Source organism: Zosterops lateralis (assembly GCF_965231275.1).
Source record: "Zosterops lateralis genome assembly, chromosome: 3".
NCBI lineage: Eukaryota > Metazoa > Chordata > Aves > Passeriformes > Zosteropidae > Zosterops > Zosterops lateralis.
The window spans coordinates 102,701,469-102,845,647 of NC_139764.1; the positions used below are offsets into that span (position 1 = coordinate 102,701,469).

The 144,179-nt window shown below is 38.9% G+C and overlaps 3 protein-coding genes across 8 annotated transcripts in view; 2 read left to right on the top strand and 1 right to left on the bottom strand.

Annotated features, from left to right (window-relative positions):
* Positions 1 to 11,256: 11,256 nt before the first annotated feature.
* On the top strand, positions 11,257 to 96,563 carry VSNL1 (visinin like 1). 3 transcript variants are annotated; one of them, XM_083856192.1, is made up of 4 exons: positions 11,257 to 11,328; positions 50,491 to 50,657; positions 93,598 to 93,813; positions 94,748 to 96,563. In XM_083856192.1, the coding sequence occupies exons 2-4, from the start codon at positions 50,496 to 50,498 to the stop codon at positions 94,943 to 94,945; spliced, it is 576 nt and encodes a 191-aa protein (XP_083712318.1). In that variant the 5' UTR covers positions 11,257 to 11,328; positions 50,491 to 50,495; the 3' UTR covers positions 94,946 to 96,563. The 3 variants fall into 3 exon arrangements, with proteins under 3 accessions (XP_083712318.1, XP_083712319.1, XP_083712317.1); XM_083856193.1 differs by lacking the exon at positions 11,257 to 11,328 and adding an exon at positions 11,894 to 11,912; XM_083856191.1 differs by lacking the exon at positions 11,257 to 11,328 and adding an exon at positions 12,034 to 12,159.
* Positions 96,564 to 101,144: 4,581 nt separating this feature from the next.
* SMC6 (structural maintenance of chromosomes 6) lies at positions 101,145 to 139,149 on the bottom strand. 3 transcript variants are annotated; one of them, XM_083858492.1, is made up of 28 exons: positions 139,086 to 139,149; positions 135,937 to 136,089; positions 133,374 to 133,495; positions 131,368 to 131,485; positions 129,296 to 129,401; positions 125,318 to 125,454; positions 124,696 to 124,757; positions 123,765 to 123,845; positions 121,062 to 121,163; positions 120,761 to 120,880; positions 120,576 to 120,671; positions 119,269 to 119,415; positions 118,818 to 118,906; positions 118,084 to 118,248; positions 117,180 to 117,358; positions 115,976 to 116,177; positions 115,738 to 115,852; positions 114,233 to 114,393; positions 113,101 to 113,236; positions 112,096 to 112,176; positions 111,300 to 111,470; positions 109,129 to 109,266; positions 108,227 to 108,372; positions 107,406 to 107,531; positions 106,642 to 106,747; positions 104,716 to 104,868; positions 102,905 to 103,002; positions 101,145 to 101,580 (listed from the first exon to the last, which is right to left on the bottom strand). In XM_083858492.1, the coding sequence occupies exons 3-28, from the start codon at positions 133,488 to 133,490 to the stop codon at positions 101,472 to 101,474; spliced, it is 3,261 nt and encodes a 1,086-aa protein (XP_083714618.1). In that variant the 5' UTR covers positions 133,491 to 133,495; positions 135,937 to 136,089; positions 139,086 to 139,149; the 3' UTR covers positions 101,145 to 101,471. The 3 variants fall into 3 exon arrangements, with proteins under 3 accessions (XP_083714618.1, XP_083714619.1, XP_083714620.1); XM_083858493.1 differs by lacking the exon at positions 139,086 to 139,149 and adding an exon at positions 138,644 to 138,708; XM_083858494.1 differs by lacking the exons at positions 101,145 to 101,580; positions 102,905 to 103,002; positions 104,716 to 104,868 and having other exon boundaries at positions 106,664 to 106,744; positions 107,402 to 107,531.
* Positions 139,150 to 139,439: 290 nt separating this feature from the next.
* GEN1 (GEN1 Holliday junction 5' flap endonuclease) overlaps positions 139,440 to 144,179 on the top strand; it is a 22,100-nt gene continuing 17,360 nt past the window's right edge. The window contains exons 1-4 of one of the 2 annotated variants that reach the window (XM_083856777.1): positions 139,440 to 139,679; positions 141,669 to 141,788; positions 142,270 to 142,472; positions 144,082 to 144,179. The exon at positions 144,082 to 144,179 is cut by the window's right edge and continues 89 nt beyond it. In XM_083856777.1, coding sequence (XP_083712903.1) covers positions 142,312 to 142,472; positions 144,082 to 144,179 — 259 coding nt within the window. In that variant the 5' untranslated portion in view covers positions 139,440 to 139,679; positions 141,669 to 141,788; positions 142,270 to 142,311. The remainder of the gene's footprint in view (positions 139,680 to 141,668; positions 141,789 to 142,269; positions 142,473 to 144,081) is intronic. The other variant, XM_083856776.1, reaches the window with a different exon arrangement.

The window sequence follows — 144,179 nt, forward strand, 5'->3', positions numbered from 1 at the left end:
AGGTCCATTATAGAGGTTGAATATCCATCGCTCTTTAAATCAGTTTTTTGAATGAGTTCTTCCTTGCTTTTTTGATCATTCCTGTTTGAAATTTCCTCAAAAAACATATCTCCTTAGTGACAAAAAGAAGATATGTTGATCTTTCAGCAGACAGAACAGCATAATGGTACATTTTGTTCTCATGATAGACAGTTTTGACTTTGAGAACAATTGACTGGAATTTGAAGAGCACGCTACTCCATGGCAAATGTTCCAGAGGGAGCTTTCATTACATATTAACATCCCATAAGTTCTTAAAAATTAAAATCTCCTCTTTGGACTTCAGAAACTGTTTCCTGCAATGGAATTACAGTTGAATAAATCGTATTTCTTTCCAAAATCTCTGCTCTCAATTATTCACATGTGCAATCCATGGCTAAAGCTCTCTTCCAGACACAGGTTCCTCTGTTCCTGTATATTAGCAATGATAAATATCTTCTGAATTCTTTAATTCAGTGCTTACACTGTAAGGGAACAGGCCCATTTTAACCGATAGATGCCTTATTTTTCTTTTTTATTGTCCCTCACCTTCCGGATCTAATACAGAGTATTATTTGAGGGCATAAAATGTAAGCATAAAACACATTCAGTAAAGTACATCTTTTCATTAATTTAATATGGAACCACTGGCAGGATATGGTGGCTTACTGTGAATAAACTATCTTCTATATTTAAAATTATGAATAGTAGTTGAAATATGCAAATGAGATTGGCAAAGTTGAAGCTCCTTTAACTTCCTTAAGCAGGAATACTGTTGACAGTATTTGAGGAAAGTGTAGGTTATAAGGATGAAATACTCTAGATGGCTTATAATTAAAATCCAAATAATTTTCCCTGTGAAAGCACAATTCAAAATAATCTGTCAATAATAAGACTTTGACTTCTTGTGCAGTATTCATAAGGTGAAACTAAATGTGTTGAAAATATTTTATCCAGATCAATTTTAAACAGAGTGATATCTCTTAGCATCTTTTAAAGTCATCTTGATATGAATAAGATAGTCTAATGATAATAACACAGATAAAAAAACTTCAGATCAAAATGCATATTTTAGTTTGTTAGTGTGCAAGACTGAAAAGTTTAAGGAAAGTTAATAGCAAGATATATTAAGGATAATATATACTATGTCCATTCATATGAGCAATCCTTTACCCTCTGAAGCTAAATACAAAATAAATAAAAAGAAATAAAAACTGTATTTATTTTTGGAAGTGAGCAGCATAAAATACTGGTTATACAACATCAAAAAAATTCCATTAATCTGTGGTTTTATTTCTTTAAATCAATCTTTTCAACAGCCAGACAATAGGTTGTTATATATTTTTAAAAAGAAAAAACACTGCCTTTTTCTCATTATCTTGAAAAAATAGCAGCCCTTTGTTCATATGTTTTTATGTTGAAGATGCTTTCTGATATACACCATGAAATCACAGTGTAGCTACAGTGTTAATTTATACAAGTCTATTTATTTACAAAAATCTTCTCCACAGACACAGAAAAACAGAGGGGATAGGAAAAGTTGCTGAAGTAGGCAAACACAGAGCTAAAATGTCCAGGCATCACCACTCAGTTCTGCCCATCTGTGGAGTGGGCTGGATGGGAGTATAGTTCCCAATGGGAAACTATAATTTTCTCATGAAAAATCCCAGGCATTCCTGGCTCTGCTGTAAGTTGCCAGAGCATTGTGCCTGCCTTCAGCAAGCCCCAGGAATCAGGCAGAGCATACAGGTAGGCAGGCTGCTCCTCTCCACTCTTCCACAGTGATTTGATAGAGCTGAAGGTCAACACTAGAAATGAGACATCCTAGCAACTGGTAAATGGTTTCCACACTGACTGCCTGCTAAAACAACTCATAGACTACTTTGATTTAATAAGCAGTTCACTTTTAAATTCAGCAATTATTCTTTCTAATCTATTTTAATCTATTCAGGTGCTGCAAGTTTGAAAGAGACACAGAATTTCATTAATACTCATGGTATGAATAGGGATCAGTTAATTATTTAAAACAGAATCTCCCTTTTAAATGTTTTTCACATTTAGGTCTTATGAAAAAAAATATGGGTGGAGGAAATACAGGAAGAATGTAATGTTCTTTTTTTTCAAGAATATCAATCAGAAATTTGTGTTGAATTAAAGCCTTAGGGGGAAAAATTCCTTAAGAACATGGAACTTTTTTTTCAGGTTCATGCTGAACAACTGCAAAATGAGATAGTTTCTGGCTCCTGCTTGGCTTAGTCTTAAACATGGTCAACTACCAAGAGGAGAAAATCTGCAGGCATTTATTCTAAAATATCTTGTAAAATGATCATCACTAGTCTCACATAAAAGATGAATTAATTATATATATATTGGCTTTATACCAGTACAAAATTATCATAGATATTTTTGTATATCACAGTTATGTACATTTATACAATTTTATATGAGGTGTTCTGTAAATACAGGTATGCATTAAAAATGGCACTTCAGTAAGTCCTTACAAAACTCCTACATTCAAACCTCATTTTATTGGTGGATAGAAATTAATAGACTCAACATGAGGAAAGAAAACTGATTAAATACCTATGAAACATCTCAGATATTGGCAATTGAGAGATGGGGACATCCTGAGTTCTGACAGAAGCCAAATTTATTAAGCCTACAAGGCATTCAAATAGGGTTTTTCTTGTATGGCACTTATATAGGGTTCTATTTTAGGTAACAATTCTCATTGATTATATATTCTTTATGACATCAGTTACTTGGTAATCATTATAAAGTTTCACAACATGTTTCCTGGTCACTTGTACCCCAAGGAGCCTTTATCTGTGTCTGTCTCTCCCATGGTTTCTGCTTGATCAGGCCTAAGATACCAGGCTCCTTTATTAGTTCCATTATGCTCTCTGTTTCAATCCCCATTCTCAAGTGTCCTGAGAAACATCTATGAAATAGCTCATATATTGTGTTAAACATCAAAAAATTGGTAAAAGAGACCAATCCATAGGAAAGATAATTCCTATAGGAAGGCCTATTCCAAATTACTCAGCTGCCTAAAGAAAAACTAAGAGGCAGGTAAGTAGTCAATTAAAAATTTCTAAATAAATTTTGTAAAGAATACAATCAATCATTTAACACATGAAATTTGGCAATAAATAATACAGCTTTAAGAATATATGCATATACAATATAATACATTTACATATGCATATACAACACAACAATATAATGAATTTATACATATACACACATATACTTGCATATACACACACAATGTATATACACTAACCCACATTTACACAGCCTGCCATATTTTGTGATTCTGTGATTCTCTGAACTCATGTAGACGATGAGATAAATTTCTCAAGAAAGCAACAGAATCTCAGTTACACTACTGCTCATATTAAATTAAATGGGACAAAACACTAGGACTTTCAGTAGTTTGAAATGGCATCAAAGTTAAGGATCATGAATGCATCTGTTTTGCAAAGATAAATAATCAAGAACACCATATGATATCAAAACCTAACCATTGCTTTCTTATAACATTCCCCCTGAAAGGGATCATTCAGGTAGTAAATAAATGAGCTCTAGATTAAAAATTAAAATTCATCCAACTCAATATTACTTTAAATTCTTTGCTGTTCCTGCTGTGATACAGTGTTGTGTTACAATGTACTGCCCAGTTAGCAGCAGCCTGCAATCATATAATAAAGAACTAGAGGCAATTTTATTTTCACAGTGAGTTGATTTTAAACTAATGCAACTCCATGATTTTTGGTTCACCTCTCAAATTACAGACACTGATGGCTTCATTATTGAACTAAACAGCACCTGAGAATGACTTGAAATATGCTGACCAGAATGTTAGATCTCATAGAGAAAATAATTATGGAGACAAAAATAATGATCATAAAGAGTCTGAAAATTGGAGGAAAGTTATTAATCAGAGTACAATGTAAAACATGAAATAAATCACCAAATTTTAAAATATAAGTAAATAATCAGGTTAAAAACTAAAAAAAAAATGCACACAGCAAATATTTATTATTGCTATATTATTCCTAATTTGGATAACTAGCAAGTATGTGAATATTTTTCAATAATCTTCAGAGACATAGATATCTCAGGCAAGTCACAGGCCAATAAATATAACTAGAGAAGTTTAGAACGCTTATTTGAGACAACAGTTTAGCAAAGTATCTGCTGCATTTGTTTTACGTGTTCTGGCTTGCTACATATTTATTTGTTTATGACAGTCACACCTGACTGTTCTCCCTTTAGCTTTGTTTACTTTTCCAACAAAGTTGAAAAAGTCACAAGAGCAAGTAAAAATATTAAAATTCTCCTTCTCTTGCATAACAAAATACATACATAGGATAATAAGCTGTATCTTAAATTTAAAATATGATATGTACACAGTCACCCTTTCTCACTTTTTGGTAGGACTCTCCTGTGGGAGGAAGCAGCTGTTTTGGAAGAGGGCTGTGCCCCTAGAAAGGGGCTGCTTGGTGCAGCAGAGAGCACAGGATGTTCCAGGGACGAAGGAGTAAACAGTGATGCAGGATGGTCAGACAGGGACTTGAGGCAAAAGTCAGAATGGATGGAAATTTAACAATAAGGGCTACCCAAGGGCTTCAAAAGGGAGTGGAAGTTATTCAGGGAGGCCCAGGGAAGAAGAAACACTTAAAAATTGAGTCTGATGCTTGGCTAAACCACCTAGGATGGTTTTCACAGATAAACTATTTTCAAGTGCATAGAGTTTTGAGAGGTTGGTTCTGAGAACACCAACTCTCCTCATCTTCCCCTCTTCATCCCCCTACATCAAACAAATAAATCAATTCCCAGGAGCTCCTTGAGGCTGGACTGGGGAAAGGCCCATAAATACTGTAGCAAGTATACATGCTGACAGGATATGCTACAAAACACTTATTTTGAAACTTAACTTTTTTAAAAATCAGATAGAAAAAAATCAGTACAGTTAGTACAGTATTAATATATTATATTTTTATATTATGTATTTCAATAAATATTTATAAATTAGCATTTTCAATGTTACTTCAAATTAATATGTTGATATTGCACAGCTGTTTTTCAGTGTGGCACTACATTTTTCACCACTGAATGTGAAAAATTAGTCCTAGGTTAATGGTATGGGTAAATATCTTTTTCACATATCTAAAACTTAGTTAAATGTATAACTCACTGCAACGGTTAGCTACAGAAATCACAGACATAAATTCCTTAATAATGACAAACTCATTACTAAGTACTTCATAGTTACCTGTTAAGCTTCCTGATCCAAAAGTGTACCCCAGCTCTGCATGTTCCTAAACTTGAAACTACTACAAAGAGAGAGGTTCTTGTAAAAGAAACACTGTGTAACAGCTTTGCTTTTGATAAGATTTTCTTAAGCTATCTCTCTGATACCAGGTACAAGACCAGATGCTGTGTGATGTATTTTGGGGAGAGAAGCAGCAGCAGGATTTTGACACATAGAGATGTCGGCAATTAGAAAGATGTGGGCAGAGGACTGCACTTATGTTAGGGGTTAACAGATGCAGGAAAAGATGACCTAGCATTAGAAACTGAGAGATTTCATTGCAAATGGAATTAGGAAATAAGTTTTCAACGTTTTGTTTAACATCTCTTTTCTCGGATGGTTCTTTTCTGTCTGTTGGTTCTGATTTTCTGTCCAGTAGCCCACTTTCTGAGATGCATCTCTGCTCTTAGCAGTACATCCTGCTCTTGTGATTATGGTCCAAGAGTGCTGATTCACTGCTGTTTTCTCAAACCAAATCATATTAAAAAGTATTACCTCTGAAATAAAGACTATTATACGAAGTCATCATGTCTCACAGTGCAGTTTAATTACACAAAGATAACCACCTATGCATCCACCCAGTTGTGAGTACATTTTGTCCATAAGAAAGTAAACAGTCTGCTTATTCTCCATCTACCCTTCCCACCATTTTTAGTAGAAAATACACCATATCACAGCATTGAAGTGTATTACTAACCAAGATCTCTATGACAAATATTAATAATAAAAATAATGACACAAAGGAAAAGCTGAGTAAGATAATCTGGTGTCAAAAAAGAAGGTTAGGTAGCATCTTGTTTGCTTTGACGTGTGCTGATTAAAGTAAGAATTCCATTAGTAATAAATCTGCTCACCTAGATGTAATTTGTGGCCTTTTCTTCTACTTTTAATTTCATTATTTGCTATTACTTTTACAGTTGTGTTCAAATTTTTCCATGTCACCATTACAATATTTTAACTAAGAACAACCACTCACAGATCAAATAAACAAACAAAGTCCCATTGGAGCATCTCAAGAGCACATGACCAGTGTGACTTCACAGGAATTGCTCTGTGTATGTAAAAGTTCTGCCTTGAGCTAAATGACAGAGGAAAGCTATGTTTAGGACATTTGTAGAAAATTAAATGCTTTTAAGTTTTGCCATTCCTATCCTTCTAAACACCCATTATTTACTTGAAGCTTATATTTCTCAGGTCCAGAATGTCAACCTTTTATTTCTGCTTGAGCAAATGCCTTACTTAAGAAGAACAACTGGAACAGCTTCTGTGGGAAGCAGCCTACTGGAGTGAAACCTGAGCTCATGCCATTTAGCTTTAGACACTTCATTTAGGTGCCTGAACTTAAATATTTCCTTTCTTGACTCTTGCTAGCCAGGTTCCCAGCCTGAATTACCCTATTACAGTTTCTTTGTATTTTTATTGACATGAAAGGAAATTCAAGCAAATAGACAGGTATTTAGCTATCAAATGTAGGAAATAAAGTAACACTGCACACAGTCCCCAGTTGTGACTGTATTATACAACATCAGTGATGCTGTTACATAAATGGTATTTTCTTTGCATTTCATTCCATGAGCCTGAGAAACTGAAGACTAATAAGTTATCTCATTAATGAAAGGACTGAATTATAATTCCTTTGGTTTGACACAAACAAAGGTGACCTGCGCACAGGAAATCACTACATTTCATAAAGAAGAAAACTCGCATTTATTAGTAAAGTAAGTACATTTTGTTTTATCTATATTCTTAGGGGCATTATTTTAAAAATGAATGAGAAATGAAAATGAAAGATAATACTTATATAAAAATGTCATTTTTATGTAACTATATATAGCACATCAAAGAACCAAGACGATCTATAAGTCATTTTGAAAGTGATAAAATCAGCCATGCTCATTGTTTGCTGTTGAGCATCAAGAATCTCACCCTTTTCCAACTGCAGTGTGTTGCAGCAGCTTCGTTTAATCACAGAGCCTTGAAGCAGCTCCCTTCTGCCAATCCTTGCAGCCGCATTGCTGCTTTCAGCTCCCCATCTAATAGACAAGTACATCTCAGTGTGCAAAAACTGCACCAGGGGAACACGGAAGGAAGAAAGACAATCATTCCTTCAAAAGGCCCGGCAGAACATAAAGCATACAGCCAGAGATGTAGATACAGACTCAAATTCCTTTTAATGATATTTTTTCTGCTGTTGATTCTTGTAAAATATATACGCTAATATATTCTTAGCAAGTATTGAGCATAAAAGAGAGAGGGGGTAAAAGCAAACCCCAAAATGGTATTCTGCATTTAAACTGATATCTGCAAAAAAGGAGATCATGCTAAATTTTAAAAAAAAAAAAATCATCTCAATACCAGTAAGGGCCACCTGCTGAGATAGTGAGTCCTCTCAGAGACTACTGTGTCTTTTAATATTGAATTGTCTACTCTGGAGCGCAAAGAAGGGAGACAAAAAAGGAGAGGAGGATCCTCATCTTCATTAGATTTTGAATTTCCCTCTGGAGATGCCTATCTATCTCCCTTGACAAGATCAGAGCCTTAGGGCCTCACTTGGCTTCTTTCAAAGGTATAAGCAGAACGTTCAGGAGATTGAAAGCCTAAAGAGGATCCAGGTAAGCCAGGAAAGACTGTAAAAGAGCAGGTACCCATGTTGTTATGCTATTCATTCAAAGGCTAAGAATTATATTCACACTGTTCATACTGAGGGTAAAATAAAAAATATACACTTTCAATAGGAAACTTTGGGTCAGACCCTGACTTTTTTTTTTTTAAATTGCTGTAGCTTCATTATGAGCATCATGTTATTTAGGTTAAAAAAAAAATCTAAAGTTGCAACAATTAGTTGGCAACAAGTTTCACTTGTGAAATCCAAAGAACTGTACAGCAAGAAAATGGAAGATTCTGCCATTATCTATCTTGAGAAGCAAGCGTAGGGAATGTAATTCTCCACAGTCTAAAATACAGTATTATTTGCATAGATAAAAAATGAATGCTAAGTGGCTGAAAATGCCAATGATGTGAACCGGTAAACTTTTACAGCTAACTTACAAGGGCCTTTGGGAATTGCACACAGTGAAGGACAGCACCATGTAAGATGTGTCATAATAGCACACACTGGTAATGTCATTATTACCTTTCTAGTGATAATGCCATGAATAGAATAAGAGGTAACTCTTATTAAAATGTTGATCTACACCAAAATGAAGCTTTTTCATGGGCATTTTTTACTCAGCACTAATAATGCAAGTGGAGAGGTTTTATATGTATATACACTTTTATATGGGATTTTGTATTGCATTGTTTCTGTGATGTAAAAATAAGCTAGTTTTCTAGATTAATATTGTAGAAAACCTCTTTTTTTGGATGAATATCTAGTTTTCAAATGAATTTGAAAACGCAGTCTAAGTAACCTGATTTTATATGGAATTACCTAAATGCAGACAGGGAAAGTTTTATATGAAAACACACTACATAGCATCTTCTGCTTAATCTGCACCCTTTTTGCAGCTGATGGAAATTCTGCCATTGAATTAGCCTTAAAAAAAATACTATGACATAGAAAAAGTCCTATTTTAATATGTCTTAGCCACTTTTTTTCCTTTAAATTCAACCTCTTATTTCTGCTTTTTGAGGGTAAGCAAATATTCAGGTTTTTGCAAAGGGTGGCCCTGAATGATGAGGAATGGGCATCATCAAGTCCCAGTCACACAGCAGACAATCAGGCATAAGGCAGCCTTCTACCAGCTGCCTGAATTACTGCTACCTTGACAGCTGTGGAAGAACACAGGAAAACCCAGCTAAGACACCAAGTAAATACCTGAGTTTAGAGCCACCCCAGAGCTCTGCACCTCCATAGCTATACTGCTGCCACTTTGAAGAGTTACGAAGATGAGATGAAGTCAGGCAGTAACTGCAATATGGACAAAATCAAAATAGGTCACACAGAGTTAATGTTGCACTGTGATTGTAGAAGACAAACTTATAAAGAACAAAGGAAGAGACAGAAAATATGAGGGACCAATGTGGTTAAAACTTAGAAGCAGATGTTACAGCACTCTAACTTTCATTATGCTAGAGCTGATTATTAATGATCTGCCAGGCCAAGAAAGCAATGAGGTAGCAAAATATGAAAATGACAGAAAATAATTTAAATTAATCAGAACAAATAAAACATGAATTTCAGAGACACCCAGTAAAGTGTATCAAATCCCGTTTCTTTCTGCTAAGCCTGGAATGGAACTAAATTTTTTGCATTTTCAGGCAGTATTTTTATGCATCTAGAAAATCAAAACATGAACTGAAGAGAAGGGTGCACTGAGAATTTTTTTTAAAAAGCATAAAATCATGAAATTGCTGTCTTATACAAAAAAAAAAAGTAATTCTGGGAGCAAAATTGGTGACTTTTGCCAATCACAAAAAGATAACTTATTAATTCAATTGTCTACATTAGCAAACTAAAAATACTGTCACTTCCTGTACATTCACACACATCAGCTTGTGTTATAATTTAATTCTTTTGGCATTTCAACAGTAAATGAAGAATTATTTCTATCTATTGCTTATTACACAATCTTCATGCTTTTGTCTTTCTGAAATAATGAACAGATAGTTAAAAACAGGCATGGCGCAGCTCACTCTTTTATATATATATGTCATTATTTTGCCTGCCTTTCACCTCTTTGCTGTATCCATCTGCTTTCTGCAGTGTTGTGCTTAGGACATGCTAAATATGCTTAATTTATGTAAACAGTCAGTGACAGAACTTGCCATGCATGAAAGTAAACACTCGTGTATGTCTCTGCCTTAGAAAGGACCTACAGTGGGTTCCATGCTGTGCAGTGTCTTGTGGAGGAGCCCTGATGGGTGACTCCTACCACAGCAACTACCACAGTGACAGTGACAAAACTGAGGGCAGGGCAGCATCAGATGGGTTTTATATCGTAGGGCAAGACCAGCTGAATTTCACTTTTCAGGGATTGAACAACGTTTTAAAGCTAAACTAACAACATTAACTTCCACGATGGTATAAGAAGCCTGTGGCCAAGGGCCAGGGCGGACGCGCGGCCGGCAATGGAGGTGACGCCGTGTGACAGCCCCGGGCGGCGCCGGGCACGGGGCACCAGGGCCACACCTTGTACCGAAACGGGATCGGCCACTTCTCCCGGCAGCTGGCGATAGGAGGACATAGCGTTAAGTCGTACCAGGGGATGTTTAAGTCGGACAGTAGGAAGAAAATCTTCACAGAAAGGGCGATTAGATAACGGAATGGACTGCCCAGGGAGGTGGTGGAGTCACCATCCCTGGGGATGTTAAAAGACTGGACGTTCCACTCTGCCATGGTCTGGTTGACAAGGTGATTGGTCACAGGTTGGACTCGATGATCTCAGAGGTCTTTTCCAGCCTAATTTATTCTGTGATTCCGTGATCACCCCGCGCTGCCGGCGCTGTCCCCGCGCGCAGGGGCGCAGCACGGTTTCTCGCGTGGAGCGAAGGAGCCGCGGGGCGAAGCGCAGCCCGCGGGCACGGCACGGAGGACGCCGGGCACAGGGACCCCGCCGGGCACAGGGACCCCGCCGGGCACAGGGAGCCCGCCCGTCACCGGGCCGTGAGCGGGCCCGGGGCCGCGGGGCCGAGCGGACCGTGAGGGCAGCGCCGGCCCCCTCAGGGCTCTGCCCCCCCCCCCCCCCCCCCCGCGCCCCCCGCGGGTCCCGGCGCGCGCCCCGCCCGCCCCGGGGCTTCCCCCGCTCCGCGCGCGCCGCCCGGGCCGGCGCGCATGCTCGGAGCGCGGGGCGGCGCGCGGGGCGGCGGTCCTGCAGTGCGGGGCGGCGGCGGGCGGCGCGCGGGGCGGAGCGGGGGCGCGCACAGGAGCTGCGGCGCGAGCGGCGGCGGGCGCGCACCGAGGCGGCGCCGCGTGTCCCTCCGGCCCCAGCAGCGCGCGGGACCCCGGGCCCTGCGCCCTCCTCCGCACCGCGGACAGACCCCGGCCCGCAGTAAGTGCGGGAGGGACCGCACGGGGAGAGGAGGGGGGGATCCGGGCCCCGCGCCCGCGAGGTGCGGCGGGAAGCGGCCGGCGGGGTGCCCCGCGCGGGGTTGTCCCCCGAGAAGGCGGCGGGGCTGAGGCGGGGGTGCGCGGCCTCGGCGCTGTCAGCGGCGGGGGATCGTCCTCGCCGGGAAAGTTGGTGTGCGCGGTCGGTGTGCGGGAGTTGTTGCGCTGGGGAGATGGAGGGAGATGGTCCCCGCGGCGATCCGCCGTTAACTCCGGGAGTTAACGAGCCCCGCCGGTCGGACACAGCACCGCCAGCATCCCGGGAAGAGCTGAGCTGTCGCCTAACGATCCGTGCTTGGAAACGCTTTGGTGAAGAGCGAGTCTTTGGCGTTCGTGCTCGTTGGAAAAGGGATAGCGAAAAGGGCGTGATTTTTTTCCAGTAGGGAAAGGGAAAAAAAAAATAAAAAAAGGAAAAAAACGACCGCGCGAAACCAAGCGCCAGAGCAGCCCTCGCAAGGTCATCACACAGCACGGCAGGAAAAAGTGCTCCCGATCCGTGCGATCGCTCTGTCGCTTTTCGTACTGCCTGTAAGGGATGCTTTTATTTTGTCATTCGGTTTATTTAACAGGCGAGGTGTTTGCAGGTGGTAGGTGCGGGGCGGAGGTGCCGCGCTCCTGTATTTACTAGGGCATAAATCGGAGTGAAGATGGAGGTGGGAGGAGATAACAAAAGCTGGTGTGCGATCCTGGGCATCTCCCACACGAAGGCGTGAGAAGGAGGAGGGAAAGGAGACGGCAGGAGAGAGAATTTCGTTTCCAAAGATCAAAACAAAAGGTGGAGCGGGTTGAGGCAGATCGTGAGCAGCGGGGCGGAAAGCGAGGGAGGCGATTTCCGCGCTGACCCGCGCGGAGCGGAGTGCGGGGCTCTGCGGGGCTCGGTGTGCGCGGCCAAGGGGGGAGGGAGGGATGGAGGGATGGAGGGAGCGCGGGTGGGGTCTGCCCGACCGGCGCAACTTTGCGCGCCAGCATCGCTTGGAAATAAGGTGCTCGCACCCGGAGGGACGTGCTGTTTGTGTGGGGCTGGGGCAGGAGCGCCTGCCGGAGCCCCGAGGGCTTCCTCGCCCTCCTGTTCCATGCCCCGCCGGGAAGGAGCGGGTCCTGGGGCGGGCTGCGGGGGCAGCGCGGAGCTCAGCGCTGCGGCGGGGACGCTTCCCCGGGGCTGAGCGCCGTGCGGGGCGCTGCGGGCTGCCCGGGCTTCCTTCCCGGCGGCGGCTGCCAGAGGGGACGGCAGCGCTGCCGCCCTCCCGCACGGCTCGGTCCCCGGGCACCGCCAGTAGTCTCCCGGCCCGCCGCTCGCTGCCGCCCGCGGGGCTGCCCGTACCCCCGGCCCCCCTCCCCCCCGGTGCGGGGCTTTTCCTGCCGGCCCGGGGGTGTCCCCACCCCCCGGAGTCCCCCGCTCTCCCCACTGCCCCCCCAAGGGAACGCCTCCCTTCTCCCGCCGCAGCCAGGCGGTCCCCTGCCTGCATGAAGCCACTGGCAGGGTTCCCCCCACCCCGAATTCGCATCCCGTCCCCAGTGCCGTGAGCCTTTCCCGTGCTAGGTGGACCCAGCCCCTCCCTGACCTGCCCCAGCCCGGGCGGGCTGCTCCGGCCGCCGGCGTGCGGAGGAACCGTCGGGGATTGGGAGGGAAAGGGAAACGAGGGGGGTTGATCTTGGGCAGCTGCAGATCCTCCGCTTGCCCGGCCCTGGAGGAGCCTGTTCGGGGCTTTTCGGGGCTGGGACGGGGCTCTCCGCCTTCCTCGGGCGAGGGGCAGCTGGAGTCGGAGCGGGCGCAGGTACCGCGCTCCCGAATCCCGCTGGAGCCGGAGCCGCGCAGGAGGCGGGGAGGATTTACCTGCACCGCCAGGCTGTTCGGCTGGCAAAGCAAAGGTGCAGATAACAGGGTGATGGAAACACCCGCCGTTTTCATTAAAACTGAAGGGCGATTACTTGGGCATTAAAGCCATAGCCAATTATCAAAAGGCCAAATATATGAATAAATTCCGTGTTCTTGTACAGAAGATGTTAATGTAACAGATGGATTTAAGAGATACAGGTTGTTCGCCCAACAATTCTGCTGGCTATATATTTTTAGCAATGTTTGTTACTAGTGTGCCTGTGGATAGGCATTCTCTTTGTTTATATATTGGAAAGTTCAGATCTCAGAGGTATCAGTATCTCTTTATGAAGAATAAAAGGATGGACATATTTTATAACCAGAATATGATATGCAACAGATTAATCACAGAGAAAAATAAATGTATGTGGAAGCTCAGTGTTTGCAGAATACATAATCACTGTCCCTTTCAGAATGTGTACTTCCTAGTAGTTGTTTGTGACACATTTTCAGAGTCATTAGTTTTCACTACTACCCTATTACGTGACAGAATGCCCTTCCTTTTAAAAGAACATAGTTCATTTATGAACATCAGTTTGCTTGAAAGATCTTCTAGTACAGTGTTCAAACAGCACAATCCATTTCAGTTTTGTGGACTGTGATCAATTCTAATTAAAACTTCAATTATGTGTTTCTCCATTCAAACAAAGCATGATGTAGTCTGGACTAACGTTGGTGTCAAGGAAAAGTAAGGAAGCGTTCTTCATCTTGGATATGTGTTACCCTGCCTTTTAATTAAGGACTGAATCCTTAATCTTGTTATTTATCCACAAACTTTTATGACATAGGACTGCAATATTTAACCAGTTTTCTAGGTTGCCCTGTCTTCTTGTCTGATACAAAACTATACCTTTGCACCGCTGATTTTTCAACGTGCTTCTTGTTCTGGAGCATCCAGCTACTGCCTGCAGATCCGTTGTGTCGCCAAGCGGCCTCTACTCCGGAGTATCACAGCGTTATGTAACTCCCAACACACAGCAAATGCCAGAGATGTCTCCGCCGCTGTCGGTCCCGTTGAGCCCTGTGTGCCTTCCCCTGCTGCATTGTACCAGCAGAGTCACAGCTGATACCACCCCACGGCACCAGCCAGAAGGGAAACTGCCCTAGCCAGGGTGATGAGGCCAAGTCTAGCTGGGATGTGATGGGGCAGGGCAGAGGAAATCAGGCTGGCTGTGCAGGATGGAAGCGATGCAATGCCGCTGGCTCTGGTGCTGTTTGGAAAAGCACCACGTGTCCCAGGGTGCGACATCCTGCTGACTGCAGCATGTCTGGGGTCTGGGGGGATCCTGATGTGCCTTCCAGCAGGGTCCTGCTCAAGAGCTGCAGCACCATTGTGCTGCTGCAGGCCTCTTGACTTTTCTCTCTGTCTGTACATTCAGTATAGCTGCAGGAAGGATCTAAACCTAATGGATACAGATTCCCTTAACAAACACATGAACGTGGTGAACTTTGTTGTGGGTGATTCCATAACTGTTTACATTTCAAGCTATTGTCCTGGTTCTGTTTCTCAGCTTTGGAATTGTAATGTTATGTCTGTCTGCACAATGGATTCCTAAGCTTTTCTGTATTGTATCTGTACCTCTTGCTCCCATTTTAGGTATTCAGTTCTGTCAAGCTTTGCAGATTCCCATAGATTTCCAGAATTTTATGTCAAAAATTTTGGCCAAAAAATGCTGGCTCATCCTCTAATTGTGAATCAAACAGCAATGTACACTAATTGAACATAAAATTAGAAAATTTAAAGTATGGTAGACAGATTTGATTTTGAAGTCCTAGGAACTGAAACACACAGCACTTACCCCGAGCAGCTGGGCTCCTTGTCTGTGATGTTAAACATTGTCAGCACCAGTCTTCATCCTTATGTTTTTGATAGGTATTGTTTTAGCACTGTGCATTGGGGCAAAACCCATTTGTCATCCATTTGAGTGGTCTGTAAAGAAGCTTGTTTCCAGGTGGGTTTGATTGCCCATGGATTCTTTGCTTTCTTTAATGTTGTCTTACATTAACAGAGAAAAGCACTTTGTGATCTTCCTGCATTATTTCTAGTGAGCCTAGACCATTTCATCTGTCCCCATTTTCTTTTCAGTCACTATTACCTGCATTTGCACACCTTTTGCCATTTTCTGTGTCCTTGGGCTTTTTCTTCCTTCCTTCAGGGTGTAATTTTGTTCCTTTTTATGTGTGCTCATTGCATCTTTGGATCCCTTTCCACCTTACCGATTATCTTCTTTGCTGTTTATTTCTTCCTTGGGAAAGACCATGGTTTACCCTATAGCTTCTCTCCATGGCATCACCAAAAGATCTGTGTGGTACAGGAATACAGCACCAACAGGGAAGGCTGTGAGCATTTGCTGTGCTGGAAGGTGTAAGGATCCAGATGGGCTCCCATCACAGGGCGGCGCTTTCTTACCTCAGCTCCAACTACTTCTCTTTATTCGTGGAGAGAGAATCTTACCTTTTGAATTTTATACTGTTGCTCTGAGAGTAATAGCTATAAACCTTTCGAAAGAAAATTAAGCAGATGATAAAAAGGATATATGTTCGTGGAATACCAAATCTGAGAGTACTGCTACAAATTTTTATCGCTTTTTAAGTTATAAAGTGCTAAGAATATATATGTATTTTTTCTTTTTTTAACTGTGTGGATGTTACCCACAGGGTCTCTGCTTTCAAGAGCTTTTCCACATTTGGATGTGAATGTGACTGAAGGGACAATAATATATTTGTAGGACATTAAGGCAGATTATTAGAGATGGTCTCATAGATGAAAGTTGAAAAAAGTAAGTAGTTTCGAGACAGTTGAAGAAGAATAAGATAGAAGCCACTTGATAGTAAAATTCACTGATTTTTTTATAAAAATATCAAGCTGTTTTTCTTTGTGATTATTCCCCTAGGGAAAGTATAGAACAGAATATGTTCAGTAAAATAACTTGTAAAACCACAGCTAATTGAAATAAATTGTGCTCCTTGGGAGTGAAAGGGCAACTGCATCTTTCTTTGAACTAAGCATGATGTGTTCTAAAATTCTGATATCAAGGACAAAGGAATACACATTACAGATAGTATTGAAGATCTTCTCCCTGAAATAAACCCCATGAAGTCATATATGTATAATCCCAGACTGTAAAAATTAGTGGAATGTATTATAACTTTTTCAGTTTCACTGTTTTGAAAAATCAGGAGTTTGCTACATTCTTGAGTTTGTCAACAACCGACAAGCTTTGGAGTAATGAGAAGTGATAACATGAGATTACCAAGTGGGTCTTTTAACATAATTATAGTAAAAGAACTTCTCAATAGGAAAATAAAGAATTTACAAATCACTTTATGAACACAAATCCATTTGAGGAAGATTATCTACACAATCCGTATTAAAAAAGTCTGAATTGATGTACAGGAAAAAAGATATAATGGTGATTCCTATAGCTTTTACACAAATATAAATATGAGATACTAAAATTTTTGGTTAAAATGACCTTTAATCACTTTTGCCTTAAAGCAGATTTAATTTTAAATAATGATGATTTCAGAGAAGCATTGTTGTTTTTATGCAGCACTATTAAATATCAGAAAAAAATTTACTTATTTCTTATTCACTAACTTAGACTTCCTCAAAGTTCATTTATGAAAAGATCTAAAAAATGAGATCTGTAATGATAGGGGTGTTGAATTTTTTGGTCCTGTCAAGGTATTTTTGTACAGTAGTTAGGGATAAAAAATAGTATAGTTTTGTTTTAACTGCTAATGAGTTGAATCAACCAATATAATATCAAGCAATGGAATTACTTTGGTTGCTCAAACTTTGTACAAGTCCAAATGTGTACTCAAAAACAAAACAAGTTGTGACAGTAATTTACAGAGTTTTTAGACTAATAAAAGACTCTAAAACTTTTGATAAAAATAACATTTATTAGTTTTAACTTTTGATAAAAATTACATTTATTAGTTTTAACTTCTAGCTAAATAGAAAGTTGTATGTTAGAGATGAAAGCTCTTAGGTTCATAAATATTTAAATCTACAAGGGAGATTAATGAACATTTTAACTGTGTCTAGCAGAGGCCATAGTATTTGACTCAGCGATGCCTTTACTCTCCTTTTACATACAAATTTGGGGGAAGAAAAAAAAAATCAATCTTGATTTAAAGACCATGGAGAATGGAAAATGTATTTCTGTTCTCTCTAAGTTTTTTAGTAATTAATTATCCTTAGCGTTAAAATGTGTTGATTCTGGACTTAATTACGAGTTCTTGAACAATCAATCCCCAAAGTAGTTGAAAAAAAACCCCTCTTAAATAGATCAGCTGTTGAGCCTGTTGTGTATAGAGTACCTAGGACTTGATTTTAATACCTGAAAGTTTCACAAAGGTAATACATTAGCGATTTTTTTTTTTAGTGAAAGTTTAGTGTTCCACTTTATAGAAAACATTTTTACTCAAAAGTAGATATTACGTCATTCACTGTAAGATGGAATCAAATAGCAGTGAGGAGATGTGAATATTCTCCTTTTTGCGGACTGCATTTGAGAATATATGTGGTTTAATTAGACTTTATTCAGAATGGAGTAGTCTAAAATTAGAAACTTGTTTATAAAAGCTCTTACAATACAGCATATTTCTCTGTACTCTTATCTGCTATATTTAGAAATACAAAGTAACTGGAGACTCTTAGAGAATGAAATCTGAGATTTTAGTTAGTAGTTAGAATTAAAATGCTTTTGTTTTTTTAGTAGAAGTTCGTATATGTAGAAGAAAAAGTTAAGATTTTCTAAAGTTAGTGAAAGTGAAACATTTTTAAAAGATTTTAGCACTGAAAATAAAATCAGCTTATGTAATGGATAATGCTGCAAAAAGTCATCTGTGCAGGTATTGTTGACATCCAGCACGTATCCAGTCAATTTCATTACAGTCAGTGTTCTTTCATTACACCAGAATATATACAATTTTTTTAAACAGTCATTTTTTCCTTTAAAATATACATTTTTTAAAACCATACAAATGGAGTACCAATATTTGTGAATGTTCTTGAAATTTGTGTTTTAAACAGCATAAAAGGCTTTCAGTTTGGAATATTGATAGCCTGAAAAGTGATTTTAGTTTGATGCATGAAACATCTGATGATACTAATGATTTTTGCAAACCAGGCTGATTTGTACAAAAGGACTGCATCTTCAAATGTCTAACAAAGTTTGATCTGGTATTGTTTTTGGGTTTTTTTTCTGGTGGGTTTTTTTTTTTTGTGGGGGTGGGGGAGTGGATTTTGTTGTTGTTATGTTGGGGGGTTTTATTTTGGGTTTGTATTTTTTTTTTTAAGTCTGACTTGGATATGTCACCACATTGTAAGGTTGGACATGCTCAACAAAGACCTCCAGTTGACTTGGAGTCTGATCCCTGCCATCCATGTGGAATGAGAAAATTTAGAAGAATAGTATAAAATCAGTATGTTACATGTTTAACCTTGTTAAAGCTTTATATCATGCATCCTTAAATAAAGACAGTCAAATAATTACAAACTCTTTTTTCCATATGCATAAATATTCTTGCCTCCTTCTGTCAGTGAAATCCTAGCAGTACACCACTGTTACTGAAATGCCAAAGTGCTTAACAGAAGTAACTTCTAAGACTACATCCTCCTCCTCAGGTATGCTAAGAAGACCACAAAATAGCCTTGATCATTCTTCATAAATAGGTTTTATTTGCTGGGTGAGTTCTTAGCTGTTTAGTTCAATGGCTATTGTTTATTCATTTGAATTCAAGTTTGGGAAAAACAGGATGGTTGGAAGAGGCTGTGATTTTTTTACATTTTTCTCAAATGTCTGCCACAAAGAGGTGCTACTGGAACACAGATCAGTAAGTAACACTTGTTTCTACATGGTTTAAGAGGTGAACATTGCTCAATCAGGCTTCCCACTCTGTTATATGAGAATGTAATCCTGAAGTGTCAGCAGGTACTAACTGCCTCATGTCTTATCTCATCTTTAGCTTTCACTGATCCCTTTCTTCCTCCCTCTCTGGCTTTGCTTCCTGTCTTTGATTTTGCTCCAAAGGTCTCCTGTTGCTCAAGAGCCTCTCTCTCCCTGACTATACTGGCTGTGCATGTTTAACCATGGTGGATGCCTCCTTCATCTTGCATTTTAGCTGTGGTTTTGTGTTTGTTTTCTAAACTATGAGCTTTATAAAACGAGGATCTGACCTTTGCATATGTTCTAGAAAGTGCAGCTGTATGAACAGTGCTATGAGGTTAAATACTTTTATTAAAATTCTAACAACATAAAAGATGCATACTGTACCTACAGAAAGATAGGGTGCATGTACAAGGATTTAATGGAGTGACTTTGAGCCAGTCCATGCCTAGTAGCAGTGACTGGGTTTGCCTCCTGCAGATCTAATTAGGATACATTCATACACGTTCTGCTTCCCCCCATGGGGCTGTTGGCAGTGGCAAAGGCAGAGAGTGGAAGGCTGGCTGAGGCACACACTGGTCTCCAGCTCTTGGGCCGTAGTGTCCATACACCCCAGGATATGTCCTGAACAGCTGGGTTTGTATCTAGATATCTCTAGATGTGTACAAGGTATCTGGTATTTTCAAAGAGAAGTCTGCAAGAAGTCACAGTACAAAGTAAACAGATGTTGAGTACAGCTGTGTTCTTTCTGTGTTTGTCTGCTTTTTCTGTTGAATCGCTCTCTTCAGTGCCTTAACTCTGTATCAGTGCAAGACTCAAGATGTTCTTGTAAATCTGCAGAGTAGAAACACAGCGTGTGTATTTCTTTTTTTTTTCTGGGATGTGCAATTTTGGAATAGGAAGATTCAATACAGGAGACTGAAAATATTACAATAATTTAGCATAACATTCTCTGTGGTTTTTATTCCTGCATAGTGCTATAAATAGTTCTGTTGTATCTACCTCTCATCTAATGTCTATGTTGTCAATTTTCTTGACAAAACCTATCAGTGGAAGTCCTTCAGTTACAAAGCAGTTTGCTTTCTTTAGATGAGAATGAGCTAGAGAATTATTGGCATGTCACTTCTGTTGTTTGCGAGATACATTATTTTAGATTTTTACCTTCTTCAAATCTTTGTAACCAACTGTAGATTTTCTTAATGTGCAACTAAATAAATGAAAACGGTGTAATGAAGTTCTGAATTGCTACGTGAGAAATCCATGGTATATATAAAATACAAGAGTAATTTTTATTTCAGTATCAAATGGTCCTATCATTACTTTGTATTGCTGTTTTAATGTTGGTGAATTAAAGCTAGTCAATTAAAAAAAGCAGTGCAGCTTCTTGTGCTTCAAATATATGAAAAATAACTGTCTGACTATGACTTGAGTTTTAGTGGGTGTCTTGCATTGCACAGTCGGCTGAGGAGGAGACAGAGATTGCACTTTCCATATAAATTGCAAGGTCTTGCAGTATGTGACTCATTTCAGCTGCTAGCATCTCCCTGTTGCCAACAGAAGTGTATTAGTGAAGACCAATAACAATATATCAATGTCAGCTCATCTCCAGATAAAAGAAAGAGTTCATGAAATGTTCAAGGTTGTTCTGGTGTTATATGTAACAGAGATAGCTGGAGATTGTAATTCTTGTATTGCCCAGTAAACCCAACCATTTACTGTTGACAGTACTGATATATTCAGAAGGTCTTCAACATCTGAAGCTGTGTGAGACAACTAATACATTCCCTTATTTTTCCAACTCTGTATTTTGTCACTCTAACTTACAAGATTCTCAATTCTACAAAGACGTACACAGCAGCTTGCAGCCATTTCAGTCCTGTACTTCTGTTTTCCTTTGAAAATACCTTCAAGAAGTTTGCAGAAATTAGCATTTTTGGTTTGTTTTGAATGAACAAAGTTAGTGTATCACTCTGGGCACTTGACTAATGAGGTACTCTTGCATAAACATTGAGTCTGGGAGAAAGAAACAAACTGAAGAAGTAGCAAATTCATACAAGTTACAAAAGCTCTAAAAACTCAAATTACAGTAAAAATTAAGTATGGCTGTACAGTGAAAAGAAATGTGTGCTGTCGGTGGGCAGTGACATTAGCAGCACTATTGAGAAATACTGACATCAGTAGAACTTTAGGAACACAAGGAAAGATGGTATGATGGTCATTACTAGAAATTACCATAGAGTTAAATATGAAATGGAGATTTTTGGATTAATCACTTCCTGAAGTAACTGGACCAAAGGCAAAAAAAAACAAAAACAAAACCAAACAAACCCCAAAACAAATCAGTGCAACTGACTTACATCAAAGTCAAAGTAAAAAAATAATAAAAATAAAAAAATAAAAAAATAAATGTAACTGCCATACAAATGTAAGGACTCATTCTCTGAGCTGATCTGTCTGATCCCTACTGGAAAAAACTGGATCAAGGAATGGGTTTGAATAGTGCAGAGTACATGCTGAACCACCAAAACACGTCTTTGAGTGACTAGGTTTAAATACATGGGGAAATCTGTTGCTTTGAACACACAGAGTTGACTAGAAATGTAGGTGTAAGTGTTCGGCAAGCTCTCAGCCTAAAGATGAGGCTCGGGAAAAAGGAGAAGGTGTGATCATGAATCATGTCAGAGATGTAGGCAGGATCAGATCTGTGAGGATTTCAGTGCTAGGGAGATTCATTTTAAGTGAATCAAAAAAGAAGAGGAGAGCGAGGAAAAGGAGTAGGATAACATTTGAAGATAGCAGAAGGCAAAGGTGTCAACATCTAGGAAACACTGAGGAGTGGAGTCTCTCACAAAAAGGGTGATTAATATGAAAAGTACTAACAGATGCACCACTTTTTGTGATTTTTTAGGTATTGTGAGAAAACTTTGCAGGGAAAATTTGAATTTGCAGGAAACGTTGAATTTAATGATAAATCCATCTGATTCTGCTTTTCTCTGAACTGCTTCTTCCGATGTAATGATAGACAAGCTGTATCAGAATGTATCAGAACTGTACTATGGCAGAAGCACCTGAGTTGGGTGCTCAGAGGAAGCCCCTACTGAACTGTCAATGAGCTGTGGTAACTTTTCTTATACTGTGTGTCAGATGGGTGATAGATGGAGCTCTTGGAGAAAAGGAAGGAGAACTGAGATGGTTTTAAGTCACATACAAGTCCTAAAAATGACCACAGAAACACCCCCAGTCAGGCTCTCTCTGGCAGTGAGCTCTGTGTGGGTGCAGGGGAATTTGCTCATCCAAAGGCATTTGGGACTTGAAACTAAGTGGGGAGAAGGATTGAAAAATAAAATGTGAAATATTTGCATAAGACTTTATATGTTCTCTCATCATATGATTCATTGATCTTATGACTGAACAGCTGCTCTTAAAGATTCTGCTTTTCTGAAGTAAAAACCTGTTTGGAGAGTTGATTTTTAGGAATTTATGTGACAAGTTGCTCATTGTTTTCCATTTGTATTTATGTGCCATGTAATTTTTCACTGCTGATGTCAGTTTTGAATGGGATATGGAAACTACAATACTGGCAAATTTATAGAATTTAACACGATTTCATTCACTTAGTATTGCATGATGATGATGCAGAAGGCAAGAAACATACCTGGTCCAAGAGCTTTTAGAGATTTGATGGCAAAGCAGAGAATGGAATCCCAAACCCTTAATCTCAGAGAAGTGTAGACTCTGTTTTACACATATCTTGAGAACAGTGCTGTAACTGAAGTTCCTGTCATGGGAGGAGCTCTGTTAGCACTGAGAAATTTAAAGAGGCTGTACAAAACCTCAAACATTTTCTAGTTGTTGCAAGTCAAGGTGGAAAAACTTTTGGCAACTTGTGTAAACTTTTTGCCTCTTAAGAATTTCAGTGCCATACATCAGTAAACGCCAATCTCTGCCTCAAAAGAGTTGTTCACACAATTCTGATATCATTCCCATATTGAAGATTATCTTCTATCAGAGACAAGTAGTACAAGATTGGCTGAGGAGAGTGACCACTTCTGAGGTTTAAAAAGAATGAAGATGCAGAACTGGATGAAAGTGGTGTCCCTTTGGGCTTCTGGTGAGACACTGTTGTGCCCCAGTCTGTCTGGGCAATGTCTGATGGCCCCAGCACCACGTGATCTATGCTCCTGGATCTATTCCTCCTGGAAGCAAGAGGGGGAACGTGGCACCAGCTTGAGATGAGCTGTCCCTCCAGCCCAACCCAGCCTTTCCTGCCAGGGCTCTATGGTCACATCTGCTAGATAGGGAAGTTTTCCCTGTTGCCTCACTTTCCCCTCACCCTTGCCTATTTTTTTGTGGTTTACCTCCCCCAAATGACCCTTTTTTTTTCCCTCTTCTGGGTAAAGAAACATGACCAGTTTTTTTCCTACTTACCTTGCACATGGCCACAACAAAGCCTGGGATATACGCAAGGCATTAGGCAAGGAGTTCTTTTCAAAAGTGAATATGTTTCTTTGGAGATTATAACCCTTTTTGGCAGCAGAACTGGATTGTGTCAGATTAAACCCAGTGTGTAATCATCCCATGGTGCAGTGGGAGCAGTACAGAGCTGTGATCATTGTCTGCCTGTGACCTGTTCCTGAGGCTTGTCTTTCCTCTTGGCTCTCTGAGGTATTTGGTGGGAAACTAAACATTGCAGTTTAGTAATACTGGTCAACTTTATAAATTGTTACAGAAACAAGTGCTTGTGTGTAGTTTATGAACTAAATATTTAACAAAATTATTAAATAATAATAGTAAGTAACAAATAATAAAAATGATACATATTTCATAGCTTGCATTTAAATCTTTAGTATCAGCAGCAGTCTAATTTTGTAATGTTTATGAAGTGGAAATAAGCAGATATTTACATGTCTCACAGTTTCCTGTGCTTTTGCTGGTGAGATCTGTTGGATGCTCTTGTGATAATGATGATCCACTGGGACTAAATCTGATGAGGAGTGAACTGCAGAGCGTGAATTGGGCTCTTTAAGTAGATAGTGAGGAGGTGCATCTCTCTATTATCGCTGGGTTTTAATTAATCATATTGCATTTACATAAAATTCTTATGTCAGTTTTAATTATTAGTTTAGCCACAGTCCTTGACATATTTTATTTTTTAGGCTTTTGCATAAAAAAAATACAGGTGTCAACATGCTCATTGCACATGCGTGGAAAGTTGTCAGAGTACTATGGACAAATTGGGTCGGACTCATTTACATTTGAAGTTACCTTTTAGAAAGAAGCATGAGACTGACCCCTGTGTTTTGTACCATACAGCTAAATGGAAAGCTCTCCTATAATGTAAAGACAAATTCCATTTTAGACAGGCTTTCTAGCTTTTCCCCTTGGACATTGGCATTACCTGGTACCGTTTGACTGTGAATGAACAGAAATGTGAGGATTTCTCAGTACAATGCAGAGAACAGGCATAACCAGTTGTATTCTGCTAATCCACGGGTTGTGCCTGAGTCACTGCAGTAAGCCTTGGCAGGAGTGGCTATTTTCTGCTCTTGCTTGTTTCAGAGGGACATGAGTGGGACAATGTAAAGACCAAGACCTGGTAAAAATAGCGTTTTTAAAAGTACTGGAGCAGAAGAAAGTGAAAGGTATGTATTTTATGTGGAATGATTCATAAGTTGCATGCTTCCTGTTTTTCCTTTGAAAAATCTCTTACTTCTTTGGCCAGCTGTGGGTGATCATTACTTCACATTTATTATTATGGCAAAATATTTTAAAAATGGAGTCATTTGAGCACCAGTCATGTTGGATATTAGCCAATTCAACTCCATCAGGCTCCATCAAGTTGCTATTAAATGCTATCCAAGTCCACATTATGGAGGACAAAAAAAGAAAATTTGCCATGTGTAAGAGTTGTAACACAATTGGTTTTTTCAGCACATCAAGACTCAGGAGCTCATACAGCAAACTTTCCAGCTTAGGTGTGTATTCAAAAAGGAGAAGTGCAAAGTCTGTTTGTTTTATAACAAATAAACTTGCTAGTTTTACTCTGCTCCTGAAACAGACTATTCATTCAATGGGAGTTTTTATCACTCTAAATGAAAAATTTAAATATATGCTTCAGCTGTAGTGGGACTTAGCTTTGGCTGGAATAGCCCTGCATCCCATGGCTAGCTGAAAGGACTCAGTCACTTGATACTTCACTTATCTTTTCTGCCAGAAGCACTTTGACAGCACATGCCCTAATGTGTCACTGCAGTATAACTTGTTCCCAGGGGAGCAGATGAACAAGCAGGGAGGAAATTATCATCCTGCCTCTCTTCCCAGGCAGCTTGCATAGATTTGTAGGCAAGGTTGCTCCCTGCACTCTGGCATTCCTGCAAGGATTTTCCATATCTATCTTCTACTCAGCCAAAATCAAAACAAGCTGCAAATAGTGGAAAAGCAGAATATGTCTGGTGGGAAGCAGCAGGCAGCGCTTCCTGTGGTGAGCAGATGAAGTAACTTTTCGAAAAGGTTATTATAGGAATATAGTCTCTAGCTTACTCAACCTGTCTCAATTTTTTCTCCTAAGTTTATCAGATGATTTCCTCGAGTTTTGTGTCAGGTATAATATTCTGTGCATCTGTATTGCATATATTACCTTATGTCTAGACCGCTTTCAACTGGAATACATATTCTCTTGGCTGGGAGTAGGTGGTGTGGAGTGAAGAACAGAGGATGCTGCTGAGGTCCTGTTTCTGCATCTGGTGTGGGCACAGCCAGCCAGCATCAGGTGTCTGCCTTGGGCAGGCTGGGGACAGCTGTCCTGGAGACAAGCCCAGGAGCTGGGGCAGTTCTGAAATCCAGTCCAGCTCACCTCAGCACCCAGCATTTAGTGACAACTGGCACCTGCCATGAGGACCCTCAAAGAGAGTGCAAATCTGAAGACTGCACAGACAGCTTGAATGATGTCCCATTTTTCTCTAAGATATAAACATCCCACATCAGTTTTGCCCAGGTCACAAGTTTACCCTTGTTTTTTCCTGAGGTCTGTGTGAACCTTGGAGAAAAACTTTCATGCTTCTCTGGGTCACACACAGACTCAGGATATTGTGCCTCTGCTCTGTAAGGTGACTCTGGGAGAGCCTAACTTACATTTACCTACACTATTCAGGAAGGAATTTGCAAATCTACCTCCAACATTTGAGCAGAAGCTCCATATGTTATAGCATGGAGTATATAAATTTATAAAGTATTCAGCACCAGTGTGCATAGCTTGTGTGGGGATTTAGGGATCTCTGGGGATTCTTTTAAAGTAGATTTAATTTAATTTAATTTAATTTAAATATTTTAAAAAAGGATTCTATAGCTCACTGCAGAATCTTTAACTCTTTTGATTATTTTTATTCGGTAATTCTCCTTCCAGTGTGGAATGGTTTGGAGTGGAACAGACCTTTCCACTAGACCAGGTTGCTCAAAGCCCCAGGCAGCCTGGTCTTGAACTCTTCTAGGAATGGACATCCACACCTTCTCTGAACAACCTGTTTTACTGCTTCACCACCATCATAGTAAAGAACCCTTCTACTGATAATCCATTATAAGAATCTAGGTCCATGTATCTTATACTTTCTATAAGGGAGGCCTTACTGCAGCCTTCCATTACCAAAAGGGGTAAAGCTGCAGGAGAAGTTTTTACAAGGGGATGGGGTGATAGGATAAGGGGTAATGGCTTTAAACTAAAAGAATGCAGGTTTAGATTAGATATTAGCAAGAAATTTTTCATTATGAGCATGGTGAGACAATATAATTAGTTGTCCAGAGAAGTTGTAGGTGCCACACCCCAGGAAATGTTCAAGGCCAGTTTGGATGGGACTTTCAGCAACCTGATCTACTGAAGGGTGTCCCTGGCCATTGCAGAGATATTGGAATTGGATGATCTTTAAGGTCCCTTCAAAGCCAAATTATGTGATACACATTTTTGTAGTGAAGTGAATGACAAAGAGAAGTTCTCCTGTCCCTGATGTTCTTTGGGAAATGCTATTCCAAAATAGTTCCATGTAGAAGTGCTATTAATTTAAGAAATTATTCATTGGAAACAAAACTGTATTAACAAGATGCTTTTCTGAAAAATAAGGAAGGAATGAGAATGTTGTCGTGTTGAATTTCTCAGGAATGCCTTGTGTAGTTCATGTCCACTACCAATTTTAATTTGAAGTATTGTTCAAGTATAGGCATGTTCATAATGATTAAATCATTAGAAGTGTTTGAAGGAATTACAGAAACTTGAAAAATGCCAGTTTCCAAGGCAGTAAAATTAGTTTTCTATATGTAAGAATAGAAAGCTAAGCCTGAGACTGAAGCCACAGCTCCATAAATGGTCTTGCTGCACATTGTGTTCCTACCCACAAAATCCAGGATGCAATTACCTGGCTTTATTAAGCACAAAAGAAGGGCTGTCCCCGGAAGAAATTGCCTCATCCTGAGGTTGGAACTAAGACAAAACTCCCTGATTCTGGGAAAGGTGTGTTTACCTTTCCCAGGGTTTTCTTGCTGCTCCTGAGGCGATTGGTGTTTAATTGATGGTTAACATCTCCATTTTGTCTCAGTGGCACAATCAGCCCCCTTTCTTTTTCCAAAAGCTCAGCTTTGTCTGAAATGCCAGTGTTTGACCCATGGAGCTTGCTGCTGCTGGTAAGCAAAGCTTGATGGACAGCATACACTGTTTCCAGGGTGTAGGAAACATTAGGAAATACTGACAAGATAGATCAGTGTGATGAAATAAATAGTATTCTCCAGCTGCTCTTTGTCTTACTTTGAAAACATTACTTTTTATGGCCACAGATTTTCCAATGGGAAACACTGAATACAGCTCAGGACCAGCTTTATCTAGGCTTTCACTGGTCCTAACTCCAAGAAACTATTTGGCTTCATGTGCTTGAATTTGTGTTAGAATTAATTCTGGTTTCTGACAGAAAATCACCCCACAGTTAGTGCCTAAGGCTGCTAATGTTAATATTGCATATTAGAGATCTACATCAGCATTTTTGATGTATAAATAACTGTTGCATTCCATCTCTACCTATTATCCTATCTCAAGTACAGCATTTGGGACACATTTAATGGTATTTGGTTATCTAAGAAGTGCTCTGTCAGAGCATACTGCAGGTATCTAGGTGGTGGATGTAGTGTTGCTATTTATATCATAGTGCTCTACAAATATTAATAACACTGTGCTTCAGAGTGAGCTATAGCCATAAACCTGTAAAATAACTCCCCACAGTTCATCTTGATAGTCTGTTGAAATTGGACTGCTCTGACTATACCCCCTTCAGGCTCACTGCCAATCTCATATTTTATCCTGAAATTCCACAAGGAGACACTCAAAATAAACACTACACTAGCAACTGCTTGAATTATACTTAAGGCAGTAGCAAGCATTGGTTTCACTTTAGCCTCTCTGTGGCTTTCTTGAAAATCCATGAAGTTTGACCTCTTGAATACATTTTGCTCTTATTTATCTCCCCTGTTGACTGCAGTAGAAACTGAATGAGCATAGCTGAGAAGGGAATGGGTATCTCATAGATGCTAACCTGTTATGACTAAATTATCCCTGTTAGTCCCACATTGCCCAGCACCAGGAACTTTATACACTGCATATCTCCTCTCTAGCTTGCTTTCCACAAAAATGCAGCTATTAGATTTGCTTTTGAGTTTTCTTAGGAGGGAAAAAAAAAAAAAAAAAGCGCTAGAAATTGCAATATTATTCCAGGCACCATTTCAGAGATGTTCAGCTTTTTGAGCTTTTTGTTCTGCAAATGCTTTTTCTCTGCTTCTTTTGAAAATACCTGGTCTTGTAATTCACTGTTAAGGCCTAAAGGTGGTCAAAATAGCCTGTCACCAAGGTCAGCATACCCTTGAATCAGACAGGTTTGCTAATTTTAAACGTCAGTGTTTTTCAGAAAGTAGTGTGTTTAGGAAGAATAAAGAGGTAGAATGTGGGATTGGGACAATATGAGTGTTCACACATCGCTGCCAATGAAAGCAAAGCTTACAGGTCTAATTTTAGGCTTTTCAGCCTTGGTATTGTTCCTTACAGCACAGTTATTTTCCATATGATACAAAGCACTCCTTCTTTTTTTTTTTTTCAAGTTTTATAAACTGCTGTAGAGAACAAAAGCAAGGACAAAGTGAGTATATGTCATGGTTGAAAGCAAATCAAAGAAGCTTAAGTAAGGCTGAAGTTACCAATGGTTGCATGTCAGCTCTATATTCAGAGGAGAATTCTTTAAGAAAAACAAGAATCTTGAGTAGAATTACATGGTGTTTTGAACTGGGACCCTTGGCCGTGACTGGATGTGCTTCAACAGATTTAGTTAATTTACACTGTGCTCAGATGCCTAGTAAGTTAGTCCTCTTTAAAAATGTCAAAATGACCTGTGCTGTTTGGAAAAGTAGGACTTTCAGGATACTTACTATCTCTTGGTGCTCCAAACTAAGCATTGGAAATGCAGTGAAGATGTCACAACTAATTCTTTATGTAACCACAGATAGATGCTGTTTTCTAAAGTTAACTTTTACTAATGCATTAATAAAAAAATATTTTATAGAATTATAGAAGCATAATACTGTGGGAATGGTTGTATTCTTTCCTGTAGATTAATTGCCAAGGACTAGAACCAGTTGATACTATCATTCCCAATGAAAGTGTCAGCAATGGTATTTAACCTGTAAAAAACACCTTTAAAATCATTAAGTTAACATAGTACCCATTTTTCATCTAAGAGAAACTTACTATCTATATGGCATGCTTCAGAGAAATCAGAGAACATTAATCTGTGATTTTTTTAGTAAATCTGCTGTTTGAAGAAAGAGTTTCTTGGGAAGGGGGCTGCTGTAATGTTGATCTGGTATTTTGTCCCACAAGTTCAGCAAGGGTGCCCTGCCGTCCCTGGGCTTCACCAGCCAGGCAGTGACAAGGTTTGGGTCACAAGGCATGAAGGCTCTGCACTTGTCCCCAAACTGGGAGAGTCATCTCAGCCTGAGCTCTGGGGGTAGAATATTTTTTCATGCCTTTCTAACTGTCTAGGAGTTAAATGTTTAGTCTAAACTAATTGTGTAGACTTTTTTTATTAGTCAAACAAGAGTAACCATTTCCAGAGAGCAATTAATCCCAGTCAACTTTTATGTATACTTCAAGCATAGAATGAATTGCTTCTTGCTGAATTGGGTGCCTGTTTCTCTCCATTGCACATTGGAGCCTTGATGGCTGGTTTAGATTAGATATCCAACTCCTAATGGCTACCACCCAGGTAGAAATAACCTGGATTAATCAAGTTCCCTGCTACTGACTATAATAACTTCCCTGTTATTATTCTGTGTATGGATGGTTTTATTATTCTGATTTATGGATGCTGTGTTAGAGGAGAAGAGTCTTCTCTTGTTTTTCTTTGCAGTAATTTCAAATGGTTTGTTATTAATAGTACAGTTGCTCAGTTTTCTGTTGTTCCTGGTCATATGAAAGTTTTTAAAATTGTGGCATTTTTGTTATTGACTGTAATCATTAATAACATTAAAAAAAAACACTAATTCATTTTCGTGATGGAACAGATTAAGTTAAAGGCTGGCTGTTGGATGGTTTTCTGGATTCTGGCCAGCTTCTTGGAGTCATAAATCATTGCGACTCTTTTCAAGTTAAGACAAAACAATATTTCTAAGAAAGTTTGGAGCACAGATAGTGAAATAGGGTGGGAGCATGACATTAGTGAACAATAAGCCAACTGTCAAATGGCTTTATTTGGAGGCAGGCACTAATTTGATGGAAACTTTAATATAGTAATTATTTGGGTATTCTGGAGATTGTAGCTCCTCAGGGCTTTCCCATGCATGTCAGATGTAAGATTTTTTTTTTTTTTTTTTTTTTTTTTTTTAAACAGACCTATATGGCAAGCAGAGCAGGGGAGTAAATTGAATGCTCCTCTTAACCCTAAAAATTTTTTTTCCTAGATGTTCTGCAAAATTGGGATTTTTTTGAGGAGTATCGTTAGTCTTTAAAAGAGAAAGTACAAATGCTAGTGACATGACATCTCTGGCCTCGTCCATTGCCTTTTCCATTTTCATTAAATCCTTTGATCAGGGGCAGACTGGCATCAACAAGAGGCAGATTCAGTTCTGCATTTGTTCTGGGAACAACAAACAAAACCAGTTTAAGCTTTTACTGAGAAACCTCAGCTCTCTTCTTCAGTGTTTCCTCCTCTGACCAGTCTGTGGTACTTTAGGGTAGTTGGAGATTGTTTGCCCAGTTGTGAGGAAAATACTTGTATCAGTGTTGTCCTCCCTGCTGCATCTGCACCCCCCCACCTGTAAACTATGGTGTTTCTTTCATGACTGTCTTGGGTTTCTTAAGCTTTACACAACATAAATCACTTAGCTCTACTATCTATTTTTTAACATAAAATGCTCTCCAATATTTTAGAGTTTTTAACACTATTTAAACATGCTACATCTTGTCTCTGTGGCTCCCATTCAGCCTCTGCCTCTCTGAATGATGCTGACAGCCCTGCTGGCAGCCTAGGCATGCATCCCTCTGCTCTTTGGGAGTGGTTATGTTATCTTTGTGCCTGAAGATGCCAAGACTGTTTAAATGTCAACAAGATGTTGCCCAGATGAATTTCACTGTAGCTTAAACAAGCATACCTGTTTTTTTGCCCTTGTGCATCCATCTTGCATGCTATGAACATCCCTGTTCTCACTGCTTTTGCTGATGAAAAGTCAGAGAAGGAAAAGACAAAGTACAGATGAAACACCAGGGTTGCTGAGAATTGGCATTGGGTAGAGAGTAAGAACCAGATAGGAAGGAAGGAGGGAAGGAAAGTGGGAGAGTAAGAACCAGATAGGAAGGAAGGAGGGAAGGAAAGTGAGAGAAAGGGTCAGGATGAGCTGGTACAAATATAGTGGGACTGGCTTGGCAAGCCAAGGAACCAAAAGTACAGGTTAAAGATTGGACAAGGAAGAAGAAGAGGGACAACATGGGCCTGAGATTTACAATCAGTTTGCTGTTCCCTAAGTGTCTGTCTCACAGCAGAGCCATGGTAATGCTGTGCAGGCGTTCTTAATGCTAAGCACGTCTGCATAATAAAACCAGCCTAGCCTATATTTATTGTGTGTGTACATCTCTATACGTGGTGTTGTTTCTCAGCAACACTTATAGCCCATCCTTTCATCAGGCTGCTCAGGCACGTGCTGTACCACACTGTTACTGTGCCCTCACAGCTCAGCACTCACAGTTACCCAACACTGATATAATACAGGTTTATTCACAGGCCTGGCTATTTTCATGAGGAATCAAGTGCCAACCTGAATTTTCTCAGGTTTGCAGTGGCAGCGAGTGAGAAACTGAGACCTTCAGAATGTTGAGAAGCAATACCACGTGAGACAAGGCATGGAGTCACAGCCTTGTGAATTTCAGTGTTTGGACTGCTTTGTATGCTGGTATTGTGTTCTTAGAAAGTAAAGGTGACAGAGTTTAAGTTGCATTTTGAGGAGGGAATGCAGCAACTAAATACTTGAGATGAGATTTGCATAGCTATTTAGGTACCTGGTGAGATTTCTGAAGAGCACTCGAGCTGCCGGAGGGACTCTTGATACATTTGTACTGAACGTCACCTTGATTTACTTGAATAGAAATGAACCAATGCAATTAGGCAACAGTACCTACATTAGCCAGTAGTCCACACCCATAGAAGCACTTACACGTTTTTATAAAGCTGGTCTTATCTCACTTGCCTTGAAATCTACATTTTTCCTTTCCCAGAGATACATGTTTCCCACAAAAAAAATTACAGATTTTTATAAACAAGAAAATAGATTTTTGATTAATTTTCTTGAATCTATTTCTTCACACCTTCACTCTCCTCTCTTCTTGCTTGGTCATAGTAACAGGGCTACTCTGATCAGGAAAGATAAAGGGACTGTTTTTCACCATGAAAAAGCAGGTTTCCTGAATGCCATTTGTTCTGTACTCCCTTTTGTCTTGGAGATTGAAAAATATCGCTACCAGAAGGCCATCATTTGGAGCCTTGTTCACTTCCAGAGGCCATTCTGTAACAGGTTCTTTTTATACTGAATCTCTTGGGAGTAGATCAGGAAAAAAAAAAAAAAAACAAAAAAACACAAAAAAACAACCTCAAACCCTGCTACAAGTATAACCAGCTTAAACAGTTCTGCCTTCTGGCAGGGAACTTTTCTTATATTGTGGCCTCTGATTTGATTTAGTAGGTGTTCCAAATTCCTGGAAAGTGCCACAACAGTTTTTGTGATGCTGGATTCTGGGGACTTGGGGATTTTTTTTTTTGTTGTTGTTGTTGTTGTTGTTGTTGTTGTTGTTGTTGTTGTTGTTGTTGTTGTTGTTGTTGTTGTTATATTTTATTCCACTGTTTATCCTATTCCTAAACTGCAGCCTTAATTTATTTTAACTTTTCTCCTGTGTTGTCACACCAGAGAGAATTAACAGCTCTACCAGCACAGCATTTAAAGGAAGCAGGGCCTGATCCAGCTGCAGACCTGGTAGATTATCTGTTGCTTTCATACTGAATCAAAACCAGGTTCCTATCCAAGAACTGTTTTCTTGTTCAATGAAAAATATTGGAGATGAACCAGGAATTTGGGTGTGAAATAATACTTTTTCTGCCCTAAACGATCACTACACTTCTTCCTAGGTTGTTAAAATACATGACTCTTTGAAATATTTTATCAAGTTTTAGCCTTTAATGATAACAATATGTTTAAGAGATTTTATGTCTAGTTTTAAATTTTCCAAATTATTTGTAGTAGTAACACACCCATAGTATGGCAAAAGGTAGTAGACATAAAAACAGTTATCACGCATTTTTGCAATTTATGGAGATTGGGAGAAAAAATGAAACATATTCATAAATGACTTGTGGAATTGACTAGTGAAGTGAGAAGGTTTGTGTATGATTTGAGATTGCTTATAACAATTGGCTTTAAATCTGACTGTAAATTGCTGGAACATGATTATAAAATACTGAATATTGGGAATATAAAATGTCAGGTGGATTTATTGGTAATAAGAGGAAGGCAATGCCTGTGGGACAAAATGCATTGATGACTATAACAAAAAGAAATTGGGAGGGGAAATGGAAATCAATAGGATAGATCTCTGAAATTACTGATTCATATTAAATAGCAGCTAAAATATCTAGGAACTACTATGACAGTAGGAATGTACTCTATTTTATAAGCATGTGGAGCATTCCATCTGTAATTATAGTCACTTGTATGATAAAGAATTAGTAAATTGGTAAAAAGCCTAGAAAAAGGGAGTAAAGTTGTTTAGAAATGTGGCACATAGGCTGGAAAGAGTCTGGCTATTTCATGTCTGATGAGGAGCAGGTGAATAAGAAATAGTCACTCTTCCTCACAGTGCCAGAAAGAGGGTCACCAATGAAATTATTGTGTAACATTTAATTAAATTACGAAACTGATTTCCACAGGATGTTGTGGAGACCAAGATATAAATGTGGCCAAAAAAGGATCAGACAAATTCAGGAAAGCTAATTTAATCAGTGATTATTAGACATGATAGTCTGGAGAATCAATGGAGAGAGGACAGCACCTCCAAAGTATGACTCATCCCATCCTGGAAGAAGTGTCTTAGATCAACTTGCTGAGTCTCTACATGGAGATGACTGTGTCTCTATTGGTCTAAATTACTAGCTTAGTTCAGACACCAAAATTTGAGAGCATTAAAGTGAGCTGATTTAAATCCTACCGTAGATGTTATTTTCCTGTACTAACGATGTGGGGCATTTTTGCAATTAAAAAAGCTGTAGGTGCAATTCAGTGGTGAAAAGGGTGATTGATTATAAAGAAAGTTTTTTTTTTTTCCTATTTGTCATTCAAGATATTTTTTGTTCTTTCTTACAATCAATTTAATTTGTGTCATTTATAGCAAAAGTATAATAAATATGAAAGGGCTTATATCATTCTCAAAGAGATTATATCATTCCCAGCCTCTGGAATCATTAGAGAGAGCAACAACCATGTTTTATATTAAACCTTTTGCCTCCACATTCTCCAGTGATGAGTGAAGTAATCATGAGGTAATGCCAAGGAAGGCAGTGTTGGATATTTCTAACTTTCCAGATTCTACAGACTTAAATAGTCCAGGGTAGCTGCCAGTTCTGCTTAGTATCATGGTTGGGAATAAAAATATTTCACCCAGTGCTGTCTCCTGTCACCTGGGAGTAGCAGTTGCTGAGAAAGGCACAGCCATGTGAAGGCTGTCCAGGCTCTTTGTCCTTGCCTGTTACCTCCAACAATTCCCCCCTCAATTTGGAAAGATCCTCCTTGATCAGCTTTGGCAAAAGCATCGAGATTGTCTCTGCAAATGCAGCTCTGCTAGAAAATGAAAATGTCTTTTTATGGTTACTTTTCCTTTTTCATCCAGCACCTTTGCAGTTCAATTCCACAGACCTGAACTACTCCCATGAACAATTCAGCAACAGGCAGCCCTAAGTTAGGAAAGAACATCCTGCCCCTTAAGAATTAGTTATATGTCATGCTTTCCAGGATTCAAAGCCTACAATAATGTCTGTTTCTTGCTTGTATTTCTAAAATACTTTCCTCAGTGGGTCCTTATCTACCAAACGTGGACAGTGAATCAGAACAAAATTATATTTTCCTAGACAATTTAATGGAACTGTAGGCTGGTATTTTAGATTCGCAATTTTGAGACCTTTGGAAAGATTTCTGAGTCAGCTTGTCTGTGCTTAGCAACCTCCATCAATTGCTTTATCCTGGTGGTTGCTAAACTGAAGGTATTAAGACAATAGTTTTTGTGAATTTCATAATTTAAGTGTTTATATAGCTTTCATTTGTTTTCATCTGTATTTTTATCTGCCTCACCATTGCTTTTTTTCTGTTTTGTTGAATGTATTTCTATGGCTGTTCCTTTGTAGTAGCTTTTCATGTACATTGCTGAAGGAGTTCTGCATGCACTGATACACCTGAATCAAAAATGTTGCTTACTGTTTTATGTCATCACCAAAAATATAACTCCTGAACTCTGTGTCCTAGAAAAACAAGCATTTTAGAAAGTGATCTGAAAAGTAGGCATCCCTTTGAGCTAAAAAAGTCCAAAACACAACAAACTTGTTCTTTGCAGGATGAGGCATGGAAGTTGGATGAAGATGGATGATGTGGTACTACAAATGTGGTGTGCTGTATTGGTCTCCTCTGTCTTCTCCTCTTTCTTCAGTATAGATTTTATTATTCTTGGCCATGGTAAATGCTACTGGAATTTAGATTGTATCTCTCTCAATTTTTTTCTTTTTGTATACCTTTTATTATTTCAGAAAAAAATAATGATGTTTGCACACACATGGATTCAGCTGAGCAGTTTATCAGTTTTATTAGCACAGCAACAGTGGCCAGCTTTTATAAAAAAATATTCCAGTAGAGCTCTCATTGAAAAACAGTGGGAAGGAATTGTTCCAATTACTTTTAATGTATGAAATGATGAAATTGTGCTGTCCTTTAGCATGAGAGGCTTTCTCTCTCTCCCTCCCTGTCTCTCTCTAGCATCTTTTAACAGAAAGACCATATGCTGTGATTCATATTTGGGACCTATGGAATGTTGTATGTTTTACAATGGAATGTATGGAATGTTGTATGCTGTCTTGTGGAACTATTGTACTGTATAAATTAAGTCAAAATTAAAATAAATAGCTAACAGTTTTCAAATGCTTCGTAACTGAGATTTACTGGACTGTATTTGTAATTAGCCCTTAGTTATAAAGGACATACACGAGGCTCAGGGGCTTGCCATTAAGGTCATGAAATAATAATGAGGTTCCTGTACTGGGGACACAGAGTCTCCTCTGAGACAGCCAGCATTCCTTTTGCTTTGTCCTTTTTGCTCATTTTGCAGTTTCTATCAATATTAATGTCTGAGTGCATTCTTTTTTCCTCTCAATATATAACCTTGCTAGTAGCTCTGTCATCTGTAAAAATACTAACATTTTTCCAGGAGGAAGGGTTTGTGAGGCTCATCTATATTATCTGTGAGTGATTTCAAAATGTTACTAACGTGTTAATTAATAAGGAAATGCCAGGTAATAGTTATATGCATTATTGCATTTTGATGCGGGGCTTGCTGATGTAATAGTGTCAGTCTGCACTAAAGAACTCATATTCTCAGTCTGCATTAAAGCCATATTAAAATTTGAATCAATTTTGTGCTTTATGACAGAAATTGGATTGGCAGCTCTGGAAAGGGAATCTCCTAGAGCAGGAAGCACAGTTGTCAGTGAATACTTCCAAATTCAGTCCTGGTGGGACCAGTTCAGTTTCACACATTCCTAGCTTTGACCTTTTTGCTCCAATATCCATTAGGGTAGTATTCAAGGTTGAAAAATGAGATCAGCTGTGATTTGGACCTCTTGTGCCTTATTCTGTGAAATAGCAGAGAGGACTTTGTAGTGCTGGGCTGATGGTTGGACTCAATGTTCCTGAAGATCTTTTCCAACCTGAATGATTCCGTGGTTCTGTGGTTGGATCTATGCACAGGCACAAAGAGCAGGTGAGTTGGCAGCTCTGCTTTGGGCACTGCTGACACAAAGCACATTCCCTCTTTGCTGGTTGGGTGTGTGTGCTTGCTGGAGTGGGCAGGGAGGCTCACAGCTTGATGTCTAACACAGCATTGCACAGCAGCATCAGTGTGTAAAGCAACATCTGAAACATCTTATTTCCCTCCCAGCTTTCAGATGCTGCCTGCTTTGCATAAGTGAGGATTAAGGGATGGCAAGCATTTTTCATAGACCCCAGAGGGAGAGCCTTTAGATCTAAGTTTGATGAATCAATTTCAGTGAGCAAAGTTTCTGCAATGACTTTTCTCTGCTATAGAAACAGGGCACTGTGGCATTTAACTGTTAGGTTCAAGTTGGTGGGGGTTGCTCTCTTTGCACAGGTAGCAAGTGACAGGGTAAGAGGAAATGGCCTCAAGTTTCATTAGGAGAAGATTAGATTGGATATGAAGAAAAATTTTTTCACTCCAAGGGTGATAAGACATTGGAAATAGGCTGCCCAGGGAAGTAGTGGTGTTACCATTCGTGTAAGTGTTCTGAAGGCACATAGATGTGTCACTTGGGGATATGGTTTAGTGAACACAGTGGTGCTGGGGTCACAGTTGGAAATGGTCTTACATGCTTTTTCCAAGCTAAAGATTCTGTGATTCTAAGTTAGCTGTCTATGTCTGGAGGGCAAGATCTCATTTGGCTGATCCATCTGCTTAAGCAGAGGTGTATAGTGCCACCTGAAGGGACCGAAGGTTTCTGAGACATCCACATGGGACACCCTTTGTCTCAGCAGCTGAGTTGACTGGAGTGGCTTAAGCCATAATAGTGGGTATTTTTAGGGCATCTCATCCTTGTTACCAACCTGCCAGCTTAGAGCTAGATTGAAGGAAGTAAAATGTTATTTCAAATGAGCCATCCAACCACTCTAAGTAAAATTTTTATGTTTATTCCAAACCATAATGTCAAAAGTGATGAAAAAAACTTGCATTTTGTCCTAGTGCAAAGAAGGAATTTTTATGTGAAAGTTCTGCCTTAGGGAAAGCATTTTCAGGATTTCTTCTGGCTTCCTGTCATAGTCAAGGCTACTTCTGATTGAGTTTTGGGTACCTTTTTCCTGTCCAAGTTGTGTACGTGATTCATCTCTTCACTCATTTGTATGAGTAATTTTTGATCAGCTCTCAGTGTCCAACTCAAAGGTGTAAAGCCATTGATTTCGTTCTGCAGAATTATGATTCATCTTCTCAGTAATATATTTCCTCTGCATTTAATCAGGCTCCATCTGAAGCAGTCACAAGGGATAGTTCTGACGATTCATTTATAATGAATTTGGGGTGAGCATTGCGCCAATGGATCACTAGCCACAATGATACAGACATTTTATTTTGACTCTGAAAGGGTTTTAGTAAATAAAAAGCTGTAATCTGCTTTCCTGCTAACCATTCCTGTTAACGTTGGCCATAACAAAGCCATGTGGTTTTTAGAAATGTAGTGTTTAGCCCATAGGTCAAAATCAGCTCATGCACAGCAGTCATGGGTGTGCAAAAGCCAGCTAACACCAGGGCCTGGGGTGCTCCTTTTCATGCAGAAATGGAATGGAAATGAAGGTTTGAAATGTGTCTGTATGTGTTACCTTATATTTATTTCAGTTATCACAACACTATACATCATGTGCTGCTATCACTTCTCAGAGTTTTACTCCATCCCTTGTGAGTCCCAGTTGTCATCACAGGACGCAGGAGCATGAACTAGATGAAAAAGAGACCCTCTCACTGCTGTGTGAGTTGGGAATAGAGAGAAGCCAGTCTGAGCACTGGTTTTGGCTGCTGTTTTTCCCAGCAGACTGGAGGAGGGCCACACAGTGCTCACCATACCTGCTTCTCCCTGAGAATCCAGAGCAGTGAGACAGGGCCTTGCACCCCTGGACATGACTGCTAAAGGGACTCTGTTGGGTAAAAAGGGAATTAGAGATGAGTTGGAGAAATTAATATAGCATTTAGATGTTCAGAATGATATTTGTTGCAAAAGAATATTGTATTTAACAATAATAAAAAAGATTTTTCTTAGCGGCCAGGACTTTACTTGGTTAAGAACTATATTGAGGAAAATGTAGGAAATTACAAGGGCATAATGAAACAATCCTGAACAATTTGATCTCTGCAGTTCAGCTATTTAAAACTATTTTGGTTTGTGGGGGCCTGGAAAAGAGCAGAAGAGAGTTTTACCACTGCTGTGATGGAAGTAAATAGCCTTGTGGGAAGGATTGCATTTGGTACACCAGCATGTTGCACTTGTAATGACATTAATCACACCTGAATAAGTGTTGTGATGCATAGGAATAACAATCAACTTTGGCAAATGTATGTTTTTCCTAGTGAGATCAGGAAGAGCATTAGGTTATCCACTGTCAGTGAGCAAAGTGGGATTTTTCTTGCGTCACTTTGAGCATTTAGAAATCCCGTTTCAGATCTAAGAAGGTTTACAGAGCTTCCTCTACAAATGGCAGAAAGAGATGCCTGCTGATTCATCCTGTGTTAAAATACACATGCATATATTCATCCTGCCTCTTTCAGATGTCTCTCTCTGCACAGGGTGAATCATTGAAATTTCTGGCCCTCTCCATTGACTGCAGAGGGACCAAAGACAACTGACTTTTAAACAGCAAAATTTGATTAATCCACCTTTGCAGAAAGCAGGGCAGTTATTGTTTGAGAGTTGTGATGAGGAATATGGATATAAGTGAAGACTTTACTCTTTATTGAGTAAAGACAATGACTTATGAGTCAGAGATGCAGTCCTAAAAAGGCACCTGATGAATTCAAACTCAAATTAAAATGAGGGTGGGAGGTGAAGAGTAAGAGTACTTCTTAGTAAGCATATCAGCTTAGGGAATTTGGCTTTGCACATATCAAACAGAAGAGTAAAATGACATTTCAAACTAACAATAAAACTGATAGCAAATAAGACATCCTGTCATTTAAGTGGAGAGAAAGCACATGTTATTTTTTTATGGCATTATATTACTTTTTTATAGCATTGTTACAGAATAAATGAATATTTATTTATAAACAAATGAAAGCTAAGGAAAAAAAAACAAAACTGTGCATATATGTAAATGAAGTCAAGGCAGTGGCTAAAGTCTAAAAAACTTTATCCCCAAGTATGAACCTTCAATAATCTTTATCTCAAAGAAAAGCAGCGTTTTAATTGGTGCTAGAATTGACAGTATTCTCTACAAGTTGACCAAAAAAATATGTATTTCAGGCAGAGGAAATGTTGATACAGTTTGGCATAGGAAATTAAATATTTGTTTACAGTCTACACAAATGTAGACTCGTTCCAGAACACTGGAAGTTACTCAGGGAAGCTATAATGTTCAGGCATGCCCTGTCAATCTTCCCCCCAAAAAGAGATGTTTACAGCAACTGTCCCAGAAAAGGTGCAGTACTGAGTATTGGACAGATCTCTGACATATCTAAAATTGTATAAGCCACTCTTGACATACAAGGCTCAGAACATGACCTTTGTGTGATGCTGCTGTGTAATTTGCTCCAGTGGCCACTTTTAAGCAGTAATATCCAGGAGGTTACAGATGTCTCATCTCATGAGGGAATCCATATTCTACCATAAAACTATATTCTATTTCTATTTTTCTGTTCTATTTTCTATTGGAAACCATATTCCTCAATAAAACCTTAGAGAAACTAATCAAAACCTCTTATATTTCATATAAGGTACAAGACAAGTTTGTCACAACAATCAAGTTTCTAATATTGGAGCATTATGGATAATTAGGTGATTGCAATGGTGTTCACCATATGAATTATTACAGAAATGTAAATGTTCTGCAGGCATTTTAAGATTATTATTTACAAGGACAAAATTTAGTGGACAACAGCATAATGAAGAAAATGCTCACTCCATTGGTGAAAAATCAGTCTTGCTCCTTAAATCACACCTCCCTGTTACTTACTGATCACCACTGTCTGTAGACACTGGACCAATAGCAAAATGAATCTATGGCAACAGATTTACTCACGTAAGTGTCTGACATTCAGCATTAACAAGCTGATTGTTCTCGTCAGAAATTAATCACTAAACTCTGTAGAACATATAAATCACTAAATTTTATCAAAGTATTGGAAAAGAAGAGGACTTGGAAGAAAATAAATCACAAACAAATGAGTTTGAGCTATGACATATCAAAGCCAAATAATGGAGATAAGGGGGAAGCAAAAACTTTCTTAAAGACAACTGAGCATTCAGAGCCTAAGCTTTCTTCAGAAATGTGGACACTCCTCCATGTGGTCTAAAAGAGAACAAGAGAAAGAACAAGCAAAAGAAGGATTTTGTCCCTCTTTTTCTAAGTCTAAAACTAAGTGGTAGAGCCTGGAAACTCTTCTGAGCACTCGTGTCTCGTTTGAACAACTCAAGTTACACTTTGTCCTGTCATCTATGTCTACTTGTAAAGGAGGAAAGCCAGCTATGGCTTTTTGTAAGCAATTTCTGAATCCAAATGAGAAGAGGGGACAGAAGTGAGGCCCTGCCATGTCGATCAGACCGTGTGTGTACTGGTTTGTTTCTACCCGAGCTGCTGGCTTCAGCATTGGGCTTTGAATAGAGCCCTGCTGGGACTCACAGGGGTGCATAAACAGTGGAGCTGCTGTTGGGTCTGGAATTGCCTTTGATTTTCATGCTGAAAATGTAGAGAACACCCTTTAGCTTTATTCCAGAATTAACAGAAAACAAATACATACTTTTAATGAAAAAAGTTCTATGTTAGCTTTCTAGTCATCTAGAGAGAAACACCCTACATATCAGTAACTGTTGTGTTAGAGCAGCCCCCCATACAGGTTTTACCCTTTCAAATGCTTTTTTTATTGCTTGAATCTAATTGAATATCCATCTCATTTCAAATAAAATTTAAAAATATATCTCTCTTCTTCTGCTTAAACCTCTTTTCTGCATTTATTATTCAATTTGGCTGGATAATTGCATTCCTTAATGCCATTACTCTCTATTTTCCCCCATTTCTTTTAGAGAGAGAGATTACAGGCCTGAATCTGATATTTGGTAAAGCCAGTAAAGTAATCTGAAATCACTGGATTTATTCCAGTTTTTGCTGTAGTGCCACATAAATCAGAACCTAGCCTATTTTTTCATCCATAGTTTGAGGTTTATGTTATCAGTAGTAAATCATGACTGCTTCCAGTTTCAGTATGGTATTACACAAACACAGAATCACAGAATGGGTCAGGTTGGAAGGGACTGCAGTGGGTCATCTAGTCCTGCTCAAGCAGGGTCATCCCAGAGCACATGGTACAAAATTGTGCCCAGATGGTTCTTGAATGTCGCCAGTAAGGGAGACTCCACAGCCTCTGGGCAAGCTGTTGCTGTGGTCACCTTAGTCATCTGCATGATAAGGAAGTTATGCCTCCTACACACATACATGTTAATTCTTATTTTTTGGTCATGGCAGGTTAAAAAGTTAAGTTTTGTATGAAGGAGGAAGCTGTTAGTTCAGGGTCAGTTTTGTTTCTGGGTAAAGGGAACAACATGGCCCTGAGGTCACTATGGGCAATATAACAATATGAAAGTATATGTGTGTATATATATATACCTGATAATAAAAATTCTCTTATATAACTACTGAAAGGATGTCTGCAGTTCTTGAGTCTCAGAACTGTGGAGGTTGGCAGGAACCTCTGAAGACTGTGTATTTGTGCTCAGGCCCACCTAGCATGGTCAGCCAGAGCGGAGCCACTGTGCTTGGCATTACTCATCCCCATCTGGCTCTCTCTGTTTTGGTTACCTTCTGCCCCTGGTACCTCTGCCAGTGTCTGGCATGTTGCTCCTTGCCTGCCTTTTCTGTCCTGGCAGCAAACACCTGGAGGTCGATTGCTTTCATCTTCCACTCCTACAGGTTGTTGCAACCCTTCTTTCTTGTGGGCAAAGTGCAGGTGTGGAGCTGCTTTGTGTTTGGATCCAGGGATTCTGAGAAAGGAGTAGGAAGATGGGACTGAGCTGAGCAAGGCAGTTCTTGTTCTGTGGGAGTTTGGAGAGCTGCAAATGTCGTGGCATCATGTAGTAAAGACCACTGAGGAGGATTGGCTTACAGGAGAGACAGCAAAGGGAGAAAGTCCTTCTAAGCTGACTCACCCCTTTTTCAGAAGGTTTAATCATAGGGTAGGACTTATATCCTGTTAGAATCTTAAGAGCTGGTATCATGCCACAGTGCGAGAACCTCCTCTAACATATCTTCATCTTTTGCATGTACTGGGAGAAAAGAGGGCTGTCCTGAGTGGTTCTGCTGTGCAAGGTATAGGACAGGGTTCAGCATCATCCCTGCAACTGACTTAGAAATTGTGTTAACAACTGATGTGAAGAGGTGCTTGACTAATTGCTAAGGAAAAATATTACTGTATAACAATTTGGGATGAAAGGGAACTTAAAGATCTAGTTCCAGCTCCCCTTCCAATGAGCAAAGAACCTTCACTAGTACAGGTTGTCTATGGCCCTGTCCAGCCTGGCTTGGAACACTTTCAGGGATGGGACATCCACAACTTCTTTGAACAACCTGTTCCAGTGCCTCACCACCCTTACTGTAAAATATGTCTTCCTTATATCCAGAATAAATCTACCCTCTTTTACCTGAAAACCAGTGTTCCTTGTCATGTCATTACAGCTTCTAGTAAAGAGTCTCTCTCCATGGGTATGGCGAAATTCCTCTTGTTTTCCAAACATATAGTTCCTTGATACTTATTTCAATGAGGCTTTGGATATGAGGCCGTTGTTTGTTTTGTGTGTGAAACACAGACTTTAGCTGCAGATTTCTTCTTCTGTGAAACAATAAAGATATTTGAAGGAATGAAGCATCTGTGTGGCTTGATAGCCTTTCTATCTATTCTTCATGCTGGCATTAGTAGAGAAAAGGCAGTATCTGACACAGCCTGAAGAGAAAGAAACAATGCTGGGTGTTGTTAGGAGTTATAGTTATCAGCACAAGGCTGGAAATTTGATAAACAGTCTGCTTAAAAATCATGTGAAAATTATTCTGCTATTGTAGATTATATAGACATAGGTCTCTGCTTTCCCCAGCATGAATTGTCTGGGGCTTTGTTACCCCTATATGTGTGTATATTGGAGTCTATACACTGATGTGCCATTTATAGATTTGCATTGTGTCAGAGACTGCAAAGACGCCCACCACTGCTGCTTCTCAGCGCCTGGATCTCACATGTTGTCCCCAGGAGCCAGCACGTTCCTGTGGGAGATTGTGGGCTGGGAGTGGGCAGAGGGGTGGGGATGAACCACAGTTCTCCTTCCAGCCTAATGAGTGCCTGCCAGCACAGCTGAGCTGGCAAAGTGAGTGTTGTCATTTGCTTCTGGCATAGTCCACACGACTCATTCCCACTTCCCAAAGCCAGGGAAGAGCAAGAAAAACATGCACCATACAAGGGAATTCATTTGATGCACAGACCTCATGAGGCTGCAGAGATATTGCTTGACTACCAGCTACCTCAGCTCCTGCAGAATTACTGGGAAAGTGAGCATGTAAACATGGGCAGGTGTCAAAGCAACCAGAGTACATGGGAATAAGTTGGGGTAGCCTAAATCACTTTGGTGCTTGTGCCCAGGGTTATGAGGTGAATCTTTCTGCACTCCTGGAATCATTGAGGGGAGGGAGGTGGCCTGAGTCACCACTACCTCTTCTCCAAAGGTTGCCTTGGAGGAGCACTTTTTCTCTTAGCTACCCATGTGGGAATTTAGTGAAATTAGGCAGCTACTCTATATTAAAAAGTAGCTAGTGTGACTGCCCCATTCATGTGTGAAACACATTTCCCTGTGTTTCACAGAATGGCAGAATCACCAAGATTGGAGGAGGTTTCCAAAGATGCTCAAGTCCAAGTCCCTGCTGAAGCATGGTCAGCTGTAGATGATTGCTCAGAGTTGTGTACAGTTGGGTTTTAAATATCTTCAAGGATGGAGACTCCACATCCTTTATGGATAACCTGTTTCAGCGTTGGCTCACCTGCTCAGTAAAGAAATGTTCTCTTACATCAAGACAGAATTTTCTGAGTTTAAATTTGTGCCCATTGCCTCTTGTCTCACTGGGCATGTCTGAGAGGAGGCTGGCTCTGCTTTGTTCCCTGCACTGGGTATTTAGACTCACACTGATAAGACCCCCTGAGCCTTCTCTCCTAAAGGCTGAACAGCCCCAGCCCTCTCAGATTTCCTTTGTATAACCAGTTCTCACCACCCTTGTGGCCCTTTGCTGGACCCATGTCTGTCTGGTACAGGAAACCCAGCACTGGACACTGACCTGGGGAATGGTGTGAGATGTCTCACCAGTGCTGAGCAGAGCAATCACCTCCCTCAAACTGCTGGTAACACTTTTCCTAATGCAGCTTGGAAAGAGAATGGGTTTATGTAGCTATGTCTAAGGAAAGTAAGCAAAACAACACAAAGCTGAGTTTTAGGGACATGGTTGAACATTGTTGGTGCTGTCTTCTCAGGGGAATTTAGATCCTTTTTCAGCACAAATAGGAGTGCTTTGGGAGCACTAGGTTTACTTTTCCTTAGAAGGAGCCAGAGTTCCATTTGTTTGCTCTTGGTCCCTTTGAGCACTGAGCACATGCCAAGGAGGCTGAAGGGAAATGAAAGAAGGGGAAGGAAGACTGGGAATGGAGGTGTGTAAGCAACAGTTGGGGAGGGTCTTCTGAAATCATTAAACAGCAAACAAGATTCTATAAGTCATATTTTGCTATTCAAATTAAACTTTTTATTTCTTAGGTGTTTAGTGTAAATTTTGTTTTGTGAAACTGTGCTCACACTGATAGTTTAATACTAGCAAGCCAAATGGGAGAGGCAGGCCTGATAAACCTGGTCTTGCTGTGAAATACTCTAGGGAAAAAGCCTTGCCATTGCCCAGGAGGTTTGGATGGTGATGGAGTGGAGAGTTTTTGAAACAACAGGAGCACGTGTGGGACACATGATAGCATTGCAGGGAATCTATCAAACAGACAATAGCAGGCCTTAAAGCTGGAGGAGCTGTCTGGGGGGTCTCCTGAGGTCAGCATGGCAGGGAGCAGGCAGATCCTTCCTCCCATTGGCCCTGTCTGCTGCTGGCACAGCCTGGGCTGCTTGAGGTTGGGGATTGGCTACTTAATAAAATTCCACCTTTTAAATCTAACTTTCCTATGGACCTGTAACAGCAGCAGTTAAGATGTTACTTAATGAAATACTGGAGTAGCCTACTAAGTATTTCTGAAAAGCAATTTTCTCTGGATGCCTGACAGCCTTTTCAAGTGTTTCAGAAAAGTGGTAAGTTTTTAAACTCAACCTTCATTGTTCTGGTTCCTTGTTGCATAACAGTAGAGTTTTAGTGTTTTTCTTGATCTCTAATTTGGATTGTGTTGCCCTTGCTAGTGTTAATAAGTATTCTCTTGTCAGAGTATTCTCACTGTGAACAGATTTGGTGTTGTATTGATGTACCCACATACCTGGTTCCTTGGTTATCATGAATCTCTCCCCCACATGCAGGGTTTTTTTTTTTTTTCCTTTCGTGATTTTTTTGCCAGAAAACACAACCTAGTATGAATAGCAGTGCTTGGATTGTCACATTGCATGAGTGGAAATGTGGCACTTAGAAGCAAATTTATAGTTGAAAATATTAAAATTTACTAAGCAAAAAAATTCTTGTGGAGTGATCTTTCCTCCTCTTGAAATCTTAGTGATTGTGCAGCTGTTCTCTCCTGTCTTTTCTTAAGGCATATTTATAGATTTTCACAAGGAAAAAGCATGTTTGGGAAACTGTGATTGTAAGTTAATTAAAAATAGTTTTCATTTTAGAAAGCTAAATGTGTTGGCAGTAGCATACTCATTGCTAATGGGTGATTGTACTTTTTCAATAATAATAATAAGAGATTCAGTGAAGCTCTAGGAGATGTTAGGATATGATTAACTAGATAATCTATGTATTTGAGTTTTATTCCCAAATAAGATGGATCTCCCAGAGCCAGAAGTCTGAGTTTATATTTGATAATTATATGAGACTCTTGAGCTTTCTTGCTGACTGTAATTCAATTCTGTAAGAAAAGAGCTTTAAAACATGAAGAAAGAATGAGTGCTTCTAATTCCAGGAAAGCATTGTGACCAGTTTGCTCACTTTGTCCCAAACAGAGCCCAGCAGATTATGCATCATGCTGTGCTGGAACAGCAAATAAGAGTACAGAACCCAGCAGTCACAAATTATACCTTTCCCAAATACTGGTTTGATTCTGTGGAAAAAATAGTTTCTAAGAGAGTTTATCAAAATGTCAGCTGTGGTTTCCTGTACTAGAGTGTGTTCTGTGGTCAGGTACATCAGAAAAGGCTGAAAGGTGTTTGCCAGTTACTGACAGCCTGGGGCAGACAAGCAGCTGCCCAAAATTAGGGACCTGGACCACAGAGGCAAAAAGCTGGTGACTTGTTTCTCTGACTCTGATGCCAGGTTATGTGTATCTTTATTCATGTATTCTTACACACATGCAGACCCACTCCATGCTCTGTAGATGTTCTACAATGGCTTGTGTTCACATCACTGAAAAGAGCAGAGGCAGCTTTGGCAGATGTGGCTGAGATTCACAGTTCTGTTCCACCTCTCTGTAGTGCCATGTCCAAGGGCTGTAAAGCTAACATGGATAAAGATTAAAAAGCTGCTGTAACAGAAAAATGGTCAGTCAAAACCAGCTGATTTTTACCCATTGAGGATAATTTTTTTCATCCCTAAATATCGTTGGGTTAAGTACTTATGGGGATTTGAATCCAGGTAAAGAGTCATGCAAAAGCACAACTGACTAAATTAAGAGAGAAAAAAAAAAAATGGTTTTTGAATTTATATATGGTAACTACCTAGGATAGTTACTGTAACTGCTGAATATCTTCACGGGTTTTCTGGGTCCTAAGCAAAGCAACTCATGACTGCAAAAGGTAACAGAGTGTAAATAAAAAAGAAAAAGAGGAAGTAAACATGCCCCATAAAGAATAAAACAAATTTTAAAAGTCACTGGTTCTTGTAAATTCTATCTGAGTTGGAGCTAGAGAAATAACTGCATTAGTATGCTTTAGTCTCTATGGATTTAAATTCAGAATATGCCAAACTAGGTCAATGCTATACGTGAGAAGATGAGGACTTCAGAGATAAGGTGGGGCAGTTGCTCTAAATACCGTAAATTGCAAGTCCAACATTTAGTCAAAATAGCTGATTTCTGGACATCTGCATGTACAGTTTTACCTGTGGCAATTAACTGGAAGATTGAACTCTCACATATTTGTGCTAAGTTCACCAAAATGTGTGAGTGGGAGCTTGGGAGAGCCTCAAAGTAAGTTCAGGAGTAAGTTTAGACCAGGGCCAAAAGAGAGAGGGGCCATGAGGTCTTTTAGGAACAGACCTGGTGCTGCTGGCACTATGGCACCAGGGGATGTGTTGACCACACACAGATGCCAGGAGGAATTATTAACTTTGCATCTGCTCAAGGAACATTCCCATAAGGGAAATTATATAAATATATTGATTTGTTTGAACAGAACAACATATGTCCTTCTGAGGAGAAAGAAACTTCTGCTTTGAATTAGGGGAAGATGCCAAAAGCAATAGATTAAAATCAGAAATGGGTGGTGATATGGACTAGAAATCAATGTATTCAGTGTGGTGCAGTCATTAGACACAGATGCTATACTGGAGATAAAAATGGAAATGCAAAGCTGGGCTCTGGAAAGAAATTATTCATTGCTTTGCAGTTCTCTACGGGACAAGTTAAGTGCTGTCTGTCATCCGATTAAAAAGTAACTGAAAGACATCTGTCATGAAAAAAAACTGTAGCAAATGGGAAAAAGTTAAAGATGAGGTTTTCTCTATATTTCTCTCAAAGGACACCTTTGCTTAAATGTCAAACAACCTGAAAGTATCTCATAGGGCCAACATAAGCAGTACTGAAATTACTGTATTTATCTATACAGACATGCAAATTTTCTATTTCTGTTCTATATTGAATATTTTAAGTGTATACAAAATGTACGGAACAAATACAGTGAATATCTTCAAAGTTAATCGTGATGAAATGTAAACAGTGATGAAATGTAAGCCATCTTATGTTTATCAAATATGCATTAAATATATGAACATACATCTATTTATACATATGTGCGTGTATAGATCTATATGTAGAAATGTGTAAGAATTAAATTTATTTTTCCAGGTTGGTTTCATCATTTTTCGAGATCAAGTTTGTGGATTGCATTGCTTCCTCCCAGTGGAATACCTAGTGCTCTATGTTACAGTCCTTTCTGTCCACAGCCTTGGACATGTGAGGACTAGTTGCTAATGTAGCTGTCATATCAGAAGTTATTTTCCAGACAAAGATTAAGAGGAATTCTGTTGACATCCCCGAATACGTGAATTTTTTTGTTACATTCAAAGAAAGAAACATGAAATCTTTTTTCAATCTTACTGTAAAGGACAGCTGTAAATTGCCTAATTTTAAGGCAAATGCATAGTCTGTCTCCAGGCCTTAAGATTCCTAAATAAAAGAAGAATGTTGCCTTTTTCACTGTTTTCAGCCTCCAATAATCAAGCATAACTTAGGTTCACGTTCAGTAGCAAATCTGTGAAGTTTGACTGAAAGCAGCAGTGAATACAAAACAATTGTTCAAGTTATGTGGCTAATTCCAGTTTAAAATGTTCACATTTGGCTAATTGCATTCATTTATTTCTTCTTAAGGCAAAATGGGGAAACAAAATAGTAAGCTGGCCCCTGAGGTGATGGAGGATCTGGTGAAGAGCACGGAGTTCAACGAACACGAGCTAAAACAGTGGTACAAAGGATTTCTAAAGGACTGTCCAAGTGGTAGACTGAACCTTGAGGAGTTTCAGCAGCTCTACGTAAAAGTAAGTTATTTACTAAGTTACCTGTTAACTAAAAAGTTAGTTGTTTGATTGTAGAAAAAGTTGTGAAGTAATGTAAAGCAAACATATGGTCCAGAGCTGCTGGTGATTTAGAGTGAGGAATAATTTTGCTTGGAGAAGCAATGGTGAAGATGAGGCAATGAGTGGGAAGTGTTACCCTCATCACACCAGTGATTCATGTAAATATAGTGACCAGAACCAAAAGCTTAGAAAAAAAGCTGTGATTTATTCACAAGAAATATAATACATTCTCTGTGCTGTGAAATTCGTGGACGTCATTCACCTTCAAAGGGTGGCCATGGTCCTGTTCAATATAAACCAAGTGATTGCTGGACATACTTATATAAAAGCGGTGAAATTTTGCTACAGTATGACCTGCAGATAAATTATGCTCTGTGCACAAAGGATTTCTTCCATAAATTTTAGGTATTGCCTTCATTTTTTCCCTGCTGTCACTTTTTTCTTGTTTTATTGGGAAGGGAAAGCAGGCTGATCTATTTATTTTCTTCTTATTTTTCATTACTTTGTCATGTTCAATGCAGTCTTTCCCTTACATTTATTATGTATTTATTCTGTAACAAGAAGAACATGGGGGTAGCATAAAAAGTGTATTCATGTTACAAAGATAATTATATTTTAATTCAGAATTGAGTGTCAGCCTAAAGGTCAGAGACTTCAAAGTAATGTTAATTAGGAGAAATATTGAATGGCAGTGATGAACTGTGGGATCAAAACAGCTCGTAAATACAATGTGAGGCTGAATAAAAATAAAGCAGCCTTTCAAATGTACGTAGTTGATATTGAACACACTGGCAATTTTTGCAGACAAGTGGGACTGTCGTTTCCCTCAAATGCATTCTACAATGCTTTCCTAAATTTCTTCAGCATTTTACCAGATCACTCTGCAACGTATTACCTAAACCCTTTTTATTTCTAATGAATGGTTCTAGCAAAACCTTCAAATTCAGATTAGACAAATAAGCTTCTGTCTTCATATTTTAACATTTATGTCTGAAGAAGATGTTGCCTCACAATCCTTTTCTTAAGAAACAAATGAGTTTGTAATGAGTTATATTTTCAGATGGAAGAATTTTTACAGCCTCAGGTGTTGTGCTTGCTAATGACTGATAATTTAAAAGTTCCATTTTAAACAGTTCTCACTGCACATCCAGCAAGAGCAGACATCCAGTCATTTATCATACATGTTTCTGTAAACAGTCTTTACAAAATTCTTGACAAAGCATGTCAACTCTTCAGAGATCATTGTTTCTTTTTGGAAGATCACAGTAAAGGTTTCTTTGTTTGGGATTTTTTGTTTGTTTGTTTGTTTGCTTGCTTTGTTTTGACGATTTTTTCTTTGGTTTTGTTGGTTTTTTTTGGTTGAGGTCTTTTGTTTGTAGGTTTTTTGTTTTGTTTTGTTTTGTTGTGGGTTTGTGTTTTGGTTTTTTTGTTTGGTTTTTGGGTTTTGGTGGGGTGGTGTTTTTTGGGGGTTTTTTTATGATTCTGTCTGCTGTGAGAAAAAACACCTGAAAATAGCTCAGAGCTCCAAGAACTTCCTTCCTTCAAATGGGTTTTGAAACGTTCATGGATATTTCACAAGATACTTTACTCATGAAGACACATCAGAGAGTAAATTCAATATCAAGTTTGCAGAGATGGTAGTGCAAAAAACAACATGAAGAGCACAAGCAGTATTTTGCTCTTGAAATGAAGACAGCTTTGTAATCTTACTAAGCTGCAATATCCAGCTTTTAGTTTTATGGCCTCATGTATCTTTAGACATGGACATCAAATATGATTCTCTCCTTTGCTTTGGTACTTGTGGGATTTGATTTTTGCTCTGCAATGGCACTGCCATATATTTAGTCCAGTTTATTGTCATCCTATATTTAATGTCTATACAGAGCAAAATACTAATTTTGTGAGGTGAAATATGATTAGCTGTAGTAAATCCAGAGCTTTACCTCTCTCTGCGTTGCAGAAATGCTTGTAAAATAATGTCTCTGAGGAGCTCATAGTCTGAGTGTTGGCCATGGTGGTGACTTCTGCTGTGTAGGACATTCTGTCTACCCCAGCTTCTGGCTGCAAATTAAGTCCCAGATGTGAAATTTGATCTTTACAGGAGGAGCCACCAGCAGGAGACCTGGATCATTATGATTACATTTATAGCATCTCAGTTCACCTAAAGAATATTCAGGGTGAAAATGCATGAAGCATGTATTGATTCATAATTCCTTTGCATAAAATTAGATTTGGGAGAGATGACATTTATCAATTGGTCTGAACTGGTTTTTATTGAAGAACAGTTACATAGATCAATATATTTTGGAAAGAAGTACAAGATTTTCCTCCATTGCCAATGCACATTGACTTAAGAGGGCATTTTTTTATTTGAGAGCTGTGGGGTGCATTTTCATGTGTGTTGATAAGAAGGTGTTGGTCATCTAACTTAGATACAAAGGAAACTTCTTTTATTTTACTCACACAGAGTAGAAAATATCCTCAGCTTAAATAGACAAAACATTTAATATTAACAATACTTGAGGTGAATTTTCTGGTTATCCACCCTTCTCTTCCATCAGAATTACTGAGTGGGGTGCAAAATCTTAGGGCACAGAAACTGTTTGGGCTTTTTTAAGAAACATAACTAAATGTGTCCTGGGTTCACGCCTGATGTGTTACTGTATCTAATTCCTGCTAATAAGCTTGAGTTGGTCTGAAAGGGAACCTCCAGAAGATATGTGACGTGGTTATCAGGTCCTCAACACGAACTTTACATATTTTCATCAATTGTACTGTGCTGATTACTGACGTAGATGAAAACTGTATTGATTAAAGGGGGAATTACACTAGTTTGGCTTGGAGACATTTGCTATTGAAGTTTCCATTATGAATACAAATCATCCAGTGCATAAAATAAATAGCAGTTACACCAATGGATTCTACAGAAAAATTATTTGCAGAACTTTTAGTGGAAGTGTCTATAAAAATATTTAGTCAAGAATACCTCTTTTAAATAAGCTGCTAATAGGCAGAAATATACTTTATACTGTTACATATTTAGCATTTTCTGCAATATAATAGGTTCATTGAAAATACTAGGTTCCAAATACTAGGAACCAAAATAATAGGTTCATTTTTGGGTAGATAGATTCTTCTTGGGAGACAAAATCTGTGGCAAACTGTTAGGGCTCATGTTTCCCTCCATGGCACTGACTGAAGTGAATGCTTCTGGAGTTTTTTAATAGTTTATTGAAGAGTTGGTTATATACTGCAAGCCCAGAGCCACAAAGAGTCCTGAATACTGAAACACTGAGTTAACTGAGTCTGCACAGAGCATGGGACGGGGAGAAATCTGTGGATAGCATTCAAAGGAAGCTAAAACTCAAGCCAATGTTTTGTAAAGAAACGTGGAAAACCACAAGGCATTACTCAGGACAGGAGCTGGTGTTAAATTCTAAGTTTCTCCAGGGTATGGGAGTTGCATCTTCCTACTGCAGAGAGCTATCTAGAGCAGTAGAAAAAGCAAAATCAAGTGACTATTGCTTTCTCTCTTAAGTGACAAAAATAATGTAATTGCCTTACCTTTATCACAGTGGTTTATGTACTCCTTAAGCTGTAGAAAACTGAATTAATTAGAGGAAGAGCTTTGCCAGCAGGTCAAGGGAGGTCATCCTGCCCCTCTACTCAGCCCTAGTGAGAGGCCTCTGGAGAGCTGTGTCCATTTCTGGTCTCCTCAGCACAAGAGACAGAGGGAGCTCCTGAAGTGGGTCCAGCAGAGGGTGACAAAGATGAGGAAGGGGCTGGAGCATCTCTGTTGAGAAGAAAAGCTGAGGGAGCTGGGCCAAAGCTGGGTCAGCTTCGAGAAGAAACTGAGAGGGGATCTCATCAATGTTTATCCGTATCTGAGGGGAAGGTGTCAAGAGAGGATGGAGCAGGCTCTGCTCTGTGGTTCCCAGCAATGGGACAAGAGGCAGAAAATGAGGCACAGGAAATTTCACCTGAATAAAGGAAGAAGTTCCTTACTGTGCAGTGACCACACACTGGAACAGATTGCCCAGAGAGGCTGGGGAATCTCCCTCATTAGAGATATTCCAGAACCCTCTGGATGCAGTTCTGTGCAACGTGCTCTGGGATGACCCTGCTTGAGCAGAGGGGTTGGACCAGATGATCCACTGTGGTGTCTTCCAACTTTACCCATTCTGTGAATTATCATGTCTCTCTTTGAATCTGCACTGCTTGCCCACTCATTTATCTACCTGTGATGAGATATGACCTTCTGGGCTGTTGATAATATCTCAATTAACCTCTTTTTCTGTAGGAAATAGCATCAGACAAGCTGGAACCTAGAATTCCCTTCTTCAAAGAGAATACCCTGTTAAGCTTAATCCTTACTGGCTGTCTTAATTTCTCTTTTTCTCTCCTAAAAAGTCCTTAATTCTTTTATCTTGCATAAAACTTCATTAGCATTGCAGGCATAAAGCTAAGAAATTAATATACTAAGCTGTCACTAAAATAAAATATACCAATAAAAATGCTTGACTGTTCCTATCATTCTTTAGGGTTTCTTGCAGTCTAGAGGGCCAAATACATTTTCCTTCAGATCTTTTGAATTCATTGGGTTTAGATGAATATGCCCTGGAGTGTGTAAGTGTACATAATCACTGCTAATATTCACAGGAATTATGCATGTTTATTAGGTGGAAAATAGGCTTCTATATTGTGATACTTCTTGGAACTGGGTCACTGAACATGAGAAGCATATCTCTGCTTTAATAGAAACAAGCACCAATGGTCCTTTAACTGGAAGAGTAGAGTTAGGAATGATCATGAAATAATGCTAACATTAAACAAAGTAACTTACTTTGTGAATTTGTTGTACCTATATTATTTAGATATGTTTTGGAGTTTTATAGATAACTTTTAAATGAAAGAAAAAAAATTAAAAAAAACCAAAGAAGAAAGAATACTGTTTTATTAATTGGAATCAAATGGTTTGTCATATGTTTTTGCTTCTATCTCACATTTCTGGCCTTGAAGGAAATTGATTTCTAGTCCTTCATTTTAATATGAGTAGAACAAAAGAATCTCAAAAATCTATTGAAATTTAAGTGGATATATTTGCAGCCTCTTTCAAGACAGACTAGCATCTTTCTAAAGATGGCACAGAGCTTCTCAAAATATCAGGTTAGAGCTGGATTTCAGGCTTTCAGGGGCTGTAAAAAAGTAGGATTCCAGAATGGCACAGCTGTGTTTACAGATGTCCCAAACATAGATGCAGTTGTACTGGCAGAAACTGATGTTTCCTGAGATCATCTCTTAACTGGTAGAGCTGTGCTGGCTTTATGAGTGTGCTTTGGCCACTTAGACTCTCCCTATAATAGGATTAATTTTAAGGTATATTATACCAAGTGTTAAGTATATTATGCCAAATGTAATTTATATATTTAGCATATTATACCAATCCTGTGTTGCTGTAGAACTGCATCATGTCTTGAGATAATGTAGATTTTAAGAAATACTGATTTTTCTACCCACACAATGATTAGCCTTTTTCCTGCCTTCCAGAAGATCACATCTGGTGTGCCAGCAGTATTCCTGGACAATATGACAGGATATTTGCTTGCATGAATCACCTAAATTTAACTACAACACAGAAAACATCGTATGTATTCATTTATAAAGATGGCTTTAAAAAGTCTTTAAACTTGTTAATATTACTGCTTTGCTATTGAATTTTTCAAACTGATATGGAATAATAAAACTAATACTGTTATTTTAGAAATTTTTGATGCAAACAAATAGAGCAAGAAATAGCACTGGTTTGTGGACATCACAGTATGGCTCTATAAGGAGCAGTGCATGTCTAGATAGGCAGATAGTGTCTGGAAAGGAATGACAGTAACATTACTGGCCTCGGTAGAATTTTTCTTCTGGGGGGGTTGTAAGACAGTTGATTAGGTAGAGATTCTTAATGCATTCCTTAAGCACTTAATACAAATCTGCACATCTGAGACAATTACTGTAAATCATTAGAAATGAATTCTTTTTTTCACCAGAGATTCAGTGAAGTTGCTATGAAAAGAAAATTAATATAGCAGAATGTAAAAGACTGAAAAGCAACTGTGCTTGTGGTCCAGCACTATCACTGGGGAGTGCTTTTCAGGATGAGCAATGTGCTTGGTGCTCCAAAGCTGTATTAAAACTAGGTTCTGATAACTTTAAAATCAACAGTGATTACAACTGCTTTTCAGACAGGATTTGGCTTAAAAAAAGCATGGTCTTGTTGCCTGGATGTTTTCCATACAAAACTGCTTTTGCCATTATTATTTTTCTTCTCCTTATAGACTTGAATAGACAGGTGCTGTGCCAAAATGCAAGTCTACTCCTAAACCACATGAAAGGCTTATTATATATTTCAAACAGAAGTTGAGATTGTGCTCCATGAATTTTAAAACAAAGGGCCAGAATGCTTACTTATAAAACTGAACTCAAACAAACCCTGAAGGCAATGTTAACTTTGAAGCTGACTTTGAGCAATTCAGGGAAGGGGAGGATACTGGTAATGTGCCTTTTTACTTCATTTCTGTCACTGGGCTTATCCCAGGAAAAATAATGTCTGGACTTAAATATCATTTTGTGGAACAGATTTTAAAATCTGTATTTAGTAAACAGAGCTTTAAAGATCAGCAACCATGCTGAAAAACAAAATACAGTAAATAAACACGGATTCTCATTTAAGCTGCAAAGCAAATTGAAAACAGTAATTTCCAGATGAGGACCAGCATGCTGGGTAGCAAACAGTTCTGAAAATATGGCTGTAAATCACAACACTGGATACTAAGAGCCTTTAACAATGTGGAATGGAGTCAGTTTAGATTGAAACACTAATCTCAGTGAGGCTAATGGGAGTTTTCATTCCTGATCCTTACTTAAGCGCTTAGGACTGTACTGAGCTCCTGAAATTGTTTATCTTTGTGAGACCCAAGTGCTGTGAAGTCTGGTGCAAGCTCCATTAACCATTAGTGTCCAGTCCTACAAGCTGAATCCAGAGTCTGGAGGGCTCCTCTCATCAGGTCTGAAGATGTGCACACTGGGAGCTGTCATTTAAAGGGAGCAGTGGTTTAAAAACTAAGTCTAGGTTGAAGGGGTGAAAGGAAGGGTCCTAGAGCTGGTAAAAAGGCAAAGAAGGACAAGTCCTTTTCTCCTTGCAGTATTATGGCTAGTGGCTAATTTTGAAGGTGAAAATAAAGTACTTTTGGTTCTGTTGCAGAGCATATAATGGCCTATATCCTCTAGACAATCTCCTCTGGAGACTCTAAATCTGGGAAATGAGGAAGTCAGACAATTTTAAGAGATGAAATCTAAACAGCTAAATCTTAATTGCTCTAAATAGTAGCTTATGGCGCATCCAGACTAGTGGAATGAATCTTTCTAATGCTTGAACAAATCAGTAACATATGCTGACACCCCGTCTGGAAGAGGCAGGAATCATGGTCACATGAATCCAAAAAAGCAGTCCAACTGTCCAAAGGCATCTTCAGGGTTTACAGAGTCAGCAGATGTGTGGGAATGCAAGGATTTAGTCCAAATCTCTGATTATTACCAAATATTGAATATATCTATAATTCTGTGGCTATATGTGGTTCTTGGAGGCATTTATAACTGACTTCTAGTGCATTGAAGAGAGTACATCCAGACAGGATAAGATGATCCAGCCTGGAATGCTTAAAAATACCACCATTTACATGCATGCCCCAGTTTCCACTGTAGCCTGATAAAAGAATACAGGCTGGGTAAATTTTCCAGCAATAACATGCAAATTACTTTCACTTCATCTTTTATTTCGAAGGAAGCTCACCAGTTCCCAAAACTGTCATGCATTTTTATAAGAGATTTTCTTCCTTTGCAGCTCACCTTTGATCTATGTTTTATTCCTCTGAGAAATCAAAACAATGAATTTGGGATACTGTGATTATTTCTGAAGCAAAACACTGAATTCATTACTAAGGTTATCTGAAGGGTAATAAAGGAGCTCTGCAGCTTGGATGGAGAGAGCCATTGCTAATGCAAGGAACCAAAGAGATCAAAGAAAAAAAACAGTGAACTGTCAGCACCACATCCCATAGCTGTTATCACGTTCAGATCTACTATTTGCTGTAGCCATGCTTATTTTACCATTGTTACACAGTCCTCACAGCAGCTGTCAAGACTGATCAGTGGTTCACAACCTCTACATCATCTGTTGCAAAAGTCAAGTGTTTCAGACTTTTATCATGCTGAAACTTCTGCTTCCTACCTTCCTTCATCCCACCTCAGCACTTTCCTTATCATCACAAGGAAGAGTATTCACAAAAGCAGTGAAAATCCTTGAGCATGTGCAGGAGAGAGAGAGAGGTATTGACTGCACTTCTTTCAGAGATCTTGACTTCTCTTGCAATCAAATAAAATCGTCATGAGTGAAGCACATAAAGTCTCTATATTATGTATGAACAGTTGAAATACTAAAAGGTTAAACCATTTGCTTGATACCTTTAGCAAAGCCAGGTTTGAAATTACTTCATGGGTCAAAATATAAATGTCCTTTACTTCATTTCTTTGGAGTGAGAGTTTGTTCTTTTTTTCTACAGAATGGCTTGGCAATGTCTTCCTGCAGTTGTACTTACACATAACAGTTCTGGCACTTTTGGCCAGATGTTAATCAAATATCTAGTTTATGTCTACACTGGTTTCTGTGCCTTGTAGTTAAAGTGTGACCATGTCCTAGTGGAAACCTGTATTTTAGGTCTTCAGTGACCTGGATTTTGAAATGCAGATCATCCTTTTAGGATGATAACTAGCCTTATTCTGAAGGCTTGTAAGCATGTGTTTTAGTTACTTTAGGCGAAGTAAACTAGGGTCTTTCAGCGACTTGTCACATTTCTTAAACTATAAACATTGCTGGTCATTTAATATATATAAAAAGCTGTTTAATTTTACAGGGTTCCTGGAGGAAGCATTAAACCAGGGTGCTTCATTTCAGCACTGGAGTGAATTACTGTGATTTAAATATTTTACTTTTAAACATCCAAGTGTTTTCCTCTACTATCAAAGTGTACTTTCAATATCTCACTTGTGCACAAGGCCTGGAGCTGAAAACAACATTCTTATTTCATAAGATGTGGACAGGAACTTGGTGCTCTGAACCCCATCCCTTCACCTCTCTGTGCCGTCTGACTCCATGCCTCACCTTCTCCTCTCAGGAAACTCATCAGTCCTGCAGAAAATTAATTTACCATACTAATATGTACTTGATATGCACTTGATGATATGTGAGTCACTCTAGCTGGGTGTGAATATCTCAAAAATTAAAGGGGAGCTCACTCATTATAGTGAATCCTGGTGCTCACAGCCTGTGTCAGCCTGCTCCATCTGCTTGTGGTGTGCTGAGATGGCAGATCACTGCTACCCCTGCAGCACTTGCTGCTTGGGAAGCTACAGCTATGCAGATAATGAAACAAGAAGTGCTTTTTCAGGGCACTGTGGAATGGAAAAGCATCTGGGAGCTCAGTCAGTTATCAAATCAAACAATTTTTATTATCATGTAGACATTAGTTGACATTCCAGTCAGATTTCTACTACTTGTAATCTGAACACTTCCAGTACCTTGGGATATCAACTTTCTTTTTCTTAAATGAGAGTAAATTTCCATCTTTTCATGTTTAATTAAGGCTCATAGGAATAGACTATTTGCACTGACAAACCTAATGATTGCTGAATTGAGGAGACTGACTGCTACCTGGCATGAGAATTAGGTAAATATCTTAATTTTGTATTCAATTACAAACAAAGTAAAATGAGATAAACATATGGTTTGGAAGATAAAGTAATCAACAGATGGAAAATTAGACAGGAGGAGATTTTGCCATTTTACTAAAATATGAATGAGTATGAAACATTCTCAGAAAAATGTGCTATGAAATCCACCAGGTTAGGAAGATGTAAAGGTTGGCTCTCTGGTTGCATGAATAGCCCAGAACTGAACATGAAATTTTAAATAAAGTCTCCCTATAGTCCAGAGAAAGAGCAGTATATACAAAAGTAAATCAATACTGCAGTTCATCTCAAAGTGAATATCAATTGGGGATTATTTCCATGCTAACAAAAAAAGGAATTAAAAAATTCTGTGTCATTAGTTGAAATAAAATTGTATGTGGACTTTGTCAGCAGCTTTCAGAAGAAGTATATTCAGTTATGAAGCTATTTGTAGAGGTCCCCTTTCATCTGGTAGGATATACTCTGGGATTGCTGTTATCCCTTACTAGGAGATTACACACCTCTAAGCATACTTATGACTCTTTACAGCTTTCTTTGACAGATATCCTCAAGTTTGCTCCTCCTTGTCAAATCCATCAGGGTAGGAGATGGATGAAGCCCTATTCCAACACACATGAATTTTGGCAATGTGGTTCCCGTCCCTGGTGCTAATACCAGATGCACAGGGTTTGATAAAAGGGAACAGTCCTTGAATTTGCTTTTGTGTCCATAGGCTCTGGCTCGTACTGCTAAAGTTTATGTTGGCTCTACCTGTGTCCCTCTTCTAAATACCTTTTGAGTTCTGAAAAACTTTAATTGTGTTGGTGTTTACTAATGTAGCAATTACTGTGCCCTGATTTTATGTGTTGGTGAGATAATTATAGCTTAAAACACTTAACTGAAATGATGGAGTTGTTTAAGAATGGATCAGCTAAAACAAGAAATTGTGTTGTGAAAGCCTCACAGGACATTAGAGGCATGCAGATGAATTTAGGGGATGTCATTCCTCCTAGCATGGATCTGTTTTCACCAGAATAAACTCCAGCCAGCTGCTTTTCATCCAGCTGCAAAATGCTGGTCTCTGCAAGGTGATGCTCTTTGCGTGTGGTCCTGGTGAAATGCAGATGTCCTTAGCTTCCTTCTGAGCCTTTCTATCCACACACACACCTCAGCCCTGGCAGGAAAGGATAGAGTTGTGAAATCACTGATTCCCATCTACCTTCTGCTTCCCACTTACCTTCTCACGCACACCTAGCAGGTATGAGCTCTCCCCTGTGCTCAATTAACAATGCTAATTTCATTCAGGAGGAAAACAAGTCTCCTTTGCTCAGGGTCCAATTTCTACATTTCTGTACAAAGCACCTTCAGCACACTGAGTCTTGTATTACATGTAGGTTGGTACACTCACTACAAACATTATACACACATTAAGCTTCTTGATTAGGACCAGAGTTTTAGGTGGCAATCACTTCTGAGCTCACAGTTGCTTAGTGATGACCAAGTCTCACAGTTTTCTTGGAAGAATACAGTCATAGTGTATCTAGAGCCACAGAAAGATACAGTTGAGCATCATTAGTTTTCATTTCATGCACAAATATTTTCATCTCATCTCTTCTGTGGCACATGTGTACAGGACAAGGGATGTCTTAACACTCTATTTATTACTCTTAGAAGTCAAACTTCCCAATATTTCATGTTAAAATATTTTAAATATTTATTTATTTTTAGATATAATTTCCATACAGGACATTTGTTTGGTTTATTGTGTTTTTTTAAAACAAAGTAATACTTCAGATAATACCCAGGCTGAGAAAGGTTCTTTTGTGGTTCTTAAAAGCCCAGCAAGAAAACTGTGGTTAAAGTCTAGAACACAATGCTGCAAATTGTAGTTTATAATAGGAATAATCATATTTAATTGCAAAGGTGCTATATTAGTCCTGGCTTGAAGAAGCAATTATTTATCTGTTGATTAGTTCTTGCCACAATTAAATACAGTAAATGACAGGGGAAGCCCAACAAATTAGTGGCCTTGTGTTAGAATTGCTTACTCAGTGCCACAAATTATCCCCTATGATGTATCCACTCATTTATTTTTAAGATTCTTTTCCCCAGGAGCTTTTCTGTAGCAGGAAAATGGTGTTTAATGGACCTGAGATTATTTTCACAGAGACATAAATGCTGGGGTTATTCTAATGTACGGCCAAGAACTGTAGGAATAAGGATCTTTCTGCTTCCTGTATCTACTATCCTGGGATCTCTTTGAAACATGAAAAATCATGAGAAAGAGCACATGCTCTGAAACAATCTGAAAGGAAACCATATTTTCATTCTCAGAAAATTTGGTTTCTCGTGCAGCAAATCACCAGCAGGTCCACAGTAATAAAACTGATAATAAAAAAAATACTGCTAACAAAAGGTAAATGCTGGTCTTTGTACCCAGCAGTTTCTTTTAAAGTGATGTACCTCTTTGTTACCTCTCTGCAAGAATAATGACCTTTTTCCAAATAAATGAAATGTGTTTCCAAAGAATGAATTGAGCACATTCAGTAAAAAATTACATCAACTTGTAGCCAAATTCATTAAAGATACACGATTCAAAATTGTTAATTTGGCACACAAGCTTCTAATAATTCTATAGAAGTGAAATATCTGTGGGAAATTAGCTCTTGAGCTCTATCCAGAAGGCAATTGTCAGTGGGAAAGAAAAAAAAAAACAACTGTATTCTGGCTTTCAATGGCTGGAATACTTTTCTGCATAGGCACAATAAATAGTTTCTGCCAGAAATAAGGAGGCTGCCAAATCAACCTATCTGAATAAAAAAGTATGTTGTGCTTTACACATGGGAAAAATGCTCCAGAACAGTTAATCCCTATGAAAACATTATCCCTGGATTATCACCAGTAGTACTTGCCTTCAGGCAGTTTTCAGTTATTTGTTTCCATTTTCTATACATGTACCCAGTGTTTTTATTTCCACATGACTGTTCATCTCAATAATTTTCATAGCTCTCATCTATTCTGGGCTCGTGCATCTTACATGTTGCCAGAGTACTTCGGGCTATATTTACAGATTCACAGAAATATCGTTCTACATACAATGCTGTAGAAGCCAGTACACAGTCCTAAAGGGACCACTGATTTTCGTGGAGTGGCCCATGTCACTGCAAAGTACATCAGTGGGCCAGAATACTTGGTATCTTTTCTCATTCTCCTTTGTGCAGACAGGATATAGAAATTCCATGGTAGTCCTGTGTGTGAGCAGTGTGAGTGAGCTCACGTCGCTCCCTGGCTGGAGGAGCCTCTCCCAGGATTTATTGCCAGCATGTTGGTGCAATAGCTGGGTCAAGGGACAGCTGAAGCCGTGTTGCTATGCAGGCAGGATGTCTTGGAGCCAAGAGAAAAACAAAGGGAGAAAGAAACTCTTCACAAGAAATGTAGTCCCTGGTTACTGTGTAGATCATTTATTGTATAACCAGAGGGAGTGGTAACAGTGCATGTCACATCTACAGTGGAGTGGAAGCATTATGGTGGAGGGTAAGAGTTTGGCCAAAGTGAGGATGATTCCTTAATTATCATACATGATGGAATAAAAATGTGCTTTTTTAAACTGCCAGAACTCATTTTTTTGCATTAAAACCTCAATTTTTGCTATCTTGCTATCCTAAATTCACAAAATGCAATATAATGAAAAAAAAAAAATCTTTTCTTCCTAAAGGAACAAGGTACTCTTTTTCTTCCTGGAGTACACAGAAGATGCAACCTCGTCATCTCCAAACTCCTATACAGTCCTGGCTGCCAGGCATGAGGAATCTTTAGATACATCCCCATCTTTTTCTTCATCATAATGTGCTTTTCTTCTCAGCTAGCTCATATCCTTCTTCCCCAGGGCACTAGCTAGATGAGTGGTGAAGCCTGATGGGATGTTTGTACTTCTGTCCTTTTCTTCTCCAGCTTTTGAATTTCTGCAAACTCGGCTTTGTGACTTCAGCGTAATGAGAAGCTTCCTGTTAGTTGTGCTCATTCAGCCTATGACTGGGGCTTGGTCATTTTATTTTCATTAGTCTCTTTTCTTGCTTCAAGACAAGGGCCGTCCAATATCAGAAAGCCAGCCCAATCCTTTATGCAAAGAAGAACCTTATAGCTGTAAACTTTTCTAAAATGTAAGTCTACAAGCTCTGGCAATATGCTGCATAGCAAAGCAAAATGAATGGACATAATTGTTTATAATTCATTGTTAATGGTGCTGAGAAACACTTGAGAAAAGGAATTATCCAGACTCTATTACCTGAACTGAAATGAAATGTGCCCAGAAAGATTTTTGAAATCTTTAGTATTTAATCTTTTAATCTTTAAACATATACATTTCTAATTTATAAAACCATAAATGTGGGTGAAGGTAATTCTTTGTAATTTTTTAAATTTTTAAACTTTTTTGGCAGTAATGCAATTATATTCGTGATGGTGTCAGACAGTGCAGTCTTGAGAAATGAAAGTAAATTTAAAAGAGAAGAAATTAAGGTCGACTAACTGTAAACTTGCTGTAGATTTTGGAAGATTTAAAATTACGTCTATTTTTATAAACCTAAGGGTTTTAAAAATTAAGACAGATGATGATTATGTTGGCAGGGGGACATTATCTAGATAAGGCATTCCATATTTAAGGTTGTACATTTATAATAAAACACATAGATGTAAGAAGACCTGCACTTGCAGCCTTTAGATAAGGTTGTAAATAAACAGATGAAATAGCCAATGGTTCTGTTGAAATCCATGGGAGATCTGACACCTTCTGAGGGACAAAGGTTGGGCTTGCATTTTACTCATTTCTTGTTTTATAACATATGAAACACTGTAAAAGAATGATATATGGCCATATGGTGGGTTTTTTTGTTTGTTGGTTTGGTGTTTTTTGTTTTTGGTAATGAAAATATGGTCACTTCTTTTTGTCTCTTGTATGGAAATTCCTCCTCTCTTGGTAACTCCCACACCAAATAAGCCATTATCAAGCTGTTCCTGAAGTGATAAACATAATATCTGCAAGTACAGAGAAGATGCTGCATTGGGCACTCCAGGGAACTCCCATACAAGCCATTGTGGGTTTTTCAGTTCATTGGCCAAACAAATCAGATTTCCACATCTGTTTAGCCAGATGGTCTTTCCAGTGTCATGACGGAAGTGCAGTCAAAATACTATCTATAACTAGCACAAGGATTGTATTGGCAACCTGATGCAGAGAAGGAGTTACATTCCAGAAAACCCCTATTGATGGATTTTATGGCAATTTCCTTTTCTAACAGGCAAACACACTGAGCAGCATCTCCAGCCATGTGGGTAGGTGGAAGCCATCATGCTGAGTAGAACTGTGCTTGGTTTCTAGATTGTAAGGTGGGAACACTAATCTATTAATATTAGAATCATAGAATCATAGCATTGGTTGGGTTGGAAAGAGTCTTAAAAATCATCCAGTTTCAATCTACCTGCTATGGGCGGGGGTGCCATTCCCTAGATCAGCTTGTTCAAAGCCTCATCCAACCTGCCTTGAACACTTCTAGGGATAAAACATCCACATCTTTTCTGAGCAACTTGTGCCAGTGTTTCACCACCCTCACAGTAAAGATTTCTTCCTAACATCTAATATAAATCTGTCCTTTTTCAGTTTAAAACCATTGTCCCTTCCTGTCACAATCTGACCATATAAAAAGTCCATCTCCCTCCTTTTTATAAGCCTCCTTTAAGGTACTGAAAGGCTGCTATAAGGTCCCCCCAGCACTTTCTCTTCTCCAGGCTGGACGAACCCTCCAGAGGAGAGGTGCTCCAGCACTCTGAGCACTTTTGTGGCTTCCTCTGGACTTGGTGTTAACAGGTCCACATCCTTCCTGTGCTGGGACCCCAGAGCTGATGCAGCCCTGCAGGTGGGGTCTCAGCACAGCAGAGCAGAGGGGCAGAATCCCCTCCCTGCCCTGCTGTCCATGGGGCTTTGGATGCAGCCCAGGACACCTTTGGCTTTCTGGGCTGTGGGCTCATGTCCAGCTTTTCACACATGAGAACCCATGAGTTCTTCTGTGCTTAGCTCCTCTCAGTGGCTTCTCCTCCCAGTCTGTGTTCATATCTAGGATTGCCCCAACCCATGTGCTGAACTTCATTAGTTTCTTTTTGGGCCCATTTCTCAAGTTTGTCCAGGTCCCTCTGGACGGTGTCCCATCCTTCTCTTGTGTCTTCTGTTAATCTTGGCCTGACATGCTTGATATATTATCAGATCTTTATTTGTATCTTTATTTTTTCCAGCACTTGGCAACAGAAGAGTATTGTCTATGTTTTGGGTTCATTAGACTGCTTCTCTTTCTTCTTTTCTGCTCTATCCACTCTAAAAACATTATTATTTTTATTAGGTCTATCCTACATAATTAAGAAAGAAGGAAACTGTCTTTCCAACTAAAAAATATTACATGAGATCCTTATCCAAATTATCATTTGGTTGATTATGGCCTAATAGGGATGATTCTCCCAGAGGATGATCAAGTGGTGGTTGGCTTCTAAGAATTTGGAGTGAGTAGCTATTTGTGATGGAGCAAATTAAACATTCAGATGTTGTGTGACAATTTTGTATAGCTAATAAAGTGGAATTTGTCCCTATAGACCTCAAAAATTCCAGTATTATAGGAGAAATGTATTGTGGAGAGAATACTAGTGAGAGCAAAAGCACTTCCAGAGGGAAAGGATCTCATTACAATAGATGTATGAGAGACATGGCAGAAATCATTCTTGGAAAGAATCTACGTACCTGTATCTAAAGGATGCCAGTGAGCTGTTCGATGCCCAGAACTGGGAAGAGGAATCCAGACCTTGGTAAGAGGTATTTGAGAGAAAAGCAATTTTTCATAATAACAATAGTAATTAAAAATTAATCTCAATTGCAAACTATCACATAGATTTTATAAAGTTGATTGGAACATATAAGCATGTCTTATATTAAGATCTCATAATATTTTCTTAGTAAATGGTAAAAATCACACAGATGATCTTACTTCACACATTCTTTATCTTTTTGTCGTTGTTAAATTCAAGTATCCACTGTGGTCACTGAAGAGATTTTCTTCCCCTTTGGTGGAAACAAAATCAAACCCTGTAGACTCAGATGGACAAAGGGAAAACAGAGGCTGAGATATATGGGAAAAAAGTGAGCTTTTAGGCATTTGTAAACTATTTATTTACTTAGCGAAGAGCATATTCATACTGAAAAAAAAGAGATTGTTTCTGACTTTTTATTAGTTTTGTGATAATTACAATAATTACTTTAAAAATTGAAACCCAGGAAATTCTAAATGAGACAACATAATTATAATATATAACCATAATAATGCTTCCTTCCATTCCTCACTTGGGTATTGTGAGGCTTAATTAGTTAATGTTTGTACAGCAGTAAAATGCAAAACACCGTAAAAGTATTAAGCATTTTTCCTGTTTCAGTTCTTCAGTATAACCAATTATCTTTCATAAGGTTTTTAAAGGGGATAATTTAAAAAGGTCTATGTAAACCAAACTGTATTTTTTATCTGTCTTGCTGGGAGATGGAGTGGCAAATCACTGTTTAATTGCATCAGTATTTCACATGAGCATGCTGACACTGTGACAATGGTTTTGGCCTAGAAATATTTGTTGATTATCATATTTCTAGGCCATGCAACAAATTTAAAGTGTTCTCTTGGGAGCCAGGGACACAGCTGATGAAAATGAATAGAAAATGAGTGTCACAAGCTGACAAACCATCATACTTAGAAAGGAAAAAAAATCACAAATAAATAGCATTCTATTGAAATAAATGAAACCTTGTATCAAATATTTAGAATAGGAAAATCTGTTATTTCATCCTTTTACATACAGAGTTCAGTGAAGAAAAAACAATCTTGTGCCATGTATAAATATGCAATATATAAACAACAAATGGAGAGCTAGAACTCAGGGAATATAGAGCAAAATATGAGGTTTTAAATTACCTTTAGGTGACAGAAGTCTTGAACAAGATCTGTGTATCAAAATAACTGTTTCACAGATGCTAAGAATCAGTCTGGGTTGGAGGTGGAAATAGACATAAATTAATTTTCAGGAGACTGCACCTCTGGGGATGATATGCAGAGTCTGTAATTTAAAATCCAGGGTGTTCTCCAATAGATCATTGATTATTTAGTCATCACTTATCTCTGCCATTGAGCTTCAGCATAGAGTCAAGGATTGGGATTAATTTTGCCATCTGAAGGCTAGTTTGTTATTTAAGATGCAGTAGAGTCAATGGAAAAACAGATGTAGTTCCATGGGATTATTAATTTTGCCTGCCTTATGCAGAACCACCTTTGTTTCTTTTATAGCTGCTGAACCAAAGGAGAGTTCTCAAAGGAATTAACCTGACCATAAACCTTTATTTTTCAAAGGAATTAATGATGGTATGGGAGCAGCATTCTCCTTTCACTGTAGAGGGATTCTCATGTTTCATAGGCTTTCTTTTAGACTTAGACAATTTGGATGCAAATTGGATAAATGCATGAGGAGTATGGGCTCACGCCTCAACGTGATACATGCCAGCAATGCAGAAAATACTGAAGTACTGAATACTGAAGGGACAGTTCTCATCATTGACTGGGGTCATTCTCAAGTTATTTTTTTTTTCAGTTAGGAGACCATTTTAGGTTCCTTTCTGCTGCTGGTACCATAGAATTAAGAAGCTTAGGTTGTAATCTGCATGTTTCTGTGAGCACATGGATCTGTCACATGCAGATTAAATCAGGTATTTTTTAAGGCAAAGATGGAGTGCTAAGCAGTTGGCTTTGGAGCCATATTGGCACTTGGATCAATGCTTTTTGAAATAAGAGTTAAAGAAAACAGATTGAGAAAATAAGAAATCCCAGTTCTATAAAGGCGGTGAAAGTTTTGCGGTTGACTTTCATGAATCTATTATTTCACCCATTAAATGAAATGGAGAGTGGCCTATTTTACTGGTAATCATATGATGGTTAAAATACTGGAATAATCAATATGTAAAAGCAATCATAATTAAATATTGACCCTTGTTTTTTTAACCTTAGTCTCTTGTATCAGGCCAGTTGGATTTGTATTCAAAACTGTGTTTTGCTGGAAATAATTTTTCTAATCTAATAGTGCCACTTACTCTGCTCCCAGACGATTTATAAACATCTGCTTTTAGCAGGCAAAGGCTTTCCACTTTTGAAACTGCAAGAATTTCCATTATTGCATTTACATGTGCCTCAGCTGCTGCTAAGCAACAGGGCTGTTACCTGCCAAAGCCTGGAGTTAAATACCAGATCTGTAAAGAGGATGGATAGAAACACAGATGTATAATACACTTAAAATAACAAGTGAGGAATGTGGTTTTGGAAATATGTAGAAATGTGGAGGTATAAGAAGAATACAATTCCATTCTAGAAACGTGAATAAGGGTGATATAATATGTGTTAGGGAAAGTTAAGAAAACCAATCAATTTGTTGTATTTTGGTGAAATGTTCTTGAAAACGCACTGTGGTCAGATTGGTTTTGCTTTGCCAAGCCTTACCAAGAAGTGTTAGGTGTATATGCAATGTTGGATAATGGGGAGTAAGGAATAGGGAGGACATCACCAAGAAAATTTAATTTAATTTAATGCATATAGGATTTCTAAATCATAGAATCATAGAATCATAGAATGGCCTGGGTTGGAAGGGATCTTAAAGATCATCCAGTTCCAACCAGGTTTGATTCATAGCATTTTGCATAGTGATTTTTCTTCTTCCTTTAGAGACAAATGTATTTATATTTGGCTAAGAAATGAGTCAGTCTTAAGTGCTTTTTAAAGGTTTGATTTGCTTTCTTTTCCATCGATGTTTTTCGTGTCAGCTTTGGCTCAGTTGGGTGGGACTGTTTCTAAGAAATTGTTTGTATGTTAGAAATGCTGTTAATTGCAGTTAATGGCATTAGCATTTAAGTCTAAGGGTGCACGATCAATAGTGTTGTACCAACACAAGGTATAAGGATGGTCTTTACCCTGCAAAATGGCCTGCACTGGAGGAAGAGGTGCTGCATGGAGGGGAACAGACCATGAGAATAAATGTGAGGAGTGAAACAACACCAACAGCCCCAGCAGTCACAGCCCAAATGCCAGCTGCCAAATTGTCAAGCTTTGGTGACAACAGATGGACTCCAAGGAGATATTTTGAAGAGGAGTAACTACCCTGCATTGGGAAGAACATGTAATGCTGCTTGCTACAAAATTGAAATTGGTAACAGAGAATGTCCACTGCTTGAAGTGAAGCCCCAGTCTGCCCTCGTGCCTTGGTACAGCGAAGAAAGAGGTGCCATGAAAGACGCACCTGCACTTGGACTGACAGGACAGGCCAAGGAATTCTGCAGCCGTGTTAACAGCAGGAAGACAAGTTTTGTAGGACAAAGAAAAGTTTCAATGAGCAAGTTCAAACTGTTTGGACAGTGAAAGTGACAGATTTTCATTATGTTCAACCCAAGCAGAAGTTCTTTATTCTTCTCTAAAATTTGTTCATATGTTTCCTTAGTTTTGAAGGCATTCTATAATTCTTTAAGGCATTCCCTCCTTTAGAATAATACTGTATGCCAAATAACACATTTAATTGTCTTTATTGAAGCATTTAAGGGAAGTTTCCTACAAAATGGTTACACTTTCCTGCCCATCAAGACCGAATTTGATGAGAAAATAACCATTGTAAATTCCTTATTCTTTAGTTCCCTTGGTTGTCTAGAAACCAACATGTATACATGCAATCCCATAGGAATATTGTTGTAAGAAACAAAGCATTTTCACATGTATTGCTTGTATTTTGGTACACACTGCTTTACTACCAAAACTATTGAAATGAGGAAACAAAATGTTTGTGACATATGGGGCAAAATATTTAGACTGAGAAAAATATTAAAGCAAAATTCCATGCAGAAATAAAAAAGATATACATTTATAGCTGTGCACAGTAAGAATAGAAAAACGAGATTTTTAGTATAATTAAAAAAATAGGAGTAGCTTATCTTTTTGTAATAAAACCACAATGTAATTTTTGAAAAAAAAAAAAAGGCAAATGACATGGAAAAAGTGACATAAAAAAATTCAGATTAAATCAATGTCTCAGTCTGACTGAACACATTTTTTTCCTCAGCACTCAGACAACTCTATCCAATTTAGCTATATTTCCCCTCCCAGCATCACTAGTATGAAGTCTTAAATGTATCCATTGCTATTTATGTATTTACAGTCTGCTGGGTGAGAGTCAACAGTGTGTGTTCTTTTCTTACCTCTTAAATGTGTCTGATGGGGTAGGTGGACATCTGTGTAAAGATAATCTGGTTGGTACTATTTCCTTGACTTTCCAATGAATATAGCAAAGCCCTTCACCAGATTGAAATAGGTGTCTCCTTGATTTTTTATAGAAAAGTCATTGAAAAGAGATAAAAATTCTCCCTAGAATCACCAAGAACAAGATATCTCTACTGAGTGCAGAGGAACTTTGAGAAACAACTACACCTCAGATACCCCCAGACTTTCAACTACTCACTTTAACATCCATGCAGGGTATTTATCTGTATTTTCTGGATTTCTGTGCATCACAATACCTTATATATTTTTTAATATATTATGTTAATGCTGTTTTGAAGGGCAATGTATTCTTAGCCTTAGCTCTTTTTTTCTGACTATATGTTTACAGTTTTAAGGAAAGCAATCACTATCTCATTTGAAAATCTTACTGCTGTTCTCAGAGCTGTAATTGCTCTTGCACAGAGCATGGCTACCTTTTTATTTTCTCATGTGTATTATGATTCATAAAGGAGAATCATATTACTTCTTAATGGCAGCACCTGAAGGTGCCACCCTGAAATGCGTGGAATAAATTGTGTCATCAGCACCAGTGGAGAAAAACCATGGGGGAAAAAAATAAACCACTAAATATTTTGATTATTCCTCATGCTAGCAGTTCCAATGAATGTTCTCACCTGCACTCACATGTTTTAACTTAACTGAAACACCAAAACAAAGGAGCCAAAAAAGGTTGTGTAGACATGGTGCTTAGGGAGGTGATTTAGTCATGGTCTGGCAGAGTCAGGTTAAGTGTTGGACTTGATGATCTTAAGGGTTTCTCCCAACCTAAATGATTCTATGATTCCATAAAAAACACATCTGGATAGCATCAGTCAAGGCAACAACTAATCATTCTTTCCAGTAGTACTGTTGGAATGGAGGAACTGTGTCCTTGGGTTAACTATCCAAGAGAATGAATCCATTAGCCTCCCTGATTCTGGATGAGAGCAGAGTCTCTGCTGCACCCTGCTCTGGCAATGGGAAGTTGTGTTTTCCAATGGTTGTGCTGGCAGCTGTGCTCACCAGTCCCAGTCTCACTGGGACTCCTCAGAGAGCAGGGATTATGTTGTTACACCTGAAAAAGCAGTTTTTGAAGCTGGGACCATAGGGCAGCTCCAGAAAAAGCAGGTAGTGTTTATTTCTGTCCTCTTCAAGCTGCCACACAAAAGTGTCCTTGCAAATTGCTCTTCTGTGTTGAAGGAGTGAGAAACAGTGCTGTGAAGCTGGCAATGCTGTGTCACCTACAGAGAGAATAGGAGCAATCTCCTGCTAAAATAGTCCACTGGTAAAATGGGAACCATCTACAACTATAAGGAGAAGTCAGATGGACAGTTCTGGTAACAGATAGATTGGAGGAAAGAGTCCAAAAGCTGAGGTGGTTTCAACTGCCAAAACAGTCTTGAACTCCTCTGGAGAACCAACCATCACTAAATTAAGAAGAAATAGATGATTGTCTGGTCTGTGAGGCAGTTTTTTAACTCATTAAGGATGTCTTCCTCTTACTCTCTAAAAGATATCTTCCTCTTGCAGATAAAAGAATCTTTCTGGCAAGAAGACTTACTGATATCAGTGAGCTCTCACTCCACCATGTGCAACCAAGAACATGTAGTTGTTATTTTCCCTTCCACTGCTAGTGGAGGGCTCAACACACTGTATGTAATCAATAAATTAGGTGAGCAGTGGCTATTCTGCATGGTAAACCTTATTTTTTACAAATCAGAGTCCAGTTTATTACAGCGCCTGTGCTTGGGTTTGATCTTATTTTCTGTGCCAGCATGAGAGAAGATCATTCTTTGTCTGCCTTTGCCAAGAGGAAGGGACCCAGGATGGATGATAAGGTCTATGAGTTAAGCATCCCTCTGTTATACTCAGAATTCAGAAGTGAAATCCAGGTGCTGACAGTCTGTCTCAAAGAAACTAAGCACATCCAGAGCAAGAGCTGTGAATTGCTCTAGTGGGGTAATTTGGGAAAAGGCGTGTGAACAGCCTGTATAGATGAAGAGCACTTTTGGGAAGAATTTGTGCAAACAGCGTTTCCACAGGAGATCCTGAGTGTACCAGCATAACAGAGACGTTAAAGAAACAAAAAATGTACAATTAACCTGACTGGACAGATTCCAGAGGAAATTTTTTTTCTTCACACAAGGTGTGTTTCTAGGTGCCTGCTCAATGGGAGGATCAGCTTAGTCACTTTAGCCACTATTTTCAGGGAAGAGTTGATTCTCCAATGAAAAATGTCCAGGAGAGGGGTTCAGATGTAGCACTGCTCCCAGGAAGGATAGCATCCCACGACCCATGCTGAAGGTGGCTGTATCTCTCAGTTTTTGATGCCCAGGATGGAAAGCCCTTCCTGGAGCAGGGCACCAAAGCAAAATCAAACCTTTCCACAAAAGCAGTGTTTCTGTCTTCTCTAGAGCACATTATGTGGTGTCTGGAACCATACTGGGGGTTGAGATGCACTTTGTACCACCACTACAAAGTATTATTTCAAGGTAGTTTTCTAAGTTCCCATTAAGGTCCCCTTGACACTTGGTATTAATGTGTTTTTTTCAGTCTCCCTCAACCTCTTCTCTGTTACGCTGAGCGAAGGCAGCAGTGCTGGGCCATGCAATGCCAGAGCTGCTGGCCAAGGTCACTGCCTGGGCCTAGAGCTGGTCTGTCATTTCTGTCTGGGCAATATTTGCTATCTCCTTTCTTAAGAAAATAAAGATGATGTGATGGAGCCGTGTGCATGCTTGCAACCTTCTGATGTATCAGATAATTCAAATGGGCACTCAGTTGTGAGATGCAGTGATGAGTTTCTCTGAGCCTGATGCTCAAGAGGTTATCTGTCCCCTGTTAGCAAGTTTAATAGCTTGTTCAATATCATACTTAATAATGAAACTAAATTATTAACGATTTCAATAAAGTATTTGATATTAACCAATTAAGATTATGAAGCCTACGGAAGCAATCAAGTACTTGTTTCTCTCCCACTCTATTAATAATTTAAAACAAGATAGAATGTATTACATTATTTTCCTCTTATCATTATGATTTTAAATTTATTACTTAAACCATAGTAAGTTGTGATTAGTAGCCTTACATACATCTTGATAAACCTCCATGTCTATTATAAGTTTCTAATTCAAGGCTTCAGGTATGCCCTGCAGACTATTTTCATGGCTTTTTAATTGTGATATATTCTGTAACTCTCCAGTGATGTGATACAGTGATTATGTGTGGAAGATGTCTTCATTAATAAAGGCAGTAGCTCTTTTAATATAACTGGTTTTGCTCAAATGCCTGCATGTTTAGAAGCATTGTTAGATCGACATTTATTTGGGATTCATGTCTGATTTCTGAGGAATGACCAGTTCAGTGCTCAGACAGCATCATGCATGTTCATTGATTCCAGTCATGAAGCAAGAGATGAAGTCCAGTGACTTCTCTCCCCATATTCTCCATTGGTGATATCTTGAGCAGCATCACTCAGTTCACTACTTGATGAACTGTGCAGCTTGTATTAGAAAATAACTGCCTATAAAAGCAGTATAATTGGGGCATAAATGGAAATAATATTGGCAGGTAATATCAATAATCACTAGAAACCATGCTTGCTAAATTACTTTTGTTGTGTGACAGCTGAGTTTAGTAGATGCTTCACTACAACACATCAGTTTTCATAAGCAGAGAATAATCTTTATTCTTTGTGCTGGCAGACCAACTCTGTTAGTCTCCATGTAAATTCAAGTGTTTGAAAGATCGTGATGAAAGAGACTGGACTGTTTACTGCATCACTTGTCCATTACTGTCATATCACAAGTGCACTTCCCTCTTTGTAAAACTACCCAAATGATCTTTTCTCAGGTTAGATCACTGAAATAATCTTCTTTGTTTCTAATCTGGGATGATAAGCCTTAAATGAGGTTTAGGGGGGTAGGGCTTTCCATTTGCCTGCTGTTACCAGCTACTGGTGATTGTATTGGAATTAAAAGTCTCTCAAGTTAAGCTGTTAATGCCATAAATGATCGATTTATTATCACTCTTTGGAAATGAGTTTGTCATGGGGGGAGCTGAAATCTCTCTGTTGTAGAGTGAAGGGGACAAGTTCTCAGTTAAAAAAACAAAACAAAACAAAACCCCAAAAAGAAACAAACCAAAACAAAACCCTAAACAAAACAGAAACAACAACAACAACAAAAACCCTCTACAAAAAATAGAACAAACAAGCAAAACCCTCAAAAAAACCAAAAATCCCAACCTAAAATAAAGTCTGAAGATGAGGGAGGAGCAATGCCAAGCCTTGGTGCAGGCAGCAGAACAGCTCTCGGTGGGGAACGACGGCCGCTGATCCGAGCGGTGGCACAGGAGCAGAGGTCCCAGCTGCTCCCTGTGGGAAGGTTTTCCTCCCTCCATGTACCCTTAGTATTCTTCTGGTTGGCTGTGCAGGACTGGTTTTAATATTCCCATTAACATCTAAAATGCCATGTTGCTGTTTCAGGTCAGGTTGGAGAGAGGATTTTTGAGGAAGAGAAGTTGTTTTCAAAAAAAACCCTCTTCAACATGGAGGAGCTCTTGACTACACAGCCTCCCCCTGCTCAGGGGGTGGATGCTCTGGGGACATGGTTTGCAGAATGAGCTGTGTAATCTAGGTCCATATCAGCAACACAAGTCAGAACTAGGATTCCAACTGTAGCAGCTTTTAAAATGAAGAGCTTTTAAAATGCAAAATGCAAGAAGTTTATGTACAGGAGACTCTAAAGTATACTTGAAGAAGTAGTTCTACTTAATGCTGAAAAAGCCTTTGGGATACAATCCCATTTTCATCCAACCTGTTTGCAAATTAATTATGCAAAGGAGGGTTTTTAATTACATTGCTTGAAGGAAGAGCAGCAGAACATGTAAATTCCATAAGAGAGAAAGCAAAAAGATTTCTACTGCCAATTATGGAGCTAAATTCAACAAAGGTAGCTGAACCATGACAGGGCAGAGTGTGATTATTTTAATGAAATCTAGAGAAACTCCCAAATTCCTCATTTTTGTTTTTGTCAATGTCCTGCAGTGCTCAGTTGTCTCACACTGGGCATGACATTTTTCCACAGTTTTAAGACTTTCCGTTATGCAGCTTTTGACAGTGATACAACAGCCTGTAGCAAGTTAAAGCACTTGTTCTTGCTTGGAGTGGGATCCAGGATCATGTTTGACTTACAGCACAGCGGAGATTTCCACTTGGATGTGCCCAAGTGTTTCTTGTGAGAAAGCCAACCAAGAAGTGCCAGGTGCCCCATGTGTGGCATCCACCACCATCTAGTGGTGGTTACCTTCCAGCCTGATGGATAGCTGTGTGGAGAGTACTATGCAGAATTATCCTCGAAACCGGGAAAATTCTCACCTGGGGCTATTCTACTTCAGTACATTTCTGCATCATTTATTTGTTTACTTAGTGAAAAAATTCCAAGAAAAAAAAATTCTGCCGTGAAGTCTGTCCCTGTATAACAGCTGGAGAGGCCACGTGAGCGACCAGTATAGAATGAAAAATGTGATATGAAAGAGAACTGGTATTTATAAGATATTGCTGAATGCAAAATACTTGCAAATGTGACTCTTGAATGTCGTGTACACAGTTCGAAAAGCAAGTGGAGGAGTTTTGAAAGGAAAATACTTTAAAAAAATCCAAACAAAACTTATGACTCCCATTTTGGCATGTTTCTTATTCTGAGCAGTTTAAACAACACTGGTAATTGTGAAGAAGTATTTAAACCCATGATTTTTAACTCCATACTATTCTTTTGAGACACATATTTGATTTGTCATTTTCACAAACAACCTTCAGACAATCTGACTATTACACATAAAAGTACTATGCCTTATATAATAACACGAAGAGCACACTGATCAAGACAGAACCCAAAATATCCACGCAAAATGTCCATAAAATGCTTCAAGAGTCACTCCAGGTTACAGAAGATTATGTTCAACTTACTTAACTTTGTCATGTTGGAGTCTAAACCAGGTATACATTGGGCACCTCCAGTGACTGCCATCTGAGAGGAGAATTCATCCTACCTATTCCAAACATCCTCCTAGTTTAGGAAGAACAATCTCCTGTTGGAGGTGACTTCTCTTCAGTCACTGTTGAGTGAGGCTTGATAAGTTGCTGAGATAGAATATCTGGGTTTGGAACAGATAAAGTGAAAAAAAAATTATGAGCAAAACCAAAGACACAGTTATTAGAGAAAAAGGAAAAAAAATATCACCATTTGCTCTTATGAATCAAAACTAAGTTTTTAAACCTGGCCTTTATTAAAAAAACAAACCAAACCACCATCACCAACCCTAAATAATATTATTTTTTTAATTAAGCATAGAAATCAGAGCTTTCTATTCTGATATGCAATTGGGAGGATTTGTCTTGCAAGCTGTAAAATAGCCTCTTTTCTCATTTCCTGAGGTGAATGTCAGGTATTCCACGTAGGCTTTGGAAATCCAGGCCTTTCTCTTACTGTAAAAAAAAGGCTTTGAAAAGGCAGCAATAAGAATTCTGTTTACTCATCATTTATGGGTGGACCCTTTATTCCAATCATGTGAATTCCAGCTTTGACCTCTCACCATGCTGTACTTCTCAACTGGCAAATTGCTGTGACTCTGGAGAGGGACCCTGGGCTGAGGGGTGGGTCAGTGATCTGTGGCCAGGCTGTTTCTGCAGCCTCTGTGACAGAGTGGGACCAACAGTGCACATCTTAGATTCTTACTGGACCAAGATGTGAAAAGCAGATCCATATTGGGAAAGACCCATGCTAAGGTTGTCTTCTGCACTGTCATCCTCTAGGCTTTTTCAGAGAACCTTTTTCCTTCTCAGTCTGTTTTTATAGGCCATGATCTGCTCTCTGCCTTCGTTCCCAGGCTCCATGTGTCTGCCCTTGCATCTGCTGGTCCTGGCTTTGTGCTCCTCTTGTTGGAAGGAGCAGGGGGCAGCCCTGGGCCAGTGTAGACTGGTGTTGTGCTGGCACTTCAGTGGAACCAGCTGGGGAGCTGGCCCTTGGTCTGAGTTAAAGGCAGCAGACTTACCACAGCTCTCTTTGAACTGTTTTTTTCTCTCTTTATCCTCTGTTCACCCGCAAAGATTTATTACCCTTGAGATATATCAGATTGACACTAATAGGAAATGAAGCTTTTTGGTAAGGGGATAGAGATCCTCTGTCAAAGCCCACTCAGTCCTTGACCTTCCTGTTTGAACTTTTTACAGCATTGCAGTTCTGTTGATTTGTTACATTTTGCAGATACCACTAGCAATTAAACAAAGACCACCATCTCATTATACCTGGCTGCCAGACAGCTATCAGATAGTAATGACTGGAGTTTGCTATGAGCAGAGCTGGATTAAAAAGGGTGACCTACATGTGAAAGGCTTTGTATCTCATTTCCTCAAGCTATTCACCACTAGACTTCTTTGAAATGTAATGCTGTTTCCTGGCTTGCTCTTATTAATCATGTTTACTGGTTTCTGCCTGCTTTAGTCAGTGAAATGCCTGGGATCGATATTTCTTGGTTCTCTTTCTTGGATCACACACAATTTCTACCCATCCTAATTTTTATTCACTCTGATTGACCTTAAGAGATCTAGAAACTGGATAATAAACCAGGAGTAAGAAGATCAAAGCTTCCTACATCTAGGTCACTACTAATAATCCAGTGGTGGTCATTAGAGCATATGCTTAGCAGCCGATGTAAATTCTTTCAATCCCTTTCCTTGTGGTCACAAAATAAAATGTGCCTTTGTTTGATTGGCACTTTTGGTGACTTCAGAGGGTGTTTGTCTAATTAAGAACAAATCTGTGAGCAAAGCATCTATTCAGGATTTGACCCTGGTTTAGTAAGCTGCTTGGTGACTGCTGTTGTTTCTGTAAGATGGGAACCAAATAAAGAATCCAGTGTTGAAAAATTAAGATGCTCCAAGCTGTCAGTACAGTTTAGACCTGCCTTGCCATGTGCTTCCATTCTGGGGGAAGATAGCTGGTGTTAGGGTCCTACAGAAAGCCTGCAGCTGCTGCATCTTTCCAGAGAGTACTGAAGAAATAAAGGTTCTAGGCAGAGATCCAAAGCAGGGATGTTGCCAGAGTTCAGCCTGCATTTCAATCCGCTAGCACACAAATTTTCCAGACAGACTGGTTCAGCAATTGAGATGGTTCCACCCCAGCTCCTGGACAAAGCAAGTGAGACCCATGACACACACACGTGTAAGAGGCAGCTCTCTGTGCTGCACAGCTGCTGCCAGATGCCAGATGCCGTGAAGGAACAGAGAAATGCTTTGAATTTTGTCATGCATGCTTTTGGAAGGAGAGTGATGTTATTAGCAGCGAGGTTGTCTCCTGAAATGGAAATACATAATTCAGTTTGTGGTTCAGTTAGTTCTATTAAAACTTTGTCTTTATTTCTGCTGTCAGAATATATTTAGAACAAAACCTTCAAGTTGAAGGCAGGAAAGATTAAATTGCTTTTATGTTTTCAAGTTAAACTGAAAAGAGATGATGGTGGAAGGGTCTTTTGAAGGTACAGCAGTGCTGTAGCCTTCTTGCATCCACTCCCCAGGCGGGGAAGGACACGCCCACGGGGTTTTGATGCAAGCTGAGGAACACGGGGCAACCTTCTTTCCAGTGTCATAAATGTTTCCAGTGAAAATGGTCGCTATTTGCAGGGCCCCAGAGCTCTGCCAATTCCCAGCTTCTTGGGATGCTGCCCAGCTTTTAGCAGCCCAGAAGTGCTGAGCAGCATCAGATGCTGAGACAGCATGAAACTGGCCCCCCACTGTGGGAGCTCCTGGAAGGTCCTGCACGCTTCACACTCTCCTTCACCTTCGGACAATCTTTAAGTAAAGCTGAAAACCTGGCACTAAACAGCGCAATGGAAAGCAATGAAAGGCACAGCATTCAAATGTAAATGGCTGGGACTTGTTCAGAAACATAACACAGACATAAAAGCCTCATCTTAGCTCATCAGTTGGCCTTGGCATTTGTTACTAATGCCTAAAACCAAAACCCAACCTTTCCAGGGAGAATTTGGAAGAAGATCAGATTCATGATCCAAAGTATTTGGAAACCGAGATCTCACCTGCTTTACATGGAAACTGTAATTCCTGGGCTTTTCAGAGCAGCCAGAAATTTGCCTTCCCTCTCAGTAGCATGCTATTTGCTTTCATGGCTTGGGAGCTATAGATGATTCAGATGTGATAATTGTTTCCAATATCCAAATTCAAAAAATGCTGTTTCTCATAGTTGTGTTTGGACTTCTCAGTAATGTTTCTGGGGAGAGTTATGTGCCTCCACACCACGCAGTGTGAATAACAGGTGGCTCCTCCCAATGTCTGTATGTTGTATAACTAATGTCTGTGTGTTGTATAACTGATCTGCACTGAAACAATGAGCTCCTGGCATGAGTCCTGGGCAGATTCTTCATGTGCTGTTTGACAGCCATGCATGGGCAGCCACCCTGGTGCTCCTGGCACATGTTTTTTGTGATATATGGGCTGTGCCTCCCTGGGGACTCATCTGCAAATGCAGAATGATCCTTTACCTGGGAATTTGAGTTTTCATAAAGCCTACTTAAAACAAATTCCATGCTGTTTTCACCTGATAGTCCCAAGCAGATGGATCCAAAGAGTAATAAAGTGATAGGTCAGGTATAAAAGCTGGTAGATGGCTTATTTATGTGTGATCCCACGAGCTCATTTGTTTTGTTGCTTGGCTTTGCAGGTTCTCTGGTGTCCACCCATGTGCGTAGGTTTGTGGGATTAGATTGATGCCAGCAAAGCACTTTGGGATCGCTCACAGTTCTGTAGGTGTGAAAAAAGCTATTTTTTAAATTGAAAACCTGTTATTAAGTACACAGCTTACAAATTGGTGTAGCTAGCTACATCTGCAGATTGTTGTCTCTCCTGAGACAATGGGAATGTTGATATCTGTCAGGGGAAAAGCACAAACTGGTTTGCTGTGACTAGAAAACGTACATTGTCCTCTTGTGAAAACACAGCTCTGCTGCAAGAGAACCAAGGATATATTTCAGTTGAAAAGTCAACACATTCTGCCACTCTATAATTATAGCTCAGGTTAGCTGTTGCTTTAGACTGACATCTCAGTGTGCTCACAGGACAACACAACCAGATCTTTCCTATTTATGTACACAGGGTAGGGAAAAAAACACAGCTTTTTTTTTTTTCCCCCTTGGCTCTGCAGTCATCCTGGATTTTAGTCACTTCATGAGCATGCTGAACTGTGCTGTCATTGTATTGCTGTGACAGCTTCACTTGTATTTCAGCTTCATGACAGGTCTCAAACACATGATGCTGTGGCCTCAAATTTACACTGCATTCAAGCTTCAGCACCACACCATCCCTTCCTCTCCCTGTAATTTCAGATCAATACTTGAAAAAGGTAGTTGTAGATTGCAGATATTTATCCATTTTACTGGACATGCAACAAGACTGTCTTGTTCATTGGTAAATCTGGAAGGATTATAGGTACATCATCAGTTTAAGACAGAGTGAGGAAATAGTACTTTATATTTCAACTGAGAATTAAAATCTTACTCTTCACTGAGATATTTGTGTGTTCAGCCTGTAGTCATGCAAATCTTCATAACCCCAAGAAATCACGAAGTTCTCACCTGGAATGGGATTTGGGTCATGCCTACTGTTGGGCTTTATAACCCACCTTGGGATTTATCACCCCACTAAGAGGCAGCATCTCTCTGCATTGAGCAATGAGCATTGAACTGCTGTTTGTTGGTCTAAATAGGACAAACTATTTAAACACATCAGCTCACAAAAATGTTTTTTTGGTGAACAGTGCTACCAGAAAAAAAGATGGTATATTCCCAGATGAGATATGTGGGTTCTGTGGCACCAGTTGGATACCAGGACTTTTCCACAGCTGAGAAGGTGTCCAAAATGTACTGAATGAGAGAAGCCAGATATAAACATTTTTTTTCAGGTAGGGCTGAAAGAAGTATTGATGCTGACAGCAGGTAGAAGTGATTAAATTTGAGACCTTCTCTCTCTGCCAGCGGGGCTTTATTTAGATTGAATTTAGACAATTTTCTTCCTGAATAATCCGGACAGCTGTGAAAAATCTGCCTTTTTCAGTGCTTGCTTTGAGTATACGCTCACTGTTTCCCAAATGATGAGAGCCAAAACCTTGACACAAGGAGTCTCCAGCTGGCAGACTTTTGTGAAAATATCATTCAGCTCTGGGAGCTTCCAACGAGCTGGCGGTCTGCTGACATTCTAACAGGAGAGACTGAGCTATTGGAGGTGCAAGGCTCCTGCCAACACTTGTGTAACAAAGGAAGAGCAGAGCCACATCAGAAAGCAATCTCTGATTGACATTCATAGATTTCGGAGAATTAAAATACTTCTCCTAATGGCTAATGGTGTCTTCTTGGGTGAGTGTTTAAAATGTTGAATTTGAGACCTCTGGAGCTGTGGTTTAGGATTTTGCCTTCTTTCTCATGCAGTATCTGTTCCCAGGGTCATAGCAGGTGATGCTGCTAAGTCTGGCCTGGCAGCTGGACTAGGTATCCTCTGGGCTCCATCCCAGGTGCAGCAAGAAATGCCAGTGTTGTGATTTCTAGTTGGATCCTAAACCCCAGCCTGGTACATAAGCTTGTCTCTATTTTGACAGCACTAAAAAGTATTGGCACCCATTACCTTGGTACACTATTGTTTATCTTTAGACATGTCCTGTCCATATTTCAAGTTTCTTCTCTCCTATTTTTTAACAATTCTAGACAAAATTCTCCTTTAGTTCTTTGTCAGTATTTGTTACTTCCTCAGAGACTGGCTGCTTTGTAGAAGGTCATTTCCTGGGCATGTTTCAGCTTTAGGTGTTTGGATGTCACTGAGGAAAGATGTAAAGGATTTTGAGAATTCTTTACAAGGAAATCTGATGGTAACTTTAGTTATGAAGATGTTGCCACCTCTTCACAAAGATCTCATGGTACAAGAAGGGGGAGGTTGGCCTGTTTTTCTAAGAACATGAACTCTAAAGCAGTTGAAATGCCAGCCCTGTCATATATTTTTAAATAAGATGTCACATGGTGTTTCTGTGAAACTCATTGCCATCTAGAGACAGCTGCCATGGGAGAGTGGTTGTTCCTTGAATGCCTCTTACAAATGGGTTATTAAGTGTTTAGAGTCTTTGACCTCTATAATCCTTTGATCAGCAAGAAGACTCTAAGATAGGAGTCTGTTGAGAAAATGCAATAGAGGAGGAAATCCAGAAAGGCCCCCATGCTGGAGAAAAGGCCTAACTGTTACCTCTGTGGTAATAGCAAACAGTTGAGAGAATGCTTTATTGTTTAATTCTCATCTCCTTGTGACTTTGGTTTTGATATTTTTTCATTTGTTTGAGAATTTAACACCATTCTAGAATAAACTCATTATATTTTATCCTGAATTACATCTGGGATGAAATGTAAGTCCATCAAGTAAGTGTAAAATATGTGTTGTTACTGTGCCTCTAGAAACAATTCATCTCTAGAGAGCATTATAAGCAGTCAGCTCACAGAGGAGATAGGAAAGAACTTGTGGATGTCAGGAAGTGGGGTGTATCCTCCAGCTGTAAAATTTAAAAGGATGCTTTGGGAACTGGCTTCACCAAGAACAGTGTTCCTGGGAGGCTCCCTCTTGGCAAGCATAAACCAGAATCCTTTTGGAAAGCAGTTGGTAGCATAATAGGTTGGCCATAATTACACTGTTTATAGTTCAGCCATTAATATCTATACAGCTTGTCAATCATCTTCATTGACTCTGGGGTAGAAGAATATTAAAGATGATACAGTGTGCTGCTCTCAGAAGAGAGAGTGAACTCCAAAGGCACATATGACTAATCAAACCTCCTTGGAGTTCTCACCCCAATAATGAACTCTTTTTTTGCCATTATTGTTGTTATTGTGTTCTTGCGTGCTTGCTAAGGACTGAGTAGCTGTTATTGTGCATTCACAAAGCCCTACAATCTGATTTATTTAACATGTTTACCAGAATACTTCGAGGGGGCGGAGGAACTCAAATCTATTACTCATACTCATTAATCAGCGTGGAAAAGTAAAAGTTGCTCCCCAGTGTGAGATAGTTACTATAATTATAGTGCTGGGCAGTTCAAATTGCATCAATCTACATTTTTGAGCGTGTTTTTGAGGTAATGTTTATTAATGGGAAACATTGATTATGATACATCCCTCTAGATATGCTTAGCCATATCTATAAATAGATCTTGTGTTTTGCTACTTGCAATTTTATTTAGTTGGACTTCCAGAATTTTAGAGATTTTTTTGTAAAAATGATGGGGAAAATTCATATAGATCTGATTTTGAAAGAAAATCAGTGAAGATGTCAGTTTTACGTTTGTCAGGCTCAGAATTTTATGCACAACTGAAGTGGTGCGGGGATCCTCAGGTGGTTTGGTGCAGCAAGGGAAACTTAATCCAAAGGAAAACATGTAGCTACACTAAGCTTCTGTGGTAAATAAAGCAGCAAAGACTCAACATCAGGGAAGTGTATTGCTTAAGTGCTTTTTGTTGTGTCTTCCTTTCAGATGACTCTCAATTATGTTATTGAAACTTTGGACACTGTAATGATGTCAAATAGTGCATGCAGTGAGATATCCTGATGTTGGAAGAATGGGCATGGATAGTAGCTTTCTTTTAAGCATGCATATTGATGCATTTTTTGTGAGTACAGTTTTTCTCACTCTAAAAATTATCTTTTTTCTAAAATTAAAGGTAACTCATTCTCTGCAGATTTTAGAATTTATCCTATCCCTTTCAATGGTATTAATGCATTCCAGTGTTAAGTTTTTCACAGACTAAGTATATGAATAATTATCTTGAAGGAACAAGTGGCAGGTAAGCCCATAGCTGGTTGATTTTTCTGTAATAGAAGAGATTACTCTAGTCATAGCTTTTTTTGCATCAGTGGGGAAAAAGGAGCTGAAATTCAAAGTTACCATACACTGAAGGATTTAAGGTTACATCAGCAGGCAATCTTGCCTCTCACTTGCAGTGCTCTAAGTCAACAAGCAGTGTGTTCCAGTCCATAGTAATAGGCTTCCCTAAAATGGGCCCTTGTGATTGTGTCTGATGCCTGGAAGAGTGGATAAACCCATAGAAACCCACTGGAAACTGACAATAGAAAATTACCCTGACACAAAGTTATTAAGGAAACAGAATCTGTGGGTCATTTTCCCTCTCTGAAGATCCAGTTCATGGAATATCACAAAAATCTGCATCCCCCAAGGCTGATTGGAGTTGATGGGATGAAATCTGGGAGGAACTCTGCTCTGTGGCATGACACTGTCTTCTTTAGCTGGCCTCTTCTCTAAAAATGAGACACCTTTGGGAACCATCTAGTACTGAGCATCACTAGTATCAATATCCACATTTTGTCTCCATTGGCTGAGCACAGCCAGTGCCAGCATCAGCATGTTCAGGGAGATGGCATCTCTGTGTGAAAGCAGTTATCCATAGAGCCCACAGGGAGGTTTTCTACATCTCTTTCTACAGAAAGAAAAGAACACAAATGATAGAAAAAATATCGTATATGTGGAGTATTTTCCCTTCTTGCACCATTTTAGACAAGGAACAAGAGTGTGACGATCTTTTTTATGATTCCAGACATCCTTTGAGAGTCTTTGTTCAAGACGTCTTCCCCTCAGGGGAGCTGGTCTGTGGGGCTAAAGCCAAGGAGACAGTGCCTGAGAGCTGCCATTGCTTGAATACCTGTGGTTTATTCTAGGCCTGCCCATGCAACTTCTTAATTACCAAGAGATGACACAATCGGTTGCACTGTTCCTGTGTTCTTTCCCACCCTTGTGAAAATCTTTTCAAGTCACAAATAAATTTCTTCCAGCCTCCTTGCACTGTATTTGCCTCTTTCTTACATGTTGAGCTTTAGGTGTTATCCAAATGCTGCTCAACGGCTGGATACTGTGACTATCAATAACAGCAATAATAATAGTTACCCATGTGGATCTGCAAATGTGCACAGCAATTTATGTGAATAAAAGTGGTTTTTCTTAAACGTCAGTGAGTTCAACAATATTGTCCCATTTCTAAACAAGAACTGATTTCGTCCACCCCCTTGATATATATCTCCTTATAGATAGGCACATATAGATTCTCTAGGTGTATATATAGGTATAGATGCATATATATGAATGATCCTTTGCACCAGAATGCTGATATTTCAAGGCTTTTATATCCTGTTGTGCTTCTTGGCATTTACCTTTGAAAGGGTTTATATTATTTGAGAAGGATAGATATGGACAAAAATATATTATTATCTTGGAAAGCTGTCTTCTTAAAACTGCATTGTGGTAAAAGAATTATTATTATTATTATTACTCTCCATAAGAACAGAATTAGAAGGGTTACAAAGGGATGAATCTCATAGGTAAGGCTGTACAGAATTTGTTGGAAGGCTACCTGAAAACCTATCTGCTCTCAGCTTCATTGCAGCTTTAAGACAGACCTTGCAGCAGCTAAAAATGCAGGCCTGATTTTAAATGATTCAAAATCTTATTTCAGTGCAGTTCCTTTGTGAGTTCCTGGATTGCTTTCAAACTCAGTACTGAAAATAAAAGTCAATAGGATGTGCCTAGGGACAACAGGGAAAAAATGGCCACACCAAGTTGTTGCCCACCTGTCTCTTCTGTATTATGTCAAGTATTGCTGCTATTGCTGCCATCCTTCCAACCCTCCCCTTTGACTTTGGAGTCCATTCCATTCCCTTACCTCTTCTCCCTTTTGGGAAGTATGAGTTCTCTGATGGGCTCAGCTACAGCCATTTTGCTTCTCTTTGTGCAGTTTCCTTTCTGCAGTACCAGGCTATAACAACTCCATATGTAGAGGAATTTTAGGAGGACACATTACATAAGTATATGAGACAGTCAGATATTTCAGGCACAAGTGTTTTTTCTGCAGTTCCATCTGGATATTCATGAGATGGTTGTCTCAGTCTTTAGTGACTCGTGTTTCAAATCCCTTTTTGGCTGGAAATGGCACTTAATGATGCTTCTATAGTCCTGTTCTTTTGGGAAATTTGCACTAAGGACTTCACAACACAGCAGGCATAGCATTCAAGTTAATACTCTGAACCTTGGGAACTAAAACTCACTGGGAAAATAAAGTCTCTTGCAGAAATGAAAAGGAGTCAGATGATCTTTACTGAGGGGAGAAAAAAAAAAAAAAAGAAGGAAAAAAAGGAAAAGGAAATGCCCCAGTGTATCCTCCATTTCATATGTTCCCAGATTCCTGGAGAGATAACATGGTGTCAAGAAAAGAAAAGCTGTAATCAGGCCAGGACATAGCCACAATACAGGATCCTGATAGCCCCGTGCTGTCACTGACCTTGGGTACTGAAAGACTGTGCTAATCTTAAAATAAGTAAAGTGTTCCAGTGCTGCTGCTAAGTTAAGGGAGATCAAAGAGAAATAACATTTAATCAGTGGTAGTTGTGGCATTAAGCACTAGCAATACTAATTGTTTTGATGAGAATTCTCCCTGAAGATTTTTTTTTTATTAGCACTGAGTAATAGCTGAGCTGCTAGTGTATTGACCTATAGCACTACCACAGCTCAATTAAGTTTCTTATTGTCCAAATCTAATCAGAGAAAAGCTGGGATTGAAAATCGATTCATTTCCTGCTAGTTAATGACTAATTCCCCACAAATGTGAATATAAAGATTAACTTTTCAGGTTGAATGTTTTTTTAGAGGTAGAGTCTGCCAGATGGGTGCTTGTGAAGAAGAAGCTCCTCTTTTCCCATCCATCTTCCTCCAATCTCTTGGCATATCCTTTCTTTTTAGTCTTCTCTTATCTTAGCCTGTGGTTTGTGCTTGTTCTCTGGTCTCTTAACTCATATCTCACACAATTGAAAGGAACCAGTATTGATAATTCATAGTCAACTCCTAAATTCTCAAATATTTAATCTCCATATTCTTCAAATTAGCATTTCTGTGATGGTTAAAATGCTTCCAAGACAGAGCAGCTTAGTCCTTAACCATAATGTAAGGGCTAGTCACAATCTTTGAGGTCTGGGTGAGACACCAAACTCTTTGCTGATCCACTTCAGCCTGTACAGGTTGTGTATTTTCCAGGTGAACAGAAGAAGTTACATTTCTTGGCTCATTTAAATATTTCTTCTTTATGTAAAGAACTAACAGCTGTTTATAGAACTTCATCTTCTTGGAAAATTACTGAGGAAGTAACCTGCTCCCCATCATCATAGGCATCCTCCCCAATGACCTCAATTCCAAGGGGCTGTAAGACCAAGCTAGACCAGCAGCTATCATAACCTAGGTTCAACTTTAAGAGGTTTGCCATTAAAAAAATAACCTGTCTGAGCTTCCAAAAGCACCCAAACTTTCTGATTCTCAAAGTGCTCATGTTCTTCACTTACAAAGTTAACGTGGATGCCGAGCAGACTTAAAAAGTAAAACACTAATAAGGTAGATAAAACCAGAAAAACTCCTTCCTAAAGCATAAAAGCATTGAATGTTTAAGGTTTTTCCCAGGAGAGCCAACTGCTTGGCTTGTTTTTATGTGCTGGCCCTTGCCAATGCTTATTCTGCTCCTTGCACTGGCTGTGCCCCCTCATTCCCCTTCTCTGCTTCAGCTCTCAGCACAGCTGCTAGTGCTGAGCCCCAGATGGGAAATCTCCTCTGACAGAGGAATCAGCAGCTGCTTCTCCCATCTTCTCCAAGCCTGGGATACAGAGCCCTGTGCCACCTCCTGCTTTCCCACCTCCTGTTCTGTGCTCCAGCTCCCACCCTGGCTCTGGAAGCTGTGACCTTACATCAGTTGTCACCTGGGCATGTGTAGGCAGCATGCCCTGCTTTCTGTACACTAGTGTAATTCTAGTTTTCTCTATTTTATGGCAGAATTTCCCTTTTAATAGAAATGCATCTCAATATCCCATGATAAAATGTGGAAAACAAAGCACTACTCAGGCCAGTCTATAAGTTCGTTCCACTCCATCCTATTAAGAATGGAGAGACCTTTTCTTTCCTAACCCCTTCCTATCACTGGGGAATTTGAGGAAGTCAATTTTGGTTTTTTTCTTTATATTTTGGCCACATGCTAAAATTTTAGCCATATGCTTTAGCATATGCTTCATGTTTTTGCAGTAATTCTCTCCCAAAGATGATCTGAATGAAATGATCACTGAGTTGCCCGTGAACAGCATCACTTCAAAGAGGCTAAAGCAGCTGCAGACAAGCTGATAACTATTTCCAGGTGCTTGATCAGTTTCCCAAAGAGTTATGTACAATTCACTAGATATTCTGATTCCAGGACTGATTGAATGCCCCCTATACACCAGAAAGGTCTCCAGAAACACATTGGGAGCTAAGAATCTGCAAGACAATTCTCATATAAAATTTAGAAGCAGATTAAGGGAATTTTTTTTAATCTTCTTTTTTTTTTTTTTTCTTAATTGGAAGTTGACTGTAGAGATAACACTTTGTTCACACCCCAACATGTTGATCTAACTGGTTAGAAAATACACACAGACCAAGCAAGAGATGAATCCTAGAATAGCTTGGGTTGAAAGAGGCCTTAAAGATCATCTAGTTCCAACCTCCTGGGATGGGTAAGGACACCTTTCCCTAGATCAGGGAGAGCTTTCTCTAGATGAAACTAGAGAACAGAAACAAAGGAATGAACAGTGTTGGGTCACCCATGGAACTGGCTGGTATAGTTTGTCTTGATTTTTGGATGAAAAGGGTAAATCAGGAGACAATGCTGGTGCATGGAGGGCCTTTTTCAGTGACAGGCTGCAGTAGAAGGGAACTTGTGGCTTTCACATGTAGATTGATCACCTGGTCAAGGGTTTGCAGGGAGCACTGAAAGCTGAAGGTGTATCTGAAAATCCCAGTTGGGTTTCTTTACTTTCTTCTGAATTATTCACTGAGGTCATGGGAGAGGCAGACTGAAGCACCCTCCTCATACTCCCTCCTTGTCTTTCTGAAATCCCTGTCTCCCATTGCCACTTGGCTTAGGCTGCTCTGAAAGTAGTTAAAGCCTGTGCCTTTATACTTTGCTAAGGCCTCACTGTGTTTTAATAGTCAAAAAATGTTTTACCAGAGCTGGCATCTTTTGCTCTGTAATTGTTTTAGTTTTCTTTACTTCATGTCTTATTTATGAATAGTTTCAAAACAGGCCAATGGAAAACTTCAAGTAGGTTTTTAAACAAGTTTTGACAATGTTTTTGAGTTGTTCTGAGCTAAAAATAATACAAATCAGCAGGTACAGACTGGAGAACAGTGCCTTCAGTCCCTAAAGGACCTTTTACTGCATTTGTTCCATACAGGAAGACAAGGAGGGAAAAAAAAAATAAAAAAAGATAACAGTTCATATGATGCTGTAAAGGCCAAGGCTTAGCTGAACAGTGCCACTGTCCTCTTTACCTCAGAAGAGAAAAAAATCATGGTCTTCTGTGTGATAAAAAAAATAGAAGGATGTTTTTCTCACTCATTACATTAGGCTAATGGTGTGACCAGCACAGAGGTAGGCAGAGCTTGCTGATGCTCCTCCAGTGGAAGACTGAAAAATATGTTCCAGAACAACTTAACAGTGGTCTTCAGCATCTCCAGCCACTTGACCTAACCTAATTCCCCACTTTGTTCTTGGACTTTTACATGGTTTTGGGTGTCTGACACTTCTTCACCCTTTGTAGGTGTGCTTTTGCATTGTACTTTTCTTCTTTGGTCTCACCAGTATCTTTGCACTCTTTCTGTACTTCGGTTTTCTGGGCAGTGAAAAGAACAGTCCCAGTTCCCTCCACATATTGAGCTTTCTTTTATAGAGGCTGTAGAGTGACAGTCACAGGAACAGAGATCAGGCAGCCTTCTCAGCAGCACTCAGCTCTGAGCAAAAATACTTGGAAGACTGTAAAATTTTGAAGTGTTTTGTTCTGTTACGCATAGGTCACAGGATAGTCATCTGCACAGATTTAAAAAGCAAAATATTTGTCCTTTCAGCTTTGAACAGCCAGCAGACTCTCAAAAATAAAAGGTGGGGGACATGGAATTCATGGTGGAATACAGGCCACAAAAGCCATTTCTTAACCACTCACCAGTGAACTGGAGAAGTGCACATTCATCTACACATACACATAAAATTAAATACCACCTCTGTTAACATTCGGAGCTGGTACAGGAATTGGAGGGGGAGGTAAATCATGGAGAAGAAGAAGCAATGAGGAACCTGAAAATAACATTCAGGTTTTGGATAACATTTGCAAACTGTTCTGACCCTGAATACTGGGATATGAGCCCAAGGAGCCTTCCCATGGAGGGAGCTCTCCTTGCTCTGACAAAAGGTTGAGGTTGTCACTAGAAGAACCGAGCAAGGTCTGGTAACTGCAGACACTGAAATACTGAATTTTATCAGACAACTCAAATATCTTTGTTGATGAGCTCAATCGTGATCATATTTAAAGGCCAGAAAGCAGAAAGTACAGAAGGAGCTGCAGCAGTACCTTGACTGCTCCATCAGTTTTGATTATCAAAACAGAAACAGGGCTTGGCTTGAGTACAGGCACAGAAGTTACATTTTCAGGAGGAGACAATACCAAATGCTCTTTCAGGGAGAACAGAAAGCTGAAAGGAAATATTCAGGTTGGGGACCCCTATGGCAACAGAGCAGAGGCTCCTGACATGACCCACATGGTCACATAGTGCAAGCAGCTGGCTGAGCTCTAAGTTTTGCATTTTTAAGGCAAGACACAGCCCTGGATGAGGAAATGGAAAATTGCAAATGCAGCTCCACTTCAGCTGCCACTTCAGCTGGAAGACTTTCCTTCAAATTTACATTATAAATGCAGTGCTTAATAAGAACTGGAATTTTAAAAAGAACAAAATAAGATGGCTCTCATATGGGGAGTAATGCATGTTTATATTTTAGAAGCAGGAAAACGTCCATGAAATTGTGCTGGAAATACAATAACAAACATTGTATGTGTATGGTCCCTGCACTGCAATAGGACTTCAGCACAGGTTTAAAACCCTCTTTAGGGGTGTGTTTCTTGAGTCTGGCCAACAGAAAGAACAACTACCTGCTCAAATGTTTTAAACTATACACTTCCTGAGGGGAAAATGTATCAGCTGAAAACCTGTATGTTATGGTCATTTAAAATGCTCTGTTAAGCTACACTCAATTGCAGTGTTCACTGAAGAATATTAGCATATTAAACATGAAAAGCATTGCACTGTATTGCTTAACTGAACCTGTGTTTTCATCTTGTGTACTTGAATGTTGGTTGGCAGAACAGAACATATGTTCATGTGGGTTTTTTATGTTATGTGTGGATTTTTTTAAAATAAATGAAGTTATATAACAACAATCCCACACATATATTTGGCTGCAACATGTAATGGGCTGGTTAAAATTCTCTTACAATGTACCCTGGCTTCTGCATTTCATAGTCAGAAAACACAGTCTGCCATTGACACCCAACTTCATTTCAGTTAGTTTAGCTAGTTAATTTAGCTTTAAAGTAGCATTATTTATATTTGTATTATAACTTGTGAACATCTGAGAGATTTTTGTAGAAATATGTTTTTAATAATCATTCCAGTGTAACTGTCAGGGAACCTTACATTGCAGATCCTCAGTTTTCCACAAAGCTCACCAGCCAGTCTTCATAAAGGCCTCGCTTTGGTGTTTCACAGGTGGGTATACAGCTCTCTCCTTTGCATTAACACAGTTCTATATATTCTTTTATTTTGCAGTTCTTTCCATATGGAGATGCTTCTAAGTTTGCCCAGCACGCCTTCCGAACCTTTGATAAAAACGGAGACGGGACCATCGACTTCAGAGAGTTCATTTGTGCTCTGTCCATCACCTCACGAGGCAGTTTTGAGCAAAAGCTGAACTGGGCCTTCAACATGTACGACTTGGATGGTGATGGTAAAATTACAAGAGTGGAAATGCTGGAAATTATAGAGGTGAGATCAATATGACACTCAAAAACGTCACAATGTTAATAAAATTTGATTCCCTATTCACACAGACTTTAGATTTTAGGCACACCAGAGGCTGTACGGTACATTAAACACACATTACACACATTAATCCTGCACTGACTGGTGCCCAAGTGCTGCAAGCACACTAACATCTTTCTTAATAGATGTAATCTTGGAGAATTGCAGAGAGTACATATGTGCATATTAAGCTTTTAAATATCCCGAGATTTTTTTTTTCCCTGATGAATGGATTAATCACAAGAACAGCACAGCACAAGATTTACAAAGCCCATCTCAAAGTCACTTGACACCCATGAAATTATTGGACTGTAGCTCAAGTAGCTGAAGCCTTACTGGAGATTAACTTCAGATGATTACAGAAATTTACAGGGATAACAACACACTATTTTAAGTGAGCTCTCACAGATGGGCTTTAAGATGACCACAACATATAAGAGGACGGATAAAGTTTACCACCTTCGTCATCTGCCGGCAACTTGCCACAGCAGTTAATACCAGATTGTGCCCACATGTACACACAGAAATCTGTTTAAGGCTGGTGACTTCTAAAACTAATTATTCAGAATTTATGTGAAATATTTCAACAAAACAATTGATCCAGAGAGTAAGTTACAAGAGTTTTGCACTGTGAAACAGGAAGCCAAAGAAATTCATTCCGGGATGCAAAACGTAACCATCAAAATAACCCTACATCTAAAGAAAGTAAAATATATTCTTCCTAGTTTTAAGCATCTTCACTTTGGATTCTAAGAAAAAAACACCAAAAAAACCCAAAAACCATCTTTAGAGAAACTTGAAATCATTTTATTGTTAGAACGTATTTTCAGAATTTGATCACTTAAAAAAAATTAGATTGAATTTCATGTTGAATTTTCCATTTGGTTTCTTTCCAAAGGCCATCTACAAAATGGTGGGCACTGTGATAATGATGAAAATGAATGAGGATGGTCTGACGCCTGAGCAGCGGGTAGACAAGATCTTCAGTAAGATGGATAAGAACAAAGACGATCAGATCACACTGGATGAATTCAAAGAAGCTGCAAAGAGTGATCCGTCCATTGTATTACTCCTGCAGTGTGACATTCAAAAATGAGCTTGTGTACGATGCGTCATAGACTGCACAGAAGTTTAATGTTCCATTCAGTTTGCAGCTATTTCCACACACACAAAAAATTGCTTGGACTACCTATAAATGGACTTGCTTCTTGTGTTTGAAACACTTGTGTGCATGAGAATGTCATTTGCTAAAGAATTTTAAAAGTATATAAAAATAAACTGCCACAACGTGATGTGTGCAATGTCATTTCACAACAACCCTCTTCCTCTGAAGCCTGTGCAGCAGGCCTTTGCTGCAGTGAATTATATTATTTATTGTTCATGTTTTACTGATGCTAGCTCTGTGTCTCCTAGACTGAGTAATGTTAGTGACACTGAATTCCCATGGTAATGTTAACTGTTTATTATAAATCATGTACCATTCTGCTGTAAAGTAGTACTGGACAGACAGAAGGGAAGAGCTCCTTGGCTCCCAAGTCTGATCCACACGTGCTTGTATTGTCAGTGGATATAAATGTACTTCATTTGCATGCCTTTTAGGTTTGCCTTAATTCTTACCTCATTTGCATCCCTTCAATCTGGAAAGAGCTATGTCAGAGGAATGCAGTATATTAAAAAAATCTTGCTAAAATTAACCCTTTAATTAAGAATATATATAAATATATATATATATATAATGTTTAAAATATTGTTTTATTGCAAGTTTAAAGGTTTTATTGGAAGTGTATTGATCTTTGCCAGAATTTTCAAAAGCTTCCACAGAGGTTGCAATATATATGTCCCAAAATAAATTTATAACATTTGACCTTTTCCCCTAATTCTTATTTCATGTCTGCAGCATGGTAATAAAAGAAAAAAAAGTTCAATCTCTTTAATTATCTGTCACTGTACACTGGGAAATTTGTATTTCATTATTGAAGCATGAAGAAAACTAGTTTGCACTCACTCACTGGAAGAGTCATACTATACAAAACCAGAAGTTGTAGTTCTTGTATTTAGGGATGGAGTAGCTGTTGATGATCTAAGATGCTACTGCTAAGATTTACCAGCACAGCTACTAGACCTGTGCTGATTTTTAAGCTGTGTAAGTGAAATACAGCTCATTTGCTCAGCCTAAACCTGTTTTTTTATGTTTTTCCCTCCTGAAGTAAAAGACTTTCCTCTTATCATCTGACACTAAACTACTCTGTGTTTAATATAAACAGACATGTTGTTAAAAATCACTTCTGATAAATTAACCATGAAGTATGATGATAAAGGAGGGATAGTGAGGAGAAACAACTTCCTCTTCAATTCTATGTGCACAAATTAAGTTCCTCTCTATTCTGTGACAAATTCTGCACAGCCTTGGGAAAGAATGAAGGACTATCGGACTGCAGAAATTGCAGATGAAAACCTTCCTATGCCCCATTTCCCTGATGCTTTAAACAGTTGGTTGCTTGCTGGATTAAAAGAAAAAAAAAAAAGCAATCTGAAAATCTTACAATTGCATGTTTGATATTTCTTCCTTACCTTATGAAGAAACAAGACCGTTCTTTTAATAGCTAAACAATAAAACATGACACAAACCAAATAATTCTCTGTATTTTCAAATTTAAAAAGTGAAGCTCTTCTTCAAATTAAAGGGAAAAGAAAACAAGCAACAAAAAAGAGTTTTACACAGCTTGCTAAGCATTGTTGTGGGGGGGATCACAGAATTGATTGCTGTCACAAGCACAGCAATCCTCTCATTTTTCAGTTGCTTTGTATTCCAAACAAACAGCAAAAGCAAAAATATCAACTACATTTTCTAATATCAGAATTTTACTTACACTACACAGGCAATAATCCTAGAAAATTAGGGAGGGGTATACTTCATGTTGTTTAACTTAAAACACACATTCTAGAAATTACATACTTCTGAGAATGATATGCCTACGTTCTCACATTTTATGCCTCTGGTTTACATATATGAGAAGGAATCTCACATTCCCTGCATCTTGAATTTACGTAGCTAGACAGGCTCCATTTACTTTAGTGCAGCATTAACAATGCACTGCCATCCAAAATGGCCAACTCAAATACAGTCAAACTCAAAAATGCAACATCAGCACTGCAGTTTTCTCTCTGGGTAGCCACTACAGTAAACTCTGTATTTAAAGAGCCAAGAATATGATAGTTTTCAGACCTTAGTAGAAACACTGCAAAAATAAGTGCATCCATGCAAGGGCTTCCATAATTGTTTATTCAGAATTAATTCTCCACCATGAAAATATACTTAATAATTATTCAGTCAGAACACATTTTCATCAAGTACAGGGGTAGATTAGAATAAATACAATGTACTGACTTGAATGAAAAACCAGAATTGTTGCCACCTCCTCCAGTATTTCAAGTAAGTCCATAAAAAGCTTGGGAGAAAGCTGAAGTGTTAGCTCAGTAGGAATGCACTAATTTTCCTCAAGCTCTCCACAAAACTCATTATAGAAGACTAATGAAGATAAATGCTTTACTCTTTACTGCCTCTGCACTCTTGCCTTTTTTTTTTTTTTTTTTTTTTTTTTTTTTTTTTTTTTTTTTTGTGGATGCTGAAGGAAATCAGGGGGAAATAATGCAATGCCATTCTATCTCATACTGTAAAAGGGTCTAAAATATACTCCAACGTCATCATAAAAATGAGTCAAGCTAAAGTATGGTTCTTGATCATGTTGTAGAACCAAAGAATGGTTTGGGTTGAAAGGACCTTAAAGATGATCCAACCCCCTGCAGGCACATCTTCCATTAAAACAGGTTGCCCAGGGCCCCATCCAGTTTGATCTTGAGCACTTCCAGAGATGGGTGGTTCACAACTTCTTTGGGCAAACCTATTCCAGTGCCTCATTATCCTCACAATAAAGAATATATTCCTAATTTATTCCTAATTTAAATCTACTGCCTGTCAGTTTAAAGCTGTTCCCCCCTTGTCCTGTCACCACCTGTCCTTGTTAAAAGTCCCTCTCAAATTTTCTTGTAACTTCAGTACTGGAAGATGCTATGAGGTCTTTCTGGAGCCTTCTCCAGACTCAACAGACCCAGCTCTCAGTTTGTCTCCACAGCAGGGGCTCCACAGCCCTCTGAGCATCTTTGTGGCCTCCCCTGATCCTGCTCCAACAGGTCCATGCTCTTCAACACTGATGACCCCAGACCTGGCTGCAGTACTCCAGGCAGGATCTCACAACAGCAGAGTAGAGTGGTAGAATCACCTCCCTCGACCTGCTGGTTCCAGACAAGTTTTGCCAAGTACCTTCTTTGTAAGGTGCCCCCCAGTATCTTTACATAATCCTAAAATAATCCTAAAGCTGTAAGTTGTAACCTTGAATTCTGGAATTGTTCAGATGGGCAAGGACCTTCATAGCTCTCTTTCCCTGCTTGAAGGAGATGCAGTAATCTATTCAATAGACTCCAAAAACTTCCAAGGACAGATTTTACAGCCTGTTTGCCTAACATGCTCAAATTCCTCTTACCTTCATCATGAACAATCCCTCCTTGTTCAGTCAGCCAGAACCTCCCCACTTCAATCAATGACTGCTGTCTGTGTCTTGCAGAATGCACATTAACAAAAAGCCTGGTCTCCTTTTGTCAGTAACCTCCTCACAGCTGCCGGGAGTCTGCCCATTACCCTGGGCTTTCTGAGGTCTGCTATGTAGAATTTGAGTGAACAAGCAAGAGATGGGTTATTTCCAGAGATGTCACAGTCTCAAGACTCTCAGGAGTCTCAAACCTCCACTGTAGTGGAGAAGCAGGTGGACTCAGAACCCTGCAGGGTAATCAGTCAAGGTCTTTTACTCAAGGGTCTGTTCAAGAGGAAGGCTGAAAGCAGGTCACTCCACATATCAGAAGGTTCCTCCTACTGAAAACAAGTAGGACTGGAACCCTCTACAACAGGTGTGATGCTCTGGAACAAGGCCAGGCAATTGATGAGGTTGGGCAAAAGTCCTACTGGGACAGACGGGCCTTTCAAAGCAACAGGTCTTGTACCCCACATCAAGACCTCCTCTGTTAACAGGAAATGAAAGGGTAGCTTTAAAAACAGACTCCCTTCACGGAGAGGGAGATGAGGGATGGCGTGATGTGGGACGAGACCCAACTCACAGGGAATTCTGCTGGCACCCAGGGGCATGGATAAGGGAAATTACTGCAAAACTCTCCAATCTAGTAAGGCCCTCTGATTACTATCCACTATTGGTTGTTCAAGCCAGCAGTGATGAAAAAACAAAGAGAATTCTGAGGACAAAAGAGACTTCAGGAGCCTTGGGTGGAATGTTGAAGAATCAGAAGCACATGTAGTGATTTCCACAATCCTTTTGGTAACAAGGAACAATATTGACAGGAATAGGCAGAGCCAAGGCTGGTGTAACCAAAAAGTCCTGTTTTTTTTTACCATGGGATGATCTATTCAACACCTGCTCTATTGACGCCTGATGAGATGCACGTATCTCACAAGAGAATGAGCTCTAGCACAGGACCCAGCAGGGCTCATTGACAGGACTTTAAACCAGCTTGGAAGGAAAGGGACAATACCAGGTTCACCAGTGGGGAGCAGTGGATGGTGTGCCAGAACTTGACAAAACTAATGGGATCCCTCCATCTTCTTCAGGTTTGTTGGCGGCAAAGCACCACACCTGAAATACTTCTACACTAATGCACCAGCATGAGCAACAAGACCATCTCAGAGACCAGCCTTTGGCCCAGTCCCAGAGATTTGATATCACTGGCATAAGTGAAACTGTGTGGGCTTGGTCCTGTGATTGGAGTGCCCAGTTAGATGGTTACAGGCTCTTCAGGAGGGATGGGCAGGGTAGCACTGGGCGGGCTGGCACTGTAAGCCATGGGAGGGATGTAATGGATGGAGCCTGCAGTTGGCAATGGCACAATTCCAAGCCTCTGAGAATCAAGGGACAAACAAACAATGCAAGGTCATCTTGGGAGTCCACTACAGACCTCCTGGCCAGGATGATGACACTGATGAATGGTTCTCTGAGGAACTAAGGGACACTTCCACCTCAACTGCCCTTCTCCTTATGTGGGACCTCAACCTGCCAGAAGTCAACTGGGAACATCATGCAGCTGATGGGTCCCTTCCAACTCAGCATTTTTTATGGTTCCATAATTCCATAGGGTGTATTTCCTTCAAGTCTTACCTAGCATCCATATTTTAAAGAAACCCACAAGTTTAATACCGTGCTGCAGCTGAAAACAAATTACGCTACAGTCAAGTTAAAACTTACACTGCTTTATTACACTGTAGTAAGTGTTTTATTGAGGAACTGCTATTCAGTAAAAAAGTGTAGAAACTGCTGAATGTTGTTCTCTGTAGTCTCAATAGATTTTGTAGCCGTGTAACATCAAACAACAACAAAAAATCCCCCAAAACAACAATAAAAAAGAAATGCAGCTGAACTCTAAAAAGTGATTTTTTTTGAAGAGTTGCCAAAAATTTCAAGGTCCTGGAGAAAAAATGAACAGGAAAGGAAAAAAAGGTTAATTTGAGTGAGTTTGAAAAATCTGTTTCTTCTTTCTCTCTCTTATCCCCAATAAATGCTTGTGATATCTAAACAAATCAAGTGCTCTAGTACCAGAAATGTGGGAGGGGAGGCAGGGCAGACAAAACACAGATCTATAATGCTGTAGAAAAGTTACTATATTATTTCCCCAAATTTTTATTCTACTTCATTCCTGTATATTGGAAAAACTCGTGTCTCTTTAGTTTATTATAATAAAATTATTATTTAGAGACTTATTCTATACCTGTAAACTCAAGAGTGTGTAAGAACCAGTTCAGTGGAATTAAGAATCTAGGTTTATACAGACACAGCTTGCCAGGTTTTCTAAGCTCATGTCCAAAGACACACAAACTCTTTAGGAAAGGAATGAAAGAACTATTTTCCCTCCAAGATAATATACTACATATAAATGTTTCCCTTTTCTAATGATGAAAGTATGAGTTCTAATAGTTTCTCATGTTCAGCTACTGTGGTTTCACTGGAAAATAAATGAACATTTAATAATAAAATAAATAATTAATAATTATTTAATATTATAAATCAAGTTAATAAAATAATAATAAAATAAAACAAACATTTTATTGCATGTATTAATTACCTACCACACATTTAAGAAATAAAGCATAAAGCATAGCTAGGAAGAAAACAATATTTTTAACCTAATGCTAATTTTAAGTGTGTAGAGACACTACAACATTACCACAAGTATCAGTTCAAACGGTTTATTAAAATATTTTATAGTTATACAAAATATATTTTAACTTTTCCAGAAGAAAAATCAGAACAACGGATAAAAAAATTCTGTAGTTGGTAGCTAAAAATATCAACAGAACATTCAAAATTTTCTCCTTGTCCAAACTGTGCTTATTCTTGTTCTGTGCACACACAGTAATCCTTTAAAAAATAATTAATAATAATACAGAAATATCTTCCTGAGAGTATCTAACAAATCATCATCTTTTTCAGCATCAGGAAGAAATAATTTTACATATATTATTCCACATTTGTCTTCAATATTATACCATATTCATACAGAGATACTTATTGATCTTCATCTATGTCATTCCTATTTTGGAAATTCAGTGTTCTTTGGTCTCTTGGAGGGTCTGGCATGCGGAGGATTCGAATATGGGGACTCGTAGGCAGAGAACTAAAAATAAAGGATGCATCATTTAAACAGTGTTTCTTCTCCAAGAATTTTAGTATTTCTATTTGATTCTTTACATTACATCTTTTCCTTTAAATAACTACACCTTTTTTCTTTGACAGTTTTAAAAGCAGTAACATGGGGTGAAAATTCAGGCTTCACTGAACTGATCCTGGGCCGCATTTCAGTAAAAGCCTGAGGTAAAGACAAGCACTCATTTCACTCATGTGATTTCTAACAATTAGAGTGCCTTAACTAGAGAAAAGGTTCTTTTACTAAAACCTCCAAATGAACAAATGATGGAATAGAAGTAATGATTTGCCTTAGAGATCCTGAAGCAGCACACATCATACACACATCTAATCAATCACCACATATCACTAATGAGCAAAGTTACTAAACATAAATTTGCACAGGCTTCTCCACTCATTATCCTGAATGGATTTCTCCTGATGTTTGCCCCCATATTTTGGTTAAATTTAATGTTCGCTGAACGTGAAACATGGAACAATGTAACAAATTCAAACTGAACTTGAATTGTTAATTTTTTCAACGATAACCATACAAAAAATTCCTGTGTGTTTTTCAGTTTGAGAAAATCTCCACAAAAGCATTTCCACTGAAATAGTAACAGATACCACTACTCTACTTTTTATAGATTTTAGTGACGGATGACAATTAGGAATAGATCAACTTCTTTTTGAAGACTGCTTTAATTACCCTCTCAGGCTTCATTGGTTACACTGGGTTAATAGAGAAGAGCTGGTTGCACAAGGTTAGAGACATGAGTGTCCCCTTAAAGTGGGAATGGCTCTACCGTGGTTTTATATAAAGGTTTTGAAAGAATTTTAAACCACTAGATCAAAAATTTAAAACATGGTGTAAGCTATGAGTCTCTAGATCAGCAACATTAAAACCCAGAAAATAAAATCAACTCAAATGACAAACCCCTTGAAAGTAGTGCAGTATTAATAGAAAAAAAATCCCAAGTAATTTGTTATTTTTGGGAGGGGAGAGGGACATACAAAGCTAAGCTAAGAAGAGCCTGTTTGACAAAATAAAACATTTCTAAAAGTTGTTTTATTTCAGATAGACTGATTCAAGTCTCACTGAATTACCATTATATAAGGAAGAGTAAAAAAAAATCTATTAAAAAACTCCTTTAAATTCACAGAACCATCAGCAATGAACTGCTTGTTTATCTTCTACTGCTACAAACAGCAAAATTTCTTTCCCCTCATTTTCAAATTTTTCAAGTTACACTCCTTGAAAGAGAACTCCCTTGCAATTCTTATACCCTGAAATAAACCACAAGAGTATTACCCACCTCATGCTCAGGGGGGTGAACAAAATGAACTGTCGATGCCGCTGAAAGTCAGCCCTCTCCAGAATCATATCGATGGCAATTCTTCTATTAAGCATATCCTAAAGACAAAAGATGTGTCAGGTAGAGGTACTGACAGTAATAAATACATTAGAAAACATGACTCTAGAAAACCTTCCAGAATTAACTGTGATAGAGTCAAGGTTGGCTAAAGAAAACATCTAAGTAAGACTAATAAAAACTAAGAAAAACTGGAGAAACATTAGGGTAAAAATCTAAAAGCTACAAATTATAGCCTGAGATATTCTTGGACTGTGCTTTTTAGTATACATGGGCAATAGAAAGCTTCTAGGCAATAGAAAAATCACACACTCATCTACTTTTAGTGTTTTTCTATCATCTTTGATGTACATACAGTACTTATTTTATTGATATGCTGAGATAAACTGTACTTTAGCAGAATAATGTTTCCTGTAAAATTCTGCCTAAAAAATCACCTGAAAGAACTTAAGGGCTCCATAAAACCTATGATATTATGGAGCTTGTTTTTATTAGGATTATTATTGTTATTATCATTATTACTATTTTGAATGCAGCCTTAGGCATTAGGCTTACTGCAAAGGATGTGCAATAAGAAGCTGTTATTAGCAGGGACTAACAAAGCTCTGCAGCTGTGCACTGCTCCTCATGAAAGCAGAGATCTCCCACAAAAACACACCATGGTGTCCTCATGTGGTGGGGCTCCATGACTGCACCAAGAGAAACTTCAGAATGTGTGGACAGTAAGGCTGCACTTACTGGCACTGTGGTGGAAAGGTAAATTGTGTGGAATAATTTATGGAGTAGATGACATGCAAGTTCTTTGCAAGGCCTACAGTTCTGAGTATCCACCTTTTTCCAGAAAGATGGATAAACTGCACAACTAACTTTTGAAAGAGGATTTAAGATTTGAAAGTTGGCTGAAAAACAACTGCTTCACTACCTTATATTCATACTGTCCTTTTTGAAATTCATTATAAACTATATTATCTTTGTTCCCTCTAGGTGATTCCTAGTAAATAAACGACTGATGAGGAAGAGACACTGAGGCAAAATTAAATGAGCCAGTATCAAATCTTTGTGTCACAGAAGTAAATATTTTCTCAAACTCACACTACCCTGTATATTGATAAGTAGGAAATAAATCTTAAAAAAAGAAAATAAATTTCAAAATGGGTTTGTAGCCTGCTTAGGGAAGCTGTACAGAAAAATATGATTTATCAGTTTTAGTTAACATTAGTATTTATTGTTCACTATTCTGCATTTCAACATCTTGGAAACATGCTCCTAGCTGAAGTATGAGTTTCTGTAAAATGAGTAGCAACAGTGAACCCAACTGCTACATTTGCTCTGAAAAAACCCCACTTATCTCAAAATTGGCAGAAATCAAAGCACATGCCAAGCCCAGAATGTCCCAGCAATATGCAGAGTCAGGCTCTAACAAACACAGTAACAGCTGATTTATTATTTTTTATTAATAAATAAATTATTATTTATTATTTTTGTGCTGAGCAAAGGTTTGAGCACGTAAATTAACAGAAAGACTCATATTTCTGGATACCAACTTCAGAAACAAAATAAGCTTCAAATTCAAATGTCACCAAACAAAGGGAACAAGGTCACTAACAAATTTTTGGGGGGATTTTGATTTTGGTTTGGGGGCTTTATATAGCTAACAGTTAACTATAGTGGCTTTAAATCTAACCAAATAACTCAACTATTTCACTAATTTATACAAATCAGAATGGGAGACATAGTTTAAGTTTAAACTATACCATGTAGACATCAAATTCATCCATGCATCTGAAAGGAGATTCAGTAATGTTCCACAGAGAAAGAATGAAACAAACTGTGGAGAAGGAACGTTCACCTCCTGATAAGGATCTTAGATCACAATGGGCAGCTTTCTCTTCCTCTCGAGGCTGAACCTTGAAATAAAAATATTGGAGCAATTTTTAAATCTGAGATGAAGACACAGCAACAGAATCATAATTTTAACAGCAAACACATACATGGACACACAGACATCACCTGAAAACAATTTTCTACATTTCACTGCAATTGCCATTCTGGAATGGGATGGCTCCTAACCATTTAGTAACACATTTTTAGGATCACTGCAACTTCCTCTATCACAATCATACACAGCAAACAGATTGAATGACTGCCAGATTTTTGTTATTCAAATCTTTATTTTTAATCATTGTTAAGCAGTAGCAACACAAATGTTTACGTAACAGTAAAATCCCATAGTTATCAAGTACAATAGAAAAGCGGATAATTGATCTACAGAAGACTTTAAATGAGGAAAGGATTCTTTACATGGAATACATGAAACATTGTGAACAGCCATTGGGTTACATTGATTACGATGACATCTTGTGGCATTCCTTCTGTAAGATGAAACTTGGACATTTTCTTGCCCTACTAACTGCATTGCCTGTAACAAGTTAAGCAGGCAAATAAGGGCCATTTTGGAGTTTTTTGCAGTTTTCTTTTGTGCAACTTACATTCTTTGACTAAATACAGATATCTTTTGTGATCTGAGATATCAGCTATTATAAAAATATATCCTGATAATGTCAAATAATGACTGGATATTTTATGGACTGAGTTTTTTTCTTCAGATACATCTGCTTCACCTGTCTAATTAGGACTGTGACATGTATTTATGTTGCCACTGCACGTTTTTCCCCTTAATCCCTAGAACTGAAGTCTCCCACAGAAACAAAAGTAAATAAACCCATGATAAAACTTTTTGGGATGTATGTTAGGTACACAGAAAAGGTACACAGAAAAAAAAGCCTATTGAAGCTTTCCTGCATTAAGTTGTTTAAATAACAACTAGAGCCATTATACAATCACACAAATACTGATGAACTTCCCATTAGTGAACCAGGAATAAGTTATTTTGAAAGAAAACAAACCAATCCACATTTATTCCTTCTAACCTAGCAACCTGCCCATTTAAAATGGCAATGATTTTTGTCCTTGTTTTCAACAACATCCTACTGTCACCAAATGGGATGAAAGAAACTTATCCAACACCAATTTGATGTGATTAAGCAGACACTTCTTCACTCAGGCTTTTGGTAACTCCTCCGACGTGTCCTGCTCAACAGACAAAATCCTGCCATTTTTACATACTTTTTCTGCTGAATCATTGTTACATAAGTTCTTTTACATACTATGCATAATATGCCCACTCTTAAATTTAACCTCTGCAATGACTGGTTTTGTTAAGTTATATAACTTCATCAATATTCTTATCCTAAAACAATCATTGGCCATCCCTGCTGAGGTCTACTGATCATCACTGATATTCAAACCAAGATGGGAAGGGTACGGGTGTTTCCAAGCAGCATAACTGGTGTGCATGTCAGTCTCCATAGTTTCTTAACCAAAACACAGAAGTCCAGCAACTTCTTGGTGAGGTTCCTATGGCTGCATATTTCAAGCACAACACTCCTAAACTTTCCATACTTTTTAATTCATGATTTTCTACTTGTAATCGTAACTAACTCTTTTATATGATTGATTACTTGATCAGAATATTTATAACACTACGACTTAGTATATCACATTTTGGAGAGGAAAAAATAATTTATTCCATCATTTGCAATGCACTTCAGCACCTGAGACTAAAACAAATAATAATTCATTATGTATTACGGTAACTGAAGTAATATAAAATTACTTACTGTTATGGAAAGTGTCTCATTCTTGTGATCAAAAATTATATGTCCAGAGCAACCTCGAAGACGTAATAATTGTTCAAAGTGGAGTTTGCATTGCATAGAAAGGCTCCTTAAATCAAGCAAACATACATTAGAGGACTAAGTTTTTAAATACATGAAAAAGTGATAACACATTTTCATCAACAGTTTCACATCATTAAGTATTAAGCCCTCCTCCAATAACAACATTCTCTCAAAATCAACTGCACTCTCAAGTGGGTGACATTAGACAGACTGGAGAGAATCTTACTGAAGGAAGACAACAACAAAATCTCCATGGAAAAGTATAGGATATTAAGGGACTGAAGCAAGAAAGAAGGGGTGTACACAGTAATGGAGAAGAAGCTGTCAAATTACAGAACCTGAATCAAGATCTTCAAATTTTTTCAGCGCAGAGCAGAGGAGAAGTGTTCGGCCCACAATGAAATAATAGGAGCTCAGCATCACCAATTATAATCAATAAAAAATTAGTGACTGCCCAGATTATTTCAAGTTCTAGTATGTTGCTGACATTTTACTGACCAAAACCAGCTCTCAAACAGAACTGCCTTGGATGAAGTCAGCACAGTTGAGGACTCTGGGATGTAGCAAAATACAGGCTCCACTATCTTACTGCTTTTCCAGCTTTCAGTCCAGGCTGAAAACTCTAAACTCTCAGGCACAATAAGATTGAAACTGGGAGCAAGCTTAGGTTAAAGAGATTGTTGTGAACACTGTGTTAAACTCACCTTAGGAACTGCCGATACACTTTGAGCCTCTCTGTCATTACTTCGTCCAGCTTTGCAATAAATCTCCTTGAATTCTTTAATTTATTGCTTGCATCCTCATACCTTTCCTTTGCATAATGAAATTGCCTGTTTTAATTAACAGAAAGGTTAGGAGTAATATGCATTACATTAAAAATGAGCTATTGTTGTAAATGCTGAAAATAATTTTGATAATTAAAATATTCAAATGAAAATTTTCTTGTGAGGATTTACGTGAAAGCTAAAAACATTTGATAAGTCAAATAAGACACTGTTCACAAATCAAATGGGGACAAAAATTACATCTTAAGTCTATTTTTAATTTTTTTGAAAATAAATTCTTTCACCAAGGAGAATGACTGGTTTCCCCATAGAATATCAAGACTATCTGAGGGGAGTGCTTCCTTGAGATACACTGAAGTAAAAACCTCAAGAAGCTGCCTAGCTTGTGCAATCATTCATTACTCAAATGGCAATTATGCTTAATATTCAATGCATCACAAAATAATGGCGAGTTAAATTCCTGTAGTCATAACTAGGATACTTCAATACACTGAGAGGGTATCTGGTTACTGGTAACATCATATATATAGCACAGATGCTGCTTAAACCACGGGAAGGTGTCTCAGGACTCTTAAATCTGTTCAGTACTGGGAGAATCAGTACAATGCATTTCTACACCTTCATACATAGCTGAAGTACCAAAACCACACATAAACACACAGTGAGACAGTAAGAAAACTCTTCTTTCCTCTCTCTTTTCCATCCTACCTGAACTGTTTTAGACAGTAAAGATGACTTACTGGATTATTTCTTCTCTGTTTCCACGGTGACTGCTTTCTGAATTTATCTTCTCTCTCAAGCGATTCATTTCTGCATCAAGACTTTTAACAGTTCTGCTGACCTTGATGCGCTCCGAGAAGATTTGCCTCGCTTTTGCCATTTTTTCCTAAAGGAATATTTGAAACTCAACTAACTGTCATGTTTTTTAAAAATCTGTTTATTCTTCACAACAAGTATTTTATGCTACAGAAAAACATGAACTTCAAGAAAGGACAGTATTTTTGTGTTATTTCTGTTTTCATTTCAGCAAACCCAGTTAACAACTTTATCAACAACATTTATACATGGGTAGTTATTTCAGTGCCAAGAACTGTATCCAAGATTTTTAATACAATCACAGTTATTCAGCTAATGCAGATAAATAAGGAACCAAAATCACCATATTTAAATAGGGCAGTCTTCCAAAAGTCTTTGTGGGTGTGACTTCAGAGTTTGTTAATAAAGCTTGATTAGGTAAGTCTTCAAAAGACAGATATGGGGCCTGTACAAGGAAAAATGTACCATCCAAGAAACCAAAACAATATTATTCAATTTAACTTAAGCCATGAATTTTAGGTAATTTTAATCTTCTAATTGCAAACGATGGAAGAAATGGTCCTAGATGGATGAACCCCAATTTATCTGTCAAGACAGAAATGGTGTCCTGTCAGAAAAAAGAAGCCTCAATTCACTTACATAAAATTACTTTACCTGCTTTACATAGTCAGCATAGGACATAGTTGAGAGAATGCTCCGGGTAGCCCAGTATATTATTATGGTCTCTATGTTATACAAGTGGAATGATTTATTATTATATATTAGAAGAATTGCGACCATCTGACTTCAATAGCTAAAAAAAAAAATAAAATCCCACCACATGTACCTCTAATTCCTTTCCTTTGGAAACCAGTAAATCTTTGAGCTTATTTATGCAAGCCACATGCTCTCTCTGTTTGTCTTCATACTGCTGCAAATGGCGTTTACTGTTTTCCACTTCTGACTCAGCCTGGTTTAATTCAGCCTGTTTGGAACAAATCACATTGTGAGCTCTTTGGGGTGGATTCCTGAGAACCTCTCTAGTGTTTACTGACTTCTCACACGTTGTTCTAACTTATTCTGCTTTCAGTAACACTACTTCTAGAGTCTGGGAGCTTTAACCACAGTTTATGAGAAAATATAAGCTTAATTCTGACAAGGAATAAATGCATGGAATTATTTTAGGAATTACATTTTGTGGTGATGTTTTCATCCTTAAAAAAAGCTATGCTTTCTCCTAAAGCTCAAAAAACTGCTTTTATTTTTTACACTACATTCTATATGGAACTTTTGATGCCTGTGTGACATCAGCCAGAACTGCATTTCTGTGTGAAAATTCAGTGTCCTGTTATACCTGGAATATAAAATCATAGAATCATAGCATAGTTAGGGTTAGAATAAAACTTTAAGAACATTAAGTACAACCATCACCCAAAACCACCACCATATACACCACTAACCACATCCTCCAGTACAACAGCCATACACTTGAACACTTCAGGGATGGTGATTCCACCACTTGCCTGGGAGGTTTGTTCCAATGGTTTACAACTCTTTCCAAGAAAAATTTTTTGCCCATCTCTAAACTAAATTTTCCCTGGTGCAAGTTGAAGTAATTTCCTCTCCTGTCACTTGTTACCCAGAAGAGACTGATCCCTACCTCACTAAAACCTCCTTCCAGGTGGTTGTAGGGACTGGTAAGGTCCCTCTTAAACCTCCTTTTCTCCAGGCTAAACAGCCCCAGCCCCCTCAACTGCTCCTCACAGAAATTGTGCTCCAGAGCCTTTACCAGCAACGTCTATAAGTACTGATACTGTTGAAGTGATGTATCTTTCCAGGGAAGCAAAGAGGTATAAAGAATGACATAAATTAGGGCACCATTTTCTTCCTCATTCCTGTCAACTAGATGGCTAGCCTCAATAAACAAAAATAAAAACCACCAAACCAAACAGAAAAAACCAAGAAACAAGTCAAAAACAACACAAGAACAAACAAGAAAACCAACCACCACCAACAATAACAGATGCTCTTACTTTTTTCCAGTCCTATCTTAAAACCACGACTTGTTGTATGTCAACAGTTCATTAAACAACTGTAGAACACTTAACAACACATCTGATTCAAAACCTTTTCAGGAATTTCAGTGCTTCTTTCGATTGTGTTCGGTACTCTAAATAACAAGCAATAATGTTTTCATGTTCTGAATAAATCTCTTCTCTTTCCATACAGAGTGTTCCTTACTGGTTTTGTTTGTTCATTTAATTTGGGCTGGCTACACAGCAATTTACAGTTTAAGTGAGACATGTAAGAGATTCCCATAGTTATCTTTTAAGTTTTCTTCAGTTCATCCTTCTACAAGTTTATAGTACTATAAATGTCCCCAAGTCTTGTTTCTGTTTTCTATTTTCAAACTGTAAGTTCTTCTTGCCAATGTGAGACTGCCTTCCATTTGCCAATATCAAATTTTGCATGTCACCATTCTGTTATTTATCTTAAGTCTTGCTATTTCTCTGCCATTTCCAGGTGCCTTCTGTAGTCTTGAATAATTAAAACTATATACTGGTACCTTCTATGATTATGTAATTTCATAAAATAACAACCACTTCATATAGAACTTCAAATGCTATTTTGAGAAATGAACACTTATGAACATTCTTAGCCAAGGTTTCTTAGGAACAAACAAGCAAAAACAACAAATGTGAAGCACGGGAAAGAAAATCAAGGAAAAGTGTTTTTCCTTCCTTTTCACTCCATGACTAAAGATACCTGGAAATGAACCATCTTTAAACATAAAACACTACAGTGATTCCACGTAACAATCAACATCACCTTCAGAATATTGCCAAGCTTATTTTCCAATATGCTCTTAGATAGAATGCTACATTTCTATTCTCTAGATAGACCTTAAGTACATCAGGCAACAGCAAGTTCTTTCCTCCTTCCTCACCTCTTCTTAACCTCATTCACCTGGACACACAAATGAAACAAATCAAAATCAGAATATAAAATTATTGTTACCTTAACTGGCCCAGCAATTTCTTCTACTTGATGAATTTTTTCTTTCACTTCTTCTAATTTTTTCTCAGCTGCTTCGAGATTATTTTTCAGTTCTTCCATTTTTCTGCTTTGTAGCTGCATGTCCTGTTTTACACATTCCATCCTACCCTTATTTTCTTCAGCTTCATCTTCCTGTCAAAAGGTATTAAAGTTAAGAATAATAAAATGAGACACATTTGTAAACTACTGTACCAGATTTTTATTTTACTATCAGTGTTAAGGTACAGTATTATATTAAGTACTAACTCTAGTAAGAATAGGAGCAGCTCAATGTAATTGTCACTAAAACCGAAAGGAAGAGACTGACAGATCTTGTAGGAGACCACTAAATCAAATTGCGAAATAAAAGTTCATATTCATGTGAGTGAAAATTAAGAGGATTTTATTTGGGAGTTTTGATGAAAGACTGAAAAGAACAAGGTAACTTCCCTCTGGATCTGTGGCCAATATACATCCAATACACAATGCAATGCAGGAAGAGTAAGTGGACTGTTGTTGTCTCCTAGAAAATAACTCTATTCCTAATAAATTATCATCCTAAATACTTTCTGATTCAAAACAGCAAATATTGCAAAACTGTGGGAAAAAAAAATTAAATCCCCAAAAATAAATAAAGTCACTCCATTTACAGAAATATTTAGAATTATGGCAAGTGTTATATTCTTCACCATCCAACTTTGCTTATTTCAAAGCCCTGCCAACATTAAAAGACATTATTCATATCTTGATTAGACATAATTGGATAATTTATTCTTACTAATATATGGACGTCCGCTGACTGGTGTTCTTCCACGTTTTCAAGATCTGCTATCTCTGCATTTGCTGTTCTTACTTTTACCTGAGAAGAAAAAGAAAATAGATGTTCTGAAGCTTAACTAAAGAGAAAAGTTCGTATTTGTTCATTTAAGTCATCACAGGAAAGAAGATACTTGTATTTATTAGTTTCATTAGTGACTAACAAGAGACACAACTCTTCACACTCACCTGTGGAATTAATTTTCATGAGATATAACTTGTTCTGAAAGTCATGTGCTTTAATTCATTAAGTTAACATATTTCCATTCAATATGACAATTGAATAAAATAGATTTTATTATTTCTCCAAGTATTTATCGTCAGCATTTCAGACCACATGCCAGGTTTTTTTTTCTGTTTCTTACTTATAATTTACTGAATATAAACTTATATAGTATGTATTAGCTTACACTGCCTATCTGCAGCATCACTGGCCACCACAAATGTATATCCTATCTGCAAGTACCAGAGACCACAAAAAAGAGGTTCACAGCTGTAAAGTGGTTTATAAAGAAATTAAAATTAAGAAAAATTAAAGAAGAAGTATTCAGCATATCAAGATAGGTTGAAAATTTACTGGAAGAGTATGAAGATAAACAAGATTTTGGGAATGAAGATGCAAGGCTCAACAGAAATAAAGGAGGGAGAAGCATTATATGATGCAAGTGTCTTTTCTTTGTAACATCTTGTACTAGTGTGAAAAAGAGCAGTAAAAATTTGTAAGATTTAGCACAAGGGGGAGAAAGATACCAAACAGAAACAACAGCACATGCTAGGATTAATGTGGTAATTTTTTGTAATCTTTAATTACAAGAACATACTACAAAAATTAAAAACATGACAGCAAACAACAAAAGTAAGGATAAAAATTAAAAACTGTCAAACACTCCAAATAGATTGCAGAAGTGAAAATGAAACAGGGAAAGACTGAGGAGATTCTAAAAACTAACACTGTATCTATTTTTACCTGTAGTTGTTTTTGGTGTCGCTGATGAGCATAGAGATGATCTTTATTCTGCCTAATCTCATTTTCAATGGAATATAAGCGTTGCTGAGATGCTGTCAACTGTGCCTTTTTGTTTTCAATTTCTTTATTCAAGTGACTTTATAAACAAAGTGATATTGAGATGTTACATACTACACAGATATCATTTGTGACAAACGCATACAGAAAAACACAAATAAAAATTACATGCATGACAAGGCAAAGGCTAAAAATGCACTCCTCTTTAACTAGCCTACATCATTCCTCCATAGCAAAATTGCTACTGGAATGCCTGTAACACTCTGAAAGTTAAGATAATCTCTGAGTGAAATTCATTATATACTGATATGAACAAATTACAGTTAACTCACATATTTGAAACCTTTGAATTTACAGAAATAAATTTTAACATTCGATTCAGTTTATACTATCAGCTATTCATACTAAAATTACCTAGTATGTCTCTAATATAATCCAAGCCTCAAAATGGAAGTATTCTACTGTCACAAATTTCCTTAGTGACAGTTCAAGTTTGTAATCTCTGAAGTACACTTTGTTTTTTCAACTACCATTTTGAAAGCAATGAGAGAAAAACTCCTAAAAATACAAAAGGTGAGGGAAATCTCAGATATACCTACCATGAATGAAGTCAAAAGCCTCAGAAAACACAGATGCAAAGTTTGAAACTAGTAGGAGGATGTGTGCTAACAACTTTGGTTTGAATAGTAAGGCCTCCCTTGCAGTAAGCTATGACACCACTGTTCAAATACTATATTTTTAAAGAGACTACTTTGACTCCATACTCTTTTTGACCAAGCATAAAAAAGAAGGTAGCTGGATTTCCTGGAGTATTGAGCACTGAAAATCGCTACTTGGTGGGTAAGATCTACATGCCCCAAGCTGAAAGATTGAAAGATACAGTGCAAGTTTGTCCCTATGACAGAAAGGCACTGAAATTACTGAAGATTTTCTAGAATTCTCAAAAAGGAAATGTAAATCTCAGAAATAAAATGGAGAAACTAGAGAGCAGTGTTACATGCAAATAGACAAGCACGCAATTCCACAATTCATTCCAACAGGAGCACTTTTCACAAACGTGTTACAAGATGCTAACCTGATTTCTGCTTCAACATCCTGACTCAGGAATTTGGGTCTGACAAAATCGGAAGAGTAATACCGTCGTTCAAAGACTTGGTCACCTTCAGCAGTGAAAGCTTCTTTACAGTTTTTTGGGGGCCGATTGCACTGCATCACTTCACGAGCCCTACGGCTATTCTGAAAAAACAAAATGGCCTTAGAATATAACAGAAAAGTAACCATAATTAAAGGTAAGAGTTTAGAAGTTGTCTAGATGTTTTCACACAGAAATAATTTTGCTTCTTAATAAAAAGAAATACAGTAATGAAAGAATGTGAAAATTATCTATAATGTCAAGAATCTACTTTTCTTAATTGAGTAAGACATTTATGTTCTCATGAACCCACTAAGTTTAATTGGTCATTTATTTGTGAATTCTGTAGTCTAATTAGTCCCTCATAATTTGCCTTGGGGGAAAAGAATTATTTACCAGAAGGTCACCATGCACAGATATATTAACCTGTCAAAAGTAGAATAAACATAGAGGAAACAAGCTTCCAAAGCAAGATACGAAGGACATCAAACAATATTCAAATAAAGATCAGGGAAACATGTTGGTAAAAAAACCCAACATTGACAGTTCCAGACTAAGTACTTGCAAGTGCCTTTGTCCAAGGCAACCATATTATCCATTCCAATAGATCAATTTTTCCACAGAATACTTCTTTCAGATTCAGTTGAAATTGTTCAGGTAGGGCTCAAAGATAATATTGTTATGAAAATCACTGGTTTAGTCAGGCTGATGGGGAAGAACAATCCCAACATTCCTGCCATGAGAAAAGCCCATGAAGTTCAGCTGTTATGTAACCCATTCAGTGACAGCCATGCTTGATAAACAGTCAGCTCTGCTTTAGACAGAGCATGAACTGACTCTTTCCAGTAAGAATGTCAGAGGATAAACTGGGACAAGACATTTTGGAGAAAAATAAAATTCATAAAAATAAGTAGCATTAGTTCTGCTTACTCAGAGAATACCCTGGCTTCTCTAAATAAAAACATATACACCTTATTTTTATCTTTGAACATTTTACCTGTAATCTTATCTGCAGAAGCTGGTGTCTTCAGTACTAACAGAAAATCAAAAATCAATTAAGAACAGAAATCAGATAGTGTCAGAAAACTTAGCTACCAGCTGCTAGGTACAACTGGCACGAGTGGGTTGCAAATTCTTGTAACTCCCAGACTACGCAAACCTGGCACATCCTGAACCCACCAATCAACACAGAGACATGAGACAGAGCCATCAGTTAGGAGGCTGATTACACACACATGGACTACTCAAACCGGGAAACTACACTTAGAGGCCCAGAAAGGTAGTGGCAAAGAACCCAGAAACAAACAGGGAAGGTCCTGAAACACATGGGGCAGAGAGGGGAGCATAACTTCCTCTACCTGTTTTATCCACTACAGACACCACCAGTGAAGGTGTCAGAAATGCTCCACACATTTCTTTAAAGGTCAACAGGGAGAATAAAGCCTTACTTTAATCAGCAGGACTCTTTCTATACCCCTCATATCGATCAAACAATTGGCAACCACTGGATTATCTATTTCCAATGCTGTCAGAACTGATGGGAATTCTGGATGATGAACAGCTCTGAAGAAAAGAAAGGAAAACATCATTCATAAAACTCACATGAGATTCCTCAAATAAAAAAAAAATTACAAATAGTTCTTTTCAACCATCAAGGCTAAGCAATAAAATTCAAAACATACTTACTTCTGACTAGTATCATAAATTCTATCCTGAAATTTATTTACAATTATTTGAGGTCTATGTCCACGTGCATAATATTTTGACATCAGTAACTGCAGAGTCCTTTCATCACTATGATTATCACAGCAAAATGCCTGAAGTAGGCCTTTTAAACAGGATTCAATAGCCAAGATCAGTTCAGGATCTTTTGGATGAATCAAAGCACCTAAATAAACACAAGAAGCAAGGCTTTAGGTATGTGTTCTGTGACAGAATATTCCATAGAGCATTTTTACCATTCAAGGTTCTTGTTTTGTTATATTGCAGTGCTTTTTAAGAGTCTAAAATAAATTTTTCTCACACGTAGAAAAAAAAAATTAAGAGGTTGACTAAAAGTTAAAAGACTCTACAAGAGACCTGAGAACACAAACATAGAATTTCTCTGCCTAGAGACACCTACACATAGCTGGAGGCCTATGTTTTCTTCCATTAGGTGCCAATTTTATGGCAGCTGAGCAGAAATGTATCGAGGCAAAGATAGCTTATCAACAATTTAATGCTTTAAGGATGAAGGCAGTGGAACAACTATACTGCAAATTAGACAAACATGAAGATTTCCATTATATCACCTGTCTTCAGTAGCACACGTTTGCACATTCTTACCCTGCAGTAAATGCCATGTACTTTACATTCAGAATATGCTGAAACGTTTCCTCCTATTCACAAACTGAAAGTATCAGCCACTGTCAGAGCTGGACAATAGACAAATAAAAAGCCAGCTTCCCAAGAAAATGTCAGTTGGGTCTGTCTGACTTGTTCCATGCAAAACATCTCAAGTTTGACAAACCCACAAGTCAGCCATGGGACATTTTGAACAAAATCTGTCCAAGATTTGGACAGTGCTATCCACTGAGGGACAAGTAGTCAAAGCACAGTTCTCTGATGCTTTGAGCATATGGGGGAGTTGGAGGGATGCACTGAAAGTTTACCATCGTAAAATACCTCAACAAAACCAGTTGGAAAATGAGGAAAGCCACAAGCTGTTAGTGAGTGCATGACAGAAGCAAAAGATAACATACCAGGATAAAACTTTAGTCCAGGAAGTACAGAAGAAAAAGGTCTATCTAAAGGTCCTTAAAGAACAAAATTTTCCTTAAAGACCACTATTTACAGTAGCAGCCATACAAAAATATACCATAAGAAAATATGTTTCAGCAATTATTCTTACCCAAAGGTCCAAGAGGTTTCTTTTTGAACTGTTTTTGTCTATAGGCTACTTCAACTGCTTCAATAAATGCTGGTATATGTGGTCCAAATCTTTTCAAAGTGTTTGTTTTACTATCTTTCAGGTCTCTCAGCTGTTTCTGCTGGGCATCCAGTGCTTGTTGCACTTCACTTCTTTCTCTCCTAAGGTAACAGATTTTTTTCTCAGTAGTTATAGAGCCTAAAGTGCACCAAAATTACTATAAAGCCTTGTTTTTCAATTACTAATAGCATTCTGTATCAAGATGTCAGTAGTTCAATGTAAAGGTAGGTTCACACATGCAATAATATTTTTCTAGTTTCCAGAAACATGAGGAAAAAAAGAAAGAGAAAATTACTACTTTGCAACAGTTCTACAAGACTTTTATTTCTAACAAATTATAATAAATTTATTTTATTTTATTTATTTTATTTAATTATATCCTTCAATTTCACTGTCTTCAAAGATCTTCAACAAAACACACAGTAAGCACTGGTTACAATAACTAATAAGAGGCATTTAAACTAAAACACCAGGTGCAATAAGGAACAATTCTCAAATCCTTTAAGACAATAACTGACATTGCCATAATCCCCTCTGATAATCATTGTTCAAGTTCAGGTTTCCAAATCAAAGCCAGAGTATTTTGTTTTTTCTATCTTGGGCTAAACTAGTATTTGAATCACTTAGCCTCAAAGCCTCTCTGAATCCTCCTTAACTGTAGAAGCAGTAATTACTACTACATGTATCTATTCTCTTATAATGTGAAAAAGAAACTGGAGCTTAACAGATCAGGGATCATAGATACATAGGAAGAGATACATAAAAGAAGGGATTCTCTCTGACTTGGAACAGAGGTAAACAATTACATGCAAAAAGCATAACTTACCCGAGTCTAGAATGTTCTTCCCAACACTTAGATATAGCCTGCTGAAACTGATCCACCTGCTGACCAATCATTATTTCTTCATCATGGAATGTCTTTAACTGTTCCCTAAGGTATGCAATTCTCCTTTGTCTTTCCAATTTCTCAGGCTCTGAAACCTGATTAGCACTAGAAAAGAGCACACGTCTGTTATTTTACAACCATACTGATGCTTTACAACTGACATGAATTTTATTACTTGTAGCGTGCAGAAGATTTATTCATCAGTTACATTTAAGGTTCTGTTAACTTGCAAGATCTACATAGCAATATAGCAAATTTTAAATATATTTTTTAAAAATTTCTAATCACATGTAACTCCCCCCCCCCAGTTACATTCCTATCACATTTAGTTTAAGACATATTTGTTTTGTACTACCATGGGAAGCTAGAGAATATCTATTATCACCAAAAGCAAAACAAAACAACCCCAAACCAAACAAATATCCAACCAACCAACCAACCAACCAACAAGAAAGCACTTTTGCTACCCAGTTGCCTCTTCTTTTGATATTCTAGTCAAAATCTTGGTATGTGAAGAAGCAGGATCAGAAATATTCAGGTATTTAACTGGACCCTGCTAAAGACTGAATAAATATTTTGTATTACTGCAAGTTTTCTCATTAATCAGAAAAGCTCACTTATTTTCCACCTGTATCTTAATAAACATACACTATAATCATTGTATCTGTATTTACCAGTTTTTCAGTTCTTCAATTCGTTTAGATAGCTGTTGACTGTCTTTTTCCAGACGTTTTAACTCTGTTTTGGAACGATTGTAAACAATCTATCAAGGAAACAGGATACAGTAGTTTAAGAAATAGAAGAAATAATTTCTGAAAGAACTTCAGTTTTGAGTAAATACTGAACTGCACCAAACCAGACAAACATAACTTGATTTTCAAAAATTACATCTATTTATTTACTTTGAATTAAACTTAACACTGTTTAGTAACTATGTCAAGACATAAACACCAGGGCCCCCACTACTTTCCAGTCAGCCAGAAAATTCCACCTGTTCCAAACTCCACTACAGACTCAAAAAGCCAAGGCACAGGTGTAGAATTACAGACGGGCAGAGCATGGACAAACTTAAAGCTCTAAACTGGTATGAACTTTGAAAGGTTTGTTTGGGGTTTTTTTGCCTACCTCAGTTTCATGGACTGCTTTTCTTTTTGCCTGCACTTCAGCCTTCAAAGAAATACACTGTGGATGAAGGGCTTGTGCTTCTTCACTTACTGTTATCAATTTGTCTTGTATTGCTTTGTACTTTTTTTCTGCTTCATTAACTTTTGCCTTTGGTGAAAAAACAACAAAACAGGTAGTAATGGAACAAAATTTTCTTCAAAAACCTCTTAATGTTACAGGACAAATGTCTCTCAAAAGGATCCATCTCAATTGTTTGAGTTTTATTGGGTTTAAAAAAATAAAGCAAGTCACTGCCACTATGGATATGCTAAGATGAAAATTCATAATAAATATTCATTCTTGAGAAATCAACAGACTACCAAATCTGTGATGCAGACAGCAATCCCTTTTTCTGTCTCAAGGTTTACTCAAACACAGGACTCTTAAGACAATAAGGTCAAGCACTGTGACATCAAAAGAAATGAAAGCAGCATCTCGACAATGTTCCTTCATTGCTACATAGAAATGTTGAACATAAAGCAAAAATGCCTCAATTGTGAAACAAATACTTTTTAAAAAAAGGAAAAAAACCCTTAAAACACTTTTTTTTAAGAAAGGAAAATAAGTGCTAACAAAGAAAGCTTGGAGGAGTTTTAATAGACTGAAAAGTTTTGGGCTGTTCAGCCTGGAGAAATGGAGGCTGCATGAAGACCTCACAGCAGCCTTTTGGTACCTGAAGGGGGCCTACAAGGAAGCTGGAAAGGGACTCCTCATCTGTATTGATACGACAAGGAATAAATTTAATAAATTAATTAATTTAAAGTTTAAATAAGTTTAAACTTATTTAAAGAGGGGAAATTTAGGTTACATATATGGAATGAACGCTTTACTTTGGGGGTAGTGAGGCAATGGCACAGGCTTCCCAGAGAAGTTGTGGATATCCCATTCCTGGAAGTGTCCAGTGCCAGGGATGCAGCTTTGAGCAGCCTGATCCAGTGGAACACGTCCCTGCCCATGGCAGAGGGGCTGGACCTGGATAATCTTTAAGGTCTCCTCCCATCCACACTATTCTATGATTCTAGATTGAAAATAATGATGCCTGTTTCTCCGCACAAAATGTGTTTCATACGTAAATCAGAATGTATGACAAAATTGTTCTTTCTTGCTGCTTACAAAAGTCTTAAGAACCATCCCAAAACTTCCATAGGTCTCCTGAAATCACTGACTGTTTCTAAAGGCAATGATACTCAAGCAAACCTTCAGAACAGATTTCTGACTTGGGGGGTGACTACAGGTAGAGTGATAAATGGTTTAGACCATATATGTACCTGGCATTCTTCTACCTTCTGAAGAAACTCTGTATTTCCTTCTTCAGCTCTGACATCTTCTTCAAGCAGTTCTATTTCTTTTTCCATCTCACTCACCTAAAGAGAAGCCTATATTAGCATATCCACAGCACACTGGGACTGAAGCACATTTCACATGAACAAACATATTTTAACAAGACATTTACCACTGCCCATGCCATTTGATGTTTCAAATCTTTGAGACGACTTTGCATGTCATTCACGAATGCAATGCTTTTGAAAACTTCCTTCTTTTCCAAATAATGCTTCTTAAGTTCTTCAAGACGCTTAAAAAAGAAAACAGGGGTTCAATGACTGCAAAAAGCTGTGATATAATTTTTAGAAGGATTTGCGTTTTTTGTAATTTAATGTCACTGAGACATAATAAAACCAAAACTATACAGTTTAGCTTCCGTACTTTCTTCACTGCTCAGATCTGTCCCAATAATTACTTTAACTTTTACATACCTCTTCCCCTTGTTCTATCTGAACATGGATATTTTTTTTAGTTTTCCCAATAACTGAATAATCTTCTTTCATTTGTTCCAGCTGAGTTGCCTTCATAAAAAACTGAAAAGGAATAAAAAGATGTAGATATGAGATCAGCACCTTATCTAATTATCTGCAATAATTACAACAGAAAGACCATTCATCCCAACATCCCTGCATGCTGAATAATATCCAAAGTGAAAAATCTGGTCAGGTTGTGGTGGTACAACTTCCACCTCCTCCTCAGGCTGCAATGTGTTATTTGAAATGTTTCTTAGGCTCCAGCCTTGATGAACAGAAGCTCTGCTCAGCTCCTCTTAAGTTTATCAGAAACGCTCTCTACTCCCAGGAACTTATACTGTCTGACAAGCTCCTCTTCCTTATCAAGAGCCTTTGAAACTTCTTTCTTGCCCGACTAACAACTCAAACGAAACAATGTTTTTGTTACTGAATTTTCAAAACAAGTTACTGACCTAAATTGTGGTCAAGACAGGAAATTACTATGACTGAAGACCACTCTCTTGTGACCCTATAAACAATGGTCCCAAGTGAGACCCACTGAGCTCTCCTGGACCACAGCAGGCTGTGACAGCATCTCCCTTTAAATAAGACACCACTGTGAGCCAGAGAACTCCCAAGTTTACTTGGAGGACTGCTGCCAAAAGCTGACAGAGGGCTGATACCCCCTACGCCTCAAGGATCAACCTTCACCCTCTGAGAAGATCCAAAGGCATTTGACTTGAGTACTTCTCTGAGCTCCAGGGGAATTTTTCACAGGTATACAACTTGTATGTACTCTTTAGGTCTGTTTACATACAAGTGCGCATATGGTATAGCCACTGTATTATGACTATTTCTTAAGATTCTAAGTACTTAGATTAGTAAGAAAATTAGGCCTGTGAGTGAGTTACCACTGTGCTGTTGCAAACTCTGTAAGAATCTTCTGTTAAATTGTTTAAATCTCTGTTACATCTGATAGTTAAGCTTTGACACTGTCAAACCTTTAGGCCTAAACTGTGGCCAAGACCAGAGCTAAATTTGGCAAAGGGGTCCATTCTGAACCTTGTGACTTGATGGGAAGGTCTCCCTTACTTCTTTTTATCTTTAGTTTTTTCCCATTTGAACCTCCATGTAAATTATTTTAGGCTGATTTTGATATTAGATTGATTGATTTCAGGTTTTAGTCCAATTTTCCTCTTGTGCATCTATATAAGTAGGAGAGTGAACCTTGCCAACAAACGTCACCACACTTTCACTTTAATATTAAATCTGCTTTTGCTGATACCTTTTGCCAGTGGTTCTTCGGGTGACTTAAAACATGCATTTCCAACAGGAGTATTTCTGAATAATGAACAAACTCAGCAGTGCCCTAAAATTTAAATGTATCCATCTCTTCAGAGACTAATCTTCAAAAATATTGTTTGTGCAAGGGGATGATTGGTGCAATCAGACAGTGCACTGGCTCTGGTTAGGATGGACTTAAGTTTCCTTACAGCAACTGTTACACTTGTTGTATTTTAGACGTGTGATCAAAACACTACTGACTGCACACTCATATTTCAGCTGTTGCACTGGAGTCTCCTGTTTCTCACTCTGCCCTCCCAGTGAACAGACTGGCACAGTGTGCAAGACATTGGGAGGGATACAACCAGGCAGATGATCCCAAGCAGCCAAAGAGATATGCCACCTCAGAAAATGTCATTGTGATGGTTTAGCTCCAGCCACTCACTCTCCTTTGGGGTGTGATAGGGAAGAAAGTCAGAAAAGTAAAAGCAAGGAAGCACACAGGTTGAGATAGAAATAGTTTAATAAAGCAAAAGCTGCAAACGGAAGCCAAGCAAAACAAGGAATTCATTCATCACTTCCCAGGGCAGGCAGGTGTTCAGCCATTCCCAGGAAAGCAGGGCTCCATCATGACTAACAGTGACTTGGGAGGACAAACCCATCATTCAAAACATCCCCCAATTCCTTCTTCTTCCCCCAGCTCTATATGCTGAGCATGATGCCACATGGTCTGGGATATACATCCCTTTTGTCAGCTGGGGTCATCTGTCCTGGATGTGACCCCTCTCAACTCCTTGTGCACCCCCAGCCTCCTTGCTGGAGCCGTGGAAAAAGAAGAAAATGCCTTGATTCTGTGTAAGCCCAGCCCAGCAGTAATAAAACCATCTCCACATTATCACGACTGTTTTCAGCACAAATCCACAACATAGCCCTATACAGGCTGCCATGAAGAAAATTAACTCTAGCCCAGCTCTAAACCAGCAGAGTCATGCTCAGCAATAAAAGCAGGTAAGAGAGAGTTCAAGGGGACTAACCATCTTTTGCTTGGACACTGGCTGGGCCTCAGTGTACCAACAGGAGGTGGCAAGAGACTGCCTTTGCATCTCTTATTTTGTTCCACTTTCTTTCTCTCCCCTTCCAGCTTTCCCTTCAGGTATTATACAATTTTCACCTCATCACTCTAATTTTTTTACTTTTACTCTTCATTTCCCGTTCTCCCATCCCAAGCTTGGGGGCAGCACAGAAGGGAAGGAGTGGCTGTGTGGTATTTAGCTACTAACCTGAGTTACCCAAAGCAAGTTATTAAAATTAAGGATTTTGGAGTTTTTTCCCAAATGTTCTAAAAATTTGCAATCAGGATTTCAATGTTTTATGACAATGTCAAATTGTTTTTCTTACCTTGTATTTGTCACCTTCATTTTTAGTCTGTAAAAACTGTTTGCTCATCTCTTGGGTTAAAATAGACACAGGATTATCTACCTGCAAAAAAAAAATTCTTTTTATTTTAATTACAAGTTACCATACAACTGCAAATCCATGAAAGTGAGCACCCTGTTCCAGTCTTGCCACTTAGTAATAAGCTAAGGTTTAGAAATCAAGATTTAATCCTCTCAAGTCTTCAAAAAAATCAAAACATAACAAACAAAACAAATAACAAACAGAAAATTAAAAAACTCAACAAGATCAAGTACAAAATAGAACCACAGCAAGGAGAACTAAGGAACTGCTTCTAAGAGCATACATGAGTTCTCTAAAAAAAGTACCTGTAAGTTCCATTTATTTAACAAAATCAGTATTGGAAATTCTTGTTGTATCCAAGTATTGCAATAAATGCAATTAATTGACTCATATTCTTCCAGATGTTGCCACAAAATAAAATCAATACATACTAACTGACATTTTTATTATTTGAAAGTCTAAGTATGTTGAGTATTTTAAACTCCATATGCAGTACCTGATCTTTTATTAATCTCTTAGGCAGTAAAATCACACTTAAATTTCTGAAACAGCAAGAACTGAAATAATTAGCAGAAAAAAACTCTCCAGATACAAAAGAAAGTATGTCAAGACTTTTACCAACAGGATACATGACTCACAGGTCACAGATGACAGCAAATACTTATCTGTCTGGGACAGAATCCTATTCTGCATTGCATGAGGTATATATTTCAATTTTCCTTTTGCTGATTAATTTGATCTTTAAATAACAGGGAAGAGGTGAAAACTTTTCCTTTAAAGAACAGTACATTTCTTTTTAATTGAAAAATTATAATATCACATGCCAACATCTTCTTAAATTGCACAGAATTTAAATAACTACAACAACTACCTGTATATTAAAGTGATCCAGTATTCCTATGAGTTCCTCTTTCTTTGAAGAAATTACGGCCCCTAATGGTAAAAAAAGAAAGGAAAAATATCAATAAGTACAATGTGCCAGTCTTTTGTTCATTGTAGAAAATGTGAAAAATGAGATCAATCTTTTTGTAACACAGACTTAGTTCTAAATAAGAAGCATTGGTTAGGAGGTTTTTTAAATTATTATTTTTTTCAATATATTTGCACCTGCACAGAAAGATTTCTAATTGAAGTCCTTCTTTATCTCAAATCCTCTGTGACAGAATTTAGATAAATCAGTAAATTCAATAAAACTTCAAAAAAAGACTAAAAAAACTATGTTCAGCCTCACCACATAAGCATTTTTTTGTAAAAACAAATACATAATGTAACACCTGACATACTAAACAATACATATCACTAAATGCATAATACTTTTGACATACTAAAATATTCTTTGTTTGGGATAAAACAAAAAAAAAAGGGACATTGTCCTCATCCTTGAATGATTTTATGAAAAGAGAAACATCATCCTTTATAACATCAAGGCATTCAAAGCCATGAATAAGTTTAGAGAACTTCTAAGACTGAGACCAAAGCAAACTCCCACCAACCAGATTTGCTTCTCAGTTTGCAAGTTCTGCTTCCATCCTGGTTGATGCGCTGGTTCACAGTAATAGATGTACCATACAATTCTGGTTTAAATGCATCTCTTCCTTGGTTTCTCAAAGTTATGGAAATATGTGCAGAACTAAAAAAAAGTAACAAAAATAATGAAAAGACAACTAAAATTAATCTCTAATCCAAAAACAACAACAACAACAACAAAAAAAAAATCAAAGCATTTTAATTTTCCATACAAATTGTCATGTGTCCAACAGGTCACAGCTGCAAGTCAGTCATAGTACCAACCAGAAGAACATGTATTTATTTGACTTGAGCCATAACAGCATTAGACACATTGCTGGTTTAAAACCCAGCAGGAAAAAAAACAAAACACTCAAGCTGCCCCCCTTCCTCCACCCCCTTCCCACAGTGGAGGAAACAACAGGAGAGATTGTAAGACAGAATTACAATTTACTGCAAAATCTCCAAATCACAACAATACTAACAGGAGTGTACAAACCAGAGAGAGTTTTACCCACTGAAGTGTATTCACCATCAAACAGAAATGCTTCCCCAAGACAGCACCTGGCATGGTTTTCCAGACAAAAGCAAAATGCCAACTGGACCATATAGTTAATGCATGAGAAAGCAAAGGCACTATGTCAGGGATGCTCATGGTTTAACTTTCCCCTTCCCCAGCCCAAAAGCAACGGAAAAATAGGGACAAGATAAAACCTGGTGGGACCTGACAAGGCTCTGAAACAGGCCAGGGGACTCTTTTCCTGTGCCTGACTGAGCACAAGAGGGACTGGAGTGTTTGGCAGCGCTGCTGCAGTGGCTGCGGTGGCTCCGTGCTGCTGTTGTTCCCTCTGATGCCTTAAGTTCTAGATTTCATATTTTCCAGATTCTGTACTGCATTGGTAGATAACTCTGAACTTCATATAAAGTATTGGCAAGTTCTCCTCACAGGGTAGTTAGACAAAACAATCCTTTTCCAGCCAAGGGCAACCTTACAGCTTCAGACCCAGAAAGTATAAACAACAGCTGAGGAGAACAATCTGGGATGATGGGACTTCACAACCTGAAGCTGTAATTGGACAATTAACCCCAATATGTAAATGGACCAAAACTTGCAAAAGTGTGAAAACATGTGACCTGTCATCCATCTTGGGTGTAGCCATGGCCGGGCTCTTGTACTGCCCAAGGTGTATCCTTTGAAGGCCTTATAGTAAATACCTACTTTATTCCTTTAACACTGTCTAGTCTGTGTTCTGTGTAGCCTCTCAAGGCACCACCTCCCTTTCCTTTTTCTCTGAGCGGCATCTTGGGCTTCCCAGTGATGTTTCGGCACCAAACCAAAAAAGCTATGGCTCGGAGGAAGAGGAAAGGGGCTGTGTCCTGGGTGATTTTATAATGATGCTCTATTCCTGATTGTCTGCTTTATCCTCAGAAATGGCTGCTGTGGCTTTAAGGTGGGTCAAGAAGAGGGGTGGGAGCTTTTGGGAGCTCCTGTGCGGACTTTGTGCTCCAAGACTCACTCTTCAGCGTCCTGGGTGCTGTGGAGAGCAGCGGTTACTTTGTTGCTCAGCTAACTCCATTTTTAGTAGCTTAAGCAAGATTCCCTTTTTCCCCCGACCCCAAGCTTCCCCTGGACAGCAGCAGCAATCCTTCTGCAGGGTTTTTTGTTTGTTTGTTTTTTCTTGAACTGTTTCAGCCTGGTTTTGGTCTGAGATCAGATAATCACTGAGACTGGCAGCGGGGGCCACTCCAGCCAGCCCAAAATCTCGGGCAAAGATGAGCCAACAAGAGAAAGGACACCAAGATCCACCAGCTTCATTTGCTGCGAGGAGGGGATCAATGCCAGAGATTCAACAGGTTCCCACCTGTTTTGCCCAAGCTGCTGCATGAACTTTTTCCTCTTCCCTGAGACAAAAGCCAGCTGCCACTTTGCCCCCCTCTGCCACATGGCCAGCCCGTTTATTTCTTCCCCTGGTATTTTGAGGTTTCTTTGTTTTGCTGTTGGGGGGAAGGGTAAGGTTCTGAAAGTTCAATATCTAGCATTTATTCAGCTTTTTCCCGTGCTGTGTGGGCACTTTGTTAGTTAATAAACAAGGGTTGTTTTCACTTTCAGCCACTGGTATTCATTTTCTCATTGGCAAAAAGGATTACTGAAGCCATTCTCTTCAGAGGAGACACTCATTTCAGGGTGTTTTCTCCTAAATCTGTCTCTAAGCCAAGACAGACTGCCACAAGCAGAGAGGGGCAAAGTCTGCTGGGCTGACCCTGAAACCTACACACCCCTCCTTTGAGCCTGGCAAAAACAAAAGCAATCCTTCTGCTTTCAGCCCTGGGTTCCTTGTGCTGACACCACGGCCCCGCCATGACATGGATGGTATGGAATCAAACACTGCCAGATACTCCAGCCCTCTTCTCCATAAGACAGACACACTGACTGCTTGCACCTCCTATGCTTCACCTAAATAATAAGCCAAAAGCAAATATTTGTGAGAGATTTCTTCCATCTTCCCTTCTCATCTGAGAGTGCCCTCATTTTACACTGCAGAATCAAGCTGCTTTTTGGTAGTTCTCCTTTTTTCAAATTGGTTTCTGTACAAAACAGTTGTTGGGCTTCTACAGCCTAACTAAAGTAATCTATACTGGAATGCTTAAGGCATTCTTCTAGAAAAGAATGTTCCAAATTCCTACTTCTTTTTTTTCAAGTGAGTGTTGAAACTTAATACATGTAAGGCAAGTACTATCAACAATTTTACTCTCAATTACTTCTGAAAGGAAAAGGCTGGGACTCTGAATAACAGCTTCATGGAAATGTAAACTCCTAAACCTCCTACCTTTTTATTGGTTTCCCTAAACACTTTATCCACACTCTCACAGCACACATGAATCCACTTCTCGCATGTTTAAGTATCCAGCTGTAAGTCAAGGTCTTTATATTGTATATTCATTCACCGGAAAGACTGAAAAATAATTAACCTCACTGCTTGCAAAACAACGATAACTAGTCACCTATGAATTTTTCCAGTGAACTCTATTTTTCTGTAGGATATTCAATTGCAGAGTAAATTACTACATGAGAGCAGGGAATACACAGGACATCACTATGTTAGCTAGCTCAGTGTCCCAGTTTCAGGTAGGACAGAGTTCATTTTTTTGCCATTACTGCGAGGGGCAGAGCCTGGAGCCACCTGAGTGTTGTTATTCTATGCCCCACACATCATCCTTGGGGGCACAGCTTCAGCTGGAAGAGAACAGGAAGTGGAAGTGACAACATTTTGTTCCTTCATTCCAGGGAAAGTGGATGGTGAGTGAAGCAGTGGGGTGGTTCCAGTCCTACCATGGGGTTGGTGTGTCATTGCTTTTCTTGTCTTGGGCTTGGGGAGGGAGTGTGGGTGGGAATGATTTGTCCACCATTGTTTATTTTTTTCACAGCACGGGCACAGACAGTTCCATTTGCCATTTTCTTGATGAGGAGATGCAGGACTCGGGCTGTGGTGCAGTTGCCTTGAGTCAGACTCAGTGAGGATTTTTGCTTGTAATCACCCTCTTTTATTATTTTTGTTACTAGTATTGTTGCTGTTAGCATTTGTTTTCCTTATATCGGTGATGGCTTTTTTCAGCACATTTTTATTTCAACCCATAATCTCTACCTTTATCCCTCTCTCACTGGAGAGGAAAGAGACCAGCTGTTTGGAGTTCAATTTCCAGTTGGTTTCAAACTACAACATTCAGAAATAAAGGTATACTAGTGGCAAAACTTCTGAAGTTTTTTGTTTTCAGGATTTGGTTGTGTTTTTTTCAGGGGGAAGGTGTTGTTTAAATACAGTCTCTTCAGTGTCATGCCTTTTATTCACGCCTGGTGGATCCCATAAAAAGATGCAGAAAACTAGCATAAATAGAAAACTCATAAGCTAACTTCAATGACAATCACTGAACTACATTTCCAACTTTAAGATTAAAGTTTTACTTACGTTTCTCCTTTCTGAATAAACATTTTTAATGCAGAACCTCTGTTAGTTGCAGTGGCTTTTCCACCAAGTCCAACAATTAGTGCTGTTAATACAGAACTTTTTCCACCTGTAATTGAAGCATTGAACTTGTTTTAAAGGGAATATACTTTAACTTCTACTCTACCCATATTAGAGTTTTTCGGCTTCTTATATATTCATGCATTAGAAGTCCAAATTCTGTCCTTATTGAGCATTTAAAATAGCAATAATGCTAGTAAAGTATCTGCCATTTTCAAGGTTCTCCTTAAGAAAACCCAAAACGCTGAGACAAACCTTTATTTAGCAATTTGCATTCACCATGTCATAGGTCAGAAGGAAAGAATCTCTCTTTTCTTAAAAGCATACTGAAAACGTCTACACAACAAAAGAAGTCAAACACACATTACCATTTATCTACCTAACTGAATGGTTTTTAAGCTCTTTTTCAAAATTTATGTTTAATTTTTTTTAATTGTTTGTCCAGAAGTGAGGTCATATAAAGAGGTATCACTTCCTATAATAGTTTCTATGTGTCCCTACTGTCCTGGGTTAGCTGGGATAGAATTCCTTTTCTACCTAGTAGCTTGTACAGTGCTCTGTTTTGGGTTCAGCAGGAGAATAATGCTGATAACATGCTCATGTTTTGGTTGTTACTAAGTAGCAAAGTCGAGGACCCTTCAGTGTCTCATGCTCTGCCAGTGAGGAGGTGCACAAGAAGGCAGGATGGATCCCAGCCAGGAGAACTGACCCCAGCTGGTCAAAGGGACATTCCATACAATAGAATGTCATGGCCAGTGCATAAACTGGGGGATGCTGTACAGGAGCCACTGATTGCTGCTCAGGAATGGGCTGGTTGTGAGCAACTGCATTACACATATATCATTTCTCTTGGGTTTTATTCCTCTCTCTCTTTCTGTTTTTCATTGCAATAATTATTATATTTTATTTTATTTCAATTATTAAGCTGTTCTTACCCCAAAACACAGGTTTTACCTTTTTCCAATTCTCCTTCCCCTGCCACTGGAGGAACATAGGGAAGTGAGTGAGTGGCTGCATGGTATTTAGTTGCCAAAAAGGATTAAATGACAACAGTCCTTTATAGCACCCAATGTGGGGCTCAAAGAGCTGATATAACTGACTAGAGTATGTTAAGACAAATTTGCTGTAAGCATTCATGATATTAGTTTAATAATTGCTGATCACAATACTGATTTATTTGCTCTGAGTCATCATGCTGGTTCTCAGAGCTGCATTATGTAACACCCTGCTCACAACATGCGCTCCCTGCTTTGGTGTTTCTCAGCTCTGGGGTCTGGGCTAAGGTTATCATTTTGAAGTACTCTGTAATGCTGCCCGATAAGATATGATACGATAAATGACATGAAATGACATGACGGAACCGCTGGCCGTGAAACTCGCCCGGTCCGTGCCCCTGGCACCACCCCCGGGCTGCGGGAGCCATCTAGCGGCAACTGCCCACAATTACACCTCTCCCCCTGCCTCCCCCGACAGCCACCCTGGAGAGGACACACTTCCCCTCCTTCTCCAGGATAACTACAACAGCCTCTGAAAATTTGAATGTCCTTGGGAAGCTAAAAACGTCAGGAAGCGGGATGTTGCTGAATGTGGTTCAGATGTAGTTTAGCATTATGCAGCTACCAGCAGTACTGCAACCCCCCCCATTACAAGCACTGTGGCTCCTCCAAACTCAGTGATGGGCACTGCAGGCACTTGGACAAGTAATGTGCATTTAGTAATAAACATATAGGTACATTAAGTTCAAATAAAAATTTAAGCATTATTTAGCTATTAAAATACTTATATTCACATTATCTCCTGCAAAAATCTCCAATGTTAAGACCTAATTCACCAGCCTTTAACTACTAGGATAGACCTGTCTGGTACCTCATCTCAAAAGTAAATCCTTTTCCATGCCTGAAAGATGGCAAGAAATCCTTTTTCAAATAAAAGTTACGTCTTCTACATTATTAACAGAAGGGTTCCTCAACAAAGACACTATATTATAGCAATATATTATAGCAATTAATACTTACTTCCATTGGTTCCAACAACAAAATTGAGATTTGATCCAAACTGAAAAGGCCCCAGATTTGAATGGCACATGAAGTTCTTCAGCTGGATACTTTCAATTATCCCAACTTCACCATCAGGCTAAAGAATGAACAATTAAAACTCAAGTTACATATGCATTTCAATGAGATTAAGTTTATGCATTTTAAACACAATGAGAATTAAAATGACAGTATGATATCAGCTATCAGTTGTAACAAACCACAAGGAAACAGAAGGGTTTCCTGACACTGTGTAAACTCACTTGCTATAGAGCAGTTATGCAGTCAAATAAAAAGGAAAGTTACCAAAGCGGATCCCTCACATACAGTAACTTTCAGTTCTAAAATACTAAGACAATAGATCCACACAGTTGGCTGACCAACATTTATGGCATTGTCCAAATGTCTTGTAAATACTGACAGGTTTGGGGCACCAATCACCTCTCTGGGAAGCTGTACTGGCTTTGGGTAGCAGGGGTGGGAGCTACAGGGGTGGCTTCTGTGAGAATTTGCCAGAAGCTTTCCCAAATCTGACAGAGCCATTGCCATTACCCACCCAAGACAAACCCATTGCTGGCCAAGGCTGAGCCCATCAGCAACAGTGGTAGTGCCCCCAGGCTAAGGGTCAGGAAAGGGAAATTGCAATTGCAGCAGCACCAGCCAGAGAACAGGGGAGTGAGAACATGTGATAGGAACAGCTCTGCAGACACCAAGGTCAGTGAAGGATGGGCAGGAGGTCCTCCAGGCAGCAGAGCAGAGATCCACCTGTAGCCCATGGAGAGCCTTGTGCTGAAGCAGGTGGATTCCCAAAGGAGGCTGTGACCCCGTGGGAAGTCTACCCTGGAACAGGCTCCTGGCAGGACCTGTGGCCTATGGAGAGAGGAGCCCATACAGGAACAGGTTTGCTGGCAGCACTTGTGACTCCATGGGGGAGCCAGGCTGGAGCAGGCTGCTCCTGAGGGACTGCATCCTGTGGTAAGGATCCTCACTGGAGCATAAAACAACTGTGAGTCCTCCCTCTTAAGAGGAAGAAGTGGCAGAGACAACACATAATGAATTGGCTGCTGGCCCTATTCCCTGTGCTGTTGAGGGGAGAAGAAAATTGGGCATGAAGATGAGCCAAGGAGGGGTGGAGGGAAGGTGTTTTAAGATTTGGGTTCATTTCTCATTATCTCTCAAACACTGATTTGATTTTAAATAAATTCAGCTAATTTCCCCGGGCTGAGTCTGTTTTGCCCATGACAGTCACTGGGGAGTGATCTCTCCCTGCCCTTATCTCAACCACAAGCCTTTTGTTATATTTTCTCTCCCCTGCCCAGGAGAGGAGGGCAGTACAGAGTGGTTTTGGTGCACATCTGGCTCCCAGACAGGTTCAATCCCCTGGAGAAGCCTGGTCCAGCATCTTATCACTGGTAAAGAAATGTTTCCTAATGTTTAGTCTAAATACACAGGACAGTATTTGCAATCTCAAATATAATTTTTTTAAAATCTTCTATCAAACTAAAATTCAACTACTAAAAGAAAAGCAGAAAAAAATAATATTCCTGTTTTCAAGTTTCTGTTCCATCAAAATTTGCATTTCAAACACTAGATTTTTTAGTCATCTGAAAGTATTAGCTATGCAAAACAAACAAGTATTTGGCACTTCTTTTAGTAAATAATTAGTTTTCCAAATATTTTCTCTGCTTTTACTACAACCATAAATGAAATATACCATAGTTCTATCAAAATCCATTTCCTTCATTTACTTGACAACTGCAGTAGTATTCCTTCTATTAAATGAGAATATTGTTATTTTTCTAATTGACTGCTATAACTGGAGGACTCAAAAGATATAAGGTAAGAATAACCTCATGCAGAAGTCCTCATCACAGTATCCCTAGTTTCTTTTACCTCTGTTCTATTGATGCCTACATGCAAGACATTTATTTCAATAGGCACAGAACTTTTCTTGTATCTTCATCTCTATGACTTTTTAAACTACTTACCGACTGTGAAGAGGCACTACTATCATCAGGGTGTATATCTGTGTAATCTGTGTATTCTTTCCTCTGCCTTTTCTGGGACCCAGAATTTGAAACACTTTCTTCCTTTCTCTTACCCATGAGTACTGAAAAATGAAAGTAATGAAATATTGTAAGTTTCAGTCTTCTAGGTCACAATGAACCCACAGGTGCTAGCACAGACATATCAAATTATTTACTTTGGTAAAACAAATATTGAAATCACAGTAAACATTGCAACAAAAACTCTTCCAGAACTGAAATCTCAGTAATTTAAGGCTACACTTACTATGAAAGAGCTGCATCAAAACAAAAGAAACGCAGACTCATTATTCTAATCAAGCTGAATGTGTTGATTAAAAATAAAATCAACCTTGATTCTGTTTTCCTTGGTACATTAGACTTTGGAATACTTGATAAAATTGTTTTTGGTTAGCAAGGGACTTGAAGATTAATGGTAAAATGTACATAACTAGTATAATGAGCATCAATACAGGTTTGATAAAAGTCAGCTGTATAGGCAAAACTAAAGTGTATTTTTGTGGTTGACAAAAGCCAAGAAAATTAATATGAAGAACGCACAGAAGTAGAATAAAGGAAAATTTAGATTCATAGCACTGTTCCTATGCTGTTTGTTACATACGAGGTACTACAATATGATCACAGTAAACAAAATGCTCCTAATAAAGAAGAACTATCTTCTCTATATAGAGGATACATGTCTAAATTTCCTCTACAAATCAATAAATAACACACAGACTTCCAGCACTAATAGGACTGGTCTGAAACAAATCCTGCAAAAGTAACAGCTTAGCTAAAACATATAAAAAACTCGTATTATCTGTAATCATAAGCTTAATGGTGTGCTTTTTATTCCCTCAAAAGTACTTGTTACGTTCTTCACACCTACAGACCCAAAGCCCTACACAAAACACAGAACTTGACATACTTGCCCTAAATAGAAGCAAGGTGCTGTTTACACAAATGCAATACACAATCTTTTTAGTTTTCAGTAGTAAAGTCAGCTACTGTAAGTATCTAAAACAGGCTAAAACTAACATCAGTTGCACAGTTTTCTGACATCAAAACTTTACTGAAATGGATTATGTTCTCCTACTCAGCTTTGTTTGCTGGAATTTAATCTAGAGCTCCCCTCTAAGAAACATGACAACCAACTTTAATGCAAATCACCAGTTCAAGGGAAATTCAGAGGCAATAAATATACTTAACATTCACTCCTACAGAAAGATCACTGCATGACATATGGCCTAAGAATAAGTTGCTTATTTAATTTTTTTTTCAAATGTGCGTAGTGTAGGAAAGAATGAGCAGCATTAGAGACAAAGAGTGCCTGAAGTTGGTATCACATGTCTGAACACATTGGGGGCTTTGAGGTGATGACAACAAGCAAGCACTTCCTTGTCTCTCAGTATAGATGGGATGATCCAGGAGAGAAGTCACACAGGTCAGCCTAACAGCTCCTAACTTGATCTCCTGGAGGGAGGTGACATGGTCTGTGAGAAAGCTGGGTGGGTCAGCACAGCACATCCAGCTGTGCAGTGCTCAGCCTCACAACTCCAGGGGCCGCCCTGTCAAAGCCCTCAGGCCTTCCCAGAGCTTCTCAGTGGGTCTTGCTCCACATTCTCTCTGTAAATGTTGTAAGATTAGTTACTTGGAGAATCTACAGAGAACTCAATGAAATAAAGACTGCTGAAGTACAACTTCAGTCACAAGAGCTTGTGCTGCGATGGAGAGGAGCAGTCTTTCTTCCCTCTTCTCATTCTGTCTCATCCTCCTGAGTCTAAGCACCTCTTTACACAACAAAATAATAAATCATCTCAAGTCTTTGATTCTAACAAAAAGTAATGCAACAAAAACTTTATTTCTTTTAACATTAGTTAGGTGAGCTACATAACCACTTCACCATGCAGATCTGTATGCTTGGGTCACTGTGGAGAAAGAGATGCTTTGCTGAGCAGTTTCTTTGTGTCAGCCCAATGTTCTGGTCAAACTATTGCCTGAATTCAACTGGCAGAAGGTCAGACAGCTTATACTACCAAGCATCACAGAGCATTTGTTACAAGCATTTATTATAAGAGACATCAAAATTTCCTACATCATTACAAAGAATATCTCATTTCAAGTCTATATATATATATTTTGACTGCCTTATAAAATAGTGTCTTATGACTCTCTCATTAATTTTCTATGACAAAGCATCTAAAACATAAAGAAAGGACAGTATGAATCCCTTTCCATTATGTGGAATGAGCAAAATTCAAAGCAAATGTAGAAATGCAATAAACTTCCCATCTGACACTCTTGCAATAATTTTGTATGGTAGGGATTTCTTTATCAAATATTAGAGGAGGAAGAGGAGAAGGATGATGATGCTTATTACTGCTGATTATTATTACTATTATTATTACAATGATGATCCCCATGAAGTATTTACAGCAAAACTGTCATATGCACTTTCTGTATGTAGTTGAATACCACACACAAGGAAATCAAGGAGCAAATACACTTCATGATTTGGCTTACATACCTTTTGCTATGCTATTCTTTGTTTACTACAAAAACATGCCTTCATGCCCAAATTACTCAGACCAGGAAACAGTCACTTGCAAGCTCTTGGCATCCATCATCCAAATATGAAGACAAGTATTCGTTGAATCTGCTCTTCCATTAAAATCTTCCTCTAAAAAAGAAGGGGAAACATAAGCTTTATATGCTGTAATTAATCACATCCAAACTGAAGATGAGGGCTATGAGTTCCACTGCTACACTATCTGAACATTTCAGGAAAAGAGAGTGTAACAGCAAAAAAACCAGAACAAAACAATCTCATATAATCTAACTATGAGGAAGGCAAAAGACAGAACAGTCTGCACCTCAAAACTGCTGAAGAGCTACTACTGCAAACAAAACTGAACTGGAACTACAAGCAAACTGTATTAAGAACCCTCAGAAATTATGACAAGTATCGGTGGATGCAGAACCTTCCCTGAGCACAAAAAAGCAAAAAGAAGTGAGAAACTGACCACAACCACAGAGAACTCATTAATAAGAATTTACGAGAAACAAGGTTTTAAAAGGCACAGAAGAAATAATCAACATTTTAAAAAATAAATACACAGGAAAATGACATGTATTTGAATTTTATCTTCATATCATTTTGATATTTTTGACAAGAAAAGCTCTTTTTTCTACATTAATTGCTCCCAAAGGTCTTGCACCAAGGCACCACTAATTTTCTACATTAAGTTTTTAATTGAAAAAAAATCATTGCTTTCAGTCTCAGCACTACTTACCCTAACTTTAACAACAGTTTTGGAATAACTATTCAAGGCAAAGGAAAAGCAGCTGATCCAACCTATCTGATGGTTATTAAAGTATGCAATGCTATACTGGAAACATACTGACAAAAACATACATCAATACATTTAAAATATCTAACAGACTATTGAGAAGCCAACAATGGACATTACTGACCAATGTTAACAAAAGGATTTTTTAATGGACCAGGCACCATATTTAAAAACTAAAGTATACAAAGTATACAAAACTTTAGTATATTGCAATAGAAATTAAGACTATATCAATGGAAATTTGTGATGACAAAGTCAAGTTAATAATTCAAATAAGAATCCAACTGTCATACAGTAAGAGAAATCAAGAGTACTGATTTAATAAAGAAAATAAACTTCACTATCATGGAATGTAAGAGTATACAATTAGGAATAAAAACTGGACCTATAATTGAGAGCAAATAAAGACAAGACAGATTCAATTATAAAAACCATCAAATAATCACTACGAATTATAACAAGCAATTGTTATGCATATAATGAGAGCATGAAAGAAAAACGAAAGCCCCAAATGTCCTGTATAAAATGGTAATGACTGCTACATGTCATAGCAGGAAAGTACTTACCCTGTACATATCAAAGGATAGGAAGGCAGAGGCTGCATCCACTGATGTTTACCCATGTTCCAACTTAATCAATGGCCTATCTTTCCAAAATATTCACCACAGTGGAGCTCCACAACTGGTTCCCTTTTCCCTACCTGGGTGGTCACAGCTTGGCTCATCCAGAGCTGGCACAACCAACCTGCTGTCACCAAACCCACATCACTGGCTTTCTAGCAGCCCTCACTGTCCTGGTATCCACGTAAGGTAGGAAGTGTCCCATCTGTCTTGTGGGACATCTACTGTAAACACTCTGGAGCCATCCCAGCTATAACCCTGCCTTTCACCCAGCTGGAAAGAGAGAGGTAAAGCAAAGACATCAAAGCAGACCTATGCAGGATGAACACAAGACATGGGAAGAAGCAAAGGGAAGAAGAGGAAGAAAATACCTGAGGTCTTTAGCTGAGGTCTATAGCACACTATATTTAACAGTCATAAAAACAGCAATAAAATTACAAATTAAGACTAGCGGTTAATAATAATGAAGGAAGTACAAGACTGGCTGTTGTACTTAAAGGGAGGTATTTCACAGAGCTGAAGCCAGAAGTCCAGCCTCAGACACAGTGGTGGGGTGCTCTACATTTTTGGGATTATCTGAGACAGAGGTTCCATGTTAGGCTACATGTCTAATGTTCACAACTCCTCTCCTAAAATACATGCAGCCAGTTCATAAGAAGCCTGTACTATCCCATCTAAACACTGGAAAACTCTGCGTGAGCCACAGAATCACAGAATGGGTAAGGCTGGAAGGGAACGGAGTGAGTCATCTGGTCCCACCTCCCTGCTCAAGCAGGGTCATCCCAGAGCACAGAGCACAGGTTTGTGTCCAGGCAGTTTGTGAATATCTCCAGTAAGGCTGATCCACAGCCTTTCTGGGCAATCCGTTCCAGTTCGTGTTCACCTGCACAGTAAAGATATTCCTCCTCATGTTGGGGTGGAATTTCCTGTACATCAGTTTCTGTCTGTTGCCTCCAGTCTCACTGCTCGGCACCACCAAGGAGAGCCTGGTCCTCTTGACAGCCTCCCTTTAGACATCTATACAGACTGAGATCCCCCCTCAGCAGTCTTTTCTCAAAGTTGAACAGGCCCAATTTCCCCAGCCTTCTCCTCCTAAGAGAGATGCTTCAGGCCCTTATCATCTTCCACAGCCCTCCACTGGATCTCCATCTCTGTCTGGTACTGAGGAGCCCAGAACTGCACTGCGACACAGAGGGCAGCTCTGCCTCCTCTACGGACAGCGAAAACGTAACAGGGGCAGAAATCTCCTCATGTTCACCATTACCTGTTGCTTTTCCCAACACCGCACGACCCGGAAGGATCCCCCACCCCCTAGGAAAGGGACACGGGTCCCTTGCCGGCCGGAGCGGCCGCCGCTCCTGCTCTCCGCAGGCAGAGCCGGACACCGGGGGGAGCGCTGACACCCGGCGGGTGGTGTGACTGGGCAGCGGGTGACAAACGCCAGCTCCGACCGCTAACCGGCCCCGCCGAGCCACCTGCGACAGCACCCGCGGCGCCGGGCCGGAGGCAGCGGGAGGAGCGGGTGGCAGCCGTTGCCCCGCCTTGCGACCGCCAGGCCGCCCTCCCCTCCCTCCCTCCCTTCCTCCTTCCCAGCTGTCCAGAGCGGGGCGCGCCCCGATAGCGTCCGCCAGGATCTTCGCCCGGCACGGGTCACCCGTCCCCCCTCTCCCCTCCCTTCGCCCCCCGCCTGCTCCGCGCCCCGTTACCTGGGACAGCTCCCGATCCCTGCACGGCGGGGCGGGCGGGGCGGGCCGGGCCGGAGCGGGCGGAAGAGCGGCCGCCGCGAGTTCGGCGCCTGCGCGCTCCGCGCCCCGCGGGGCCCGTTTCCGTGTGCGCGCCATTTTCGGGTGTGGGGGGGCGGGGCGCCGCCGCCCCGGGGCCGCTCGGACCGGGCTCTCTCGGGGCCCTCTCGGGGCTGTGTGTTCCCGCTGCTCCCCGCCCGGGCGGAGCCGCTTCCGAGCCGAGGTGGACCCGCCCGCCAGCCCAGGCTGAGCAGCCCAGGGGAGCTCGGGCCCGCCTGTTCCTGTGGGCGCGGTGCGCGGGGAGCGCTGGCGCAGCGGGGCGGGAGTTTCAAACGCTGCCTGCGGGAACCGGCGGCTGCTCGGGGTTCTTATCCAGCGGGAAAGATCCTTCAGGAGGACTCTGCAAATGCCGGAGTGTGCCGCTGCCATCCTTCGGGTCCGCGGGTTTATCGGCAAAGCTCCGCTGGGGTAGCGCAGAGAGAGGAGGAGAGTTGTTAGAAACGTCTGGGCTTTCGTGTTCCGTCCGCCGTGTTTTTACTCCCTTTTAAAGGCCTCGGGGTGAGACATAAAATATACGCTTAGCCGTCTTTGCAAGTTATCTTGGTAATGTGTGAAAGTATCTCTGTATGAACTGAATTTCAGCGTTAAGGGTTTTCTGTAGTTATTTTCAAGTAACTGACACTTCTGGCAGTGTAAAAAACTTAGTAGGGCAGAATGTAGACTTAAAGCATTATATAAGATGTGCAAGCTTTATAGGTTTAGTGTGGTCTGGCCTAAAGAGACATTGAGGTTTTGTAGTGGGGTATTTATGTTTACTGTTAATTCTCTTTAATGATTTCTAAGTATATGAAAATAAATCGAGTTCACTCTTGCTTCTTTGGAAGTAGCCATCTCGCTAGGCTTGGAGGCTTGTGATGAACAAAGCTCTTAAATAAAATCCAAATAAACAGATCATTCATTTTAAGAGTAGTTGAGCTATTTGTACACTGAATTCAAATTTAAATATTTAATATTCTACGAAATACACTCAAAAAAAGCAAAGACTGGTAGGTCTTGCAGGCTTTCTTAACTCGCCCTTAGATATATGTTCAATGGGATATGAAAAACTGAAGACCTCAAATAGCTATACTTTATTACAATGGAAATGTTTTTTAAGTTTTCATTTTTTGTACTTTTTTATTATTGTAATCTAACCAAATGTAGGATGTTTGTAGTGTATTTGTCTTTCCCATTAAGTACCATGTGACACTCCATAACAATATTTAGAAACTGACTAACACAGTTGTTTTTTAAGAAATTGTATTGATGCAGACTAGCAGAAACCAAATGATAACGCCAAAGAGACATTTCCCTTCTTTGTTAGGTGTTCTCTCACTGAAGCTGAATTATTGTGCTTGTGTCTTTTGGGAAGGTTTGGGTAATTCCCCTGTACATCAGAGAAACTGATATCCTGGACTTCAAGAAATTGTACTGTGTAGTTGTATGCTTAATTTGTATTTTTAACTAATTTTATGGTGCTTGACATATAACAACAAAAGGAATACTCTATATGCATACAACTAAAATGAGGTTGAATGATTGCAGTTAAAGAAATGAATTAGAGGCCTAAATTCTGTTGAAAGTAAGTCTTAACATGAGAACTTGGTTTAAAAACAACCTGGAATTGAATAGCTGCCTTGCTTTAAAACAGAATTAGAGTACAAAGGAATGCACCCTCCAAAGGCAGGCTTGCTGTTCTGGCAGACTGGTGTTAAATGTGGGAGACAGATCTCCAAGCACTTGTAGGTCATCTAGTCTGATTTATTCAAAGGAGTGCTTTAATTTATCTGAGCATACAGTAGTGTCAAAAGCAGAAAGAAATACAAAACATTACAGATTGTATTTGATTTTTATATTCTAATATTGGAAGAGAAGAGAGAAAATAAATAAGCATGAGAGTTTGTACCATAAGACAGTGGAGGAATAAATTGGTTTTGTGAGGGGGAAAGCATATAAGTATATGCTAGAGGCCTTGTATAGAACTGGCAAGGTATGAAAAAAGAAAAAAATGACTGTGGTAATGGGGTACAATGGAGAGTGGAGCTGTGTAAGTAAAGTTACATGAGACAAAGAAACTTACCTCCTAGTGGGTGTATGTTTTCAACTCTCATGCATTATAGGTAGTGCTAGTCACACAATACCGAAATTGACCCAGTGAAAACACACACTGGTGTGTTTCTGCAGTCAGTGTTAGAAATGTGCCAGCATTTGTTTGGAAGGGAGATTCAGAACTCATCCTGTGTTGAGAACTTAGTGACAAGTTGGCCCAACCGGGTTTAAGGGCTCTGTGATTGCCTGAAGTAACAAGTGTGGGCTCTGTGCCTGCCTTAAATAACAAGTTGTTCAGAAATGTAACAATTTTCGGCTGAATGTGGATATCCCTGGCCAGAAATGAGGTCCACCATCTTGAGCCAGGTGTGCATGTTGGGTAGAGCTATTCCCCAAGCATCCAGGGCCAGAATAAAGTAATGCCTTCTTCTGAATACTACATTGGTGTTTTCTTCTCAGATTTCAGTGCCAATCACTCCTGAGTCCCTGCTCAGACAGATTCCCACCAGCATTGGATTAAAGCAGTAGGACAGTATGCCAGCTGGATGCAGCTTGAATTTCCAAAGCCAGAATTTCTGGGTATTGACCCCTCTAATATCATCTTGGAATGCAAGGAAAGTTTAAATTCTGTTGTCATTGTCAATACTCCTCAAATAGCTTTAAGATACTTCTATTTGAACAGAAAAATTTTAATGTGAATCCTACCTCAAATCAGGAAGTATTCCCCTTAAGAATCATGTGGTTTGTTTTTTGAATAAAACTTGGGTTGTATTTTTGTAAGGCATATGTGAGACTTGGAAATTAATATTTTTTCATTTTTTTTCTTTTCCTCAACTGAGTTTGTTTTCATTTTCAGCTTATTAGTAATGCAACTGTTCAGTCCAAAGAAGGTATTTGGTAATAAACCATCTGTGAACTAGAGTCACTACACTTAGAAGACTTGGTTGCAAGTGTTCTTGGCTCATAAAAGTAAAATTGATAATGACAAATGTATTTACCTTCTGAACCTCTCAGTCATAATACTTAATGTCATATTCTGAAGCTGTTTTATTTTGTTTAGTCTTCACAGTTAAAATCTACCTTCTGACAACAAGCTAAAACAATGGGAGTGACTCATCTGTGGCAAATCCTTGAACCCGTGAGACAACCTGTCAACCTGAGTAGTCTCAGAGGGAAAACACTTGCTGTTGATTTAAGTTTGTGGGTTTGTGAAGCACAGACTGTTAAAAAGATGGTTGGAGTAGTTACCAAGCCGCATCTCAGGTATGGTGTCCGTATAAGTTATTCAAGCTAGAAGCCTTGGAGATATATAATTTAAATGTGTTATTTATTCTATAAAATTCTAAGTCTGAAATTCATATGACTGGTGTTTTGATTCAGTTATCACTTATGCTACACATGTAAAGGGTTTGAAGTTAATTCTTAGCAGGGCACCATGTTGAATTGAATATGTTTAAATCATTCTTCAGGACTTGGAACAAACTTGAAGAATGTGTATATATTTTTAATTTAAATGACTTACCTAAGGAATGGCCATATCTAAGCATCTATAATTTCAAAGCACTGTTTTCTGCAAACAGTGTTGACAAAAATGAAAATACACACAAATTTTCATCAGTTATCCATGCAGAATACTGAGTTATTAGATGGTGTTATGCACTCCTGTGACCTCTGTTGAATTCAGCATGGTATGAAATATCAGCATGATACAAAATCTCAGCGTTTTCCGAGAATAATGTCTTAAAATGTTTTATACTTACAAGCCCAACTGGATAATTAACTATAAAACTGACAGCACGACCAAGGTTATTACATCAGTCTGGTAGGATGTCCTGTGTGCAGTGGAAAGGAAGCATCAGTCCAGATCTCCAAAGCAAGACACAGGGTTGAACAAATTTCTACCAAAAAAAAATGTTCTACCTGTTTTCTGAGAGTTGAAAATTAATTTTTTTCTTGAAAATTTGTATTTTCAAGTAACTTATTGTATGGATTGATTTCTTACATTATGTGTGAAAATACAACTAACCTCAAAAGACCAGCTTACTGTTTTTTGCCAGTAGTAACTGTTAAAAACGAGGCTGAAAATCTGGAATTAGAAAAAAAATTGGCCAATCATTTATTGGAACAAAAGGACTATTGGAACAGCAAAAGGGTCAGGTTAGTCCTGAACCCTTTAGGACAAGCCACAGTAACAAACTACATATGGTCCCATACGGGCACTTCCCCACAGTGTCCCTCAGAGAAAAGGCGAGCCTCACCCTGTCATCCCCTTTTATCTTCTCCCTTCTTCCCATGATTGGTGGATTTTGGATCCTTGAGATGATTGGCTCGTTTTCCGGGGTTCTGTTGGTCCTTAGCAGGAGCTCCTCTGGCCCAATCACCATTTCCCGCTTTGGAATGATTGGTCAGTTTTGTCCACCAGTCATTGACCTGGAGTGATGTCTTGATTCGGAGCCTGCTGTGGGGGAAGAAGGATCCCTTCTTTCTTCCCTCTCTCTCTGGTGACAGCCTGGAAAATACTGTAACAACTCTTTAACTGTAACTTCTTACACTCCTGCTATTTAAAACTTATAGTGACAATTTAGACAAACTTAAAATCACAACTGTACAAAATTTATGGTAACAACTCGTACAAAGCTACAGATGGAAATAACACTTATGAGATACAGAAACATTTGTGACAGACACATACAAAGTTGCAAATGGAAATGGAAAATTATAAGATACATATCTATACACTTAGAACTAAAACATCTAACTTTAAACGTTTATAACAATAGGGTCAGGAAAATATAAAGGATATAAGGAAGATGTTTGAAGAAATCAGTCTTCACAAATAGTTCAGCTTATGGAGCACTTTGCTTTATTGCAGAAACCTATTTTTTCGGTTCTCTTTCTTTACATCAATGGGAATTAAATTAGTGTTTGTCATGGAAGGAGAGGCCCCCAGGTTGAAAGCAGACACCATGA

Bases quoted from the DNA above. Each gene is read 5' to 3' on its own strand.
- SMC6 (XM_083858492.1), bottom strand. From the start codon at position 133,490: ATGGGTAAGAGAAAGGAAGAAAGTGTTTCAAATTCTGGGTCCCAGAAA. The intron at 120,881-121,061 runs GTATGTAAAAGT...TTCTTTTTTAAG, and splicing joins AGATAGAACAAGGGGAAGAG to CGTCTTGAAGAACTTAAGAA. The intron at 103,003-104,715 runs GTATAGTTTAAA...TTTTGTCTTTAG, and splicing joins ATGAATTTGATGTCTACATG to GATATGCTTAATAGAAGAAT.
- VSNL1 (XM_083856192.1), top strand. From the start codon at position 50,496: ATGGGGAAACAAAATAGTAAGCTGGCCCCTGAGGTGATGGAGGATCTG. The intron at 50,658-93,597 runs GTAAGTTATTTA...TTTATTTTGCAG, and splicing joins TTCAGCAGCTCTACGTAAAA to TTCTTTCCATATGGAGATGC. The intron at 93,814-94,747 runs GTGAGATCAATA...TTCTTTCCAAAG, and splicing joins AAATGCTGGAAATTATAGAG to GCCATCTACAAAATGGTGGG.